At 33.9% G+C, this 144,179-nt stretch overlaps 1 protein-coding gene and 3 long non-coding RNA genes across 5 annotated transcripts; 1 reads left to right on the top strand and 3 right to left on the bottom strand.

Moving 5' to 3' along the window:
- Positions 1 to 43,348: 43,348 nt before the first annotated feature.
- Positions 43,349 to 48,811, top strand: LOC140450117 (uncharacterized). 2 transcript variants are annotated; one of them, XM_072543552.1, is made up of 2 exons: positions 43,349 to 44,095; positions 44,433 to 48,811. In XM_072543552.1, exon 2 carries the CDS (start codon positions 44,743 to 44,745, stop codon positions 48,595 to 48,597), a length of 3,855 nt encoding a protein of 1,284 aa, XP_072399653.1. In that variant the 5' UTR covers positions 43,349 to 44,095; positions 44,433 to 44,742; the 3' UTR covers positions 48,598 to 48,811. The 2 variants fall into 2 exon arrangements, with proteins under 2 accessions (XP_072399653.1, XP_072399652.1); XM_072543551.1 differs by having other exon boundaries at positions 44,393 to 48,811.
- Positions 48,812 to 68,961: 20,150 nt separating this feature from the next.
- On the bottom strand, positions 68,962 to 127,218 carry LOC140449639 (uncharacterized). The gene is made up of 4 exons (XR_011951852.1): positions 126,808 to 127,218; positions 115,990 to 116,234; positions 69,969 to 70,213; positions 68,962 to 69,038 (listed from the first exon to the last, which is right to left on the bottom strand). It is a non-coding gene; the product is annotated as an uncharacterized lncRNA (long non-coding RNA).
- LOC140449638 (uncharacterized) lies at positions 83,200 to 84,602 on the bottom strand. The gene is made up of 2 exons (XR_011951851.1): positions 84,480 to 84,602; positions 83,200 to 83,950 (listed from the first exon to the last, which is right to left on the bottom strand). It is a non-coding gene; the product is annotated as an uncharacterized lncRNA (long non-coding RNA).
- LOC140449637 (uncharacterized) lies at positions 92,852 to 94,522 on the bottom strand. Its single transcript, XR_011951850.1, has 2 exons — positions 94,133 to 94,522; positions 92,852 to 93,602 (listed from the first exon to the last, which is right to left on the bottom strand). It is a non-coding gene; the product is annotated as an uncharacterized lncRNA (long non-coding RNA).
- Positions 127,219 to 144,179: the final 16,961 nt, after the last annotated feature.

Raw genomic sequence — 144,179 nt, 5'->3', positions numbered from 1 at the left:
TGGAAAAATGAACACTTATATACAAATAACATCATAAAAAAGTATATTTTATCAAAAGTTTAATATTCATTTCTTACCTTGCAAATCTGATTCCATGCTCAGCCATATTTTACGTTTTTTACAACCGCACCACAAGTAGACGTTTCAAGCGATAGGAACAAACTAAACAACAATGGGACGATTTGTCCTTGAGTAACATTTTGTGATAGACGGCGTTATCAAATTTAAACAGGGCCGTGTTCAAAAATTATTGAAATTATCGTCCTACATTTAGAACGTCAGGGTTATTAGGGTTAAGTTCGTCAGCTGAAATGGGAGTTAGTAAAAAGTGATTAGTGGAGATGCTCGGCATAAATGCTGGTAAATGGACATAATCCGGAGAGATTTTCGTAAAAAGATTTTTTACTATGTCTTTATCATTAGCGGTGTACTTTTTCTTACCTTGAATTTTGTTTACCCTTTTCCAAAGCTCTGAGGGTGAAGTTTGCCTGCTAAGTGAGGAATAAAATCTAGCCCAACTAGATTTGGCTTTTGAGCGGAAAGTACGTTTACATATAGCTTCATTCCTCTTATATTCAATAAAGTTTGAGAGGGCAAGATTAGATTTATACATTTTAAAAGAATTTTTCCTCGCATTCGAAACAGTGAGACATTTATCATCCCACCATGGTGGCGTTTTGAAAGATTTCTCTGAGGGTTTGATAATTTTAAGATTTGTTGGCTGCAGTAGTAATAGAATCTAATAAGAAGAATATCATTTAATTGGTTTTGTTGGTACTTGATTCATATCTGAAGATGCTCTTTACAGAATCTCTAAATTTTTCCCAATTTGCATTAGACACTTAACTGAAGATGTAAAAATTGTGTTTTCAAATTTCATATCCTGCACAGAAAGGTATCTGGAAGAACGGTCCAGTCAAAGGCTGAACATAAACTAGAGCTTATAATAGTAAGATCTACAACCGATTTGATATGTCCTAGAGGAGTAGCTCTAGTAGCCGATCCGTCATTTACAACAACTAGATTAGGAAATACATCTAAGGTTTCTACTAGTATATTACCATCGACGGAACATAAATTGGATCCCCATAATCCATGGTGAGCATTAAAATCTCCGGTAATAACACAATCATTGTTAATTTGAGAAAAAAGACGTTGTTGCAAGACGTAATCTTGCGTTGTTACTCTAACTTTTGCTGGACGGTACACACTCTGAATAGAATAAAATTTTTGGTCAATATTAATATTTACACCACAAACTTCGAGATTGTGATTGAAATTGTTAACAAATGAAATGGGCTCATAAATAATGTTATTTGCTAAAATTATGGCAACTCCTCCATATCCCTTACTTCTACTTTTATTAACTACATTAAAATTATTGAAGCACACAGTATCAGATGGTTTGGACTAAGTTTCTGATAAAAGAGCTATATCAAAACGTTCTTGAAAAAGTAATTGATTGAAAGAATATTTGTTTGCATTTAGCGAACGAATATTCCATTGAATAATTTTAATACTTTTGGAAGCCATTAAAGTTATGTAAAAATGTTACCTATAATATCTTTAATTTTATTTTCTAATTCAATTTCGTAAATTTTAAGATTAGATCCTATATTTGAGGAAGAATTGCAATAATCCTGGATACTTTGTGGATCAAATTTTTGAGTGAAGCACTGAGCTGACTGATAAACTTATTGAATTCATTAGAAGATTCAGGGTTTCCAAACTGAAATATAGAACAGAAGCTGGTCTGGTATTCTCTACAAATAGGAGGAAAATTAGGAGTTGTATTACAATTTTTTCTTTTTTTTTGGGGGGGAACTAACTGTAGGGGAGGATATATGCTTGTGAGTATTATTATTTTTGTAAGCAGTGCTAGAATTCGAAGGCTTAGAAAAAGAGCTTTTTAATGGAGGGAAGTCGGTGTCACAGGTAGTTAAGGGTGAAAATTTGTTTTTTTGAACTAAACTAGAATAACGTTAGCCTAGTTAGCAAATTGTCTAAGTCCATTTTTATAAATTTTACAGGAGACACTAAAAAGTGAATAAAACACACAATATAGAACCAAGTTTCATCAAAATCTCAGATTATGTGCTTTTTCCTTTCTTCTTTTAGCTGAAATCAACAAACTAAACTATTTTCCATTATTTTCATCTTTTGTGGACTTAGACGTATTTCTCGATCATTAAAATTGGAGTTAGTTCTTTATACTGGACATAGACGTATTTCTAATGAGGAACCAATGGATTTGAATGGTTTTCCAGATAGTAATACTTATAGAAAATTTCTATTGTATTTAATACAATTATTTAATTTAATTTCCGTTCGGATATTATTATATTATTTTCTAATAATTTCCAAGAAATTGCTATATAGGTTTTTCATGAATTTTATTTGGTTACCTATTATATAAAAAAAAGCTAACACAATAAATCAAGTGGCACTTAACAAGTAAAAACAATTACATTTCCTTATCCCAAATCCAAATAAACAGTAAATACTCAGGATTAAAAAGAAAAATCACGACCAAAAATATTCTTTATTGACTAAAAGAATACAATGACTAATGACTAAAAAATGATAAGGACTTAAGTTTTTCTTTCTCTCTCATTCTTTTGTTCTACATATTTCCCTCGCGCTCTCTCTTTCTCTCACACCCACACACACACACACACACAAACACCTAAAGGCACACAATCTTCTACTTCTAATGTGGTATATTATCATAAAATGAATGATAATCAGCAGTTAAAGTAAGCTTAATCTCTTGCAAATGATCATATTTTTCTTTTGCCACTTTCAATCTTTCTTTATAAAGACAAGTAATATTTTCGTCTACTTCAGGCTCATTTCGATTCTGTGCTGATCTAGAAGCTTTTTTCCTTTGTTCTAGAACACTCCAATCATCACTAAAATTCAATTTGAAGTAAATGTTCCCATCAGGATTGTATTGAAACGCACGGACATCATTCACTTTTGGATCACCTCTAGTTTTTCCTGGTCTTATTGATTTATAAGGACCAATTGTATCAAATTTTTTAAATTCTCCATGATACAAGTAGTTGACTTTATATGGTTTAGGATGTATTCGTGCATTTTCACAAATATTAATATAATCAGCAGGCACATTTATTTTTCTATTCTTCAGCTCCCTTTCGATACAAGAATGCATCGAGTCAGCTTCCATTTGTGTATGACCCTTTTCGAGATATTTGTGTTCGATTATAATTGATTTCTGTACAGCTAATCTTAACAAAGCATTAGAAACAGTAACATTTTTATTCTGGTACCCACAACTGTCACTGTAGAAGATTATCTTGTCTTTTCCTAGAGGTAGAGGTAAGACTTCACGATCAATGAAGTTATATATCATTGTTGCAAATTCATTTGAAGTAATGCCACCTTCAGTTTGGTTCCATAGATAACAATACCCGTCACAACTTTGAAGGTTGTAAATTGTGAAGTTGTGGACTGAAAGCTTCATTTTGTAATACAAAATGGAAACGTTAGATTTAGGACAAAGAAGGAGAGATTGCAAGTCCATCGTGTAAACTAAATACTTTTCATTCTGTTTGTCTGCATTTTTTTCCTTTCTTGCAGCTTCTTTCCTTTCAACATGCTCATTGTACACACTTTCAGTGCTATTTCCAGTTTTAAATTTGGCACACTCTTCACATTCATCTTTTTTTGGCACAAACAGGCTTAAGTTTTTCTCTACAAAAGCAATATGAAATTCATACGAACTCAATGGTTCAATGTTTCTTTGATGGCACCAGTCAGATTTATAGAATTCAAACAATGCTCGCTTTGATTTCCATATGGGTTCTACATAGAGCTTTTGTGAAACACTTCTACAATAATGCGATTCCATCTTGGGCAACATGTCCAAAAATTCATAAATCGATCTTTTTTGTTCTGCTTTTCTTAATATAGGTTCCTCATTAGAAAATTCTTCGGCATCAATATGCTGTTCTTCGGGATTTTTATCTTTCGACCAAGTAAGAATGGCTGAATTACCAAGAGCAAGTGTACCGAGGAACATCCGTTTACATACCCGTACCGTCTCCAAACCTTTTTTGAGATGATATTCGTAGCTGAAAGACCGCCTTGAAGTATCAACGTCTTTTCTGTTTCTTTCTCGCTTTGTAACGCTTTTATTGATCAAGCCTTTTACAAAATATTTTTTTGTATTACGATCTAGTGCCCAATACTCTGAGAAATTAGCTTTTCTATCGTCTTCTGTGAGAGAAAAACATTTTAGTACACTGCGTTCCTTCCTTTGGCAGTTGCACCTTTCTTTCATTTTTTTGGCTTCTTTGGTGATCTTGTAGTTCCATGTTCCATCAGCTTCTTTTTTTTCCCCTTATATGTTTTCCCTTCATTCCTAAGTTTCATTTGCTTTTTCTGTGCCCACTTCATTTCGTCAACCTGGTGTCTTCTTTTACGCGTACGAGCTTGTATGTTCTCTCCAACAGACGACTTGCCAGAGACATTTTCCTTCTTCTCTTCTATAACTGATTCGCCAGATACAACATTTTCCGTATTCACTTCTGAAGATCCAGAAATGGGCGCAAGAATTTCAATTGTGTCTACATCAACATTTACAATGGAAGGTTGCAAATTACTGACAGGTTGAAAAGTATTGGACCCAGTATTTTCTGAGACTTCTATTTCTGGGACTACAATTTTTTCTTTATTGGGTCCCACTTGAATTCCATAATATTCAATTCCATTTAATGATTCAGGATCGGGTGCTTGTAAAACGTGATATGTCATAATATCTCCTTCCATAGCAATAAGTTGGATGCTAGTAGCTGTTGTGTCTACATGGGAATGAACAACCTGATTTTTATCAGCTGTAATGGTTGTATATTCATGGGCATGGAGATCCTGGTGGATATCTACTCTGGTAGTTATTTGTTCAACGACATGAGTAGCATGGTTGATATCAGCTATGATGATTGTATCTTCATGGATATTCTGGTTGGTATCAGTCGTGGCGGTTGTTTCTTGATAGCCATGGATATCCTGGTTAATAATATCCCTATTAAATAAATCGGTTAATTTCGTCTTCTTTTTGACAAATCACACATGGAGGCACCTTGCCTGATGAGTCAAATAGAAGACCCGATTTATTACATAGGTAGTTGTCAAGTCATACACTATCTTGACATAAATAATTGTTCACAGTAAAACAATGAAACTGCTTTTAACTAGGTACTACTTCAATTTTTTGAAGACAATTTTTTACAAAGAAAACAATTGAAGTCCCTCAGCCTTATTAATAGTCGCCCAAGCCCTCACGATTCATTTGGAAATATCTCTTTACTCCTCAAAATTAAAAAATAAGTCCTTGCTTTCGGGGTAACGCTATTATTAATTATTTTGTATTCCATATTTTGAAGACAAAAGAACAAAATAACGTATTTTACGTACTATTGTAACAAAAATGAAGGTTAAAAAATAAATAAGTAGATATTCATGTGAATTACGTGAACAAAAAAATCAACACTAGATAGCTCTAACCTCAATATTTTTGTAAAGTACCTTAATTTAAAGTATTTTCACTGCTCATACGCATTATAATAGATAATATTGTTACCTTCTAAAACTTGCTCGTGAAAACAGCTAAGTAGAATGTTAAATTAACAATCCAAACTTGATTCTGTGTAGAATTCCGTCGTCATGTGCAAACTAAGTTGGTACTAAGGTACAGTAGGAGTTAGACGATTTGCGAACACAAGTCGTAAACATCGGAGTTAGACGGAACGAAAAAATACGAATATACAGGAATCTACAATTTGAATCAGTGTCCTGATTTTATTAAAACGTGTATCGTAGCGACACCTATCCAAAAATATCAAAATCTCATTTTTGACCAAAAGTGGACTTAGACGATTTGCTAACTAGGCTAACGATAACTTGGATTTTTAATAGCTTTTTTAGCTTTTTTAAACGAAATATTTAAGTTAGCCATAGCTTCTTTAGTTTTCTTTTGTTTCAAGTATTCGGGGCATTCTTTAAAAATTGACTCGTGGTTATTATTTTTACAATAAAAGCAAAATGCATTACGTTTATCGGGGCAACCAATTTTATCTTCATTACCGCATTTTTACATACATTGGGTTTTTTACATACATACATACTTTTTTTGACTTACATTGGGTTGTTGAATGACCATATCGAAGACAATTAAAACATTGCATAACCGGACTAACATATATTTCAACCGGACATCTAACTTTATTGATGTAAATATACTGGGGAATTAATTTACCCTCAAAGCTAACAATTAACATTTGTCTAGGAACTCTTTCGGATATACCATTATTTTGAACTAATCTAGTCATTCTATAAACTTTTTTAATAGGAATATTAGACTTAATAGCGTTGAGCAGTACATTCTCACTTAAAGTAGTATCCACTCCACGAACGAGACCTTTTTTCTGTTAAATAATTTGGAATATATGCTATTAGATTATTTTTCCTTAAAAAAATCTTCAGTAACTAACTTGTTAGCAACAGAACCTGAATCTACTTGGATTTTAATACGGTTTTTACCTACACATAATTTCAATAATATTTGTATCATAATTAGATAACGAACGTAGTTTCTCTCCAAGTTTCATTGGATGCAAACGACCTATATTTAAATTGATATGTTGAACAAATATTAAAAAAGGACCATTATGATTAGAACTAAATCGATTAGATGATTTAAATTTTTGACTTTTTTGAATATTTGTTTTAGCTGAAGTCGATGGCAAGCTTGTATCAATACTGTTTTTAATATTATTTGAGTAGTCAACCTGAGAATTAATATGCAAAGCATTTGTAGTTATAATTATGTCATTCCCATCTGTAAATTCAATGTCCTCTACACCAGGATCTGGTGGATCTTTCCCAGAAATGCCATTTTTGCCCACGGATATGACGGGGCACGGCGTTTAACAAAAAGTATATAAACAATTTCTACTTACAATACAGTTGACAGAATAACAGAACTTAAAATATAAAGGAAAACAAACAAAATCGGCTAAACACTCTGTATTATATCTTGAAACACACTTCTGCACTTCACAACAGATCGAAATCGAGTAAAAAAACTTTAGAACTACTTAAATATACAAATTTTCCCGAGAAACTCTTAAACGCGTCCAAACACTTGGACAGTTATTTGACAGTTGAAAGTAATCTTGATAAGATAGTTTGACCTCCACAGGAAGTCAAAATATTAATCATCGTATGAAGACGACTCGTCGGTTGATGAAGAGCTATTATTTACATTGATAATTTTTTTATTTTTTTTGGAGGTGGAAAGGTTCTAAACCGACTAGGGAAGATGTCCCTAGTACTGTTGGATTCGATCTGGAAAGGAGCACATGCTAGGACATAGCATCCAAAGTATGGATTATATGCGCCACATGCACCCCTGACCAGTCGCTTACCAACTAAAAACCACCCCTTCTTCGGACAAGGCACCCCCGGACGAGTTCAATCGGTGAACGAAACATTGAGATGCCTTGTGCAGTCTGAAAATTTGGGAGAAAATTGTAAAAGGGTTCTTACCTAACAACGATAAGAACCACTTAAAATGATATGCAGAGACGGTATTGTGGGGAAACAAAATATGGGTTCATAAAAAGTGCAGGTGTGTTCAGCCTGACAAGGAAGGAATGTGAATTAAAAGAGGCATGAGGTCGTGAAAACTACGTACGTAATATAATTACAGATCTGGCTGTAAAGGTGCCGTCTATTCCCTCGTGCAGCCGAGCTGTAAAGAACTCATGACAGCGTATTATGTAATTTGTTACCTCAACCACCCTGTTCCTGTCTCGCTCTTTCTAGCGTCTCCTTTTTCTTTATAATTTGCGTAATTATGTCGATAGTAACATCGTAGGATTCTTTGTTTTGCGTCGCTTTCTGTATCAGATTGTTGGGCGTTATCGCTCCTAGCCTTGATATTAGATTATTCCGTTCTCTTTGGAAAGTAGTGCAAGCAAAAATGCAGTGCTCTGCGTCGTCTATGACGCCACAATCTATACACAAATCATTTGTTGTCTTCTTTATTCTATACGTGTACGACCTAAAGGAGCCATGGCCGGTGAGAAATTGTGTAAAAAAATAATTTAACCTTCTGAACCTACATTTAGACTAAGTTACCACATCAGGGATTAACATGTTGGTCCATTGTGCCTTCTCCGTTTGTGCCTCCCATTCATTTTGCCATATTTGGAGCATATGTGATCTTACTTCGGATTTTATTTCCGGTAAATGACCGTTTTCTCTGTTATATAAAGTGTCTCTTTCTTTAGCTAGGAGGTGAATGGGGGGCGTACCTGTTATGACCTGTAGGGCAATCGTAGAAGTAGTCCGCTATGCGCTTGCTACCTTTATAATTATACTTAGCCATTCTCAAGGCTTCGTACCATACGGGAGCGCCGTATAAGAGGGTAGAATGCACAATCTCAAGGTACATTCTTCTTTTGAGGGCACTTGGACCGCCGATATTTGGCATAATTTTTATTAATGCCGCGGTTCTTTCTTCTGCTCTTTGGACTACTTTCATCAGGTGCTTTATAAATCTTAGACCTGTGTCTAGTTGGATGCCCAGATATTTAGTACAGTACGTAGGCTCTATACTTGTACTACCTACTACAAAAGCCAGGTTCTAGGCGGGCTCTAGGGCCTTTCAAGATCAGAATTTCTGTTTTTTCTGTTGCCAACTCTAGATCTTGTTTCACCATCCATATTTTGACTTTTCTACAGCTTCTGTTGACTAACATTTCTAACTCCAAGTTATTGTTACACTGAATGAGTAGAGCTAAATCGTCTGCGTATGCAATAGCTTTGGTCTCTGCTCCATAGTCGATTTCTAGGATTTCATTATATAAAATGTTCCAAAGCATTAGTCCTAGTACGGATCCTTGCGGTACACCTGCTGATGTTTTTAGGTCTTTAGGTTTTGCCACTTGGACATACCTTTCATTGAGGTAGTCCTTAATTATATTGATCAAATAATCTGACACGTTTGCTTTTTCCAGTGAGGTGATAATGTGACCCCAGTTGGCTGAGTTGAAAGCGTTTCTCACATCAAACATCACGAGGGCGGCCCATTTCTTCCTCGTCCTTTTTACAGTGTCAACTATTTCTTCTAGGCGATTTTTAATAAGATTTTCATAAAATTTCCCCAGGCTGTCTAGAAGGCAGATCGGCCTGTATGAGTTGGCAATCTCGGGATCCCTGCCCGGTTTAAGTATTAACGTCAGTCTTGCCTGTTTAATCATTATGGGAAACATTTGCTTCTGGAGGAGTTCATTGAAGATCCTCCGAACCATCTCAGGATTTTTCTCTATGATGATCTTTATCGCCTCAGGAGGCACACCATCAGGACCAGCTGCTTTTCCTAATTTAATACTTTTTGTCGCTATTGCTATTTCTTCAGCCGTAAAATCAACAGATCGAACGTTGACATTATTTTGAGTGAACTGCTGTGGGGGCTTAGCAGGAAATAGGGTATTAGCTATTTCCTTCCGTTTTTTTTGCACAAAGGCTGTATGGGGTCTCTGTTCTTAATGTTTTTGTGGCAATTCTATAGGCTTCGCCCCATACATCATCTTCTAGTGCTGTGCATAGGTTATGCCAGCAAGAGTGCTTCGCCCGTTTAATTTCTCTACCCAATTCTTTTTTAGCTCGCTTGTAGTTGTCAGTGTGTTGTGGAGTCCTATACCTTTGTGCCGTACGCCTGAGTCTAAAACATTCGGCTCTCTTGCTCTGGATCTCATCATTCCACCAGTATGGCACTGTATATGTGACGTTCTCGGTGGAGCTACTTGAAGTGTATGCATCAATAATTTTCTGTCTGAAATCTTGGAATTCGGTAGTGTCGTCTTCTTGTAGGTTACTTATCTGCCTCGTATAGGCTTCTTTATTAAAGGTTACTTTTTTCCGGCCGATCTTCGAGACCTTGATGCCAGTTTCAAAGACTATGTATCTGTGAAAAGTGTAGAGATTATCCTCCAACACCTCCCAGCCCGCAATCTTTCTGGCATAACTTTCATTCACAAGGGTAATATCTATGTGACTTCGACTCTCTCCTCTCACAAATGTGGGTTTTCCATTGTTTAGCACTACTAGGTCATTTGCGAATATCCAATCATTCCACATCTCCCCTCTATGGTCATTTCTGGGAGACCCCCATATGATTGATTTGGCGTTCACGTCGCCAGCAAGTATAAAATCCCGATATGTTTGTGATGTCTATATGATATTCTCGACCTGTTCTTTGTAGCGCATCAGGCTGATATTCGGAGAGATATAGCAGGCAATAATAGCCAGGCTTCCTATTTTAATTAACACGTGCCCCTCTTTCTTGACAATCTTATTTATGCATACTTTCTTATTCATTATGTATATAGCGACATCTGCGTTTATATCCGCTATCCAGCCTTTGTTTTTAGTAATGTTTTTGTTGGGCTCAGGGACAACAAGTAGGTCTGCTCCAATCTCGAGAGCTTTTGCATATATCAGTTGGTGTGCCATTTTAGCCCTCCCGATGTTTACTTGGAGTATCTTTAGTCTTTTTGTCCCTTGTGCAGCCATTTCAAAATCCTACCCTTGTCTTATTTTTTTTAGGTCTTAGGAACTAGGGGGCTTCCGTAACTGGACCCGGCGATTGCTCCGCCGCTCGTGGTGCTTGGACTTGATTCTTCTCAGAATTCCGAACTGTTTGAAGTGCAGTCCTGAACTTAGGGCAGTTCGTGGTGCCACATCTGTGAGGTGCATCACAAAGGACGCAACTAGCCGTCGACTGACATGATTTAGATTCATGTCCCGTTTTACCGCAGTTAAAACAGGATCCACTCCTGTCCGGCCCGTTACAGTTATCTTGGGTGTGATCGAAGGACCAACACCTGGGACATCTAGGCACCCTCAGCCGTTTTTCTAATTTGCAGCGTACCATGCCACCTCGCAGGTACTGTCCCTAGAGGAGAATCTCCGCGGCTGTCTTGGACAAAATTACTGAAGCTGCCTGCGTATCGTCTCTGAAAGTTCTCATTTCTGAGACCTTCCAGGATTCATCCCATGAACCAGACTGCGCCATAATAGCTTCTTTTAACTGATCTTCTGTGGTGTCTAGCTCCATTCCTTTGACATGGATAGTCACCAGCCTCTCCACACCCAGCTGCAGGGTGGTCATGCCCTTATTTTTGTCCGTTAGAGCAGCTTTAATTTGCTTCAGAGCACCCTGGTCCTTATCCATGGTGATGAGCAGTTTTCCATCCTTTGTGCTCCTAAGGGTACGGATGACGTCTGTGGCACCCGCCACTTTCACAGCAGTCTTGACTGTGGTAAGAAGATCTTTATATGTTGTGTCCTTTTTAGATACAATCATGCCGTATGTAGGCCGACTAATAGATGTAGCAGTGGTATAAATGTACGCTGTTGTGTTTGTATGTTGGAAGATGCACTCACACATCTTCCTCAGGTCTTGGACCGAAAGAAAGCTCACGTGATGGAGCGCCACTTTGCCTGCATTACCTATCTCATCCTTAATTTGGACCATCCTGTCCCAGAGTGCCTGTTCATCTGCCGCGTTCTTAACCTTGATTACCTTCCTGACCAAGTCCGCTGAGACCTTGGACCGGAAGGAAGTCCTAGTTTCGAGGACGTCAAAATCTTCGTCCAGTTGCTCTAGTTCAGGGTACCGATCTCTATATAAACGTTGAACACTCCTCTCCATCTTTGGATCGGAGGGCTCAACCAGGACCACCTTAGTGAGGGTATCTGGGGCATTAACAGGGTTTCCAACTACGATAGTGGATCTCTTGAGAAGGCTCTCTGGCCATTCCCAGTCTTTATATTTATTCCACGTTTCGGAGAATCTATATGATCTATTGATTTCAAAACAGACTTGACCCCCGGTCCATGCCAAGGGTCTGTCTGCGTTGAAATCTCAACGGTTAGGGGTTTACTTGTAGTGATCCCCTGAGCCAGGCTTGGGTCTGTCTGTATTATTTTGCTAGTCATTTGACACGTCGTGTGGACCGCGCATGGTTCAATCTGTACGTCCGCATCAATGAGCATCTTTTCTGTCGCTTCGAATCTGTAGTTTTCCAACCACTTTCTAATAGGTTCCCTTTTAAAGGTTGCTACATTCTTCTTTAGTCTTTGGGCAACATCTTTTATTTTATTAGTAGTATTAGGCACCTCCCCAATTAATTTGTAGAGGTCTTCGGTCAGTTTTTCTTGCATCTCTATGCTTTCGATTAAGGATAAGTATTCCGAACTCTCCTTTTTTTATATATAGTTTGGAATCTAGGTTCGGCGAGCTAAGTTTCCGCTTAGCCCCCGAAGTCTTAGGTAAATCAAGGCTATCAGGAAGAGAGTACGTCCTCTCCCTGCCACCTTTTTCCCTATTGAATCTTCCCGTTATACCGGACGGGTCGCCACCGGTTTTTTGCAGTAAGGAAGTTTTTTTCATACTGTTCCCACGGGTAGCTAGGGAAGGGACCTGTCCGCTGTCGCAGAGCCCCGCTTGCGGCAGTAATGCTATTTACAATGGGGTGTCGCCAGATGCCCCACGGGAACCGTTCTCGACCACGTGTCGTGTGGCCATTCATCCTTCAACACGGTGTCTCACACCTTGGATTCCGGGTTTTTTCCGCTGGTTTTCTCCGTCGGTTTTTTTTCTGCGACAGGTTGTCTCCTGAGGTTGGATTAAAGATTTGGGAGCAGGGAAGGGGGAGGGAATCCCTCGCTTTGCAAATGTTGTTAGATGAGAGGGAAAAGGATATAGCGGAGCAGCTGGGATTGACTGCTCCCCCCTAGGGAGCTTTGCAGACTACCTGGAATTTTCGCGCAGTTGCTGCCTCCCCTGCTGTGCGGGAAAATAAGGAATCAGTAGGGGTGGTAAAAAGAGGTGTGGAAGGCGTCGCAATTTGGGAGTAGTTGCGGTGCCTTTTAGCGTCCGGTGGCGAGGTCCGGCGACCACCCGGTGCGACGACACCGGACGCTGGACTGTTCTTGGTTTCACCGGTCGTGCTCCCCTCACAGTATTAGGGACCAAGACCAGTTACTCGGCCCTCCCACCGGCGTCGAGGTAAAATCACAGTCCAGAGAGAGGGCTTGATAATTAATGGTTCAACCGAAATGTCCACTTTTGTAAGTCCCACATTCTATCTTCTTTTATAGTTTTCTTCTGATACAATTTTTCCAAGACTCAGGTGTGACATTTTGTATGGCAGTAGCTAACAAGCACTTTACCTCCTCCATTTTAAAACTCAAGTTTTCTCTTGCTACTTGGTTTTTTATTTGAGTCCATATAAGCTCGATAGTGTTCAGCTCACAATGATAAGGAGGAAGGCGATGTACAATTATGTTGTTTGCACGAGCCATTTCATCGACTGCATATTTCTTGAAAACGGTTATAATGTATCCTCGTGAGGTTTATAGTTTAGAACTCCCACTCTCAACCGGTGACCCAACATAACCAAATATATTTTCCTCATGGCACCGCGTCACAGTGTTGCCATATATTTTTTTGTAAAATATGTATATGAATGTTTAAAAATATAGTAAAGTTACTTTTACGAAACTATAATTCGTGTTATGAGAAGCTACAAGTTTAGAATTACAAGTAGATTAGTTTAGTTTATCTTCATTTTTTATCTTTAATTTAAATTATTTATTGAATTGATTATGAAATTTTATATCATTTCAATGTATTTCCACAGAATAATGTATTTCTATTATATATGATTTTTTTTAAATTCATCTTTATGTAATGTGAGAGCATGAAATAACTGAGGATATCGTCACCCTAGAGTTACACTATTGTATGTCGCAATTTTTTCATTTCCGAGATATTAGTGTAACAATGTTGTATATTCATTAAACTTAATTTTTCTAAAGTTACAGAGATGTATCTTAACTATGGCGATGTAGACAACCAGAAATACAAGAGTGTATGGAAGTGAAACTGTGTTTTTGCAGTTGCGTAGTTGTATGTGTCACTTACACTCTTGTGTCACGCAGCATTTGTGCAACATAAGTGTATGGGTCACATACAACTTTGTGATATTAAAAATATTTATGTTTTTGGAGCTTATAGTTTTACTAAGGTAAGTTTTCTATAAAACTCGTAAGTGTTGTAGAAAGCAATTATAAATGAAATTATACAAACCTTCTCTAACGTATCCCTATAAACATAATATAAATGCTGTGTGATATACCTACGCATGCATTTCATTGCATTTTGTATAATATTCGAGTATTCAAAAAGTGAGGTTATTTTTCTTTGTGCTAACAATTATTTATGTTATTTATGTATTTATGTTTTGCAGATTCCAGTTATTATAAAATAATGATGGATACTATCGACTATGAAAATGACACACTGGCGGATTTAAGGTATATTTTTAATAAATCAATTATCTATTTAAATTGTAAATAAACTAATTTTCAGAGAAAACGTCTAAATGAGCACCATGTTAATGATTGCCTAGAACTATTTTCTTTTAATAGATGTAATTTTCTAATAGCAAAATGATATCAAAGAATAAACCCAGTAATGATTTACGAATTTAGTTCTGATTATATCTTTTATCTTTTTAGAAATGCCCAACCACCATTTTTTGATTCGGATGAGTACGATTCTGACAAAGATAAAGAATACAAGCCTTCAAGTTCAAGTGAAGAGTCGAGTGATGAGGCGCATGAAAATGTAGATCACGTTACTGCTGAGACTGAAGACAACAAAATACCACAAATCTCTAAAACATTGACAAGAAAACGGCAAAGACGTCCAGCTTCCTGGAAGTGCAACATTAGAAAGGCAGCCCATGAAGCCGGAAAGGAGTACTTGTCAGTAAGGAATAAAATTGTTCCAGCCAAACGAATTAAAACCACGAAAGATTGTCTAAATAGATGTTTATATAACTGTCAAAAAGTGATATCTGAAAGTCAGAGACAAAGCCTTTTTGACCGTTATTATACTTTAAATGAATCTGGGAAGAGGTTTTTTATATTAACCACAACCAAAATATACAGTGTTGAGCGTCACAGAAAGAACAAAAGCAAAGAAAACAGTAGAAGAAAACACACATTTACGTATCATTTCCAAGTCGGTAGTCAACTAATTCAGGTGTGCAAGACTTTTTACCTAACTACCCTAGCCATAAGTCAAACACCTATATACACCGCACATGAGAAAAAAGATATATCCAATATACCCCATGTCCCGGCACAAGGTAAACATACAAAATTCAGGGTCCCTGAGGAAGACGTTAATTTTGTAAAGATGCATATCGAGTCGTTCCCACATGTAGAATCACATTACTGTAGAGCAAACTCACAACGTCAGTATTTAGACTCCTCACTTACTATTAAAAAAATGTATGAACTCTACACTGAAGTCTGTATATCTTCCAGTAAGCAACCAGTTAAGGAATCATTTTATCGCAGTACATTTTCTAATCAATATAACTTACACTTTCACGTCCCTAAAAAAGATCGGTGTGATCTGTGTGAGGAGGTGAAGGTTCAGACGCAAAATGATACTTTAACGGAGGAGAAGAAATCGGCGTTTGAGAGGTACATTCAAAATAAAATTGCGTGCCGTGAGAATAAAAACAAGGATAGAGAGACTCAGACTACATTTCTAGTTTTTGATCTGCAAAATGTGTTAAGTTGTCCACATGCTGAAGTCAGCAACTTCTACTATAAAAGCAAACTCAACGTTTACAACCTGACAGCAATACTATCAAGCACAAAGCAGGTATATTGTTCTTTGTGGCACGAGGGTTTAATGGGAAGAACTGGTAACGATCTGGCAAGTACTCTGGTAAAAATTTTGGAAGCAGTATTTTTGGATAATCCAAATTTAACTTCTTTGTTGTTGTGGAGCGATAGCTGCGTCCCCCAAAACAGGAATTCAATCATGTCTGTTGCAATTTCTCTTTTTATCCAAGATCATCCCAACATAGATACAATTACAATGAAATTTTCAACTCCCGGCCATTCATGCAACCAAGAAATAGATTCTGTGCACAGTTGTATAGAACGGGTTTTAAAAAAATCAGAGTATTATTCGCCAGTATCTCTATTACGAATTCTCTTAAAAGTAAATTCAAAAAAGCCGTATAAAATACTGCAATTAAAAAACAATGATTTCAAAGATTATAAATCATGTGCTGCTACATATAATTACAAATCAATTCCCTTTAGTCAGGTTGTTGCCTTGAAATTTACACAATCTGTGTTTAAGGTAAAATATAAAATTAGTTATTTACATGAAAATTGGGAGGAAGTTGTTATTCGTGATTCTCGTCCTACAAGAGCTGCAGCTGGTAGTATTAATATGCAACCCCCATCTCGGTTATCGCTAAATAAATCCATGCCGCAACAAAAAATACAAGCTATAAAAAGTATGTTTAGATGGATGCCTCAAGTTGATAAAGATTATTACATGACTATCTTTCCAAAATAATTGTTTATTATTACTTGTTTATAGTGTTATAATGTTATAATATATTTTTGAGGAACTTTAATTTATTTATTTGCAATAAATAGAATAAAAATTTTGTTTTTTTAAAAAGTGTTTGAAAATACAAAGTTGTATGTAATAAACATTACAGCAATAAACTTTTTCAGTAGTATAACATAGTTGTATGTTTTTTTCAATATCCACATTTTTGGAGAAAACCCTAATTTTCTGTATGGCCCTGCTTAAAACCTTGACAGATTGTAGCCAAATTTTACGTCTGTACTTATCTTAAATATTTATTTTTACAAGGGCCAGATTTACAACCATCAAAATTTTGTATTCCGTTTTTCTCAAAACTAGATTTACTACACATACAACAGTGTAACTCTAGGGCAACGATATGTCAACTCTGACATCATTTAAGCTTTCATTAAATGTCAAATATACATTTGGTTATATTGTTGGGTGCCCTAAACAAACTAATCAATTGTATTTATGTCATTTTTGACAGTTTGATATTTCCCTCTTCCATATTTTATGCAATTTCTTCAACCCAGTGATGATAGGCATTTTAAAAACTCAGGTTGAAAAACAGTTGATTTAAAAGATCACAACATTGTCATTTTGTCCTATTAATAATTGGTCAAAGATCAGATCTTTTACAAAATTTGTTAGGACCCTTGGAAAATCTTGGCACCTCATCTCCATTAAAATGTAGAGTAAATAATTTTATATAGATTAAGATGATAATAATTTTTCAGCTAAAGTAAATAATTAGTGAACTCAATTTAATGAGAAAAATTGAAATTAAAAAAATAAGATTGACCTGTGGAATGCCTTTGTCAATGACTTTCAAATAAGTTGCGTTTACTTACACAGATTTCTTTTTGTTTTAATAATTGTTAGAATTGACTTCAACATAAAAAAAATAATTGGTATTTATTTGAATATTCGTATTTACATAAGTATTGACATTAAGGCTTATCCTCGAAAATCCTAACGGTAAAATTCAGTGAGATATCTATTTCAAAAATATCTTTCTTTACAAATACAAAATCTATTCACAAAGAATATTCTAAACGTCATCTCTTGTATTAGATTTTATATTTATACCTACTTAAAACCCCCTGTGGTGACAAGTTTTGGGTCTATACAATAAAGCGATCGGGCGGTCTTCTATTCAGTGCGGTTATGGGGTAATTAGAATAATACGAATATACCAGAGTAATATTATTTATTGAATAATTAATTCACAACGTAGCAAGGGTACATACAGGTAACAAATAATCGTCCTGTAAATGATTCATAACAATAAAATCGAAGACAAACTTTTATAAAATTTTATTACAAAATAATGTATAACAAGATATTTTGAGGTCACAGTACCTATTGGTTTTTTATGCCTTATATTTTCTTTTGTTTATTTTTGTTACTTTTTTTACAGACAGATTGGCTTTTAACGTAGATTACAGTTTGATGATAAATATTCTGAAATGGAAAATGTTGAGATGTGGCGAATAAAAACATTCATGAAATTAAAATGAAAGGATTTACGTCTATTAGTGGTGCGATTTATAAAATTAGTACTTAAAGCCCAAATCGCGGGAGGAATATGTGCATCAGTTTTCAAATATTTATTATTTACTATATAATTTCTAAATTTAACCACTTTCACTTCTTTAGGTAACAATGTATCTGTCTTGACAACTAAATAGGTAATTAGACAAAATAATGAGTATTATTAATTTCAAAACAGGAGTTTAAAAAATTAGAAGGAGGTAGTCCGGGCCCAGTTGAACGGTCAAGCTTATTCTAGTGGAAGCAATAAGGAGGATTATTTTTTGTTTTGGCTCAGCTGACATGCTGTCTCTAGCACTACAACCCAAGAAACTGGTAAAAAGCATGCTTTTATTTACACGGTTGTGAAACGAGAAGATTAACAGAGACATCGAAGAAAGATATGTCGCCGAAATGGATGCAATAAAGTATGAGAATAGAAGGTACAGTCATGGATTGCATACAACGAAAGCAGCTCAAATGGTACGTGTAATGTATTCCTCTTTAGGACTGTTGGACATAACATAAAGCTACTTACGATAGGTTTTATTAATTTATTAAGCTTTATAAGAATTGTATAACTTAACATTAATTCAGTTCACATGTAGTCCATGACCTAAATCTATTGTCATGTGTGGTTGTCATGTCACTGCTGTCACTTAAGGTTCCGTTTGCCAAGTGCAACGTTGCCAAGTATATCCGTACATGAAAACCATACATAACACGTCCCCTTTAATAAAAACAAAATAAACAAAAATTAATTCACATAATATATCATAAGTACATAAATAACAATAATTCACAAATATATCAATAGGTACATCTATCAGGAGGGCGAATGACTCTACCACTTCTGGAGGTTTTCAAACCAGGTGAAGTACTGTATGATGTAGAAAGTACATTAATGTCATTGATGGGTGATGTTCTATTAGATGTTGAAGGTACATCAATATCTTTGATAGTGTTATTTGTTTTACAGTCCCTTGTATCATCAGGAACATCAGGACAAAGAACTGCTCTCATATTTCCCATACTTGTCCTTCCAGTAGTCACAATATCATTTTCATGACTAGTTTTCACATATGCTTGCTCACAATTTGCATTTGCATGTTGCTGTGCTTCTGACCGTACAGGTCTAAGATAGTGTCTATTACGTCTATAAGCAGTATCATTTACTTTAACCATGTAATCCCTTGATCCTTTCTTTGCCATAACCACTCCAGGGTTCCATTTCCTTTTCTTTTCTTGAAGTAAAATTTGTTGTCCTGATTTTAATTCTGGTAACCTATTTGTTCCTTTGTCATAATAGTGTTTTTGTTTTCTTTGATTTTCTCTCAATTGTGTAAAATATCTTTTAGAATGTCTGGGCTTTAGAAATTCCATACTGACTGGTAAGTTGGTTCTGAAATTTCTTCCAGTTAGCAACACACAAGGAGCAGGTAAATTTTGTTTTGGAGTTGTATTATAATCTAATACAGCTAGAAATGGATCTTTCTTAGTTTGTACAGATTTTAAAAACAAGTTTTATATTGTTTGTATTGTTCTTTCCACCATGCCATTGCTACGAGGATATTGTGGACTTGATGTTGTTACTTCAATATTATATATACGGACAAAATTTAAAAATTCATGAGAGCTGAATGGAGGACCATTATCAGAAAATCTTTCACAAGGCAGTCCATTAATAGCAAACAAATTTTTTAATTGTGTTACAACACTGCTAGCCGTTTTGTTCATTAGTTTATTAACAATTGCAAACTTCGAAAAATAATCAACCACAACTAAAAAATCTTGTGAGGCTACTGTCATGAAATCAATACCAATTTTTTGCCAAGGTATTTCAGGTACATCATGTGATTTTAATGGCTCCCTATTGTTGCTCTTATAGCTCATTTGACAAGTCAGACAGTTCAGAACAATGTTTTCTATATCCTTTATCAATCCCGGATAATAAATTGCTTCTTGAGCCTTCTTCTTACATGATACTACACCCTGATGAGACTGATGTATAACATCAAGAAAATCACCCTTCAATTCTTCAGGAATAATTAACCTTTTTTTATAAAATAATACATTCTTTAATAAATATATATCATGTCTGTCAGACCAGAATTTTTTCACCTCAGAAGGTACAGAACTTTTATGCTCAGGCCACCCATTTAAAACATAATATTTAACTTTTTGTAAAGATGGGTCAGTATCAATTGCATTTTGCAATCTTTTTTCATTTTCTTTTGATGTTGCTACAATAGAATACACTTTTAAATTATTTTCATCATCTATAAAATTAGTATTTATGGTTTTATTCAAAGGATCTCTACTTAAATTGTCAGGAACTTTGAGATTTTTACCAGGAACATATTTGAGTGAAAATTTATATCTCATTAATTGCATTGCCAGTCTTTGGATCCTAGGTGACATTTCATCTAAAGGTTTTTTTAACAAACCTAAAAGAGGTCTGTGGTCTGTCTCTATTTCAAAATCTATGCCATAAAGATAGAATGAAAATCTTTCACATCCATACACTATACCAAGAAGCTCCTTTTCAATGTGGTTATACCTCCTTTGGGTTGGAGTTAATGACACTGATGCAAATTCAATTGGAAACCCATCTTGCGAGACCATGGCCCCCAAACCATATGGGCTGGCATCAACAGAGAGTATGGTCTTTTTGTCAGGGTTAAAATAATGCAAAGTAGTGGCTGACGCCACAAGATTCTTTAGTTTATCAAAACATGCCTGTTCATTATGTCCCCAATGCCACTCATTTTTACTAGAAAGTAAACATCTTAGAGGACTAGTGTGTTCTGACAGGTTTGGTATAAATTTTGCAAGATATACTATGGTTCCCAAAAAACGTTGTAATTCTTTTTTATTACTTGGTGGTGTCATTTTTGTAATAGCTTCTGTTTTATCATGATCAGGTGAAATGCCAATATTACTAATCTGATGACCTAAAAATTTCACTTTTGTTTGACAAAATTTAGATTTTCCTAAATTCAAAGTTAAGCCACTCTGTTTAATTTTTTCTAAAACACATTTCAAATTTTTATCATGTTCATTTTTAGAACATCCAAAAACCAAAATATCATCAAAATATGTTATTGTTCCTGATATACTATCTAAAAGTTCAGACATATATTTTTGAAAAATTTCAGGTGCACAGGTAAGGCCATATGGTAATCTCAGATATCTATAACGACCAAAAGGTGTAGTAAAAGTACATAAAAGTGAACTTTCATAATTCAAAGGCAACTGAAGAAAAGCAGATGACGCATCTAATAATGTGAAATAATTAGCCCCTGAAAGCTTAGCAAATAAAGTATCTTGAGTAGGAATTGGAAACCTTTCTCTTTTAACATATTTATTTAGATACACAGGATCCATACATATTCTAATATCAGATCCCTTATTTTTCGGAACAACTACAATAGGATTTTGCCATTCTGTGGGTTCACTAACTGGTACAATAAGGTTTTTACGTACCATATCATCAAGTTTATCTTTAACTTGGCTCCTTATAGCCAGTGGAATTTTTCGTGTCCCACTTATGAATGGCACTGCATCACTAGATAAAGTTATATTAAAATACCTGTTGACCTTTCCTACACCTGAAAAAATGCTCTTATAACTATTTATAATATGATTTGTTTCATTATCTATCATACTAACACTAGGCTGATCACAAACAATTTGAAAGTCTCTTGCTGCCTTTAGGCCTAATAGAGATTTTTGTTTATCATTATCTAAAATATAGAACAGACAATCTTTAAATATTTTCTTGAAAGAGCAAGGTATATAAATTTTACCAACAACATTAATAACATGTCCAGTATAGCTAGATAATGAACTATTAGTATTTTCAAGCATTTTATAATCAATATTTAAATTTTTAAAATCACTACTGTTCAATATATTGACTTCACTTCCAGTATCAACTTTTAAAATACTCTCTTTACCATTAATAATGATTTTTTGGAACCATTCTGATGAGTTCGGATTAATTTCATTAACAGTCCACACTAGTACCTGTTCATCAGTTAAATCAGTGTCAGAATTGCTACAACTACTATCGTTATCATTGATTTCATGGACTTTGTTGTTATTATCAGGACAAAATTTACGGTAGTGTCCTTTTTTGTTACACAAAGAACAATATCTGAAAAATGCAGGACACTTACCCCTAATATGCTGAAGTCCACATTTATAACACTGAATATAATGGTTACCTGTATTTTTGTCAGTAACTTTGTGGCTTGTAGACTGCTCCTTCTCATACTTTGAACCATACCTTGACTGTCCTGTAGATCCAGGTCTGTTTTCTTCATTTCTTTTCTTCACAACACTAACACTTTCACTTTCTTTGGATATTTCACGTTGAGTAACAGCACTATTTTCCATAGCCCTACAGATGTCTATAGCTTGTGCTAGTTTTAAATCAGCACATTGTAATAATTTTTCTTGAATTCGTAGATCATGTGTACCCAAAACAATCCTGTCCAAAATTAAAGTATCCTTTTCTTTAAACTCACATGTTGATGCTAATTGTTTCAAGGCAGTTACACACTGATCGATACTTTCATTTTGTAATTGATCTCTTTTAAAGAATTTAAAATGTTCATAAATTAAATTCTTAAGAGGGCTGCAATATGTATCAAACTTACACAAAACAACATTGTACTTCTGATCATCTCCAACATTTTCATACTCGAAGGTATTGAATATCTTTAGCCCTTCATCTCCCAGCTGATTTAGGAGAATAGCGATTTTTATGTGGTCTGGTTTTTCACTTTTGGAAACTTTTCACCACTTTTCACTGGCTGTTAAAAATAACTGGAACTTTTGCTTCCAAAATTTCCACTCGTGAGAAATATTATTTCCTTGGAAACTAAACGGTTCTAAGCCTTTACAAGTATCTGTCATATTGATTCGAGCACAGTATAGCTCCTTTACTTACATATATTTTTTATAGGCTTTTGTCACATGCACCGGCTTTTAACACAACTTAACCTATCGTCACTTTTCCGCTGCCACCATGTAATGTATTCCTCTTTAGGACTGTTGGACATAACATAAAGCTACTTACGATAGGTTTTATTAATTTATTAAGCTTTATAAGAATTGTATAACTTAACATTAATTCAGTTCACATGTAGTCCATAACCTAAATCTATTGTCATGTGTGGTTGTCATGTCACTGCTGTCACTTAAGGTTCCGTTTGCCAAGTGCAACGTTGCCAAGTATATCCGTACATGAAAACCATACATAACAGTACGGACATGTCAAATGAATGAAAGACAGTATACTCCCGAAACAAGTATGAACAACTACAGGAATCCAGAAGAGAGGACTACCGTAGAAAACACGAATGGAAGGAATAAAAAACTCAATGAGTTCGAAAGAACTTAAAGAAGAATGGAACAACCGAATTGAATGAAAAATGGACGTCGGAAGACGTTTTATATGGATTATATCATATTATAGGTACATTATTATTATATCATATTATATATATTTATATAATATATTATATACACGATATTGAAGGAGGTTACAACATAGACAATCAACAAAATCTACATTGTCAACTATACAGTGAAGACCCAACAATAATAGAAGTGTCAAATGCCGTCCTAAAACTCAAAGACAATAAAGCCACAGGAATCGATTAAATCTGTTGGGAAATGTATGAAAAGGTGGTGATAAACTTTTTGCAGTAATCCATAAACTAATACCTAGTACTTATATGGCAGAATGGATTGGTACCAGAAAAGTGGCTAAATGAAATAATATGCGTTGCATAAAAATGGCGATCAACTGGATTGTAAGAACTATAGAGGCATTACTCTGTTAGAATCTGCGTATAAAATCTTCGGCAATGTATTGTTTGAAAGACTTAAACATTTTACAAAGGATATTGTTGGTCAATATCAATGAGGATTTACTGCTGGAAAGTCAACTACACATCAAATTCAAGCACATGGGCAGATTCTAGAAAAGTCACTAGAATATAACATAGATACACGCTATGACAGCCTATGATAGTGTTAAAAGAACTGCATTATATAATGCAGTGATAGACTTTCGTTGGGATCCGAAGTTAGTTAAGTTGACCCAACTAATAATGCAAAACGTGAGTTTTTGCGTTAGAATTGAAGGAGAAAACTCCATGTGCTTCGACGTTAATGATGGTATATGACAGGGGAAGGTGCTAGCGTGTCTCCTTTTTAATGTTGTCTTGGAAAAGGCAACCAGAAAATGAAATATTAGAATAAATGTAACTATTTTTAATAGAACCATGAGAGACATGGTGTAGTGTTTTACAAGGCTTGCGGACGCGGCAAGTGAATTAGGACTTGTGGTAAACGAGGAAAAAACCAAATATATGTTGGTTTTTCAACAGAGAATTCAAATTAACAACCATACCTTTGAGCAAGTCAAAGAATTCATTCAAGTCGAAGATTGAATGCAGAGAAGAAAATATTAAAAGTAGAAAAAAATTTAAATGAGTAGGTATAACAAAAAGTAATGAAAGGCTTACCAAAATTTAAATTATAAAATAATGTTGGTTAATTTACATAAAATTAAAAATAGTACTGCTGTTGTACATCTTGAATAACATAAAACAACAATAACAGTTCTTCACAAAACAACATTTAGCGAAAATTTAAAAGATTAGTTAATTTTGAAGTAATGATCTACATGAAAATACTTTGATTATTAAAAATTTTTAAAACATAAATACATGGCTGACACTGACTAATATATTATGATTATAGCGTATATACCTAGGTGTGTATAAAAATTGAGAAAATCTATGACAACAAAAAATAAGTAAGCTTTTTTTTCTTCAAAAAAGCAAACTAGTTAATTTGAAATATTAGTTCAATAATATTTTCTGTTCAAAACTTTTTTTCTGCAACCTTAAAAAGTGTGGGAGATTGGAAAAATCTTATGAACTGAAACACCAAGATACAGAACCCAAAAGATTCTGTATCTTAGTGCTTCTGAACTAGAACAAATACTGGTGCTACTGTAAATTATACGGAGAATATAAAGAACACGTATGTTATAACAATTGGACAAAAGCTTCGACTGCAATGAAAAGTCAAATAATTCTAGACGGATTTAAATGGCACATGCACGCCATTACTTACAAATTGTTAATAGTCGATGGAGATAGTACTGTTCATCAAAAAATGTTAGAAAATAGACCATATTATGGGAATAATTTTGTTGAGAAAATTGAATGTCGTAACCATCTCATAAGAAACTATTGTACAAGATTAAAAGAATTATCTTCTTCTTCTGGTGCACTCCATTACTAGAGGTTTGCGATCACTACATCAAACTCTTTTCTATTCTGCGCGGCTCTTAACATTTGTTGGACGTTCATGCCTGTCCAAGTTCTCATGTTGCGTAGCCATGACATTGTTCTTGTGCCTACTCCTCTTCGGTCCTCTATCCTTCCTTAAATTAGAATTAGCAACAAAACGATACTGTTCCGATGGCAAACTGGTACCAATTTTCTTACGAAAACTTTTAAAAATCAACATATTAAGATTAGGAACAGCTGTTACAAAAGCAACTGAATAGGACAGTCATGGACAGTCAGATAAACCAAGATATGATATATCTAATAGCCATCTTTATGTATTTGGAAACTATTCGAATTGCACAGATTATTTTTGTCACAGAAAATCATCAGAAACAGACGGTACAATACCAATGAAAGAACGCAGCCTCTTGAAAGATATTAGCTCATGTGCAGCAAGAGTAAAATTTCATGTAAATAGTCTTATAAATAATATGAGTACCAATTATGCCCAACAGTACATAATAATATAATATCAAATTTCTAGGAGGTAAAAGAATAAATTATAGCTCTCGGGGGTCTTATGAAATGAGATACTATGGTGGTACTTGCTTTAGATATTTGCCCATCAGGAATGTTTGTTCATCAGGAATATCGTTTTTTAGCTGCAACACCTGATTGACTCATAGGTAATATTATTGTCCAAATTAAATGTCCAATTTCAGCAAAGATTTATGGCCTAAAGATGCAATAGAAAGAAAATACTAAAGTATATGGAAGTGGAAGATAATAGATATATTTTAAAGAGAAATCACGCATATTACTATCAAATTCACATAATAGAATTATGTGTAATGCTTCTTTAGAAGCTGTTTCAGATAAAAATTATAATAAAAATCTTGCAATTTTGGTAGGATATTTTCCCACAGTTCTACATCTTTATAGATCTTTTCGAATAAAATACCTTTTGGGGTCCATACTGCAAAGTAACAGTATTCTCTATTAGATATAAATAACTGTCCCTGCACTTGATAGTAATAGGAATCAGTTCGTTTCAAATGCAATTGGCCATCAATTAGTTGGCAAAATTGAAGTTTTTTTTGTTCAATAGCTTCTTTAGGCGTAAGTTCTCTTGCTTTATATGGACATTTGATTTCGACTACGCCTGAGTCACCTATTAAACCATCAGGACTAGCTGCAAGAAAGGGATATTCATCATATATGAAAAGGCCTGATGGTTCAATATTTATATTTAAAATTATTTCTAACATTTTTTCTTGCTTTAGGTTCGTTCGCAATTCCGTATTCCGTAAATCTATTTCCACAAAACGTTGGATTCAATATTGCTTCCACTGTTTTAGTTCTGTCTGTTTTGTCTCGCAATTTACATATGTTTCCGAAATTGCTGGACGTTAATCGTTGTTAACGTTCAATAAACCATGCAGCACTGTTATTTTGACTCGTAATATTAGTAGATAGATAGAGTTCCTTCTGGAGCGGAAGTGACGTCACACGTCGATCGTCAAGCGTACGTATCCTCATGGGTCAAGGCCACGCCCCCCTCGTGACGTAGGAACGTGCCTAGGGTCTCGAGGCCACGCCCCTCGACCAATGGTGACGTAGGAACGTACCTCGTGTCTCTAGACCACGCCCCTCGGCCAATGGTGGCGTAGGAACGTCCCCCCATGTCTTGCTGACCAATGGTGGACGTCCTCGTGACGTCGGAACGTGTCGTCGACCAATGGCAGCATAGCAGCGTCAGTGGTGGGAATAGCAACACCCCCAGCGACCAATGACAGCTCAGAATTTGAATAAACATCATAGAAATGGCGGTATAGCGATGAGGGACCAATGGTGACATAGTAACGCCCTCCTCGTGACGTCGGAACGTGTCGTCGACCAATGACAGCATAACAGCGTCAGTGGTGGGAATAGCAGGCCAATGGTGGCATAGTAACGCCCTCCTCGTGACGTCGGAACGTGTCGTCGACCAATGACAGCATAGCAGCGTCAGTGGTGGGAATAGCAGGCCAATGGTGGCATAGGAACGTCCCCCAATGTCTTGCTGACCAATGGAGGACGTCCTCGTGACGTCGGAACGTGTCGTTGACCAATGACAGCATAGCAGCGTCAGTGGTGGGAATAGCAACACCCCCAGCGACCAATGACAGCTTAGAATTTGAATAAACAACATAGAAATGGCGGTATAGCGATGAGGGACCAATGGTGACATAGTAACACCCTCCTCGTGACGTTAGAACGTTTTCCTCGACCAATGATGCCACAGAAACGTGTCCTCGACCAATGGTGGACATCCTCGTGACGTTGGAGGCCAATGGTGTGCATCAACGGCCAATGAGAAAGACGTGCATCGACTAATGGTGGAGTCGTACCACAATATTAACGAAAAGACGCCCCCAGTCCCCCCCATTCCCCCGAAAAGACGCCCCCAGTCCCCCCATTCCTCCCGAAAAGACGCCCCCCCAATAATATCGAAGCTACACATCCAACGTAACCAATGAGAACGATGTTCAATCGCTGGTCGGTGACTGCGTTCTATGAATTGACAAAGAGAAGAAGACGAATGACAGACAAAGAGAGCCATTTTTCCTCGTATTTTTTTGTAATTAAAACCTACAGCCATTAGCGTAAAACTTCTAAATTTTTTCAATTTATATTTTACGAGTTACCTCGTATATATTTTATCGATTACCATAATAACAAAAATTCGTTTATTTTTCAATTTATACTTTACATGATCAGTTGAAATCTTTATAAAATAGATCTTGTTACTGAGAATAATGACATCATCGGATACGCCGGCTATTAAAAATTTCTCACGCGATCACGATATATAGCCGGAAACACGTGCACATTCCAATTCGATTATTTAATGTAAGATAAAATATATTCTCTCATGGAGGCAGGAAGTTAATAATTAAGCCCGGCATGTGATGCATAAATGAATAGTCTTACGAAATATTGCGCAACATAGTTTTAGCGTGGGAGAGGCAGTTAGATAAAGAGCAGATGCACTACATATCGTCAGTTCAATTCTGATCATCCTTCAGACAAGTTGTGTGTTTTGTGCAGCGTCAGCAATTATACAAAGTACCGTTCGGAGAAGTTCTGTGTTTGTGAAGTGCCGGCAATTATATATACAAAAGTAAGTTTTATAATACTTAACCTTTTTTATATCATTTAGAATTCATCATTATCTTTACTAATTTCCAATTCTTAATAATTTTTCTGATTTAAACATTTTATTCAAATTACTTGGTTATATTCTCCGTTCTAAAAAAAAAATGTTTGTAAATAGTGCGGTATTTGTAATTTTTTGTTTCTATGAAAGTTTTGTTAGTTAAAACTATTTCATTGTTAAATTAAAAAATATACATATTATAATAGATAGAATTTTTGTAAAATAATATTGCTACTCAAAGATATTTCACTGTTAAATTAAGAAATTGCTAGTCAAAGATATGTTACTGTTAAATTAAGAAAATATATATTGTTGCAGATGGACCTAAAAAAGATTAATGCATCCTCTCTGCTTACAGAGAAGACAATCAAGCCAATTAGAAAGCTAAACAGCCTACCCGTAGGAGTACCCCAGAAGATAATTGCGGCAAGAGAAGTCGATACGAAATTTGGGAAATCCATCCTTATTGAATTAGAAAAGGAGGTGACGTTCTTGCCGCAAAGGGTGGTTGAACTCTACAGGCCGCATTTGGAACATTTCAGCGAGGGAAAGTACAGCTTGGTGTTCCGAGGAAACGTTGCCACTGGAAAGGTGCAGCCAGCCGCCTCGTTTGAAATAATAGAAAATTAGAGGATAAAAAAAATATTGGTGAGTTTTTCATTTATTGATTTATTGCTTTTTACTTAATCATGAGTAACATTGGTGATCTTAGTAGTGACATTGTACAACATTTAATTCAAGCGCGTGATGTTTTGTTTCGAAATTATACACCGCGAGAAGCGAATATTTGGTTAAATCACATTAAAAGGCATTTGACTTTGTTTACTAAAGCGATTCGGTGTGGGGACTTGGAATTAGCTAAATTACGGCAACTACAGACAAACGCGGGGCATTTAAAGACAATTAAATCGGAAATTCAAAATTTCGGTCTTCGCGTGGGTGGTGGAATTACTAAACATCGTCGGGTTAAATGGGAAGATGTAAATTCCGCATTCAAGAGTAGAATCAGAACAGGTATAATTATTAATCTAGGACACAAAGATTTAATGCAATTTTTCGGGGATTGTTTTAAGTTATTTAGAATTCGAATTAAAAACATTTTAAAAAAATTAAATATGATAAAATGTAATATGACATTATGTGGAGAATTTATTAGAAAATCAAATCAAGGAGGTGATATTAACCAATTTAAATATTTTAATACCAAAAACGAAGCCATAGACGCAGGAACGGACTTGGTTTTATGGTTTCACACAAACATAGTCGATAAATTAATGTCTAAGCTATCGGAATTTGAAGAAACGGGATCAGGGTGGGCTTTGAAAAAAATAGTTTCTTTAGAAGTCAATATAAATAAATATGAAGTGGGAAATGGAGCTTCGTCGTTCATTAGACTACCAGAACAAATCCAAAAGAAGCACGCATGTATTAATATCAAAAACGATGATGAAGCATGCTTTTTTTGGAGCATAGTTTCAGCGATTTATCCAGCTAAATGCAGTTCAGATCGTACATCTTCATATCCACATTATGCGACTGTCTTAAATATCGATGGGCTAGAGACACCTATGACTATACAGGGTATTTCAAAATTTGAAAAGTTAAATAATATTTCTGTAAACGTGTACGGGTTAGAAATGAATGTTGCTAAAGAGAGAACATTTTACGTAACAACGCCGGTAAGGCTATGCAAAACCAAATTAACTAAACATGTAAATTTATTGATTGTACAAGATAAATATTTTCCAAAATTGAATGACTACGAAGCACCTATGGCTCACGATGAATCTGTAGAAATTAAGTATCATTATTGCATGATTAAAGATATGTCTCGACTTATGTCCAGGCAGTTAAGTAAGAACCGTAATAAAAAATTTTTATGTGATAGGTGTTTGAATTATTTTAGTAGTTTTGACAGATTAAATGATCATGCAAAATACTGTGAGAAAATTAATGAATGTAAAGTTTCTTTTCCATCATATCAGAATGTTGAATTTAAAAATCATATTTATAAACAAACAACTCCTTTTGTAGTCTATGCCGATTTTGAGTCAATGTTGAACAAAGTTAAAAACAGTCCATTAAAATGCAAAACAATTAAGTATCAGCAGCATAAAGCCTTTAGTGCAGGTTATTACGTAAAATGCTCTTACGATGAATCTCTGTCGTTTTACCGAAGTTACGCAGGTGAAGATTGCATGGAGTGGTTTGCCAAGGAAATGACGTTGTTGGCGGCATTTGTGCAAGGAAAAATTAAAGATATTGTACCTATGAATGTCACACCCAGTTTTAATGCATCTAATTGTCACATTTGCGAAAAAACGTTTTCAGATAAGGATGTAATTGTTCGTGATCATGACCATTTTACCGGAGATTTTCGAGGACTCGCACACCAAGTGTGTAACTTAAATTTCAAAAAACTTTTCGTTGTCCCAATTTTTTTTCATAATCTTAGCGGTTACGATTCGCATATGATGATTAGAGATCTTGCGAAAAATGGTAGTATCAGCTTACTACCAATAAATAAGGAAAAGTATATTTCATTTACAATATACGATTCTGAGGTCAGTATTAAGTTGAGGTTCGTTGATTCACTGAGATTTTTAAATTCATCATTGGACAAGTTGGCTGCCACATTGCAACCTGAGGATTTAAGATATTTAGCTAGCGAATTTCCAAATACCACTCCCGAACAAATGGAATTATTGAAACGAAAAGGCATATTCCCATACGAATATATTGAGTCTTTCAATAAATTGAATGAAACGCAACTACCATCAATTGATAAATTTTACAGCTCATTATCGGGTGAACACATCTCCAAAAATATGTATCATCATGCTCAGAATGTTTGGCAGTCATTCGGTATTAAAAATATTTTGGAATATAGTATGTTGTACATGAAAACTGATATTATGTTACTGACTTGCATTTTTGAAAATTTTCGACAAAAATGTCGAAGTACATACAGTCTTGATCCTGCATGGTACTATACCATGCCTGGATTTTCTTGGGATGCAATGCTTAAATATACTGGATGTAAACTTGAACTGCTGAATGATATCGATAAAATCATGTTTATTGAGAAAGCTATCCGAGGTGGTATAAGTCAAGTAAGTAATCGGTATTCTGAGGCAAATAACAAATACATGCATAATTATGATCCATCAAAGCCTAGTAAATATGTGCTATATTTAGATGTCAACAATTTGTATGGTTGGGCAATGTCTCAATTCTTACCATATGGGGGTTTCGAGTGGGTCGATACCAATATTGATGTCTTGTCTATTCCTGACGATGGAGATACAGGATACATACTACAAGTGGATTTGGAATACCCAGAACACTTGCATGACTTACATCGAGATTTACCGTTTTGTTGCGAACATCGTGTGCCACCAAGAAGTAAGCTTCCAAAACTTATGACCACCTTGTACCATAAAAAAGAGTACACTTTGCATTATCGCAATCTAAAACAAGCTCTGAATGCAGGACTCAAACTAACAAAAATCCATAAAGTGTTGAAATTCAAACAGAGCGCTTGGCTTAAGCCATATATCGATCTTAATACAAAATTGCGAACTGCAGCAACTACAGCATTTGAAAAAGACTTGTACAAGTTAGCCAACAACGCCATATTTGGTAAAACGATGGAAAACATTAGGAAACATCGCATTGTAAAACTTGTATCAAAATGGGATGGAAGATATGGAGCGAAAAATTTGATTGCTAGTCCAAGATTTCATAATAGAACTGTGTTTAATGAAAATTTAATGGCAATCGAACTTAACAAAACAGAGCTCATTTTCAACAAACCATTGTACATCGGCATGTCAATTTTAGATATATCCAAAGTGTGTATGTACGATTTTCATTATAACTTTATGCTGCCATATATGGGAGTTGAAAATTGTAAGCTAATGTATGGGGACACTGATAGTTTTATCTATGAATTAAAATGTGATGACGTTTACAGAGATGTCATTAAAGCAAATTTATCCAAATTCGATACATCAGACTATTCTGAGAATAATATTTATGGAATACCTCAAGTCAACAAAAAAGTTCTCGGAATGATGAAAGATGAGGCAAACGGTCGCATTATGACTCATTTTGTCGGACTTAGATCTAAAATGTATTCGTTTAAGATTAGTACGACGGATGAGGATCGAAATGCATTGTGGGATAAATACAAGAATAATATGGATGATGCAAATATTGAAAGACTTGCAAATAATTTAGGCGTCACAAAAAAATCTAAGGGTGTAAAATATTCAACGGTAAAAAATGACATTACTTTCGATGATTATGTTAAGTGTTTAAACGAATTTACAACTAAAAGTGTTTCCCAATCAACGTTTCGTTCCTACGCCCATGATCTTTTTACAATAACACAAGAAAAAATTGCATTAAGTCCGTATGACGATAAACGTTACTTGCAACAAAATTCTCATGACACTTTACCTTGGGGTCATTATGAAACCACAATGATTGAGTAAAAACAAAAATTAATAAATGAAAACATAACCAATTTTTTTATAGCTTTATCAATCTCCACACGAAAATGGATTGGCTATTTGTTAAATGAATATGTAGAATGATAATTGTAATTTAGTGAAAATCAACATTTGTAATTATTATAAGTAGAAAATAAAAACTCTAAAAAATATACATTGTTTTCCTGTAATTTTAAGTCTCAGCTTATCTTTTCCAGCGTTGTGAGACATTCAACGTGAAAATAAAAAAGACATGTTTGCATAAATAGCATTTATTTTGATTATTACATAAAATCATTTACAACTTTAATTTTATAATAATATAAATATTCTCTTAAAGCATTACTTAACAAAGTGTCTGTGGAAATTTCGCAAAACGCAGTTAAAGCTTCAAGTGGTCCATATAAACTGCTTCTGCTGCAAAAGTTTGATTGTATCAAATCGATAACATTTCTATAATAAGCATGAAAGTGTAAATTATCCAATAACGATACACGATGACACACCAGACTGCTGTTTACTTCTAGGATTTGGTTGACATCCCTTTCATCTAGATAGTATTCCAGACCATGCTTTTCAATAACAAGGAACTTGGTTGAATCATACACTATTTGTTTAATTTTACAATAGTCTCCACACTGAAACTCGATAGGATTGTAATCATCTTGAGAGGTGCTGTTAAAGAAATCGCAAATCTTCTGCTTAAAAATTCCGATTATATCATCCCACTCGAACGTGTTTAAACTAATTCTTGCATTCTTGTTGTGCTGACACAAAATAATGGCTGATGAGAAATGACGAGCTGGAGAAAGGCCAACTTTGATTATACACTTGTCAAGCGGAAAGGATGCTTCTAGTAAATAATATGGTTCATTTTTGGCTGCTTCTTCGAATGTCGCCAAAACTCCATCTAATTCAGCATAATAATCGATATCATCTGATGGTGAAGCAGCAGCTACCACCATATCGTCTGATGAACTATAACCACTATCTTGAGAACTCATATTGATGAACTGGCAGGAACAACTGGGCATGAGCTTGCAGCATTTATGAAATTTATACTTTTTGTCACCCCCCACTCATTTAGTGTATATCGACGCGGTGTATGTAAAAGTAGATCCTAAATGATATCTTTAACGTTAATCCAACTATTATGGCTACTATCGAATCCCAACCATTGAACATACATCTTATTTCCACGTCTGCGCAGTACTTTCTCTACTAAATATATGTCTTTATTTTTTGTTTTCTGTAATTCTTCTTCGTAGAATGCTCCTTTGATAGGCGCTCCAGTTATATCTTCAATCAAGTATGTTGTGGGATTCGTTATTTTAATTTCAGTAATTTTAAACAGTTCTGTTGTCCAATTCGGTTTATATCCCTTATCGAAAATGTGTTTATTTTTACTAATGCGAACCACGTCACCAACTTTCAATTTTCTTGGACCGGCAATTTTCAAGTGAGTATAATATTTTCGTAAAATTTCATTTTCGTTAGATTTATTAACATCAATAGGTCTAAGTCGAATTTTGCTGTGTTTCGTGTTGTTGTACTCTTTTGTAATTTGAGGCAAGATATCAATCCATTTGTAAGTTCCATTAAGACTGAAATACTTGTAAAGTTTTTCCTTCAATGTTCGAATAACTCGTTCACATATGGCTGCTTTTTTAACACTAAAGGTATTATAGTGATTAATACTATGCTTTTTCATGAGATTTTGAAACTTGGAATTAAAAAATTCTGTGCCTTGGTCTGTTTGTAAATTTTTCGGACATCGTCGAGTATGAGCGAGAATATCCGAAAATGTTCGAGTAATTTCCTCCCCTGTTTTCGTCTTTAATGGTCGAGTCCACACAAACTTTGAAAAACAATCAATTACAACAAGAATGAGCTTGTAAGATTTATTTTGACTGGCATAAGGTCTCATCTCAGCAAGGTCCATTTGCCACAAATCGTCTAGTCCTTTAATGATTGTTCGTCGACGAGGATAATTTTTTCGTGCAGGCTTGTGTAGCTCGTTAACTAGTTGTATCTTCTCCTCGCTAAATGCCATGTCTAGCTTCCAACGATTCGATTCTTTGAACTAACGCTAATTCGTTGTTCCGTTGGCTTTATTATGTAAGAGGTAATCTTCCATTACATTAAGACGCTCATCTAAATCATGTGAATTAAGATCCGCCGTTTTAATCTTTTTTTCTATTTCCAACGTTTTCATCATAATTTGTGCATTTTGGTTGGCGGCATCTGTAATATTCTTCGTCATTTCTTGTTTAAATATATCAAGATCATTTTTAAATTCATGCATTTGTTTTGATAAATCAGATATTTTCGAAGCAGTCATTTTATTCTCATCAGACAACTCGTTAACTTTTTTACTTAAATTAACTTCTATTTTACTAATGGAGTTTGAGATTTTTTGTTCGAGTTGAGTATCTTTTTGAATTCTATTTTTTTGTATCAAATTAATCTCTTTTCTTAGAAAAGTTTTCGCACGAACAATGCTGTCATCTACATATTTCTTATTGGAAAGATGATTACCTGCTACAGGAGGATCTCGTGTAATGTCTTTATGTACTTCATGTATCTGGTTTTGTAAATCCAAAATGGATTGCTTTAAGCCTTCACGTAGCTTTTTAACAACTTGTTCATTAGAACGGTAATGATGACGACCAAACTTGTCAACACTCATGTTGGAAATGATGTTCCAATAATCCAAACATTAATATATAATATCTGCTTCACGTAATTCGTTGATAATGGCAACAATTTCGTTATTGTGGGATGTGTTTCCTGCTTCTTGGGAAGCAACCAGCAATTTGAGTCTGTCGCATAGTTCGTTTGGATCATCCCAATATACATATTCAATAGGATTATCGTTGTAGATCAAATGAGAATTATCGACGAGCCCTGACCCTTTGGAGCTAGATGGTGAAGATAACGATGTTCGAGGAGACGTTGTCATCGATGATGAACGAGTCGTTTTTGCTAAACGAACAAGACCTTCGAAAGGTTGTCTCTTTAATGCAGTAGATCGAGTTTTCGGTGGCGATTTCTTTGTTGTTTCATCGGTAGGTTTAAATAGCGGTTTGATAATATGATGATATTTTTTCCCAGTTGCACCTTTAAGACGACCTTTGGAATCCAGATGAACTTCTGTACTATTTAATAAACTTTTATAGTGCTTTAAATCTGTATCATTATAATCTTCAGGGTTATCATAGAAAATTAGTTGGTATAGACCTGGCGTTCCCGGCACCCATCCTCCTTCCCCACTACCATCACTAATGACTTGTATACTACCTTTGTTTTTGTTAAAGTTTATTCGTCGTTTACCCAACATCCAGCCAATTTCATCATTGTAAATAGGTCCGTAGTTTTTATCAATTTTATTATCTTTCATCCAAAATTCTTTTATATACTTATGGCTCATTGGAGGATATTGCTCGATATATTCATCAATAGCCTCTTTCGAAACATTATTAGGATCAAATATGTCATGTTCGTTAACTTGATCGATTGATACTGCATCGGAAAATACATCATCATCTCTGGCTTCTTTTTTTATCTCTTCCTCCGTTTTCACCTCTTCTTTTTTAACGTGTCTAAGCTTGTTATTAATAGCATGATGCAACGTTTTTGACGATTGCGCAATATCTGTTAGAGGTTTAGCTATGGGCTTAAAGAGTTTATTTAGCGACTCATCTTGTTCTGTTTTACCTAACTTTAATGCCAAATACTTTTTGCGAATGACACGAGCTAGTTCGGCAACTTTACGCGTGCGCGCAGCTACCTCTTTGTCTGACATATTGTTATACAATGCGTGTTTTTCAACCATACCTACAGTTTTATAAACTTGTCGAAACCTTTACGATATCGTCCGTTAGAAATATCGAAATCCTTAACAATGACGAATGTACCGTATTTGTCCTTCCAACATTCGGAACAAAATTGTTTAAATTGCTCAAATGTCATATCAGGTGATACGTGGTCATCAAAGACGTGTTTCAAATTGAGCTCATCTTGCTTAAACAATACAATAAGATTCGCATTATCACGTAAAAGTTGTTTGCCTGCTCGACTGTATGATTGACATAGGTATGCACAATCAATGTCTTTATGTCTACCCATACAGTAATATTCACGTATTGTTTGTTGTGGATCCGTTGATACGTCATCAAATATGAATATTGAGTTTGGTTTAGCTTTACTTGGGCTTATAACATCATCATTATCTTTAAATGGAAAATAACCTACTTCTTTCACAGACTCCAACACTTCCTTCAAAAATTGATACTTGGGCTGAAACAACGACTTTGAATAAACGTAAACATTTTTGAATTTAGCGCCATTCAGGTCAAAAAGTAATGCCAACATAACATTAGTTTTTCCACATCCGCTTGGACCACATATGATAGCACGAAATGAATGTGGTAGCAATGCACCATGTTTGCTGGTTCTTGTCACGTTGTCGACAAAATCCAAGTTTTCCACTGCTAGTGTCTTGTCTTGTTGAATGACCTTCATCTTGTGATTGAGATGTATTTTGTACACATGGTTATATAAAGACATTTTTCAAAAAGCGATTCATTTCAATGTTGATCGTTCAAGGTGAAGGAGTGTTGAATTCTCTGATCAATAGTCTACCGTTTGAATTGCATGCTCCTGGTTACCAATATCTAGGACCTGGAACTAAATTACAGAAACGTCTAGCTCGTGGAGATCCGGGGATAAATCCGTTAGATCGAGCTGCGAGAGATCACGATCTCGCATATTCCCAAAGTAATTCATTGAAAGATCGACATAAAGCAGATTGGGTGTTGGAAAATAAAGCGTGGGAACGAGTTAAAGCAAAAGACGCATCTTTGGGTGAAAAAACCGCTGCCTGGTTAACTACTACAGCAATGAAAGCTAAACGAAAACTGGGTATGGGTATGAAACGTGGTAAAGGTGTTGGTTCATTTAAGCGACATGTGTTACAGCCAATTATCAAAACATTGAAACGTGCTCCTCCGTCACCAAATCTGCGTAAATCCGCTCTACTTGCACTTGCAGCAGCTAGAACAGCCGTTAAGAATGTAGGTGGGAAGAAAAATGTACGTGTTCCAAGAATTATTCCATTTGAACCAAAATCTGGTGGGATTTTACCTTTAATCCCAATCTTTGCAGGCCTATCAGCTCTCGGAAGCCTCGCTGGGGGCGCAAGCGCGATAGCGAAAACTGTTATCGATTCAAAGAATGCTCAAAAGAAACTAGAAGAAGATAAACGTCACAACAATGCAATGGAACATCTAGGTAAAGGATTATACCTGCGAAAAAACGCTAAAGGTGGCTTTGGATTATATTTAAAAAAGACAAAAAACTTCCGCTGAAGCTACCTAATAGGCCTTTAACCAATGTGGATTTAAATAGATTTGTTAAACTACTTAAAATTTCAAATTTCCGCGGCGTGTTCATGCGAGATAATTTACCACGTAGCCCTCGTAAACATGAATGTGCTATTATTAATCTCGACATTTCCACAAACCCCGGTACACATTGGGTAGCTTACAGAAAGATAAACAACGATATAGAGTACTTTGATTCATATGGTTGCTTGAAACCACCGCGAGAACTAGTATCCTACTTGAACGGTGGAAGAATTTTCTACAATAACGACCAATATCAAAGTTATAACCAAATTAACTGTGGACATCTTTGTTTAAAGTTTCTCTACAATGGAACCATCTAACGATATATTGAGAAGTGCCATTTGCATTTTTATGAAAAATATAACGAGCGTTGTTTGGTATGAACTACCTCAAGATATTCGTCGCGCACTAGAAGATTATTTACCCTGCAAGAAAGACTATGATAGACATGAATGGAGTGATGTTTGCGGCATGTATATGGAAAGTAGATGTGTATTTTGTAATGTGTCATATTATGAGAAAAATTTGTAACAGTATAAGAATAAATAAAGGAATTTTTAACATATTTTGCTATTTAATTTCATACACCTATTCAAATGTATCAGTCATGTCTCGATTGTTGACCTTGACAAGTACTTCCAACGAGTTTTCGTTTACTCCTCAAGTACCTCTTGTGCTTGACCCTAACCGACAGTATTATGTAGCAGTGTTGGGATTTCATACATTTAATTCGATTCCAAACATCGATGGCGAAAAGTTTTACTACTACGAGAAAAATGATCGAAAAAAGTTGTGTAGCATCGATATTCCGTCTGGATCTTATGAAATTACCGATATCGAAACGTATATTTATAACGCATTAATCGATAAATATAATTCGATTCGAGATAATGAGTTCATCTTAAGACCCAACAACAATACGCTCAAGTGTGAAATCTTTAGTCAAGATCATGCTGTTACTTTCGAGAAAGATGACAGTCTCGGCAAAATATTGGGTTTCTCATCAAACAGAATATTGGTGCCAGGAAAAATGCATTCTTCGGACCAACCTGTAAACATTATAAAAGTATCGAGCCTACTTTTTGAATGCAACATTACCGAAGGAGCCTTTTACGAGGACAGACCTGCGCACACCGTTCTACATTTCCCGATAAGTGTTGATCCTGGTTTCTCTATTGACGAACGTCCTCATAATCCTATATACATACCAGTAAGCAATAGCATACGTGAAATTGCCAACATTACCGTTAGCGTACTCGATCAAGATTTAAGACCAGTCAACTTTAGAGGAGAGAAAAGTACACTTCATTTGGATTTTAAGGAAACGATATAGATGGGTTTAATTATAAAACAAAGCTCTACGCATCAATATCCATTAGTCTCACGCAAATCTTACAAGCGACGTGACGTGTCTGCTGTCAATAAAGCCTTTCTCGTTTCCATTGGATTACAGCTAAAAGATGTCAAAACGTCAATACATTCGACGACAGGTTCAGGAACCTCAACCACCTATTTTAGATCTGTACCAGAAACCTCAGTTCGACGATACTATTAGAAAAGAAGAATTTCGTACATATACACCTTACATCAAGTCATTTAATAATAGCGACGTTGTCGAGTTTATCATCAATCAATCAGATGCATTTTTTGCCATACACGAAACACTTTTGGAAATTAAAGGAAGTATAAAGAAAGTGGGTACTGGAACTGTTTCTCTTGCACCGAATGCTGGAGCCTTCTTGTTTGATACATGTACATACATCCAAAGTTCACACGACATGGAAATAGTTCGAGATCCTGGTGTAGTTAGCACTATTCGCAGTTTGTTGTGTTACACTCCTGACGATTCCAAGTATCTCAGTACTGCAGGATGGAACTATCCCAATAATCCACATTTATCGGGAGACAGCTTTAGTTTACTGATTCCGATAAAACATATTTTCAACATTTTCAACGATTACAATAAATTAACCTATGGTCGTCAAGTGTTTCGATTTGTTCGAGCACGTAATGATAGAGACAGTATTTTAGTGGAAGAACCTAATGCCACAACAACAACAACAGTGTCTTTAACTGTTACCAGCATGGAACTGAAGGTCAAACATGTCTTTCCGAATGACGATGTGAAAATTGACCTAATGACTCCGATTAAGAATAATACGCCGATAACCATACCTTTCCGTAAATGGGAACTTAATGAACTACCTTCACTTACGGCTGGATCCCGACGTGAGATATGGAGTGTAAAGACAACTTCAGCTGTTGAACGTCCACGCTATGTCATTGTAGCTTTTCAAACTTCTAAACGAGATGACATTCACGCCAATCCAACGTTATTCGATAACATTAAGGTGTCCAGCGTAAGTAGATAGGCTATGTATATCTGAGCACATCCCCTAAATCGCATCCCCTAAAATCGCAACCCCCGGTCGTAAGTTCCAAACGGCTTAACGTAGGATGACGTACGAGGGCTCGTTGGAAAGGGGATGAAAAATGGGGTTGAATGCAGTATGTGCCGTGCGCATCGGAGCATGCCAAAAGGTCATTACGTCATATCTTTGTTTCTATTGGTCCAATCGTGACGTACGAGGGCTCGTTGGAACGGGGAGGAGACGGGGACACAAAAAACAAAGATGGCAGCATTGCCAAATGGGCGCTAGAATGTATCTTTGTTGCTATTGGCATGATTTGACGTATGAGGTGTCAAATGAAAGCGTAGGTGACACACAGAAGCCATGTCAACGATTAGTATGAACATTCTTCTTCTTCTTCTTATCCGTACAGTGCCTAAGAGAACGTGACATTCGAGACAGGACGTGACATTTGACGTAGAACGTGAAATGCCACGTGACATTCGACGCAGGACGTGACATTCGACGTAGAACGTGACAGCTATGTGACATTCAACGCAGGACGTGACATTCGATGCAGAACGTGAAATGTCACGTGACATTCGACGTAGAACGTGACAGTTATGTGACATTCGACGCAGGACGTGACATTCGACGCAGAACGTGAAATGACGTGACATTCGATACAGAATGTAACAGGGTATCAAAGAGATCTTATACATAGAATTTTATTAAATTAGACATCACAATGTAATTCATCATTCAAAATCCTTTAATTTGATGGGTCATACGTCGATTTCCGCTTATCCGTTCAAAAGATATATGGTAAGGTGTCATAACGACCGTTGTAATAACTTGGTCGAACTATAAATGCTTATTTATTGTTATTGACGGTAAAACAAAACCATTGGCATAGAAAAATCTCTTATCGCAGTTTGATCTCTAGCAAACCCTAACTCGCTCAATTTTGCACCAAGTGCTCCGTGCAGTATACCATTAGAAAGGTATTTTCATGTATATTACGAAAATTACCGACCAAGTGCGATACGATCATTATTTATGGCTATTGACGTAGAACGTGAAATGCCACGTGACATTCGACGCAGGACGTGACATTCGACGTAGAACGTGACAGCTATGTGACATTCAACGCAGGACGTGACATTCGATGCAGAACGTGAAATGTCACGTGACATTCGACGTAGAACGTGACAGTTATGTGACATTCGACGCAGGACGTGACATTCGACGCAGAACGTGAAATGACGTGACATTCGATACAGAATGTAACAGGGTATCAAAGAGATCTTATACATAGAATTTTATTAAATTAGACATCACAATGTAATTCATCATTCAAAATCCTTTAATTTGATGGGTCATACGTCGATTTCCGCTTATCCGTTCAAAAGATATATGGTAAGGTGTCATAACGACCGTTGTAATAACTTGGTCGAACTATAAATGCTTATTTATTGTTATTGACGGTAAAACAAAACCATTGGCATAGAAAAATCTCTTATCGCAGTTTGATCTCTAGCAAACCCTAACTCGCTCAATTTTGCACCAAGTGCTCCGTGCAGTATACCATTAGAAAGGTATTTTCATGTATATTACGAAAATTACCGACCAAGTGCGATACGATCATTATTTATGGCTATTGACGTAGAACGTGAAATGCCACGTGACATTCGACGCAGGACGTGACATTCGACGTAGAACGTGACAGCTATGTGACATTCAACGCAGGACGTGACATTCGATGCAGAACGTGAAATGTCACGTGACATTCGACGTAGAACGTGACAGTTATGTGACATTCGACGCAGGACGTGACATTCGACGCAGAACGTGAAATGACGTGACATTCGATACAGAATGTAACAGGGTATCAAAGAGATCTTATACATAGAATTTTATTAAATTAGACATCACAATGTAATTCATCATTCAAAATCCTTTAATTTGATGGGTCATACGTCGATTTCCGCTTATCCGTTCAAAAGATATATGGTAAGGTGTCATAACGACCGTTGTAATAACTTGGTCGAACTATAAATGCTTATTTATTGTTATTGACGGTAAAACAAAACCATTGGCATAGAAAAATCTCTTATCGCAGTTTGATCTCTAGCAAACCCTAACTCGCTCAATTTTGCACCAAGTGCTCCGTGCAGTATACCATTAGAAAGGTATTTTCATGTATATTACGAAAATTACCGACCAAGTGCGATACGATCATTATTTATGGCTAAAAACATCATAAAACGAACCAACGTCAAATTCCCAATTCTCTTGTACTAATACAAATTATATCTTTATAAAATTTATCTAGAAACTTGCCATATAAAACGTGACATTCTACGTAGAACATATTCAGTAGTAATGCGTAGGAGAAATATACATATCTTTCATTAAAATATCTTTTATTATTGAGTTACATATAGCTACAAGTTATATATACAACACTGAAACTTTTTTATTAAAAAAAAAAAAAGACATAGACATGTACAAGTATTGTTTATTTACATTACATTAGACAATAAGGCATGTAAACAGACAAGCACCTTGATTTATACTAATTTCCAAAAATTGTTAATACAGTTATTTATACAAAAATCCAAACACACACACATCTTCTGACTGAAGAAGTTTTTGTGTAATATTAACCGTATTTTTATAAAACATGTATTATATGGATAAAATTAGTATTAATCAAAGAATTGAAATTATATACAGAAATATATTAAATATGTTAAAAGATAGTGCATTTGTTAGCAAAACCGGATGAAGCCTCGTGATAACGCGGTACCGCATAATTCAAAACACGTAAACAAGTGTGATAACAAATTTTATTTTAATCATTGGAAAAACAAGTACACCGGAAAGAAAACCGCAGTTGCTACATTTTGTAAAATGTATGATGATATCAGCAACCACATTAACAAAATTCTAAATTGATAACAACGATTCGCTTACCGCAATATCTATTTATTGTATACCATAAATATTAGTTGAAGAAATAAAAATAAATATATAAATATGAGCATTTCTAGAACACAAGGTGTTGCTTATCAATGAAACGAATCAGTTGATGGTACCGTAGGCGCATTAGGTTGGCGCAACTTGGGCTCGCGTGGGGCGATATGCTGCTCTGTTCTTTAAAAGACCGAGGAGCGCATACCGTGTCACAGTTCGCATCGCAAACATACAACAACAACAACAAGTTCGCAGTAGTCAATACGGTGTGCAGTGACTTACATATATCTGATAAAGGTAAGCGGTTTTTGTCTTTTGTATATTTCTATGTATTTATTATGTCCTTTTTATCATTGTATTTTATGAGAATTGTACATCTCTCTGTTCGTATTTCATGCAGTATTTATTATGTCCTTTTTATCTATTTGGGTGTTGTAAAACATTTCACGTCTGCTATTTTTTATAAGAAGTATTCTCCGCTATTCGTATTTCGATTTCTTGTAGTATATGGTTCTTCTCTATTGCCGAGTATGTAATGCATCTCTCCATTCACGTTAAGCGGAAAAACTATAGTTTGTTCTATTGTTGTTGTAGATGGATCTATCAAAACTAAATAATTCATCCTTGGTTGCAGAACGTAAGCCAATAAAAAAACTTAAAGATCTGCAAATTGGAGAAAAATTTACCATTCACAGTGCAAAGGTGGTAACAACACAATTTGGGGATACAGTTCTGCTGGATTTGGGCGCTGAAGTTGTTTTCTTACCACAGCGGGTAACCAAAGCCTACCAAGCAGCAATAACGGACCTCAACAGCGGAAACTATTCGCTGATATACGAAGGGGAAGTTGATATTGGAAAAAGCAGACTCCTAGCATCCTTTAAGATAGTTGAATAAGGTAAGTGATTTTTTCTTATTGTTTGTCTGTTTGAGTAGCCATAGCCATGCATATAAAACAAGTGATTAAACAGTCTGATGATTTGATGCACATTATTAAAAAGCTTAGTAAAATAATTTTCGATAAATTCACTGAAAGAGATCGTAAAGTTTGGACAAGACGGTTAAATAGTCAAATTTTTAGATGTAGTAAAGTAATTAAAAACAATAGACTATCCGTAGGAACAGTTAGAAAATTGCAAACTTACATAGGACATTTTAAGCATTTTAGACAAATTATTTTAAATTTTAATAATAAGTACGTTGGGTTGGGGCTTAATTCAAAATTACGCAATAGAGTTAAATGGGAAAATGTTATTTCGTGTTTTGCTAGTCGAATTAAAACTGGAGTTATAGTTAATTTAGTGCATAAGGACTTAACACAGTTCCTAAATGATTGTTATATTATTTTTAGCAGAAAAATTAAAATTATTTTAAAAACAAATAGAATTCTTAAAGTTAATACTACATTTTGCGGCGAATTCATTAAAAAATCAAGTGATACCGAAAGTTTAGATTTAAAATATTTTAACACTAAAAATGCTATTATAGACACATCGACCGATTTACATCTTTGGTTTAGTGAAAATGTTAAGGATAAAATTTTTACAAAGCTATCTGAATTTGCAGAAAAAGATTCGGGTGCTGCTCTGTCTAAAGTAATTTCATTAGAAGTTAATATTAATAAAGTAGAAATAGGAAACGGTTCATCGTTCATTGACTTGCCAATAGAGATTCAGAAGAAACGAGCGTGCATTAATGTGCATAACGTTGATCAGGCTTGTTTTTATTGGTCGATTGTTAGCGCTCTGTATCCAGTTCCTACAAATCCACAACGAGTTTCGAAATATCCACATTATTCTACTGTTTTGCAAACGGATAAATTAGAAAGCCCAATGCCATTAAACCAAATTTCAAAATTTGAAAAATTAAACGCCATATCAGTTAATGTTTTTGTCTTAGAATTAAATGTAGTTAAGGACAAACAATTTTACGAAGTACTACCTGCCAGACTGACACCGCAAAAGATGGAAAAGCATGTTAATTTGCTGCTAGTACAAGATAAATATTTTCCAAAATTAAACGATTACGATGTTGTTCCAGAAGATGACGATCAGACTGAAATACGCCTTCATTATTGTTGGATTAAAGATTTAGGAAAATTAGTAAGATCACAATTGAACAAAAACACACGTAAAAAATATATTTGCGATCGTTGTTTAAACTATTTTCACAGCGAAAGCAAACTAGCAGAGCACGAAGAAATGTGTTCAGATGTGAATAAATGCAAAATGACTGTTCCCAAATATGACCATGTGGCTTTTCGCAATTTTACATACAAACAAACAACTCCGTTTATAGTTTATGCTGATTTTGAATGCCAATTACATAATTTTACAGATTCAAATGTCTCATTGAGTAAAACAGCAAAATATCAGAAACATGTACCTTTTAGTGCAGGTTATTATTTGAAATGTGCTTACGATGATAGTTTATCTTATTTTAATAGCTATAGAGGTGAAAATTGCATGGAGTGGTTCGCAAAAGAAATGGCCGAAATTTCCAAATTTGTAAATTCCAAAATAAAGACAATTGTACCTATGGTCGAAAAGCCCAACACAAATATGGCAACTGTTTGCCATATTTGCGAAAAACGCTTTTTGGCTACAGATACAATTGTTGTAGATCACGATCATTTTACGGGACAAGTACGGGGATTTGCGCACCAAGCATGTAATTTGAACTTTAAAAAATTGTTTGTCGTCCCAATCGTATTTCATAATTTTAGTGGCTACGACTCGCATTTTATGATTATAGATCTTTGCAAGCATGGGCACTTGAGCTTACTTCCCATTAATAAAGAAAAATATATTTCATTTACATTACAATCTGACGAACATCAAATTAAATTACGATTTATTGATTCACTTAGATTTATGGGAGCTTCACTCGATGAATTGGCATCTCTTTTAGATATATCAGAAAAGAAGATTTTAAAACGAGAATTTAGTCAATTAGATAATGATACATTTAATTTGTTAACTTGTAAAGGAGTATTTTGTTACGATTATATTGATAGTTTGGAAAAATTGGATGAAACTTCTTTACCCTCAATTAACCATTTTTATAGTAAGTTAAATAATGAATACATTAGTGAAGAGAAGTATGCTCATGCGCAAAATGTTTGGCAGAAATTTAATTGTAAAAATTTGGGAGAATATAGCGATTTGTACTTGAAAACAGATATTCTGCTGTTGGCTGATGTATTTGAGCAGTTTCGACAAAAATGTCGAGACACATATAAATTAGATCCAGCATGGTATTATACTATGCCAGGATACACTTGGGATTGTATGTTGAGATACACACAATGTAAATTAGAATTGCTAAAAGATGTGGATATGATCTTGTTTATGGAAAAAGCCATAAGAGGTGGGATATCTGTTTGTAGCAACAGATATTCGGAGGCCAACAACAAATACATTTCGTCGTATGATCCCACACGGCCCTCTAAGTACATCCTCTATTTAGATGTAAACAATCTGTATGGCTGGGCCATGAGTGAAGCTTTACCAATAGGAGGATTCAAGTGGATCGAAGACGTAACCAAATTTGGTGTTGGTAATCTTCCCGAAGGCCATATAGATATTATGTCAATACAGGATGATGCAAAGGAGGGCTATTTTTTCCAAGTTGACTTGGAGTATCCACGTGAATTACATGACAAACATAAAGATTTTCCATTTGCTGCCGAACACCGCATTCCACCCGGTTCAAAATTGCCAAAGTTAATACCAACCTTATATCACAAAACCAAATATATTATGCATTATAGAAATCTTAAACAGGCATTAGCCAACGGGTTAATTTTAACAAAAATACATAAAGTTTTGAAATTTAATCAATCTGCGTGGCTGCGACCGTATATCGAGTTAAATACAAATTTACGGGCGGCAGCCACCAACAGTTTTGAGAAAAATTTGTTCAAATTGATGAATAATGCTGTGTTCGGCAAGACCATGGAGAATCAAAGACGTCATCGTATTGTAAAATTATGTAAAAAGTGGCATGGAAGGTACGGAGCCAGAAATCTGATTGCAAGTAGTCGATTTCACAGTCGTACGATCTTTAGCGAAAATTTGGTTGCCATTGAACTAAAGAAAGCAGAGGTATGTTTTAATAAACCCCTGTATATAGGCGCAGCAATCCTCGATATATCCAAATTATGTATGTATGATTTTCACTACAACTTTATGCTTCCAACGATGGGAGAGAAAAACTGTTCATTGCTGTACATGGATACAGATAGCTTTATTTATGAATTGCAATGTTCAGATGCATATAGAGAGGTTTTAAAGGCGCATCCAAGTAAATTCGATACCTCAGACTATGCCGAAAACAACCCATACGAAATAGAAAGGTTAAATAAAAAAATCCCCGGATTAATGAAGGACGAGGCAAATGGGAAAATAATTACACATTTTATTGGATTACGATCAAAAATGTACACATTTAAACTGCAAATAACTGACGAGGAGAGGGAAAAAGAGAGACAGCGTCTAGAAAGAAAACAACTAAACAAAGAGAGAATTGAATGTGACATAGGAAATTTGGGAATAACGAAAAAAGCAAAAGGAGTGAAATATAACGTCGTTCGAAATAAAATTACGTACGAAGACTATGAAAAATGTCTTAAAGAATTCAAACTTCAAACCGCGAGCCAAAGATGTATTCGGTCGTACCAACACTCAGTATTCAGCATCGAGCAATCCAAAACGGCTCTAAGTCCTTATGACGATAAGCGGTACTTAATACCAAAATCATTTAATACGCTTCCGTGGGGACATTATCTTGTTGAATAACATGTATTTGTTGTTGCAGAAAAACAGATAATTGGTGTCAAAATTCGTTTGATTATGTCTTGTTTGATACTACTTGGTTCTTTCAATGTAGACGCACTATGCATAAATAATTATCTTCTTTTAGTATATGGCTACTCATAAGATCACAAAAAAAGAAAAGATCACTTATCGCAAAGTTTTTGTAAATTGTAGTTTTTGTAAATATAAAAAATAGTATTAATTTTATAATGTAAGTTTTAATAATAAATTTGTGTAATCTTACATTTTTTGGTTTTATTTATGTTAGATTACAAATAAAAGACAACATATTTATATTAATATTATTTATTCAGTTAAATCATTTACAACTTTAATTTTATAATAATATACAAATTCCTTTAAAGCTAAACTTAACAAAGTGTTTGGACAAATATTGCAATATGCTGCGAAGGCTTCAACTGGTCCATGTAAAGAGTCTATAGCACCAAAATTGTTCTTGATGAAAGTTGAAATGTTTATATAGTATTCGTGAAATTGTAAACTCTTTAACAGCACCACTCTATGCGACATCATGCTCTGGTATGCTTCTATAATTTGGTTGACGTCATCTTCCCACAAATAAAATGCGGCTCCAAATTTCTCGATTGTCAGCAGCTTTACATTTTCCATCACCAATTGTCTTAGTTTGCAAAAATCACCACACATAAATTCGATGGGATCATACTCATCTGCATAAGTCGGTAGATCTGCTTGGAAAAAATCACTCATTTTTTCTTTAAACCACTCAATTATGGCTTCCCACTCGAATGTGCTTAAACTGATTCTGTTAAAATTACCATGTTTACACAGAATGATGGATGGTGAAAAATCTCGAGCTGGAGATAGACCAATTTTTATATGGAGAGAGCTCATTGGATATGTAGTTTCCAATAAACAATATACTTCATTTGTGGCTGCTGCTTCAAATTTTGCCAATACTCGATCTAATTCGGCGCCAGGACTAGGTGGTTGACCATCTTCATCGTAGTCAAATTCTATACTAAATTCACTGCTATCATCATCGAAATTAACAGGCTGACTGTCATAACCACTATCTTGAGAGCTCATCATCTTCTTGTTTCGAATACCGTGGACGAAATGGGTGTAAACTGAACATCGTAGTTTGTCTTAAATTTATACTTTTGTCATTCCCCACTCCTTGTGGTTAATTGTAAGCCTTTTTTAGAAAAGTGTATGTCTACGCGGCGAATCGAAATATAGATCCTCAAACTATATTCGATTTATTTATCCAGCTGTTGTGTTTGCTATCCATTCCTAACCATTTCACATACATCTTATTGCCTTTTCGTCTGAGTACTTTTTCGACCAGATATATGTCAGGGTTTGATGTTTTCTGCAATTCTTCTTCGTAAAAACCGCCACTAATCGGCGCACCTTGCATGTCTTCGAGCAAATACGTTATAGGATTTGTTATCTTAACTTGTACAATTTTAAATAATTCAGTAGTCCAATTGGGCGTGTATGCCTTTTCGAAGAAATGTTTTGCCTTTGATACACGTACAATGTCGCCAACTTTAAACTTTCGTGGACCGGCAATCTTTAAATGAGTATAACTTTTGTTTAAAATGGCTTTTTCGTTGGATTTGTTAACCTTAGACGGTTTGTATCCTGTTTTACTGTGTTTTGTGTTGTTGTATTCCTCGGTGATTATGGGTAGAGCATCTAACCATTTGTACGATCCATGTAAACTGAAATACTTGTACAACTTTGCTTTCAACGTTCTAATAACTCTTTCGCAAATAGCAGCTTTTTTGATCGTGTAGGTGCTGTAATGATTAATTTCATGTTTTTTCATTAAATTTTGAAATTTTCTGTTGTAAAATTCGGTTCCCTGATCAGATTGTAAGTTTTTTGGGACTCGTCGAGTATGAGCGAGAATATCCGAAAATGCCCGAGTAATTTCCTCACCAGTCTTCGTTTTTAGAGGACGTGTCCACATAAATTTTGAAAAACAATCAATTACAACTAGTATTAGTTTGTAATTTTTATTTTGATGTGCATAAGGACGCATTTCAGCCAAATCCATTTGCCACAAGTCATCGATTCCTTTGATTATTGTTCGACGACGAGGATAGTTTTTTCGTGCTGGTTTATGCAATTCGTTCACCACCTCTTTCTTTTCTTTAGACATTATTTTTTCATCGCACCTTCCACTACCTTAAGACGTTTGTCTATATCCCATGAATGAACGCTATCTACTAGGCTTTTTAATGATTGTTCCACTTGTTTTATCCTCTGTTCCATCTTTATATCGTACATCGTATGCTTTGCAACTGTTTCTGCAGCAGATTTTAGATTGTTCTCCATATCCTTTTTCAGTGTATTCAAATCATCTTTGATTATTTTTTGTAACTTTTGCTCGAGCAGTGGAACTGTAGTTTTATGAAGCTCCTTTCTCACATCGTTTAGTCCGATTGCTAAATCCTGTATGTCATTAGTTTTTTGCTGCAATTTTTGCTCGAGAAGTGGAACTGTAGTTTTATGAAGCTCCTTTCTCACATCGTTTAGTCCGATTGCTATATCTTGTATGTCATTAGTTTTTTGCTGCAATATCACACCATGTGTTTGAATTAATGGATAGTGCAGGTTACGCAACTCATTGATTTGTTTATCAACGTATTTTTTCGTTGCAGCATCGTCATTGTCTGATGGATCCTTGACATTACAAATTTTCACATTTTCGGCATTAATATTTCCGTCAGACGTATGTGGAAATGTAACTCGTGCCACCTTTTGGGCATTACTACTACTACTGTTACGAGAGTGATGACCGAATTTGTCGACACTCATAGTGGAAATGATACTGACATTCCCAGTTACTCTATTATATTAGCTTCTTTTAGTTCATTGATGATTGCTACGATTTCGTTGTCGAGAGATGTGTTGCCGGCGTCTTTCGAAGCCACCAATAGTTTAAGACGTTCAACTAACTCATTTGGATCATCCCAATAAATATACTCCATGGGAGCAGTGTTGTATGTTAAACGAGAGTCATCCAATCCCGTTCCTTTGGCCGTAGATGAAGATGATCGTGTTGTTGTTGCTGTTGTTTTCGTTCTGTGTTCGAGTTCTTTTTTGGATCGAGTTGCATGCTTTTTCATTGCTGCATCAGATGGTTTGAATAGAGGTTTAATAATAGAATGGTATTTTTCTCCACTAGAACCTTTAAGACGTCCTAAGGTATCCAGATGAATCTCTGTGTTTTTCAACAGTGTTTTATACTTTTGTAAATCCTCATCATTATACTGTTCAGGGTTGGCATAAAATAAAAGTTGATATAGACCTGGCGTACCACCTAACCTACGTTCTTCTAAATCACGTTCTCGAATTATTATTATGTCTCCATTGCGTTTGTCAAAGTTTATTCGACGTTTTCCCATTATCCAGCCACTAATAGAATCGTAAAATGGTCCATAGTTTTTATCAATTTTATCGTCTTTTATTAAATATTCTTTTATGTACTTGTGACTTATTGAAGGATATTGATCAATATATTCGTCTGTGGCATCCATCGGAATCTCGATTGGTTCTTGAATAATGTTTTCATTAGGTACCGCTAGATCAGGTGCATCAAGAAATACATCATCATCATCACCATTCTCCTCCTCCTCCTCTTCCTTTTTCATTTCTTCTTTTTTAACTTGTTCAAACTTGTTAGTGATAGTATGATGTAACGTTTTTGATGATTGTGCAATATCTTTGAGAGGTTTCGAGAGTGGTTTAAACAGTTTATTTAGGGACTCATCTTGTTCTGTTCGGCCTAATTTTAATGCCAAATATTTTTTGCGAATTGATCTAGCCAATTCGGCGACTTTCTTCTTGCGAAGCGCAATGGCAACCGTATCATCTGACATTGTGATGACAACTAAACAATTATCTTACAATTTTATATATTTATCAAATCCTTTGCGATATCGGCCATTATTGAGAGCAAAATCTTTTATAATTACCAGAGTACCATACCTATCACACCAACATTCAGAACAAATTTTTTTAAATTCATCAAATGACATGTCTGGTGATACATGCTCATCAAATACATGCTTTAAATTTATCTCATCTTGCTTGAATAGTACAATCATGTTACAGTTGTCTCTAATTAACTGCTTCGGTATTTTTGAATATGTTTGGCATAAATAAGCGGCATCGATATCTTTATGTCTGCACATGGAATAATACTCGCGAATCTTTTGCTGACCATCGCATGCAACATCGTCAAATAAAAACACAGAGTGAGGTTTAGCTTCGCTGGGACTAATAATTTCTTCGTTGTCTTTAAATGGGTAATATCCTACACCTTTAACTTGCGCTATTACATCTTGCAGTAGTTGGTATTTCGGTTGAAAGAGGGATTTCGAATAAACATAGACATTTTTAAACTTGACGCCATTCGGATTGAATAGAAGAGATAGCATAACATTCGTTTTGCCGCACCCACTTGGACCGCAAATAATCGCTCTGAATGAATTCGGTAGTAATTTACCATGTTTACTGTTGGTTGTTTTTTGGACAATGTCCAAATTATCAATTGGTAGCGTCTGCTCTTGCTGAACGACCTTCATCATGTGGCAAGTGTAGTACATAAGTACGGTAATATATATATATATTATAGATGTCACCACTTGCATGGTATCAGTCCAATGTTGGTCGTTGAAGGAGGAGGTCTCGTGAACTCTCTAATTAATAAACTTCCAGTTGAACTACATATTCCTGGTTATCAGTATTGTGGACCCGGAACAAAACTAAAAAAACGTCTTGCACGTGGAGATCCAGGAATTAATCCATTAGACGCAGCTTGCAAACGACACGATATCGCTTATTCGCAGCATTCATCTCTCGAAGAACGCCACAAGGCCGATAAAGAATTGGAAGATAGAGCTTGGGAGCGCTTCAAGTCGAAAGACGCTAGCTTTGGTGAAAAAAGTGCTGCTTTAATTGTAACTGGCGGAATGAAAACGAAAAGAAAGTTGGGGATGGGATGCTCTCGTCGTCGTGGAAGACGAGGACGTTACTCTTTCAATCGAGATGTTGTCCCAAAAATTGCAAAGTCCATGAAAAGAGGAGCATCGTTAACAGATACTGCTTTGACGGCTGTACGAATAGCAAAATCCATAATCAAAGGACTTGGCGGTCGTAAAGAAGTTGATGTTCCACGAGTGCTACCACTAAAATCCGGAGGTTTTCTACCCCTCATACCTCTATTTGCAGGCCTTTCCGCTTTGGGGGCTTTAGCGGGGGGTGCAGCTGGGGTGGCGAAGACAGTAGTCGACGCTAAGAATGCTCAAAAGAAATTGGAAGAGGATATTCGCCATAACAGGGCAATGGAACACATCGGTTCGGGTCTGTACCTACGTAAGAAACCCAGAGGTGGATTCGGCTTATATTTGAAAAAAAACTTCCAATAAAGCTACCCAATCGTCCGCTATATGATGTGGAGATTGCACATTATGCGAAGAAGATCCTTAAAATACCACATTTTCGAGGTGTTTTCATGAATGACGCTCTGCCTAGAGACGGTCCTCGACAACGAGAATGTGCAATAGTAAACTTGGATGTGTCCACACATAACGGAACACATTGGGTAGCATACAGAAAGATAAACAACAACGTAGAGTATTTCGATTCATTTGGTAATTTGAAGCCGACCAAAGAACTTGTTAAGTATCTGGGTGGTGCACGTGCCAACATTTCCTATAATAACCATCAGTATCAAACATACAATCAAATTATTTGTGGACATTTATGCTTAAAGTTTTTATATAATGGAGCCTACTAAAAGTACAGAACTGCTTATGGGCCATATGTTTTACAAAAAATGTTTTACAGAATTCAGTGAAGAAGAACTAAAATACATACCGCTAGATTATATTAAACGAACTGTACGACCTTACGAATTGTTACAAATATGGCATAAATTGCCTGAAGAATATCGAAGAGAATTTAACCTACAGATACTACTTCCTTGCTTCGTACATTATAACAGACCGGATTGGAGGACTCACTGGGATGGCCCACCTGATTCTCAAGCTTCATGTTATTTTTGTAAACTTGCTTTGGAACAAGTAAAACTATTAAAGTAAATATTGTTGTTTTTTTCTAATATAATAACCTATTAATACATTGACGTGAGTCAGTCATCATGTCGCAGTTGTTGAGAGTAGACAGCACCAATTACATATTCTCATTTCAACCTCCCACACCGATCGTGTTGGATCCGAACAAAGATTATGAGATAGCTCTTCGATTTTTCCATTCCTACAACAGTATACCAAACATTGAAAATAACAAGTTTTATTACTACAATGACAAAAACAAATTGCAACAATTTGATATCCCCGATGGATGTTATGAAATTGCCGATATTGAAGAATACATACAACAGAAATTGGGTGCTGATAATGTGCTTAAACCCGAAACGATATTTAGTCTAAAACCTAACCATAACACGTTGCAGTGTCAAATTTTCAGCAAATATAAGATTTCGTTTAAGCAACCTGACAGTCTTGGTACAGTATTGGGATTTTCTCCTGCACTACTAAATCCAGGACAGACGCATTCTTCAGATCGACCTGTTAGGATTATTAAAGTATCTAGCATACGCTTTGAATGCAACATTAGTACCGGAGCCTTCGATGGTAACAGACCTGCTCACACGATCTACGAATTTGTCATACAATCAAATCCTGGGTACGCAATTGACGAAACTCCACACAATTTGTTGTATTTACCTGTTGTACCGCAACGAGAAATCACCAATATCACAGTGTTGGCTGTCGATCAAGAAGGACGACCTGTAAACTTTAGAGGAGAACAGAGCACATTGGTGCTGGAACTTAGATCAAGAGGGAAATGGGATTATTAATAAGGCAATCTACTGCTCATAGTACACCATTAGTTGAGCAACCGTCTAAGCGGCAACATCTTACGTCTTCATCTAAGCGGCAACATCTTACGTTTGCAAACAAATTATTTTTGCAATCACTTGGTTTTAAACTGAAAAGATGACAACTATGTATGGAAAACGATCACGTTCAAACAGCATAATGCCTCCAATATTTGATATTTATCGTAAGCCGATGTTTGACGAATCGATTCGAAAAGCCGAATACCGAACATATGCACCATTCATCAAATCATTCAATTGCAATGACATTGTGGAATTTAGCATCAATCAAGTCGACTCGTTCTTTGCAATGAGCGAAACCTTGTTATGCATTAAAGGATCGCTCACAATTAACGGAACTGGTGACGTTAAACTAGCAAATAATGTTGGTGCTTTTCTTTTCGATTCGTGTACGTACAGCGAAAGCGCAAGGGAGATGGAAACAGTGCGGGATCCTGGTATCGTAAGCGCTGTACGTGCTATGACATGTTATACTCAAGAAGATTCCGGTCATATGGCAATGGCAGGCTGGAATTACCCTAGGGATCCAATTCTACACGCTGCTGATCATTCATTCAACATACAGATGCCTCTTAAGCATGTGTTCAACATTTTCAATGATTATCCTTTGATTACGTGTGGCCGTCAAACAATAAGACTAGTTCGAGCTCGAAACGACAACGATTGCATAATTGTCAAAGAAAAAACTCAAGGCCAAGTTACTACTGTTAAGATTAACATTACCAATATTGAGCTCAGAGTCAAGCACATATTTCCCAATGATGATATTAAATTGGAACTTATGAAATCCATTCAACAAGATCAACCTATAGTCATTCCGTTTAGAAAGTGGGAATTGCATGAATTACCAGCACTTACCAAAGGCGCTAGACGTGAAGTTTGGGCTGTAAAAACTAGCAATGCAGTGGAAAGACCCCGTTATGTCATTGTTTTCTTTCAAACCAACAAACGTGACAAGAATTCAGCTGATCCCACCTTATTTGACAATGTCGATATTCAAAGTATCAGATTATCTTTAAATGGTGAATATTGGCCAAACGAGCGAATGCAGTTGGACTTTAGCAAAACTGACTACAATGAGGCCTATTTCAACTATACCGAATTTTATCCTAGCTACATACATTCCCAACAAAAGCGACCTCTACTCGATTTCTCAGCTTTCAAGAATCACGCATTGTTTGTCATCGATTGTTCGAAACAAGAAGAAAGCATGAAAGCATCCACTGTTGACGTAAAACTCGATATTGAAGCGAATAATGGTTTTCCCGAAAATACCAAGGCTTATTGCATTATAATTCATGATTGTGTAATGGAGTACTTCCCTCTCACCGAAATTGTAAAAAGTCTAAATTAGATGCATAAATTGTCAGTAGTGAACGAGCAGTCATCATGAGAGTAGCATTCGTAGACATTCAGGGATTCGATGTGGACGGATGGTTTGTTCCCAAAGAACTTACCATTGAAATAGGTTTTAAACGAAGTCATTACATCTTTTTGCCTCAGAAACCATTTAATGCGCTAAGTAATGGCGATAAGAAGACTGCCTCATACGTGGAGAAAAAACTGCTTGGAATTCGATACTCTGATGGGCAAGTAGAATTGTCCAAAATCAATGAAATACTAGAAACCAAGTTGTTGTATGCAGCAGATTACATCTACGTTCGAGGAGAACAAAAAGCAGAATATTTGGATAAGAAACGTCACGTTTTTGGAGTTTTTCCCATTATTATTGATGTTTGCAAGTTTGATGGTACGCCTCGTGCTACTGGAAACGTTGGCCCTACTGCAAACCCATGTCATGCCGCTGGATTATTTTCATGCACCGAAAGAAATGTGGATCGTCTACGTCACTGGTTTGCCAATAACATAATACCATTGTAATTTTTGTATATGTATAAATAAATATATTAGAAATTAAACGCTTTTTTTTATTTAAAACATCTTTATTGATTGAGTCTTATATTACATGAAGATTCAAATTTTCTTCTTACAATTTCAAAAATAATTTTTAAAATTAATATAAATACAGATGCTAATATTACACAGGACATTGTAAAGACATTATCTATTTCACTTTTCATATACTCGCTGGTTGTGTTGTTGTTGTTGCTGCTGACACCCGTGGTGTTGTTGTTGTTGTTGCTGACAAACATGGTATTGGTTGAATACGTCTTAATGGATATGTAGCTGGTGGCAGTTTTCTACAGGCCCAGATGTCTTGCTGCTGCTGCTGCTGTAGATTCAACTCTTCGGGTTTCCACGTTTTGTTGTCAAAATGCAGGTTATCTAATTGTCTTGTAATATGTTTAAAATCCTCATATGATTTAATGTCGATCTTTAACCGATCAAGTTTTCTTTGAAATTCTATTACTCTATGTATGTACTCGATGGGATTCATACTACTACTAACTATGTCCTATGTAGAATGTCACATTTTATGTCTAGCAACATCTTGACTAACACATAACTGCCACGTTCTGCGTCGAATGTCACGTCCTGCGTTGAATGTCACATAACTGTCACGTTCTACATCGAATGTCACGTGACATTTCACGTTCTGCATCGAATGTCACGTCCTGCGTTGAATGTCACATAACTGTCACGTTCTACATCGAATGTCGCGTGACATTTCACGTTCTGCGTCGAATGTCACGTCCTGCGTCGAATGTCACGTTCTACGTCGGATGTCACGTTCTGCGTTGAATGTCACATAGCTGTCACGTTCTACGTCTAATGTCACGTGACATTTCACGTTCTGCGTCGAATGTCACGTCCTGCGTCGAATGTCACGTGACATTTCACGTTCTGCGTCGAATGTCACGTCCTGCGTTGAATGTCACGTGGCATTTCACGTTCTACGTCAAATGTCACGTTCTACGTCGAATGTCACGTCCTGCGTCGAATGTCACGTTCTACGTCGGATGTCACGTTCTACGTCGAATGTCGCGTTCTACGTCGGATGTCACGTTCTATTAGGCACTGTATGGACAAGAAGAAGAAGAATGTTCATACTAATCGTTGACATGGCTTCTGTGTGTCACCTACGCTTTCATTTGACACCTCATACGTCAAATCATGCCAATAGCAACAAAGATACATTCTAGCGCCCATTTGGCAATGCTGCCATCTTTGTTTTTTGTGTCCCCGTCTCCTCCCCGTTCCAACGAGCCCTCGTACGTCACGATTGGACCAATAGAAACAAAGATATGACGTAATGACCTTTTGGCATGCTCCGATGCGCACGGCACATACTGCATTCAACCCCATTTTTCATCCCCTTTCCAACGAGCCCTCGTACGTCATCCTACGTTAAGCCGTTTGGAACTTACGACCGGGGGTTGCGATTTTAGGGGATGCGATTTAGGGGATGTGCTCAGATATACATAGCCTATCTACTAGCGTACGAGTGGTTATTAATGGTGAATATTGGCCTAACGAGAGAATGCAATTGGATTTTGCGAAAAATGATTATGCTGTAGCTCACTACAACTATACCCAATTCTTTCCCAGTTATACTCATTCGTCAACAAAACATCCAATCTTGGATTATAATGCTTTTAAAAAATATGCTTTGTTTACTTTCGACTGCTCCAAACAGGATGATACGTCATTTAGATCGGGAACCGTTGATATTAAGTTGGAAATCGAAGCAGATGAAGGTTTTCCTGCAGGCACTCGAGCGTACTGTTTAATTGTCCACGACAGTCTACTCGAATACTTTCCTCTAACTGAAGTTATCAAAAATATCATTTAACTTGACTTATTCAATCATATCCAATTCAGTATACTATCAGCCATCATGAGGATCGCATTAGTTGACATTCAAGGATTCACCGTAGATGGGTGGTTTGTTCCCAAAGAACTCAGCATTGAAATTGGCTTTAAACATTGCCATTATATATTTAAACCTCCACAACCGTTTGCTACATTAAGTAATCAAGATAAGAAGACTGCTGTGTACTTGGAGAAAAACGTGCATGGTCTTCGGTATTCTAATGGAGATGTTAAATATTCAAAAATAAATAAAATACTGGAATCTAAGTTGTTGTATGCAGCTGACTACATCTACGTTCGCGGAGAACAACAAGCAGAATTTTTAAGATACAAATGTTATATGCTTGACGTCTGTCCCATAATTATTGATGTTTGCAAGTTTGATGATTCTCCATACTCCACTGGAGGCTTTGCTCCACATGAATACAACTGCCACGCTACTGGACTATTTTCCTGCTCCTCGATAAATGTGGATCACCTCCGTCAATGGCTGTGTAACAAAATATTACCTATATAAATTGGATTTTTTTTAATAAAAGATTAAAAGTTTTATTTTAGTTTTATTTTAACAGTTTTACATATTTATTTTAATGCAAGATGATTCGCATTTACGATTTACAAGAAATTTTTTAATGATATTAATCGCTATAAAGGCATTTATTACGAATATAATACTTAAGAGTATAATCGATAAACCATATTGATCGATGTCATCATTATTAGTTTTGTACCATTTTGAATCACTTTCGGTGTTATTTGGGGATATTAGCTTGATCTTATAGAATGCTCCTCCTGATTTTGGTATCGCTTTGAAAAATACTGGAAGCTGTCCATAATTCACCACTTCATGATCCATTAGAGTCCAGTTCGGTCGATTACAATCAGTTTTTTCATCATTAAAACATATCGCCTGGTTCTTAACGTTGTTTGGAACGTTTGTATAAAGGACATTGTTAACAATAGCTGTAAGGATGATGAATGAGGTTGTTAGTGGAGGCATCTTGTCGGTTGAATTCTTTTTAACGGGTATTGTGTTGTTTTTGGTAACTTTCTTTCTGACAAATTAAACTCTGCAAATCGTTTTTCAATTGCAGTTCTATCTTCGTACCACTGTATATCGGCTTTTAACTTTTGTATTTTTTCGTACAACTCTTCTAATCTACACCGTATGGAAGTCATCGATGAAATAAATGTCTTTCGCTCCAAAAGCCAATATAAATAATATTCTTAATCACCCCCACTACCCTGGTATAATAAATAGAAATAAATGTTTTAATCCTTTATTCAAAAATACTGTTATTTAATTCACTAATTGTATCTTCCTTATAATAATACAAATATTCCCTTAATGCTAAACTTACAATACTAGTATCACAAGAAGCCTCACAAAATGAATATAAAATGTCTATTGGTTGTAAATCGTTTTTGAATGAAGTAGCAATTTTTAACGCATTGCAATAGTAATCTAAAAATCTCAGTCCTTCGAGAAAACGAATGCGTGGTAAAATTAACTTTTCATTTCCTTCAATAAGATTTTTAACATCTTTTTCAAATATCTGCAAAGTAACACCAAGTTTCTTAACATTGAGCCATTTAAGTTGATCTGTCGCTTGAGTTTCAATTGCTAACAATTCACAACATTCTGGAGGTTCATCTTCACAATAGCATTGCAGAGGCATCAGGAAAAACTGATTATATTTACGATTAAGTTCATCGATGAATTGGATCCAATCACATATACCGAACGATATCTCATTATTCTCGCTGCTTAATTTAACACCTGGTCCAAATGATCGAGCTGAACTTAATCCAACTAATACTTTTAAATGCTCAAAATTATACAAAGTATTAAGCAGCATCATTTCACTTTTGGCTCTTACTTCCACACTGTTCATGTTGTAATGACTACGTTTTACGAAATAACGCTGTGAACATGAACACGTTTAATTATATCTTCTTACCTCTCCACACCTGCCTCTCCCACGCTAAAACTATGTTGCGCAATATTTCGTAAGACTATTCATTTATGCATCACATGCCGGGCTTAATTATTAACTTCCTGCCTCCATGAGAGAATATATTTTATCTTACATTAAATAATCGAATTGGAATGTGCACGTGTTTCCGGCTATATATCGTGATCGCGTGAGAAATTTTTAATAGCCGGCGTATCCGATGATGTCATTATTCTCAGTAACAAGATCTATTTTATAAAGATTTCAACTGATCATGTAAAGTATAAATTGAAAAATAAACGAATTTTTGTTATTATGGTAATCGATAAAATATATACGAGGTAACTCGTAAAATATAAATTGAAAAAATTTAGAAGTTTTACGCTAATGGCTGTAGGTTTTAATTACAAAAAAATACGAGGAAAAATGGCTCTCTTTGTCTGTCATTCGTCTTCTTCTCTTTGTCAATTCATAGAACGCAGTCACCGACCAGCGATTGAACATCGTTCTCATTGGTTACGTTGGATGTGTAGCTTCGATATTATTGGGGGGGCGTCTTTTCGGGAGGAATGGGGGGACTGGGGGCGTCTTTTCGGGGGAATGGGGGGGGACTGGGGGCGTCTTTTCGTTAATATTGTGGTACGACTCCACCATTAGTCGATGCACGTCTTTCTCATTGGCCGTTGATGCACACCATTGGCCTCCAACGTCACGAGGATGTCCACCATTGGTCGAGGACACGTTTCTGTGGCATCATTGGTCGAGGAAAACGTTCTAACGTCACGAGGAGGGTGTTACTATGTCACCATTGGTCCCTCATCGCTATACCGCCATTTCTATGTTGTTTATTCAAATTCTAAGCTGTCATTGGTCGCTGGGGGTGTTGCTATTCCCACCACTGACGCTGCTATGCTGTCATTGGTCAACGACACGTTCCGACGTCACGAGGACGTCCTCCATTGGTCAGCAAGACATTGGGGGACGTTCCTATGCCACCATTGGCCTGCTATTCCCACCACTGACGCTGCTATGCTGTCATTGGTCGACGACACGTTCCGACGTCACGAGGAGGGCGTTACTATGCCACCATTGGCCTGCTATTCCCACCACTGACGCTGCTATGCTGTCATTGGTCGACGACACGTTCCGACGTCACGAGGAGGGCGTTACTATGTCACCATTGGTCCCTCATCGCTATACCGCCATTTCTATGATGTTTATTCAAATTCTGAGCTGTCATTGGTCGCTGGGGGTGTTGCTATTCCCACCACTGACGCTGCTATGCTGCCATTGGTCGACGACACGTTCCGACGTCACGAGGACGTCCACCATTGGTCAGCAAGACATGGGGGGACGTTCCTACGTCACCATTGGCCGAGGGGCGTGGTCTAGAGACACGAGGTACGTTCCTACGTCACCATTGGTCGAGGGGCGTGGCCTCGAGACCCTAGGCACGTTCCTACGTCACGAGGGGGGCGTGGCCTTGTCCCATGAGGATACGTACGCTTGACGATCGACGTGTGACGTCACTTCCGCTCCAGAAGGAACTCTATCTATCTACTAATATTAAAAATCTCTGTTCTTTCCGAGATATTTTTTTGTAATTTTTTTAAAAATTCCAGTTTTTTTGCTTCGAAGTCTTCATCTGACAACTGAACTAACTCTTCTGCATTTAGGCCATAGCCTTTATCAGGTTGATTATTACTTTGTTTTTTAATATATTTTTTTTGTCTTTTTGTTTGCTGGACCCATTTTTTAATTTTTGTTTGAGCAAATAAATTTTGGTAATAACCAGTTGGACTTTTGCTTATATTTTGCAATATATTATTTAAATAATTTCCCCGAGAATTATATGAGGCTGCTGCCGCCAAACACCTTAACCGATAGTCACCTCTCTTGGTGTGATTTACACGTTTACCTCCAACAAATTTTGCTATAACAGAATTGAAGGTTTTGGCGTTATTATTGGTGGCGCTTTTTATCAAACTTGTTGCATGATATTTGAGCCTATTGCTGAATGATATAATATCGGACAACAAACCACACTCTTGCATTTCAGGAATGCAATTAATTTCCTGGTCCAAATTTTGTTTTTTACAAAAATAAGCGGCACAATTTTTGTGATCGCCGAACACGTGATACGCGGTGTTTTCAATATCTTGTTGTAAACCAAGTATTTTTAGATTGTCACCGGAATTGTTTTCCCGGTGATATTTGACAGCACAGTCAATTGCCGTTCGTAGGCGTTGTATATTACTTTTAATACAGATCTTAATAGTAAAGGAATAGATTTTCCCGCAGAACTGTGTTTTTTTGAAGACTTTTCTCTTAATTGATTGTCAAAATTGCGTAACAAATGGTTTTTGCACTCGATTTTCTCAATAAAAAAGTTATTGCCGTACGGCTTGGCTTCACATATTTTTTTGTATGTACTGCTGTCGCCATCAGCAATAAAATATTTAGATTTTAAGTTGTGCATTTGTATGCTCTGTTTAAAACCTACAACATTTGCACTTTCCATCGCAGTCGAAGTACCGTTATAATTTTTGTAACATACGTGTGGAGTAATAGGATTTTTTTATGCACACACACAACAATACTTGTTTTTTACGCCTAAGTACAATAGCTTACCAGTTCTTTTTCTGATAATACAAGCCACACCCGAATTAGCCGAAAATACAGATTTATTTGATCTTCTGGCCCATGCACCATCAGCTATTACACTAATAACAGCTTTGTTGTCTTCTGGATCAACTTCACCCCATTCTCGTGCCAGACTTTCTTCTTCTTTTCCAGCAGCTAACATCAACTCCATGGCTGTATTATAGAAACTGCCCATGAGCTTCTCTTCTGTTTTTTTTTAGATGCTCTCTGACATCACTGGCATATTAAGGGTCGAACACCATTCTTTTAAATTGGAATATCCCAACCCAACCGATATCACTCCAGTTACAGCAGCAGTATTGATTGGAGTCTGTTGCGAATGTGGATCATCCGTTGAAACTTCCATAGTCGATTTGCAGATATTACATTGAAATAAAAAAGTTGATTCCAATCCCTTTCTGGTTTCTTTTAACAGCTCTACTGTGCTACCATCACAAGAAAATGGTCCACAGTGTGGAAAACTTAGCAGAGCTTTGGAAAAATGACAGACGTCTATAATTCTTCTTCCACAAATTTTAGAAGATGACCTAAAAATAAAATGTTTATGCTCCAACTCTGCCGAAAATATATTTTACTTACAAAGTTTCCATTTGAATTCCCAAATAGGGAATAGGGAATTGAGTTTCCAAAAAATAAAATAGAAACGTTTTTTATCAAAGTATGGTAAATGTTGGGGTTATGGTAAATGCTGGAGTTGTTATATTTGATAAACCATTTATTTAGAACACAACTTTACACTATTTCTTAACATTACTTATTTTACTTATATTCAGTACTTAGTTGACGTTTCTGAGACTACTTCATAATAAATGATACGCGTTACATCAAGTTGTTATCTCGACGTTAATTTAGTTCTGCTCTCAGAAAAAAGTCGTTGTCTCTTTTATAATAGACCTTGCAACGGTCAGCAGTCGTTCATTAGTGGGTCAAGTTTTACATACCTAACCTACGACAAATTTGTGTGTTCATAATTCTGCCGACTTTACACATTCTAATCGAGGCTATTTTATTGATGTCCTCGATTCGAATTATTAAACATATTTTATATAAACAAATGCGAAATGTATTACACGTTCCTTTTAAACTTTATTTTTTTATGAATTGTAATATTTTAGGGATAATACCACAAAAGTAAAATGATGAATTTGCCAATATTTATAAATTATTTATACTAAACAATTATTATTGTTTAAACAATTAATAAACAATTACCGGCAAAATCTGTGGATAGAACTTTTTCTTTTAACATATTTATAAACTAACAAAAAAAGTTTTAGAAAAATATAAGCTTGTTTGAATTTTTCCGAAACAATTCGTTTCGGAATAAGTTTTCGATCTACATTTACTCCCCTATATTCCAAATGAATTACTAAATAATGAAAAAATGGTTCACTTACGCACTCGTTGAAGGATGAACTTCACTTTCAAGTGCCGTGTTCGAAATTTCATCCACATAATAAAGATTGGCTTTCCTAAAAAATTATAATTCTATTACTTTCTGGAGTCTTTCATTTCAACAAATGCAAATGGTTCAAATTTATTTGTCAAAAATAGAAGTAGCAAAGAGAATAGCAGGAAATGGATCAGCCTTTCTCAGAAATGTAGAAATTTGGTTACCCTATTTTATTTCGACAATATAATTTGGTATTTCCACGACAAAATTCCGCTTTGGAATTTTTGGAATCTTTGTAGAAAGTAGAAAGATATTGTTAGGGATACATGGAAATTCCAGCTTGGTATTTCCATATGTAAATTACCATTACAATTACATAATAATATATAGAAATTTGGAGGTGATTGAAAATTTCTTGAAGGAAGGAAATAATAATAAGTCACGCTGTCATTTCCAATTTTGATTTTTGATATTGAATTTGATAGGTTGTGGTTTATTACACCAAAATCTAATAAAATATAACATGACACAAGAAATAGTTTCAGAATAAGTTTGGTGTGTTGTTTATTATCATTCAATAAGGGACTAATTTACTTATAATACTAATCTAACAGACAATTATTATTGTCAAATGAAAGGAATAAGATAATTTACTTGTGGTTAGTAAACAAGACGTCGGCCCTATGCAACTAATTGTCAACAAACAACGGATTACAAAAGTTTAGATTTATGAGGAGCATTTATGAAACTTAGATGTATACTGAGTAATTATTTCAAAAATTTAAAAACTAAGGATTTAATTTGTTATGTGTAAATATACTGTATTACTATATGGATGTGAAACATGGATCATGAAGGATAATATGATGGACAATTTAGGATGTGACTCAGGTATATGATAAACTATGGCAAAGACGCTATAACTATAAATTAAGACTATATTTACCAAAACGATACTCTCAAATAATTGAATCCTGCATCTTGGAAAGATATTTCAGAATTAAACATGAATATACATACACAGAACTGAAAGAAATTACAGCAGGGCTACCACAGAGAAGTGTCTTTACCTTTTGTATATGTATTATATTATTGTCCTAGAAAATAATACAATTTCAACATTTACCGATGATACTGCTATCATAGCAATATGCAAAACCAGCGAGGAAGCGACAGAGAAATTACACAGATGTTTATCAAATATATACTCCAGGGAAATAAGCAAAAAATAGACCATGTTCGTGACACTCAATAATCCTGGTCACTGACAACTTTTTTAGTTATTGTAGACCTATAGGAAGAAAACCTTTTTGTTTCCTACCTTGAATTTGGAGCCGTTTTTTAATTATTAACAATTTAAGGCAAAAAACGCATTTTCTATGATTATTAATGGTTAAAAAAATAGATTTTTGGAAGAAAATTATTTTTTCACGAATTGTTTAAACAAACTAAACTATTTATTAATCAATTAATATATAAACAAATTACATATTTGTAATGTACGTGGACTATGCCAGACTTGCATGGACCACCCTGTATATTCAAATTTATGTTTAAAAAGCGCATATTTAAATTTAAAAGTTAAGGTATCTCAACGTTTTTTATTATTTTCTATTGGCCCACAAGACAAAGAAAACTCTGGACTTACTGTCAAGCTTTCGAATCTATTTTAATTCTTTTTCAAGACATTTGTTAACAAAGAAATATAAAAATTATCTAGTTATAATTATTATTAATTGTCTTACTTACTAGTCGTGAGATTACAGTTTATGTTGACTCTATGAAACAAACCATTACACATATATTAAAAAAATTTTTTTTGGTAAAATAACTATATTGTCATTACATATGTCATTGTCATGTTGATTTAATTAATGGACATATATGAATGAATATACAGTTATTTTACGTGGAAAGCAAAAACCAGTAACAACAGTTTAATAATTTAATTGTCGATCAAAAATAAATTAATCCAGTCAGTCTGGCTTAAGCACATATGAATTTTTTAATGTTAGGATGTCCATAGGAAATGAAATTATAATAGTATTTATTGATATGTTAATATGTAACAATAAATGTTACTTAATTTGTCAATATCTAATTTTTTGTTTATACATTTTTTATTTTTCTGTATATGTGTCACTTCTAAAAATAACCGCTTCTGTTCATGTTTCTGCATCTCTAAAATATTTTTCACAAGCTTTAATTCTAATTCTTTTGAGGAGTCAACTGCATTTGTTTTAATTTAATAGGAGAGTTAAAAACATACAAGTTTAATACAATTTATCAAACAGACTAAGACTCTATTTAAAATATGACTATAAAAACCATGTTTTGTATTCTAAAAGGGCTTAAAAAAATCATTTTTTGAAAAAGAGATTAGATAAGATAAGTTAAAAAAAAATAATTTAACTAAAGATGTAGATTTTTTAGTTACTTAACGAAAATTGAAACAAAATGAAGAGAGTTTTCTATAGAAATAGTGGATATCAAGAATCCATGTAGAAGTAAAAAGAAGAGGTCCTCGCAAATAAGACTAAAATTATTTGAATCTGTAGAGCCGTATTATGGCAGATAGGAGATTTAATACTTCATCCACTGGGTTTTTTTCGTTAATTTTAAGTATTAACTTGTTGAATAATTAGTTTATTTCTAATATCTCATACTGTGTACATTGTTATACTAGTAGGAAAAGGATATTATGAAAATAACACTACCTAATAGCCAAATATATCAAGAATACTATTTAGAATTAACTATCGTACCTTTTCTGTAAACATGCTGTTCTGTCCTAATTTGAGGATTATGTGTTTAGCTGTGTTATGGACAAAAATCTCTTCAGAATTTTCTTGCAACTGACATATATAATCTTCATTTTGTTTAAAAAAAAAGCTTCTACTTCCTGATAGTTTAAATTTTTCAATTCGATGAGTTCTGTATCATATGCATCCAGGTCTTCAATATATTTTAGATTTACATCCGAAGATTCTTACAGTGGAAATGTTACTTCAACCTAAAATAACAAAATAAATATATGTAAAACGTTATAGGTGATATAGTAGCAGTATTTATTTTCACAAGATTTTTTTACAATGTTGAAAACACGCAGTATCCTTAACGTAGCCCTTTCCAAATCCGGATGATAGAATGTTAAGAAGTGCTTTCCAAAGTTTTGTTATTGACACTGTGTATTTTGCCCTGTTTAGTTTAACGAAAGTTTTGTGTACCTATTAACTTTTGTCTCCCAACATAACATGGATGACCGAGTGTACCTACTAGTTACTATCATACCTTCCTAGAGCTTTTTTTCATATATTGAAGTGATTTATGTCACATATCACATATATATATATATATATATATATATATATATATATATATATATATATATATATATATTTATATTTATGTGTTTAATAACTATTTCTTCCTCATTATCATCAAAGAGTTCCTTTAGAACTATTTCTGCCTGTTTTGCCTTCAACTTTTCTTTTGCCTAAAAACGACACACACATCAGTAGATATTTCTATTATTTTTATAGATATAATATTTCTATTATGAAAATTTAAATATCACTGGTTTTCTTGCCAACCACTCGAGTATTGCTGATTGTACTTACATGTTTCATTCTGCACCAAGTGTTAAACACTTTTCCAGGTTTATTAGGAATATTGGATTCATTACACTTTTTAGTCATTTGCATTTTATATTCTACAAGAAAGAAAATTCAATTAAATTTTATATAATAACTGAATCGAAACATAAACCCTTAGAGGTCCAAAAACATGAAATAGGCTATAGGCTATAGGTGCATTTTCTTGACTTGAAATCACAGAGGTATGAAGGGCACAAAAACGGCAATTATGAACATCTCTTCTCTCATCATAAATTGTACTACTGTCCTAATTAAGCCCAGACCTTTCGTAGTCTATTTCGCCACTTATTTATGTTCATCGCCAACCGCTGCCATCCAATTGCTCCAATCTTTCATCTCAGTCTTGGTGTATCCCTTCTTCTATTACCTCCTGGTGGAGTTAATAGGTTCGTCTGCTTGGGTTAAGGCCTGGATTGTAACATAAATAAATTTAATGAATGAACCAGTCATTTTGAGGAGTCAACTTCATTTGGTTTAATTTAATAAGAGAGATAAAAACGTACAAGTTTAATACAATTTATCAAACAGATTAAGTCTGTATTTAAAATATGTGACTATAAATATTTACAAACCATGTTTTGAATTCTAAAAGGGGTTAAAAATATCATTTTTTGAAAAAGAGATAAGTTAACTAAAGATGTAGATTTTTTAGTTACTTAACGAAAATTGAAACAAAATGAAGAGAGTTTTCTATAGAAATAGTGGATATCAAGGATCCATGTAGAACTAAAAAGAAGAGGTAATCGCAAATAAGACTAATATAACATTATTTGAATCTGTAGAGCCGTATGGCAGATAGGAGATTTAATACTTCATCCACTGGGTTTTTTTCGTTAATTTTAAGTATTAACTTTTTGAATAATTAGTTTAATTCTAATATCTCATACTGTGTACATTGTTATACTAGTAGGAAAAGAATATTATGAAAATAACTACCTAATAGCCAAATAAATCAAGAATGTACTGTTTAGAATTAACTGTCGTACCTTTTCTGTAAATATGCCGTTCTCTCTTAATTTGAAGCGCTAGTTTAGCTGTGTTATGGACAAAAATCTCTTCAGAATTCTCTTGCAACTGACATATATCATCTTCATTTTGTTTAAAAAAAAGCTTCTACTTCCTGATAGTTTAAATTTTTTAATTCGATGAGTTCTGTATCATATGCATCCAGGTCTTCAATATCTTTTAGATTTACATCCGAAGATTCGTACAGTGGAAATGTTACTTCAACCTAAAACAACAAAATAAATATATGTAAAACGTTATAGGTGATATAGTAGCAGTATTTATTTTCACAAGATTTTTTGACAATGTGAAAACACGCAGCATCTTTAACGTAGCCCTTTCCAAATCCGGATGATAGAATGTTAAGAAGTGCTTTCCAAAGTTTTGTTATTGACACTGTATATTTTGCCCTTTTTAGTTCAACGAAAGTTATGTGTACCTATTAACTTTTGTCTCCCAACATAACATAGATGACCGAGTGTACCTACTAGTTACTATCATACCTTCTTAGAGCTTTTTTTTTCATATATTGAAGTGATTTATGTTACATTTGAGAATTTCGACACGAATCCTAAAACCATAATATATACCGATTCTCCGGAGTGTCGATTGACTCGTCAGAATTCATGAAAATAATACCAAGAAAAGCATATGAATCGGCCATTTTAAAAACCACATATATCCAGTAGTAGTGCTTTTGATAAAAACAAGAAAAACTGTTTTAACACAATATATTGTTTGAGAGACCAATTATTGGGGCTTGGTACTAATGTACATAATATATGCAATGCTTTCTATCATACGTTGCAGATTTTGACATAATACTTTTTTCATAAAACACCATTAAAGTCGATGGATATGTGTAGTTTTTAAAATGACTGCTATTTTTCGAAAATTTTCTAAAATAAAACTACGTTTTCGCAATGTCAACTTAATATATTTTACATATTAAATTTTTAATAGCACAATAAAAATAAATTGTCGTAAACAGTAATGTATACGAAAAATAATAATTTTATTGATCTTTGTAGTCTACTGCTGTTGTAGGCCAGTGAAAAATTTCGGAATAAAACTCTTTACAGTCTTCTACTTCTACACAAGGCTTGAACTTGCGTAAATTTATAATTTTCTTGTCTTTAATACAAAATTTTTGGTCTGGGTAAGCTTCCTCTACAGGAAAACCAGAAATAGTATCTGTTATTGAAAGTTTAAATGAATGTTGTGTAATACCATCTATGAAGTCACGTGCGATCACATCTTTTGTTGTATTAGAGTAAGAAAAGTGATTGAACGATGCAATGGTGAATGCTTGCTTTTGATCTTTTGATAAATCTCTGCTAGAAGTTTCCACCTATAAGCACGTTTTTTTTATAATACTTAGACCACCATCGTTTAAAATCCTTTATAAGGCTGTTATTTTCAATCAAAAATACGGTAAAATTATTTTTCTGACTCGATGACAATACTAGCTCCACATATTGAAATGGTGTATAAATTCGGTCAAATTTTTTAAATTTTCGCTTAATAACAGCAAAATCGCGGTCACATGGCATATATGAATGTCCACGAACAGGAAAGTATTGATCCACGGTGTGAAATATACCAAGTTGAACAAAAACAGGACACATATCTGGCAACACGGCAAGCAGGTGTAAAGACGTGTGAAATGTCTCTCCAAAATAAATATTGTAAAAAGTGTAAAAAAACTGTAGTAAATGGAGTAAAGTGCATAAATTGTGACGCTAGCATCCATGTGAGTTGTGCTCGAAAGAGTAACAATGTTAAGTTTATAAATGACGAGTTGATTGAATGTTGTTTACCAGTGAAACCTGAAGATCAAATATTTTTGGAAGCAATGGATAACTTAATAACAGATGATAAGGTAATTGATATTAACATATTCAAATACAGTAGACTCCCTCTATAACGAGAACTGAAATGAAAGACTAATTACCTCGTTATAAGCCGATCTCGTTATATCAGACAATAATAATACTGTGCATACATATGAATCTGTAGTTTTCTAAACCATGAACTTCCTATAGTGAAGCCATTCGGAGCAATATAAGATGCTAATAAATATTGTTTGAATGGCGTTTTTGAAAAAAAGTTATTTACTTTTATTGTCAATGAAATATATTAAAACATAAAAGAGTTGTTTACTTTTATTACCAATGATATACGTTAAAACAAAAAATCTGTAGTTATATTTTTTTCCAACTACATAATGTATAAAGCGTATTTTCAAGGATAACATAAACTATTGCTTCTGCAATTTTAAGAACTCTGTCATTTTTAACTGCTTTAAATGGTCCAGTATCATTCTATCATATTTTCTAAAGATGTGAAACAGTTGTATTTATTTATTGTAAAGAAGTTTACTGCAGGCTGCAGTTAAGTTTATTGAGGGGCTGTTTGAAAAGGTATTTATTTATAGCCACGACCCGAATAAAAACGTAAAAAACACGTTTTTGGATTTTATTTTCTGTCGTTATAACCAAATTTGCCTCGCTATAGACGATTATAGTTCAATAGAAATTTCACGGGACATCTAATGTATCTCGTTATAAGCGAAACCTCGTAATAACCGTGTTCGTTATAGCGGGAGTATACTGTATATAATTAGACAAAAAGATACCCTAATTAAAGAGCTATACGGAAAAATTGACCTTATGAGTCAACATATTGATTTACTAAAACAATTAAATTCGCAAAAAAATGTTGTCGAAAATCAAGAACAACTTATACATCAAAATAAGGTAATAAACAAAGACACACTTATGGATTCAGTCGAAACAAAATCAGTTCGTCAACCCATCAACGCGAACAAAGATCGCACTGTTGCCAGTTCTTCCCAGAAATGTGAAGTTACAAAGAAAGATGTTTCAGAAGCGATATTACAAGTAACTACAGAACAAAAGTTAAATGAGTACATATACGTAGGTGAAAGTAACCAGGAAAAATCTGAATGGACAGAAGTAGATAGAAGGAAAAAAAGAAAGCATTTAGTTGTGGGAAAAAACACTGAAATGATATTAAATGGAAAAGAAATCAAGGGAGTACATAAGTTGATAGACCTACATGTATACAGGGTCGATCCCGATATGACTGCGGAAAATATGAGGGAACTTATGAAGACTACATTTCCCGAAGTAGAGGTAGAATCCCTAAAATCAAAGCATCCTGATATTTACAGTTCATTTAAAGTTACAATTTTTAATAACAATTTTAAAGAAGCTATGTCTCCTAAAATATGGCCATGTGGAGCTCACGTACAACGTTTTTTTCTCGTAACACCCAGAAAGCCGCAAGAGATGTAGATAAAAGTGTACGAATAGAATCAGCGGTAGTGCAAAAGAATATAGGAAACACCTGTTTTTGTGAAAGTGATATGATAAGTTCTGATAAACAAAAGTTGGTAGTAAATCCTGACCAAACCAGTTTGGTAAGCATTTTTCATATAAATACACAAAGTTTATTAAATAAAATTGATCAACTTAACATTTTTTTAAAAGATAAAACTTACAATATTTTGTGCTTTTCTGAACATTGGCTTAGAGAATCTGAATTAACAACAGTGATAATTGACAGATACTTTTTATCAACTTGTTACTGTAGAAAAAGTAGAGAACATGGGGGTGTTGCTATTTTCTGCGATGGCAAAATATCTACACGTCCAGTTTCTTTAAATGATATATCTTGTGAATATGAAGGTGAATTTTGTGCTTTGGAAATTATAGATATAAAAACTATTCTAGTATCAGTGTATAGAACAGGTAACGCAGATTTCCAAATTTTCTTAGGCCTATTTGAAAAATGATTAATATTCTGTTCTAATAATTATGTTCAAACAATTATAATTGGGGATTTCAATATTGATTTCAAAGGCACTTCAAATGAATTAAAATATTTTTCCGATCTAATTTCTTCTTTTGGTTTAACTATGAGGATTGATGAATTTACAAGAATCACTGCTACATCAGCAAGTTGTTTAGATAATATTTTAACAAATATAGATAATGAAATAGTTGGGTGTGGTGTTGTAGACCCATGCCTTGCTGATCATTGTGCTCAATTCCTGAATTTAAAAATAAAATCTTATCAAATTGACAATGATAGGATATTCAGAAGACACATAACATGTAAAGGCACCCAAATGTTAAAACAATCACTAAAATCTGTGGATTGGTCGTTAATAAACAATTCAATAACAGCAACGGAATTAGCTGAGTTCATAATTGACACATATGTAAAATTAACTGAAGTTTGCTTTCCAGTAAAAAAGTCAAGAATTCATTTTGAGGCACCTGTTTCTTGGTTTGACGATGAACTAAGGAAAATGCGAGTAAACCTTTCGAAGATAAAAATTACTGTTAACCTTACTAGTGATTACACTCTGTATAATCAATTCAAAAAACACTATCAATTAACAATATCAATAAAGAAAAAACTGGCATATGAGCAGTTTTTCTTAAAATCTGATAATATATCTCGAGATTCTTGGAAAGTCATCAATTATCATAGGAATAAAACTCAAAATAAAAAAGTAACTTCATGTAATATTTCATCAAACGAGTTTAATAATTACTTTACTTCGGTAGCGGGAAATATATCGAACTCGTTAGATGAGACAGATGAAAATGATGCCATGAATTTTTTGGAGGGAATATACTCCCCTTGCCACTCGTTGTTTTTAACACCTGTTAGTGATACTGAAGTTAGGAATACATTATACAGCTTGAAAAACTCAAAATGCACTGATTTTTACTTCTTAAACAAACAATTAGTGATAGAAACTCTGGATATTATTATTGATAAACTGGTCATACTTTATAATCTTTGCCTTATCGAAGGAATCTTTCCCGATGTATTAAAAGTAACAAAAGTGTTACCGCTACTCAAAAAAGGATCTCCATAAGAAATTGAAAATTATCGCCCTATTTCTATTATTCCCATTCTTGGTAAAATTTTTTAAAGTATTTTGAATAACCGCTTAATAGAGTACATAGAAAAGTACAAAATACTTCATTGTAATCAATATGGTTTCAGAAAAAAATGCAGCACTACTCAAGCAATTCAGGAAATTGTAAGGGAAGTAGTTGATGGCCTAGAGAGAGGTCACTTCGTGTCTTTAACATTGTGTGACTTATCTAAGGCTTTTGATTGTGTCTCACACACTTTACTTTTAGACAAAATGCACAAATATGGCATAAGGGGAAATGCTCTTAATTTATTTCGATCGTATTTAATAAACAGAAAACAGACCGTTTTTTTAAATAATAACTACTCCAATTTTCACAATGTTGAACATGGAGTTCCCCAAGGGTCTATATTAGGACCTACATTTTTTCTTCTATATCTCAACGATATATTTCATTATACCCACCCCTTAAGGTGTATATGTTTTGCAGATGATACAACCGTTATTAGTACCGACCAGAATCAATATAATTTAAATAACACAATAGGAAACGATATGCTTAAAATTAAAAACTGGTTTACACATAATAAACTAAAACTAAACGAGGATAAAAATCAAAATATAGTTTTCAGTTCAGATCGAAGACACATTTTTGGATATAGCATCAAATTGTTAGGGATTTTTATGGATGACAACTTAGATTGGGGCATCCATATAGACAACTTAAGTTCTAAACTCGCCAGTACAATATTTGTAATGCGTAACCTGGTTTATTTGGTACCTAAAAGTACCCTTAAAATGTGTTACTTTTCATTGTTTCATAGTCATATACAATATGGAATAGCTGTTTGGGGCAACTCTGGTCATGCCGACAGAATATTTAAATTACAAAAGAAGGTGGTGAGGATACTTGCTGGAGCGGATTTAAGGGATCATTGTAAACCATTATTTTCGAACATGGGTATTATGCCTCTACCTTCGCTTTATATGTATGCAACACTGTTGGAAATTCACGATAATAAAAATAAGTTTACTATAAACTCCCAATTACATGATCATCTAACAAGATCGAGGGATTTAATTAGGTCACAACGATTCAGACTATCAAAGAGCACAAAGAATTCAATTGATATTCACTTGTATAACTATCTGCCTAACGAAATAAAAATTCTGTCTCCACCACTGTTTAAAAATAGGATCAGAAAGCATTTTTTAACATATTGTTTTTACTCAAAGACAGAATACCTTAATACACCTTTATAAACGTGTACCCAGTTTGGTCAGAATACTGTCGATTTACTATCTACATATCACATTGTATTATTGCTATTAAAATGTACTAAGTTTTATGTATTAGTTTATTTAGTCATCGATTCGGGAATATTCTTAATTATTTGCACATTTTTGTTACTTCCATATTTCAAAGATTTTTTATGTGACAGTTTAGGTTTGTTTTTTTTTTTTTTTGGTTAGAGATTTTTTTATCTTAAATTTTTAATTTTAATTCTTCTGCTAATACTTACATATGTATATTACTTTAGCCAATATGGTTAAGTTAATTTTAAGTTTACATTATTATATCTTTTATTGTATTTTTTATACGGACTTCAAACTTTATGTAAAGTGGTCAATAAACGTTCTATCTATCTATCTATCATTCTTACCGTGGTCTGGTTTTTGGTTTAACCCAGACATGCATCCATTCCATCCACGAAATATGAAGATGTTTTACCTCTGCATATAGAATTTTCTGTTTCATAATGAAGTCAATAATAAAAGAACAAACCTCATTAGGGCATTTCCTTCCTACCCCCCTTCATGACATAGGTACAAGAAAGATTTTCCAGTTTTCATATCATGTATATTAAATACGTTGATAGTTAATTATTGCAGGTAAAAAATTTCCTGTACTGGAATGCACGGGAGCATCAGATTTTGCATATAATCTACACAAATACCTCCAACAGAACGATCATTTTGACATAGTTCTGTGATTTCTTTCATTTTATTATAAAATTTTTTTGCTCTACGCAAATGGACTATAGGATATTTTTCTGCTATAGCTATACGTTTTGCAGTATCATTGAGGGTTTTTGATTTGAGTTTTAAGTCTTAACTCTTCACATTTACAGCATGTATCTACTTGTGGCCTCCCAAATGAAAAATTATAATTCTGCTTGAACACTTTTAAGTAAAATTTATATTTAACTGTCAAGTCAGGATGTAGCGCCACAAACATTTCATGCATGGTTTTCACATTTAATTTTTCATTTAATTATTCATATTTTCCACTGGTATAATGCCCTTTTTTTCTGGAAAAAGACTCGATGTGTTCTCGAATTTTTATAATAGTAGAAACAGGCTTGGCAATAGCTGGCGTTTTTTTGCCACGTAAATCTTTTGGCGATTTACCAATAACTAATAAGTTACAAATACGACGTACTCTGTTGTCTTTTATCCCGTGTAATTTCACAAAAGCTTCTTTACACACATATTTTCTGCCAGAAGAAAACAATATTGAATATATATATATATATATATATATATATATATATATATATATATATATATATATATATACAGATTGAACGAATTGAAAACGGAACATACAATTTAATATATGTCTGTTTGAACTGCATTTGAAATAGTGGACCAATATAAAACTTGGACAAAAATAAATCCATACCCGGTGATAGACATTGTATAAAATATCGTTCAACTATCTGTCTCCTCTAAAGGAAAGAGGAGCTTGCCTAATAGTCGGAGAGATAGAGCCGAAATTTTGAACTGATCAGTAATAAGACATTTCTCTATTGGAATATATTCATTGTAACTGGGTTAAGACTTTGCCTTACAGGCGGACGCCCCTCGTGGTACAGGGGGTGGCTATACAGGGATGAAGTTGTAATTTTTTTCGGAAAAATTAACTATCGATAATATGGCTGAAAATTTGCCCAGAGTAAGATCTTGGTATAACTAGACGAAATCCCAAAGGGCGGACGAGAGAGTGGATACATAAGGGGTGGCGGACAGGGGTGAAATTGCAATTTTTTGGGGAAAAATTAACGATAAGTAATATGTCCGCCATTTTCATGGCTCATTATTTAGCCCCTAAAAACTTTAAATCGAAAAGAGCGGACAGCTGGGTTGGTACAGAGAGCCATAAAACGGGATCAAATGTACCACTTGCCTGCGCATTTTAGGTCTCGGTAACAATTTTCAAACTGATTTTATTATGATATTTTTATACCGATTGATTTGAAAATTTGTATGCTCACTTCTGTTACTATTCTGAAAAGCGTCAAGTAGAGTTTTCCTCAAAATTTTCCAAAAAAATTTCCGTAAATGAAAATTTTCGTAATTTTTTGAGGTAAAATCTAATTTGTAGAATCCTTTCAATTTTCTGTCAGTTATACCATGATTTTTTTCCAAAAATTTTCAAACGATTTTTCCGATAAGAAAAAAAAATTTAGAAAAACTTTTCTAAAACATTTGATAAAACCCTACGTCATCGTCTGAATCTTTTATAGAATATTTTGTAGTTTTAAAATGATATTATGATAATGTTTTTTTTTTTCAAACTAAAGTCATATTTACTTTAAAAATCACATTTTTTTCTTAAATATACCTCTGGGCAAATTTTCAGCCATATTATCGATCGTTAATTTTTCCAAAAAAAATGACAACTACATCCCTGTATAGCCACCCCCTGTACCACGAGGGGCGTCCGCCTGTAAGGCAAAGTCTTAACCCAGTTACAATGACAATGAATATATTCCAATAGAGAAATGTCATATTACTGATCAGTTCAAAATTTTGGCTCTATCTCTTGGACTATAAGGAAGCGATAAGTGGTTTGACAGCATAATAACTGCTTGTGTAGTCTAGTTTTTTCAGTGATTCTAGACAACCTATTTGGGTGGAGTTTTGACTTGTTCTTGAAAGAATTCAGAATCCAGCAGCCCGCTGAAGTATTGGATTTTTATAATATAATTATTTGACAACCTTTTGTTGGCCAACCACCTAGAGCGGAGTTGAGCCGAAATACATTGATTTTGTATGTTCCGTTTTAAATTCGTTCAATCTGTATATATATATATATATATATATACAGGGTGTCCCAGACTAATTTACCCACGCTATATCTCTTAAACGAATAGAGATTTTCGAATGGGACAAAAAGTGATCTATTCTACTTGTAACACACTTTAATATGGCATAGAAAAAAAACATCCCCTAAATATTTATCCTTTAGTTACAACCCCTAACTTTAATTTTTTTAATAGCACCCTGTATATTTTTTTATAGTTTTGGATGTGGTCTCCTATCATCTATTCAACAGATTTATTAAAAATAAAATCGGTTTGTAAATAATTAAGAAATCAATTTATTTTTTATTTTTGTTAATTAAGTGTCCCAGACTAATTTATCCAGGCTATATTTATTAACAAAATGGAGATTTTTTAAAGGGACAAAAACTGGTCTATTCCATTTGTAATACATTTTAATATAGCGAAGAAAAAATCATCTCCTAAATATTCATCCCTTAGTTACAACCCCTAACTTAAATTTTTTAATAGCACCCTGTACATTTTTTTATAGTTTTGGATGTGGTTGCTCTATCGTTTATTTAACCGATTTTTTTTTTAATAAAATGGGTTTGTAAGGTATCAAGAAAATATCAGTTTATTTTTTATTTTTGTAAAATGAATCAAGATAGCCTTAAAAAATAGAATAGAAAAGAAATATGCTTTATTGTCACTGAAATTAGATAAATCGTCAATATTACAAAATAAAAGAATGAAAGTAAAACAAAAATAATTTATTGCAAACTTTAAATAAATTGCAAATTGAACATACTACTCGTACAAATAAAATACAACCTTAGGAACAATAAAACTTAAAGGAACAATAAAAATAAATGCAATAAAAATTACATGAAAAAATAAATCAAAACACCAACTAACTAATATTATTTACATTAAATGTTCGTAAAATTGTAATCCACCTGCTGCAACACACATTTCGAATCGTTCCAGAAGATTTCTGGTACATGTGGCTCGAATCATTTCGGGAGTAATTTGGCGACATGCTTGTCTTATTTTTTCTTTTAATTCCTCTAAATTTTGCGGTTTTGATTGGTAAACAATATCTTTTATCGTTCCCCAAAAGAAAGAGTAAAGAAGTGACAAATCACATGAACGTGCGACCTACATAATTTCTGGAGAGTTGTTTGCTATCCGGTGGTTATCAAAACTGTTTTGTAGGTGGTCGCTAACGATTCTCGCATTATGTGGAGGAGCTCCGTCTTGTTGCCACCACATTTCTTGACGCTCATGAAGAGGAATATCTTCTAGCAAACCAGGTAGAATGTTTTCTAAAAAGTCTAAATATCGAACACCTGTTAGAGTGCTGTTAAAAAAATAAGGACCTATAACACGGCCATTAAATAAACCGCACCACACATTTATACCCCAAATATTCTGAAATCTTGTTTCCATCATCCAATGTGGGTTCACGGGAGACCAATAATTGGAATTGTGACGGTTGACAACACCATTATTGTGAAATCTAGCCTCATCACTCCACAATATTTTTGATAAAAAAAGTGGATCATCACTGATTTTTAACATCATTTTTGCAATAAACTCAAGACGTCTTTGGTCATCACCAGGCTGTAATCCTTGAACTAGGTGCACTTTAAAAGCATGGTACTTAAAATCTTTGAGAATTCTATGCACACAACTTTTTGGAATGCCACATTCACTGGCGAGGGTTCGAACAGACACCTTGGGATTAAAATTAACATATGCTAGTACATTAATAAGGTTTTGGTTATATCTTACTGTGCGTTCAATTGTACCTCTTTTATTATTAGGAAAATTTCCCTGTCTAAGTGAGCGTTCCAAATTCTTAAAGGTTTTTTCGTTTGGAATGTTTCGATTTGGAAACCTTTCTTGATATAATTGTCGGGAAATTCTCCATAAATCAAAAGGATATCAACGTACTCGTCAGGCGAAAATAAATAAGGCATATTGAAATGTTATAAATACACAATTACAACAAATATAATTATTACTGGTCTAACAACCAAACGTCAAAAATAATAATTATTGATTTGACAGATCAAATCATGGCAACCAGAATTAAGGGTAATATCCAAGACGTAAAAAAAACCGCAAAAGTTTTTCAAATATTGTGACTTTATTATAAGAGATTTTTTTGTTAATTTTTGCACACTGGAAGATAACGTATGCTCCTACAAAGACCAAATTTTGAAAAATTAAAAATAATGTTTAAATAAAAAGAGTGTGTATGTACTTCGTACGCACGTAAGAAGTTATACTACGTAGTTAAAATAGTAAAATTTTCAGTAATAATAAAGCATAATATTTCTTTTCTATTCTATTTTTTAAGGCTATCTTGATTAATTTAACAACACTAAAAAATAAACTGATATTTTTTTGATACCTTACAAACCCATTTTATTTTCAAAAAATCGATTGAATAGACGATAGAAGACCACATCTAAAACTATAAAAAATGTACAGGGTGCCATTAAAAAATTTAAGTTAGGGGTTGTAACTTTTTTTTTTTTTTTTTTTTTTTTTTTTTTTTTTTTTTTCGTCTTTATAGAGGGGGGTCTGGAATCTTCAAAAGACATCTCAGTCCAGGGCGCCGCCTGACTAACTTTAGTGCAGGATTCGTTCTTTGTACTCTCGGCGATACTCTCGGCGATAGTTCCCGAGGTACTTTAAAATGCCCTCTCGTCGCCGAGTCTACGCCGAACGCCTACCTGCTAAACCAGACCCTCCTCTGTCATCCAGCGATCCGGAAGCGGAATGGCCGCTGTAAGGCCGGCATCACTTCCGAATCACTACCTTTATTCATTCATTCTCCATTCATACACATCCACACTCTATTCATCAGCAAGGAGGTTCCCTGTCTCGTTCCAGGTAGCGCGTAGAAGACACTCATCGCTCCTAGTTCGGCATTATTTCCAGATGGGCATTTCCTCCTTCCCCACAGTCTGACTCACGCATTCCAACTCACACAGTGTGACCCACTTTTCTAGCTTCACCTTTCAGCATCATTCACTCTTACCTTTAGCGTTGGTTTAGCAGTCTTTCTTCCTCTTCCTTTTTCTTGATTACTGCACGGATGTAGCTGTGTATATTAGTCCAAACTAATTTATTTTCAATCATTCTCTCAATCATTTCTCTCACTGTAACAAAATTCACACCTGTCTCTCTCTCCATTCTGTTCCTTTCCACTATCCATCTGCTGCAATCTAACATCGTATGTGTCACAGTGTCCGAGTATCCACAGTATAGGCATTCATCTGTATCAGCCTTTCCGATCCTATAGAGGTAGGCCCTAAAACACCCGTGTCCTGCGAGCACCTGCGTCAGGAAATAATCCAGTCGCCTGTGGCCACAGTCCACCCAATCTCTTATGTTTGGGATCAGCATTTTCGTCCACTGTGCCACATCTTCCGTGTTGTTCCATTCTTCTTGCCATCTTTCAACTGACCTTTCCCTTTCCTGTCTTTTCTCGGCCACAGTAAGGTTTGGACCTCTTCTCTCATACAGCTCTTTTCTTTCCACCGCCAAAACGTGCAACGGAACACATCCAGTGATGGTCTATAAGGCTGCCGCAGACACAGTCCTGTAGGCGCATGCCACTTGCAACAGACTTGTTCTGTCTACTCGTGTCATGAGACTCCTACAGGCAGTTATCTCTACGGCCTCGCTCCAGACTGGTGCCGCGTAGAGGACGATCGATTGTACAACACCGTGTAAGACCCTCCTCCTTTCGGATTTGGGTCCTCCAATGTTCGGCATCTGTAACAAAAATGAGGAATGTGGGGCAAAAAATGTGCAGTGTAGAAATAGGGTGAACTCTAAAATGCACCTTGATACACCAACGAACTAATATGGGGAATAACGGAAGATGGAAGGGATTAGATAGAAATAAATTATGTAAAAGAAATAAATATGAATTTTATGAAGTAAATATGAATTTTAAAATATAACAGAATTAAGTGTTGGCTAGCGACTATGCAGGAGAATGACCACTTGACACTCAAAGAAGGATTCGGCCAATTTGCATGCCCTACAGAGACCGTAAGATATAAGAATTAATGACAAGAGAACCACCAAGAAATAAACAGATGAAAAAAAATAAAAGCTGCTCTAGTGAATGGTTGGGCGCCAGGAAGTTAAATGTTTTCTTCCGAGATATCTTGTATTGCTGAAATATAAAAGATAGGTATTAATTGAAATATTGAATTGTTTTAACCCAACTTTAATAAATACCAATTTTATGTACAGACTATTTTAAACACTTATATATGACCCATCACCTCTTATATACAATTAACTTATCTATATTTACAGTAAAATCCCTGAATAATTATAAAACAATTTACCCCTTAAAAATTTCAAATTGTGACAAAAGTTAGATCCAAAAATAATGTATAAATAATAAATATAATTATATACTACTCACTAATAGTTAGTTTTCGTTCAAAAATTGTTTAGGTTTTTAAGTAAAAATTCTCCGGGATATGTGTGCACACAATAACCTAACAAAGAGAAATTCAAGGGAGAGTTATAACCTCATCCCTTGGTAAACAATAAATAATTAAATTAAATTACAATGATAAAATGTTTTTTTTAGGAAAAATTGAAAATATTTATTATTAAGGATAGTTTTTGTTATTAAAAATTGAACCAAAAGTTAAACCTTGAAGAGGACATAAAAAAAATTATTTAAAGTAATTGAATGATAATAAAAAAAAATAAGTCAGTTCTTCCTGTCGGTTTCCCTCGAAGAGTGGAGAACTGGACTCAGGTGGTAACAAGATACCAAACCTGTATTCCCTGGATCAGGTACTATTGGACAAATACGTCCCTTTAAACTGCTTCTTAATTTCCCATAAAAAAACCAACTTGAAACTCCTTCCCCTTATCTTTATTAAGTATAACCCCAACTAAAAAATAATTCTTCCCCTGACTTGTAACTGGATTCTTGAGTAGGCTAAAAAAACAGTTGTGTTACTCCAAGTTTTTGTACATACAAAAGTTAAGGAAAAACACAAGGGTTATCAACCTTGGAAGGCGATACAAAAAATGTCAGCAAGTGACCTTAAATTGAAATAAAAACCTTAATGGTTTTCGGTAAATAGTGACCTTCGAATGGTGTGACAATGTTTTTATAATGTATGGATATATTAAATAGATAATTTTAACGGAAAACATGATCTTTATATTAAATAGAATAGAAAAAAAAAGAAATATTAGCCGGTTTAAATGGTATGAAATTGAAATACATAATTGTTTACTTTAACTCTTGAAAGGAAATAAAAATTTGAGATAGATATAGAATCTAATACTTATAATTTATTTAGGTATAAAACTTTTCCTTAATGAAATAAGGTGAAATATAACATGTATCAAATATATGAGATACCTATCAAAGACGAAATTAAAATAAGTCTGAATTTTACTAACAATGGCGGATGGTATGAAGGATTTTTCCTTATAATTTATTTGTAATGTTATCTTACCGGCTAGGGTGATCCAACTGAAAATATCCTCGTACAAAACAACAAAATAACTCAAATGGTTTCTTCTAAAATAACAGCTCTTCACATAAAAAAATAAACTTAAACTAAATTCGGGAAAAAAAATGGACTCCCAACCGCTCTACTCTGAGATGTTTATTCACTCACATCCAGTTAACAAGTGACACGTTGAGATTTTACACGTCGCAGAATAAATGTACTTTCAGAATTTCACCGCTGAGGGCGCAGTTTAATGCCAATATCAGAAAATAAAATTTACTGGGAGTTATTTAAATATTTAGTTTAAGAATATTTTAATATGAATTTAATTTAGAATTAAATTAAAAGATTCCAGTCACAAAAAGAAGGTAAACGATTATTTAAGTAACGGACTCGTTACAATCCCCTCTTGGAGAAAAAAAATTTTTAGTGAAAAAATTTTTTTTTTTTTTTTACTTGACTGATTGGTTAGATGTAGGTTAACCAATACTTTAACCATATGTGGAGCAATCAAGAATCGAGAAGAAAAAATAAACTTATATATATAAAAATTATAGCCATGGCAACAATTTGCCAAGTACAGCTATAAACTATATTAACTCACTAAAATATTTCCAAAACAATCTACATCGATTCACACGATTATCATTAACCACAGATTATGAGTGATGTAGAAATAAAGATATGGTTTCATCTAAAGAGACCCACATGTAACTAAGTACAAAGTCATGCTATTTAGAGTAAAGTTAAAGTAAGGTAAAACTCCAACATAGCATAGTATAGACTAGTAATACAAATACTCAATACAAATAATCCAAAATAATGTGAAATCGGACCCTGGTTCCAAAATTGACTCATCAATGGACAACAGATTTATAGAAGAGCATATCCAAGGAATAATCAATCAGGCAAATAGGTGGACCGATACACAATAATAAGTAATAGTAAAAATACCAACATACTTATATAAAACAATATAAGTAACAATAAAAATACCAAATGTATAGACAACAATATAAGTGTCGAATTGGATGGTAAATCCAAAATTGACCATACAGTGGACAACAGATTTATAAAGTAGCATATCCAAAGATAATCAATCAGGCAAATAATGACCCAATTCACACTATAACCAAATAAACCAAATAGGGTAGGTCCACATATACCCACATCCGGTAATATGTGCCTAACCTAAAAATTCATCAAATAAATTATTGGATCAAAATGTTAGACTAACGGCTTGAACAAAAGGACAGCCATAAAATCGATTCCATCCTGATGATCTGCCATCAGTACATTTGGGATCCAAAATAAAAACCAAAAATAAAACTAGGAGGTGTTATAGACTTAATCATCCTAGCAAATGCAAAGCTGAACAACTTGAGCTCAAAAAGGTAAAGTACCAAAGCATGTGAACTGCTGTGGTAACTTACAACAAAATTAACTTATGCTGATACTCGATAACTATAGCATGTAGCTACTACAAATTTATAAGAATATCTAGCATAAGAGCACTAAAAAGAGTTTAATGTGCCAGTAACTCTAACAACCATAGCAAAATAGTAAGAGTTAAGGTGGGAGTAATAACAAAACAGAACATCAAGAACGAGTAGACCAATTTCTGAAGAAACTGCAGATTTATAATTCGTTCTGATATTAATAAAAGAGAACAGGATAATTCCTAGTTCAATATACCAAAATATAGATAAGTGCCTGAGGAAAGAAGTGAAAATAACTATAAATGGTCATTTGTTGCCAAAATATGGAATCACTATCCATAACTGTAATCTAAACATGCTAGCTGTAAAGGGAGCAATCCATGACTTGAATAAACTATTTTATAAGTAAGAATACTAAATCAGCTAAGGAACAACAATTCTTATATTAGACCAAAGTCTGAAAATATTAAGGATTAAAGCTAAATGTTCAAATCCTAAGACGTTCTACTGCCTAGATAACTGTACAACTTGTCATGAAAATGGTGAATTCCGAAATTCATTGCACAACTGGGGCCAACAATTGAACTAAAACTTCGAACCCACGTATTCATTCACCTATACACAGGCAGAATAGTCTATATAATATAGGAGTGTCCTAAAATTATGCATAATGATTGTCTATATAAATTCCTAATGACTGATTTAAAAAACATCCCACATAGCAAATCCAGGTACATGTTACTATATAACTTGATTATGACCAATAACTGAATCAAATCCATACAAAAAAAATACAACATTCTTTCCAACTGGCAAAACAAGTAAGTAAAATGAGAACATAAGTTATACAACACATAAACATATAGCACAGTATAGTAGCATTACAATATTTAGTTCCATACCAATGCAACATCTAATATAAGTAAACACTCTAATGGCCTTAATAATTTTAACTAATTATAAACAGATACTAATCAAAGTATAAGCTGTAGATATATCAAATCTGGTGATTAATAACAAAAATCTAAGAAAATATCAAATCGTAACCAAACCGAGCCAAAACAATAACACTCATAGGAATAAGTTAACTTAATAGACATTAAGTTAATCGTCCTCTGAAGATGAAGATGTTGCCTCATCTGTTGTATTATCAGGGAGTAAATCCTTTATATGAAATTGACCAATTCGTCTATTTGTCGAATTGTCTTTTAATTCATATACTAAAGGAGATATTACCCTAACGACAGTACAGGGAACATATTTCTGACAAAACTTAGCAGAAATGGCATCACCTTTATTTGATTTTACAAAATTCCGTTTCAAAACTCGATCGCCCACAAAAAATCGCAAATCGTTTCCTCAAATTATACTGATGCTGATTTCTATGGTAAGAAGCTTTCAACTTCTTCCTAATGTCAGCGAATATTGGAGGTAAGTTTTGGAGATCTTCCATACGGTGAAGTTTCTCAGAAATTTGAGGAAGAGTTGTTGAATTTTCAGAAATTAAACCGAAATAATCACCTGACAATGGAACATGCCTACCAAAATTAACATAAGCTGGAGAGCACTGAGTGGTTTCATGAACAGAAGTTCGAATGGCTTGAGCAACTGAATGAATGTACTGATCCCAAGCTCTATGATCAGTGTAAGTGTAAGATCGAAGAGCAGTAACAATGCTACGATTTACACGTTCAGTGTGGTTAGCTTGCGGATGATAAGCTGCATTGTAGAATATCTTTTGGACCTTATATTTACTTAAAAGATCTTTAAAGGCTTTAGAAATAAATTGTGGACCATTATCACATGATACTATTTGGGGAATACCAAATAGTAAGAACACTTGCTCCTCTAAGAACTTCAAAATAGCTGGAGTTGTAGCCTTACGAAGAGGGCAAACTAAAGGAAATTTGGTGAAGTAATCTACAACTACCAAACAATACGTATTACCTGAATAACTACGGGGATACGGTCCAATGAGGTCTAAAGAGATCATTTGCCAAGGAAAATTAATGTTCCTAAACGAACCCATTAATCCAGCTTGAGGTAGGTTACTCGGCTTGCATGTTGCACAAACTCTACATCTAGAGATGTATTTCTTAACTGAGTTGCGCAGACCAGGCCAGTAATATAACTCAGCTATTTTACTAAATGTTTTATAAAAACCAAAGTGACCTGATGTCACATCATCATGAAAAGTTCTCAAGACTTCATCCCTATTTGCTGTTGGGACTACTATTTTCCAATCAGACATATTCGATAAAGACTCAACTGGACTGATTACATGTTTATACAGGATATTATTCTCTACCTTGAAATCAGGATATCTAGTAGGTTCTTGGGTGACATTATGAATCATCTTTCGATACCAATTATCTGGAGATAAAGTGGACAGATCTAAAAGATTGATATCGAATGTACGTGACAACGCATCTGCAACCACAACACCATTGGCTTTGCGATGAACAATATTATAATCAAAGACAGAAAGCCTACAAATCCAACGGGATAAACGTTGTGACGGATTTTTCATGGAATGTAACCATAATAAAGAACTATGATCTGTGATGATAGTAAACTTACGACCCTCAAGATAGTACCGAAAGGCATCAAGACCGTGGATAATTGCAAGAAGTTCTCTCTCTGTGGTGGAATAATTTTTCTGTGCTTTATTGAGCTTTTTGCTGGTATAAGCTATTGGATGTTCCGAACCATCCTTCATTTGAAACAGTACACCACCTGAAGCAGTGTTGGAACAATCTGTCATGAGATAGAAATGCTCTTTAAAATTCGGAGATGTCATGACAGGTGCACTAGTAAGAGCTTCTTTTATACGCCGGAAAGCATCATCGGCTTCTGAAGTCCATGTAATAGTTTGGCCTTTTTTCCTATTTTTAAGGAGATCTGTAAGTGGAGATAACAAAGTAGAATAAGACGGCACAAACCGACGATAATATCCACACATGCCTAATATCCTACGAACTTGGGTAGTAGTCTTAGGTATAGGAAAATCTTTGATAGCTGTAACTTTATCAGGGTCAGTCCTTAAACCTTTACTATCGACTACATATCCTAAAAATTTAAGACTAGGACGACAAAACTGACATTTATCTAAATTAATAGTTAAATTAGTCTCTTTGAGACGTAAAAACAACTTATCCAAAATTTCCATATGAAGAGAAAAATCAGGAGTGACAACCAAAATGTCATCCAAATAATAAAAAACATAGGGCTCTAACTGAGGACCAATGACTAAGTCCATCAGACGACACATTGTCTGAGGAGCTGAAACAAGACCAAAAGGCATAGTGACAAACTGAAATAATCCTTTCCCACTAACTGCAAAAGCTGTATACTTTTTACTTTCCTCACTCAAAGGAATCTGTAAAAAAGCTTTAGATAGATCGATAGAAGAAATATACCTAGCATTCTGGAGTTTACTTAGAATGACGTCTATTCGGGGAATAGGATAAGCATCCCGATTTGTAGTAATATTATTCAACTTTCGACCATCGAAGCAAACCCTAAAAGATCCATCTTTTTTCTTGGTTAACCACAAAGGACTACAGTAAGAAGACGTGGAAGGTTCAATGATATTCAACTCTAACATGGAATCAATTTCCTTTTCCAAGTCAACTTGCCAAGCCTGAGGAATAGGATACTGATATTGTCTAAAAGGTGTGGTATCTCCCACTTCGATAGTGTGAGATATTAAGGATGTACGACCTAATTTGTCTTTTGACGAAAGGGTTGTAAATTTAGAGATCATATTCTCTAATTGACTTTGTTCTGAACTAGATAAACTAGTAAAATCCTGAATAGCACTAAGTAAGGACAGATTAAATTGAGAAATAGAAAAGGAAAAATTAGAACAATTTAGTGTGCTATTAAAAGCATTTAAGAAGTCCATACCTAAAATTATAGAATTCTGAACTGAAGGAATAATATAGAATGTAATTTGTTTACATAAATCTGCTACTGTGATTTCAGTTTCAAATTTGCCTGTAATAGACTGAACTGTACCATCTGCAGTAGACACTTGCAGAGAGGAAATGGGCATAATAGAAATCTCAGCATTTTTCAGTAATGCTAATGAATGTGAACCTATCACAGAAATGTTCGAGCCACTATCTAAAAGAGCTAAACAAGATTGTCCTAAAATCTTAATAGGAAGATAAGGTCTATTATCATTATGTTTTCTCACTAATAACGAATTCAAATCAAAACAATAATTATCTGATTGATCAAAAATTTTAAATGGTACTAAACTAAACTTATTATCTCTACCTACACAATCAGAGGATGCAATAGGCAAACAAGAAGAATCAGAAATAAAAGAATCCTCCTGAATTGTGGTAGACTCTGGTATAGATACTGGAACTACTACGCTGCTACTATTATGTTTATTACTAAAATTTGGGAAGATATTTGGGGAAGATAATCTATGCGAATCAAATGTATTATATTGAGAAGTTACTTCTTGGAATGACTTGGTGTGGTGTGTGTTGGTTTTTTTTGAACAACCCCTTTCCCTTTCCGACTGGAAGATGGGTTTGGGTGACTTGACGTGGTTGGACCAGTGATTTCGTTTGATGTAACGGTTTGATTCCCTGATGGGGGTGTGGACGGAGAAACGCTCAGGGGACGGACCTCCGATCGTTCGTTTCCCGAACACTTAAAGCAATTTCGTTTGAGGGTATTTTCCCTACCACAACCGTGGCAGAAAATACGGGTACGAGGGATGCCGCAATCATAAAAAGTGTGGCCAGACTCACGACAATTCCAGCACACTACAGAACTTACAACTGAGATATTACGCTCAGGGCCCTTAGATTGCCAAGAACGGTGTCTAAAAGGATTTTGGTGACCGAAAGAGTCAGAAGAGTGTTTGGAAGTGGTGGGAGGTTGAGAAGACCAAGACAAAGTTTCCTCCAAACGTTTACATTTCTCGGTGATGTCTGCTATACTGGTGATGTCTACTAAAGCTAATTGTTGGTGATAAAAAGGCAATAGACATTTCTGAATAATCTTAATTTTTGCAGAATCTGTTAGAGGAGTCTCAAGGCGACTACACATACCCAAAATGTTATTGATAAACATCGTAACAGACTCATTTGGCTTCTGTTTACGATTTTTGATTTGGTCTAGAAGGTCATCTTGAAATGAATATGGAAGAAAATCAGATTTAAGTTTCTGAGCCAAATCAGACCAATTAGAAAAATTATTGCGGTTGTTTCTAAACCACGTAAAAGCTGCGCCTGTAAACAATTCAGCAGAAGCTGCAAAAAGATCATCTTCACTTACTCCTCTCGATACTCGAAGACATTCCACCCTATCCAAAAAAGAAATTACTTGGTCATAATGACCTTCACCAGAAAATGTAATGCCCCATTTATGTACCTGAACAGGTTTGGGGTGTAGAAATGAGTTAGCTGCTTGGACAGAAGAAATAGGAGTTGAAGTAGCAATTGGATTTACTCGTGAATCAAGTTCACCCTCTAGGCTAAGAATTCGGATTGAAATTGAGCGTTTATAAGATTGCTGATCCTCATTTGAACACGACAATAAATGAACACGGCCTGAGACATGAGCTAGACGTGATATCAGCCTGGAGTATAGGCTATCTTGGACAGTCCCTCTAAAATCGGATATCCTTTTAGCCAAATCATCCACAGTCTCATCAATCTCTTCTTGCTGCTCTAGAAAAGGAATACTTGTGGCAGAAATTTGTCGAAAGCTTCTGTTTCCTTCTTCTTGCCTTAAAGCTCCACGCAATAGTTTGCGTTTTATATCCACATTGGAAGACTCATCAATATTGATGTCCCTAATTCTCAACTCATAATCTAATTCCTTGACTAATAAATGTTCTACCTTGAATGCAGACATTGTGAAAAAAAAAATAGATGAATAAAGGAATAGACAAAGGAAATAATGTATTACCACTCCACAAAATTAATCGAAGAATAATCTAAGGTTTAAAAAAAAAATATATCTAAATAAATATATAACAACACACCACAAAATCAATCCAAGAATAATCTAAAGTTATTCACAAAAATTTTAAAATGGTTAAGTAAAGTTGAGTAAATATAACACAATCCTTGAAGCAACACACAATGGTTTCAACAAGTATATGATTAACAAATAATTGAATATAAAAAACCCACCAATATTGGCTAATATATATATAAAAATAGTAATATCTAAATTATTAAATTCTTATAGTTCAATAATTAGTAAAATAGATTGTTAACTGTACACAATGATTAAGAAGGTGAGGGTTTAAATATGAATATAAGTAAACTGCAGCAATACAAGTATACCTATAAATGTAAATCTAATAAGAAAAGATAAATAAATAAGGAAGTTAAAAAAAATGAACAGAGAGCAACAGGAACAAATTAGAAATAATAAAGAATATTTTGCAAAGAGAAATATACTACAGAATGTACGGTCTGAACTGAGAAAATAGGCACCACGTTGGGCTCGCCAATGTAACAAAAATGAGGAATGTGGGGCAAAAAATGTGCAGTGTAGAAATAGGGTGAACTCTAAAATGCACCTTGATACACCAACGAACTAATATGGGGAATAACGGAAGATGGAAGGGATTAGATAGAAATAAATTATGTAAAAGAAATAAATATGAATTTTATGAAGTAAATATGAATTTTAAAATATAACAGAATTAAGTGTTGGCTAGCGACTATGCAGGAGAATGACCACTTGACACTCAAAGAAGGATTCGGCCAATTTGCATGCCCTACAGAGACCGTAAGATATAAGAATTAATGACAAGAGAACCACCAAGAAATAAACAGATGAAAAAAAATAAAAGCTGCTCTAGTGAATGGTTGGGCGCCAGGAAGTTAAATGTTTTCTTCCGAGATATCTTGTATTGCTGAAATATGAAAGATAGGTATTAATTGAAATATTGAATTGTTTTAACCCAACTTTAATAAATACCAATTTTATGTACAGACTATTTTAAACACTTATATATGACCCATCACCTCTTATATACAATTAACTTATCTATATTTACAGTAAAATCCCTGAATAATTATAAAACAATTTACCCCTTAAAAATTTCAAATTGTGACAAAAGTTAGATCCAAAAATAATGTATAAATAATAAATATAATTATATACTACTCACTAATAGTTAGTTTTCGTTCAAAAATTGTTTAGGTTTTTAAGTAAAAATTCTCCGGGATATGTGTGCACACAATAACCTAACAAAGAGAAATTCAAGGGAGAGTTATAACCTCATCCCTTGGTAAACAATAAATAATTAAATTAAATTACAATGATAAAATGTTTTTTTTAGGAAAAATTGAAAATATTTATTATTAAGGATAGTTTTTGTTATTAAAAATTGAACCAAAAGTTAAACCTTGAAGAGGACATAAAAAAAATTATTTAAAGTAATTGAATGATAATAAAAAAAAATAAGTCAGTTCTTCCTGTCGGTTTCCCTCGAAGAGTGGAGAACTGGACTCAGGTGGTAACAAGATACCAAACCTGTATTCCCTGGATCAGGTACTATTGGACAAATACGTCCCTTTAAACTGCTTCTTAATTTCCCATAAAAAAACCAACTTGAAACTCCTTCCCCTTATCTTTATTAAGTATAACCCCAACTAAAAAATAATTCTTCCCCTGACTTGTAACTGGATTCTTGAGTAGGCTAAAAAAACAGTTGTGTTACTCCAAGTTTTTGTACATACAAAAGTTAAGGAAAAACACAAGGGTTATCAACCTTGGAAGGCGATACAAAAAATGTCAGCAAGTGACCTTAAATTGAAATAAAAACCTTAATGGTTTTCGGTAAATAGTGACCTTCGAATGGTGTGACAATGTTTTTATAATGTATGGATATATTAAATAGATAATTTTAACGGAAAACATGATCTTTATATTAAATAGAATAGAAAAAAAAAAGAAATATTAGCCGGTTTAAATGGTATGAAATTGAAATACATAATTGTTTACTTTAACTCTTGAAAGGAAATAAAAATTTGAGATAGATATAGAATCTAATACTTATAATTTATTTAGGTATAAAACTTTTCCTTAATGAAATAAGGTGAAATATAACATGTATCAAATATATGAGATACCTATCAAAGACGAAATTAAAATAAGTCTGAATTTTACTAACAATGGCGGATGGTATGAAGGATTTTTCCTTATAATTTATTTGTAATGTTATCTTACCGGCTAGGGTGATCCAACTGAAAATATCCTCGTACAAAACAACAAAATAACTCAAATGGTTTCTTCTAAAATAACAGCTCTTCACATAAAAAAATAAACTTAAACTAAATTCGGGAAAAAAAATGGACTCCCAGCCGCTCTACTCTGAGATGTTTATTCACTCACATCCAGTTAACAAGTGACACGTTGAGATTTTACACGTCGCAGAATAAATGTACTTTCAGAATTTCACCGCTGAGGGCGCAGTTTAATGCCAATATCAGAAAATAAAATTTACTGGGAGTTATTTAAATATTTAGTTTAAGAATATTTTAATATGAATTTAATTTAGAATTAAATTAAAAGATTCCAGTCACAAAAAGAAGGTAAACGATTATTTAAGTAACGGACTCGTTACACATCACCCTCCCCAACGCAGTCGTACTATTCGCAGCCTTCCGGACCACCTCCCGCACGTGCTCTCCCCATTTTCCATTCTGGTGCAATGTCACTCCTAGATACTTTACATGTTTCTTAGGTGTTAGACATGCTCCCGCACATTTTAATTCAATATTTTGCCTATTCCTTGTCCCCTTCAGAATAATGGCTTCGGTTTTCTCTGTCGCAAGTTTCAGTCCGTGCTGCGTCATCCATTTCTTTACGACGCCGCCTGCGTTTCTAACCCGGTATTTGAGATCTGGCTCATCCCGAGCCACTACCAGTACAGCTAGGTCATCCGCGAATGCGAAGGGGGTTGTACCCTCTCCGTATTCACAGTGCATAACCCCGTCATATGCCAGATTCCATAGCGTCGGGCCCAAGACAGATCCCTGGGGTACCCCGGCCGACACGTCCACGATCGTGCCCTTTTCCACCATAATCCTTCTTTCGGACAGATACTCCGCCACCACATTCATCAGGTAACCAGGACATTCTCTCTCCTCCATTGCCTTCATTACCTCGTTCCACTGCAACGTATTGAATGCATTCTTAACATCAAACAACAGCAGAGCCGCCCAGCGATGTTCATCCCCTCTGTTACGCAATGCTTCGAGTACACTCATGATTGCATCAATCGTGCTTTTCCCTTTACAAAAACCAAATTGCCTCCTTGATAAACCACCTGACCTCTCAATCATGTCGTCTATGCGTACTCGCAGCATCCTTTCATACAGCTTACTGATGCATGGAAGCAGACAGATGGGGCGATACTTTTCCCTAGCTTTGGGAAGCAGTATTAACCTCGATGTCCTCCAAGGCTCAGGAAAAGTTTGTGCTTCCAGCAGTGCATTCATATGTTCCAGAAGCCACGCAGGTTCCACCCGTCCTAGACCCTTCACCGCCTCAGGTGGTATCTGATCTAGTCCTGGGGACCTACGAGTCTTCAGTGAACCCAATGCCTCGATAAGTTCATCCATGGTAAAGGGTACAGCTCGCTCAGCTCCTTCATCCCTCCATACACCATGACATCTGCCGTCCGGAAAGAGCTCTCTTGTTACCTCAAGCTTCTTATCCATAGGCATTTCGTAAGGAGAATACGCATGGAACTTCTTCATGACGATCTTGTACCCCTGACCCCAGATGTCCTCATCCAGCTGTTCACACAACTCTTTCCAGTGCCTTCTTTTTTCTGTACGGATTTTCCTGTACAGTTCCCTCTTCCTTGCGCGGTACTCTTCCTCGATCTCCTCGATGATCTCAGGGTTGATTCCTGCTCTACCTCTTGCTCTTGTTAACCTTCTTCTCATCGCTATACACACATTTCTTAGTGCCTCGATGTCCGCATTCCACCAATATGGCATCCTGTTGACATCTTGGCGACCAATCTTGCTTCCCTTCATCGCTTCTTTAATGACTCTCTCCAGGCTTTCCACTGTCGGTGATTGACCCTGCATTATGCTCACTCTCCATTTAATTAGTTCCTCGTATACTTTCCAGTCATTCCCATCGCCGCATCTGCCCATCGACGTCCCGGATGCACGGACCGTGTTAGTGGTCCCCTTTCCAGTTATCGAGAACTCAATGTATTGATGTTCAGTTCCAGTGTAGTCTGGCAAAACCTTCCAACCTACTGCTTTCGCCGCTATTTCTTGTGTCGCCATGGTCACGTCGATGTACGTACCTGTACCTCTCCTAACAAACGTAGGTTCCAGACCTGTGTTCAGAACCACTAGGTCTAGAGCACCCACCCAGTCAGTTAGTATCCTGCCGCGAGCATCGGTGATGGGAGATCCCCAGTCCGCTGCTTTTGCGTTAAAATCTCCCAGCACTACGTATTCTCCTCCTGTGTTTCCCACTTCCTGCATGATCTCGTCTATCTTCATCTCGTACTCGCCCACCGTCACGTTTGGAGAAATATAACAGCAGACCAGTCGCACCCCCTCTATCCGAACAATCACATATCCTTCTTTCGGCTTAATTTCATACACTCGCAGTTTCCTATTGTAGATTCGTACAGCAGCTCTCCCGGTCGTATCTACAAACCATTCTCTTCTTTTCACCGCTGTTGGATTTGGTTCCGCCGTCACCAGCACATCGATGTTCTTTTCTACTGCGGCAGTCTCAGCAAGATCATGTGCTAGTCTTGCCGTTCCCACATTAGTTTGGAGCACTCTCAGCTCTCGAGTCATGTTTTCTTTGTTTGCCATTTCTAAACCTTGGATTTCTTTCGCGCTCTCTTTTACACTCTCATACTCTTGGGACTAGTCCTCAGTTATTTCTATTTTCAACCAGTCGGTTGAACTTTGGGCATATTCTTGAATTTGCCACATGCCCATTCACGTCGCAGTTGAGGCATCTGGTTGTTTCTTCCTTGCATTCCAGCGCTATGTGACCCTCTTTACCACATCGGAAGCAACATCCTCTTCTGTTCTGCCCCTTGCAGTGCCATTGTTTGTGTCCAAAGGCAAGACATCTCAAGCATCTCGGTATTTCTAACCTCGATTTTATCACTCGGCAGGATGTGTAGTCTACTTTTATTCTTTTCATTTGCAAGATCTTTTCGGCAACATCTTCATCCACATCGATCACGGCACTCATCATCCCTCCTACTGCGCCTCGTGTCTCGGTCCAAATTTTTATAATGTCACAGACCCGCTGTTTTCCAGCTGCTTCCTCTGTGGCCTTTTGAATCTCTTCCTTTGTTGTATTGGGTGGGATTTCCTGTATTAAGAGTCTTTTCTTCACGATGCCTCCTTTTGCCACTGCTCTCGACACGCATGTATTATCAGAGAGAAGTTTCTTCACTTCCTCTGCCTTTTCCCGTCCTCCGACCAACTCCAGTGATATTCCTTGGTCTCTAGTCTGTCTGATCCTTTTAATGTCAATGTCCTTTCTTCCTGTCAGCTTGTTTTTTACCTCTGTCATTAAATCCACAAAGGATTTTTCTTTGGTTTTATTGATGATTACGACTCCATTTTGTTCTTTGGACTTGGTGTTGATATTGGTCCACCTTCTTGTTGTTTTTTTACCTAGGAGCGTGATCGTTACATCTCTTCCTCTTACCATAATTTTTCTCGATGTCTCAACTCCCAGTGCTGCCGGTGTGTGGATTCCCAGGTTTTCTCTTCCCAGCTCCTCCATCTTCTGTACCAGTTTCCTGCATGTTTTCAGGAACTTCACCGGCACAGGTTCTTCCTTTTTGTTTGGGAGAAGTTTAAATCCATACTTCTCCTTGTGGATCCACGTTCCATATTTATGAACAGACATCGTGACTTTCGTAGTTACCAGGCCGCCCTCCTCATCCACCTCCGCTGGAGCACCTGGTAGCTGCGGAAACATAGCTTTGGCCTTTTCCATGGCTTTGTTGTCCTCGTCATTGTTGGTGACAAAGACTGCCACGTCTCCTGTTAATTCTGAGATGTTACCTTCTTTCACTATAGTCCTAGTGAAGACCTCCTCTGGCCAGTCTTCATTTAGAAATTCTATTGTTTCCTTCTCTTCCTTACATGTTGTCATCTTATTTGTGATAGCGTCTACCCTTCGTTTAATGGCTTCTGGATTCTCTAGATCCACTTGAACCCCCATTGTCGCCAACTTCTTAACTTTCAAGGGTTCCATGTTGACCTGCACGCCTCTGGATGTCATGCATACAGACTTTCTTGGAGCCTCTTCTTCATTATTTTCCTCCACTTCCTCGATATAATCGAGCATCTGATTTCTCAAGATGTCGACCTCCCTCTTTATGGATAGCCTTGTATTTGGCACCTTTCTCATAAGTTTCCCGAGTTCCGCTACGCTGTCCTGGAGACGCTCCAACTTTGATCTAGTTTTGTAGTTCAGTGGCTTCTCCTCTTCCTCTAAACTGGACGTTTCTGTCCTGTTGCTTGGTTTTCTTTTTCTTGACCTCCTTTTTTTCCATTCATCGTCAAAGCTGCATCTGCTGTCTGAGCTGCTTGCTGCTTCGTCTTCCTTTCTTTCGTTTTCTTTCCTTAAAATCTCCTCCCTCATTTTATTTTTTTCTTCCTTCTGCCTGTTTTCCCCTTTCTCTTTTTCTCCTTCGTTTATTTCTTCCTCTCTCTTGGTTTGCTGATTTTCCCTTTCTTCCCTATCCTTCCCGCTATTTCTGTTTGTTTTATTTCTATCTACAATTTCTTCCACTTCTCTTCTCCAGTTTTTCTTCCCTTGAGTTTCATCGCTTTTTTTTAGGGGTTGTAACTAAGAGATGAATATTTAGAGGATGATGTTTTCTTCGCCATATTAAAGTGTATTACAAATGGAATAGACCAGTTTTTGTCTCTTTAAGAAATCCCTATTTTATTAATAAATATAGCCTGGATAAATTAGTCTGGGACACTTAATTAACAAAAATAAAAAATAAATTGATTTCTTGATTATTTACAAACCGATTTTACTTTTAATAAATCTGTTGAATAGACGATAGAAGACCACATCCAAAACTATAAAAAAATATACAGGGTGCTATTAAAAAAATTAAAGTTAGGGGTTGTAACTAAGGGATGAATATTTAGGGGATGATTTTTTCTACGCCATATTAAAGTGTATTACAAGTAGAATAGATCACTTTTTGTCCCATTCGAAAATCTCTATTCGTTTAAGAGATATAGCGTGGGTAAATTAGTCTGGGACACCCTGTATATATATATATATATATATATATATATATATATATATATATATATATATATATATTGTTATGATGTGTTTTTTGTTTGAATGATGAGCAATGAGTATTTTTAATAATATAGGGTTTTTATCGCGGTTCTCAAAGAATTAGCTTGTAAGTACTTTTTTAAATTATCTTTATTATAACTATTATGAAACACACATATATATCTAACTTAGCCAATGTAAATTTAAAATAAACTATCTTTAAATTGATATTCTTATAAAACTAATTAAATTCTATAGACAATCTACAATTTAAACAAAACTATCTTCAAAATTGAAATTGTTATGACACTAACTAAATTATATTAACAAAATTTTGTACCTTTCTTTCACTGAATGCCTAAATGAACTGTTTTCTACTATATAGATTCTAATCACCACTGAATGTCTTCGTACTTCAGTTATCCTTGTTTTTTGTGAAATTACTTTTTCCAATTATCAGCTTCTACCAATTTAAGATATAGTTTTCTTCACCAGCATTTATACACCACCAACCAAACCAGCAAACAGCATTTATATTTATTCTTCTTTTCAATATACCAATATCCACTTATTATAAGTTGATTTATACTAATCTCCAACCATAATATAATTTAATTTCTTCCAATATACTTTTTTTAATCTTCAATAATTATTTGTGTATAATTATAAATGTGCATTAAATTATATGCATAATTTTTAATCTTCATTTAACTCACTATATTAAACAATTGGACTATCTCCAACTAACTTTCATATTTCTTATAAAACTGCTTGACTGATTTACTAAAACTGTGAACAATTGACTTCACTAATTAATTGTGTCTATCTTCTACTAACTTTCATAATAAACTGCTTGACTTCTAACTAAAAACTGCCATCTTGAATCCAAATCACGGGTATTTATATCTTTTCAATCTTCCAGAACCATCTGGTAAGAAATCATGTTCCAATTTGTTCTATCACTTCTATATAGATGTTCTCGAAAAAAATATCTGTTCGATCCACCGCCATAATCATTATTTCGAGAATGTTCGACTGTAAACAATGGTCACACTCTGCACTCTGAAGAATTCGTTAATGTTCCATTGATAATTTTGTTGACATTTAGGCTTTTCAGATCAGAATAAACATTTAAATCATCAAATATATATAAATTAAACACCTCAAACCAACATTATTATTATAACCCCACTTATATTCGTATTATGATTAATTTCTATCTGTCAATCCACTGTATAGTTGGTTGCCTAAGCACATGGCTCACTTAAATCTATTTACAACATTAAAATTACTAAAATACAACTTTTTACAATTATTATATGCTAATTTATTAAAAATGCCCTCACATAAATATATTTTTATTAAATTCTCTAGTATATAACTTATTTAAAATAATCAAATACTTTTTTATATCTAATATTATGTCGTATATAACTTATAAATTATTTTCTATAAACCCCAATCGTCACAATACCCCAAAAATAATATTTAAAATAAATAATTTACTTATTATTTTTTTAAATATTAATTTTCTCATACCTTATTAAATTTAATAAATCAATTTTTTTTTATTTAAAATGTGTTAAATACATCCCTGTTCGCTGTCTATATCAAAGCAGAGAACAACGGAGCACAGTTCGGCTATTCTATGGTCAAACTGTCATGTCAAATGGGGCAATGGATGCGATATCAGAGAATAAAATATAACCTTAATTAAAATATAATCGATATGGTGTTCTGTTTGTTTATAGACAAAATCTAGGAATTATTTCCATTCAAAATAACTTTCATCAATATAAATTGGTAAGTTTTTTTTTTACTTTATTATATTAGAAAGACATTTTTATAGCAATTATAGTATCAATTTTGTGTCTAACCCCAAATTATGATTTTTAGGGTACAAATTAATTTCCATATATACAAAATTCAACAAGTATGATGTCAAATTGATTCAAAATAATGAAATCTACCATCTACCATTTAACAAATCAAGTCTATTGAATAAAATGGATATATCAGTAAGTTATTAGTGTTATTATATTTGTGTTAAAGGTATAGAAAATGTTATTCAATCTCTTCATGATATTGAAAAATGTCGTTGATATGAAATATGCCTCTTAGTCTGTTCTCTGCATCTATTAACACATAACTATTTAGTCCATTCTGATTTTCAATTGTATATGGACCTTCAAGCATTGGTTGTAATTTCTTACAACGATTTTCTTTAACATTACTTTTTCTAAGTGAACGAATTAACACTTGGTCTCCTTTTTGAAATGTGATTGGTTTTTTTATATTTCGATTTTGTCTTCTGATATATTTTTCAGCTTTCCTCCTAATTCGGTTATTCACTTTCTGCATTACTTGTTCTAACATATCCTGATTATATTCACTAATCCACTTTCTGTTTCCTATATGGCCAAACATTAAATATTCTGGTACTTCCTCTGTATTCAAATTATGTGTATTATTTAAAAAATACTCTACTTGTGGTATATGTTGCTGCCAAGTTTCGTGTTGATTTTGGCACAGTATCCTTAAATATTTTATAACTTCTTTAATATATCTTTCTGCAGGATTTGCCTGAGGATGTCTGATACTTGTAAAATGAATGTTGATTCCCTTTTTCTCACAAAATGTCCGAAATTTTTGGTTGTTAAAATATGTAGCATTATCTATTATGCAATTTCTAAATGGTCCTATTTCTTCGAAAAATTGATTAATATATAATTTTAATGTTTTAACATTTGTTCTTGAGCAGGGATATAGTTTAATAAATTTTGTATATAAATCAACTATCACTAGTATATGCTTTTTTTCTTTTGGACTGAGAACTAAATTTGAAATAAAATCCATGGAAACTGTATTTAGTTTTTCATATACAACATTAGATTTATATGTGTTCTGGTTTTTGAAATTCTTTTCTTTGTTTAGTTGACATATTGGGCATTGGGTAGTAATTTCCTTTGCTATACTTATGTCATTCTTTGCAAAATAATTGTCCCTAAATAGCATCCATAGCTTTCTTGAACCAATATGCATATAATTGTTATGTAAATTTTTCAATATTTTCTTTGCTAAAGTTCTAGTTATTACATATACTTCTATGCCATTTATTATTTTATAATATACCCCATCTTTCCTAAGGACTTTTTGTTTTTCACTCAAATTGATCTGATCTCTTATAATTTCTTCTTTAGAATATAATCCAGTACTTTCTACTAATTGATTTAATCCAATTTTTATTGTTCGCTGCCCTTTTTGTGATGTATTTTCTAACCTTGATAAAGCATCTGCCACTATATTGGATTTTCCAGAAATGTATTTGATTTCAAATGAGTATTCACTCAATATTAGACTCCACCGATGTATTCTACTGTTTCCATATTTGTTATTTAATATAGATGTTAAAGCTTGGTGATCTGTTTCTATTGTAAATTCATTACCCAACAAATAAAATCTTAATTTTGTGACACAGTGTATTATACTTGCTAGTTCTAATTCTGAAACTGAGTAACCCTTTTCATGTGGCTTTGTAATTCTTGAAATGAATTGTATTGGGTATTCGACCCCATCATGTATTTGTAATAATACCCCTGATAATCTCTCTATTGATGCATCTGTTCTTAATATGAATGGCTGTGTGTAGTCAGGATAGTATATTTTCAAATTTGACAGAAAAATGTTTTTAATTTCTTGGAATGCTAGTTCTCTTCTCTGATCCCATCTCCATTTTACACCTTTTCTCAGTAGTTCAAGTAATGGAATTTCTTTTATACTTAGATCTGGTATCATCCTTTTATAATAATTAATTATTCCAATAAATCCTCTTAAAGTTCTTAAATTGTGTGGTGTTTTATATTCCTGAATGACTTGTGTCCGTTCTGGATCCATTTCGATTCCCTTAGTGTTAAGTTTATAACCTAGATATATGACTTCTTTTTGAAAAAATGTACATTTTTCTTGATTTATTTTTAGTCCAACTTTGTCTAATCTATTTATTATAGTTTTTAGGTGTTTCTCATGATCTTCAGCCGTTTTAGAAAAAATTAATATATCATCAATGTAGTGAATTACAAAATGTTCATATTGATCCAAAATATCATGAAGACATCTACATAGAGCACTGCAAGATGATTGAAGTCCAAATGGTACTACTTTGAATTGATATACTACTCCATCTATCTGAAATCCTGTATACTGTCTACTTTTTCTTTCTAGAGGTAATAACCAGACCAGTAAATCGATTTTAGTGAAAAATGACATTCCTGTAATTCTTCCTAATATTCCATCTATACTCATTGGTGCTTCAAATTGCTTTTCAGTAATCTTGTTAATATTCCTTGCATCCAAACATAACCTGATTTCACCTGATCTTTTTCGTACTACTACTATGGGGTTAATAAAACGTGTGTCTGCCTTCTCAATGATCCCATCTTCTAACATATTATTAATTGTTTTGTTTACTTCTTCTCTGTATTTATATGGTATTGGGTACGATTTTGTTTTAAAATCTTTTTCTTCTTTAACTTTTATACTATGGATATAATTTTGTGCAATTCTATTTTCTTTATTGACAAGTCCCTTGTGTTGCTGCAATATGGAAATGACTATTGATTTATATTCTTCAGGGCAATTTAAAACTTTCATTATATCTTCTTCTTTACAAATAAAATTATTCTTCATTATGTACTCATTATTCCTTGCTTCCAATTTTACGCACTCCGCCTCGTAGGCATCCATCTGCTTAAAATTTCCATTCCTTAAATATTCACTACAATAATTATTCTTTACATTCTTTTGGGACATTTCCCTATTATCAAAATACATTTCTTCTTCATAAACATCATTATTTTCTTTTAATAATATCCTATCAACTCTTATTCCTTCTTCTACCTCATCTTTCTGCATAAATTTAATTATTTGCCCTTCCAAAGTTACCATTCTTTCTTCAAAATCTATCTTTACTTTCTTCTTTTCCAATTCATCATTTCCCATTAATATATCAACACATAAATCCTTGACAATAAATCCTTGCATATTAATTTCTTTATTAAGAATATTAATTTTAAAATTGGCTAGTTTATCAATTTCACCCAACTTCTTATTATTTGCACCAATAATTTTAATTTTTGGAATCTTTATTATATCTGATAGTTTTAATGTATTAAAAATAAAATTCTCCGAGACTAAAGTACTTTCTGAACCAGTATCTATCATAATTTTAATTATTTTATTTTTGGCCAAAGCATTTATATAAATTAAATTAATAGATTCAATAATTTTATCTTCATCTAAAGAAATAAATTCAGAAGGTTTTTCATAATAGCAATGGCCTAACTTGTAATTCAGAAAGTTTACTGCACAAAATTTTGATTATTAGAATTGTCAGATTGTATCTGACCACTTGGATCTGATGTCCTATGTCTTTCCCTACTATGACTTCTACTCACATTTTCTTCCCTTGTACTATTTCGTTCCCTGTCTTCGCAGCTTCTATTCCTTCGAACACAATTTACCTGTCTGTTATAGTTAGGTCGCTCTGTATTTCTTCTATTGTTAAAATCTTGTCTATTATTATTAGTACTGTTATTAAAATGTCTATTATAATTAGTATTATTATTAAATTTTTGTCTATTATAACTAGTATTATTATTAAAGTTCTGTCTATTTGGATTACTGTTAGTATTATTAAAATTTTGTAAACTATCACCATACCTAGTATTATTGTTATATGATTGTCTATATTGTTGATTATCATTTTTATTATATTGAAAGTTATTGTTGTTTTTTCTGTTGTTATTATTACTTGTCATATTGCCTCTTTGTATTCTTTGAATAAAATTAATAAAACTATCTATTGTTTGAATATTTTGTACAGTTACGGTTTGCACAACATCAGCATCAAAATGTCTAGATACATTTAAGACTGTTTCATCCTCTCTAAGTGGTGGTTCTAAATATTTTGCAACTGTTATCAATTTCAATGCATAATCTACCATATTTGATTTTAAATTTTGATTATACTTTCCAAAATATAGAATTTCTCTAAACTTGGCTTGCTCTAATTCACCCCAATAATAATTTAAAAATTTATTTTCAAATGTTTGGAAATTATCTAAATCATTCTCAATACTTGCAAACCAAATTGCTGCATTGTCATTTAATGTCATTCTAATATAATCTTTAATATCATTAATATTATTCACAAATCTTAATTTATGTTTTAAACTATTTATGTATACTCTAGGATGCAAATTTTTTATATTACCAGAGAATTTAATCCCAGTCTCATTTGTTAAATTTAAGTACGGTCTCCCTATGTCTCTCATTTGTGAAATATCATCTATTCTCTGTTCCACATTTCTTATTTGATTACAATTTATTTGGATATTTTGTTGTATATCGTCTAATTTTTCTTCTGTGTTTCTCCTGTCTTCGTTAATTTTTACTTCTAAGTTACATTTCTGTAACTCTATTTTCTGTTCTATATCTATCTTATTATCTTGAATAATCCTCTTTACTTCTGTCCTCTCATTTTCTATCCTTTTCTTGTAGTCATTCCGTATAATTTTTATTTCATTTGCTACTTTTTTCTCTGCAGCTTCAAGTTTTTTATCCATTTGTTTTTCTATTTGTTTTACAATTTTATTATTATTATCCTCTATTTTCTTTTCTAATTTTCTATAATTCTCTTCTAATTTCTGTTCCATTTTTTTCATGTCTTCTTTGACTTCTTTTGAATTCTCTTCCAATTTTTTTATGTCTTCTTTGACTTGTTTTGAATTCTCTTGCAATTTTTTTATGTCTTCTTTGACTTCTTTTGAATTCTCTTCCAATTTTTTTATGTCTTCTTTGATTTCTTTTGAATTCTCTTCCATTTTTTTTGTATTCTCTTCCATTGTCTTATTTATCTGCATCATTAATGACATCAAAGCTGCCATATTGACATTTTCCTCTCTTTCTGGATTCATTTCTGCAGTATCTTGTGGAACTTGAACTAAACTCTCCTCTTGTATAGGTTGTGTTTCTACTTCCACATCTTCTTCATTCTTTTTGCTTCTTGTACCTTTCTTTCCTTGAGACATTTTGAGACTTTACTTGTTCAAATATAATTAAAAATAAAATCTATAATTTTTTCTTTCTACTGATAATTAATTTAATTATATGAGAGCACTTATCTTCCCAAACTAATTCTTTTAAATAGAGAGCCACCGCGTTGGGTGCCAAATTGTTATGATGTGTTTTTTGTTTGAATGATGAGCAATGAGTATTTTTAATAATATAGGGTTTTTATCGCGGTTCTCAAAGAATTAGCTTGTAAGTACTTTTTTAAATTATCTTTATTATAACTATTATGAAACACACATATATATCTAACTTAGCCAATGTAAATTTAAAATAAACTATCTTTAAATTGATATTCTTATAAAACTAATTAAATTCTATAGACAATCTACAATTTAAACAAAACTATCTTCAAAATTGAAATTGTTATGACACTAACTAAATTATATTAACAAAATTTTGTACCTTTCTTTCACTGAATGCCTAAATGAACTGTTTTCTACTATATAGATTCTAATCACCACTGAATGTCTTCGTACTTCAGTTATCCTTGTTTTTTGTGAAATTACTTTTTCCAATTATCAGCTTCTACCAATTTAAGATATAGTTTTCTTCACCAGCATTTATACACCACCAACCAAACCAGCAAACAGCATTTATATTTATTCTTCTTTTCAATATACCAATATCCACTTATTATAAGTTGATTTATACTAATCTCCAACCATAATATAATTTAATTTCTTCCAATATACTTTTTTTAATCTTCAATAATTATTTGTGTATAATTATAAATGTGCATTAAATTATATGCATAATTTTTAATCTTCATTTAACTCACTATATTAAACAATTGGACTATCTCCAACTAACTTTCATATTTCTTATAAAACTGCTTGACTGATTTACTAAAACTGTGAACAATTGACTTCACTAATTAATTGTGTCTATCTTCTACTAACTTTCATAATAAACTGCTTGACTTCTAACTAAAAACTGCCATCTTGAATCCAAATCACGGGTATTTATATCTTTTCAATCTTCCAGAACCATCTGGTAAGAAATCATGTTCCAATTTGTTCTATCACTTCTATATAGATGTTCTCGAAAAAAATATCTGTTCGATCCACCGCCATAATCATTATTTCGAGAATGTTCGACTGTAAACAATGGTCACACTCTGCACTCTGAAGAATTCGTTAATGTTCCATTGATAATTTTGTTGACATTTAGGCTTTTCAGATCAGAATAAACATTTAAATCATCAAATATATATAAATTAAACACCTCAAACCAACATTATTATTATAACCCCACTTATATTCGTATTATGATTAATTTCTATCTGTCAATCCACTGTATAGTTGGTTGCCTAAGCACATGGCTCACTTAAATCTATTTACAACATTAAAATTACTAAAATACAACTTTTTACAATTATTATATGCTAATTTATTAAAAATGCCCTCACATAAATATATTTTTATTAAATTCTCTAGTATATAACTTATTTAAAATAATTAAATACTTTTTTATATCTAATATTATGTAGTATATAACTTATAAATTATTTTCTATAAACCCCAATCGTCACAATATATATACACTCGCGATCATAAAATCCGGGTCACCTTGAAAATCACCGATATTTCATTTTTAACGAGCTTTATCGTAAATAATAATAACACAAATACAAACTAATGCATGTTTCTGAGAATTGTTGCGGTTTCCTTTGTAACAAAGAATTCCAATAGTGCCGATTTCGCGGTAAAGTGCACACTTCCCAAAATGAACGCTACCTCTAACTCCGCTTGTTTTAAATGTCTCGTGTGTACTTCTACTTTCTGTTCAAATGCAACGGACAAAAGTTTATTATTGCCACCATTAGTGTTTATTAGTGCCATTATTAGTGTTTATTTTTTGACAAAAATGCCTTTGACTGTTGTTGAAACGGCACAAATTGTTGCACTTGTGGAAGACGGTTACACTCAATGGCAAGTCGCAAGAACTGTTGGCGTAAGCCTTTCTACGGTTCAACGAGTGCTTCAACGCTTTCAGGAGGCAAGTTTGCTAACCAGGCGACCTGGCTCTGGACGAAGAAGAACGACCAAGGTACTAGATGACCGTTTCCTTGTGTTTCAGGCTTTACGAAACCGGACCTTAACTGCGGTTATGCATCAAAATCGTCTAGAGGAAGTACGAAATTGCAATTTTAGTGTTGCAACAGTCAGAAGAAGACTTCGTTCTTCTTGACTATCTTCTCAGGTAATGACTAGAGGACTGCCACTTCGCCGGGTGCCTCGAGTTGCACGACTAGCTTTTGCTCGACAATACGCGCTTTGGGGAATTAACGATTGTAGCAAAGTGTTATTCTCAGATGAATCCCGTTTCTGCCTAACTGGATCCGATGGACGTGTAAGAGTTTGGAGGAGAACCGGTGAACGATTTTCACAAGCTTGCATTGCTCCAAGAATGTTATTTGGTGGAGGCTCGGTCATGGCTTGGGGAGGTATATCTTCCGACTTCCACACAGAATTACCCTTCATCGAAAATGGGTCCCTAACTGGACGATGGTACATTACGGAGATTCCGGAAGAACATGTTATGACCACCATGACAGGGCTTGGAGAAGACGCAGTTTTTATGCAGGACAACGTTCGACCGCAGGTTGCCAGGATCAGTATGCAATACTTGGACAAGGTTGGAATTACGAGGTTACCCTGGCTAGCTACATCTCCAGATCTGAATTACATCAAACATCTCTGGTACGATTTGAAAATACGTATTCAAACCCATACACCTCCTCCTAACAACGCACAGGAGCCTAAGGATCTGTTAGTGAGAGAGTGGAATAACATACCACATCATGTAATCCGGAGAAAAATTGAGAATATGGCCCGTCGTCTGCAAGAGGTTATTAGAGCAAGGGGAGGCAATACACGATATTAGTCATTGAAATTTCACCGATATTTTACCACGTTCTGTATTTTTCATTTTTTCTTTCGTATGTCTGTTTCGTCAATTTGGTTTGTTTTCTGCTTTTTCAATAAAAACAATAAAAACCCTGTGTTTTCTTTCTTTCAGACAAACATTGATGACAATTAAAAAATACATTAGCCTAAAAAACAGGTTATTACTGCACCAGATGAAAAAATATTCAAGAAACTTGAAATTTTCAAAGTGACCCGGATTTTATGATCGCGAGTGTATATATATATATATATATATATATATATATATATATATTTTCTCCCTGTACTGGACGCCTCCGAATAACAGTTTTAGGTGTAATAAGATTTTGTAAATACATATCTTTTGTGGTAAATCCTCTAAATTTTGCATAACTGTTTGAGGTTATGAAATAAGAAATACTTACTTGCAACTTCTTCCTTGTTCAATTTTGGGAACTCTATTTCCTTTATAATTTATATACTCTATACCTTGCACCCGAGCTTTTTTAACTATTTCACACTTGAAGGTAATATTTTTTACACCCTTTTTACGTCTTTCTTTTGATTCACGTACGTCGGTATCCATTTTCACAGAATTATTGTTGCTTTTAAATAGTAATGTCAACATTACGATGAGCGCGCTTGCTAACGGGTGATTTAAAAAACAACATATATCCCGGATATATGTGGTTTTCAAATGGACTGAATATTTTTGGAATGCTTATATAACTAACTAAGGATGGGATTACTATGGTTTGTTCACGAAATGATAGAGGCTGGTAAACTTCATTCACAATTATAAGAACTGACTTATGCAGAATTTAAAAGTATCCCGCTGATAAAGTCGAAGCCATAAAGGGATTTGCCTCATCACGTAAATAGTAAAAAGGGCCGGCTTAACGAATTTTGTATTTTATTTGTCATTTACATTACATATTTAATTTCAATAAATATCTAGATAATTAAGGGAAAAAATATATAAACTGATACAGTATTAGAATTAATTAATTATTATATTTTCGGTGTCGATTCTTTATTAAATATATCCAAATGAATATAAAATGAATTAATGTAAGTATATAAATATAGCTAAATATGATTATATGTTATACTTCATGTAAGGGAATAAGTTTTTCAATTGTTAGTAAGGTATAAAGTATGTCTGAAAAAGGCAACAAATGGGAAATTTCTTTATTATTAATTTCATGAAAAAAACTATTCTTCATAAACATTTCTGCATTGCATAGAAATCAATAATCAATAATCAAATTTATAAAATTTTAAGTGGTATACAGCGAAAATGAAAAATATTGATTTATGCTTAAAAGTGAAGTGCTTTTAAATTTAGGTGCAGCATAAAATGTTATTTTAATTTGGTTGTAGGAATTAAAAATTATTTTTAAATTTACAGTCATGGCCTTTTAATGATGTATCAGTAGGTGCATTAATTTTTAATTTTATTTCTAATTTACCTTATTCAATATACAAAATCAACAAATGCAAAAGTATTTTTTATTTACTTTTTACTTTAAATGTATTATTTAATTATTAGAAGGCCATGAATCTAAACTGGGACATAATTTTTAATACCTATAAACATTTTAAAATTACATTTTCTTGCATATCTAAATTTAAAATCACTTTCCTCTTTAGTATTAATTAATAATTTTGATTTTCCCTATCTACCACTTAATATTTTATAACATTATCGATTCATGATTTCTATGTGATGCATAACCTCTAATGAAGAATAATTTTTTTTTCGTGCGTGAAATTATTAATAAAAAAATTTCCCATTTTTTTCCAACTTTTTCAGACATGAAACGGAAAACTTAAACATAACAAGGAAAAGACAGTTAAGATTTGATTTCACGTACAGGGCACTTGCACATCCGCTTATACGTATTTCGGCCCAATAGGCCTCATCAGAACGGCTTTCGCAATCGCTCTGAACGTGAAATAAATCTTTTCTGTCTTAGGAAGCAACTCTAACATGGCTTCGTATAGACGCAATGTAGCGACATCTGATAATAAAATCATAGACTAATTTTCGAAACCAAATTCAAGAATTCCGCTTTAATCTGTGCCTTCTAAGAATTGCAAGGCAAAACAGACGTTGATAAAGATGTTAAGAGAGACATGGGGAATCTAAAAATTGCATTCCACAACATATCTCCTAAACTAAGCAAAATTCTTAGCGAATTGGTTTCTAGTACTCGTATAGAGTATATCGATACCTTTTTGCCATAACATCGTAAGTCTCGTTTAGTAAATTTTACAGTACGGCAGTTTTTTCAATAAACGTGTTTAGAAATGTCCAATTGAAGTGAAAATTGGCATCCGGACGTATTATGATGAGTGTTTGAAGTAAAGTAATGATTTTTCTTCAAAATAGTTTCAGTTTTTTTGTAGTTGGACTTACGTTACTTTGGAAGCATTAAAAATAATTTTGCTACTGTAGTTTTATACAAGTCCAACACTTACGATAATTTTGGTAAATTCAGAAATAATTTCACATTATGATTGTTATCGTAAGCTCAGCACTTACGATAAAAAGTATGTTTAGACACAGCCTCATAAAGTAACATAAATATATATAAAAAAATACCAAAAATCATTTATTTAAGGTAATTTATTTGTGAAAAGTAAAAAGTACAATAGGCATTTAACTGAACAACAAATCGCTTTACTCATAAACTTACAAATAGTCATAATATCTAATGTTATTGCATGTGATATAATAAATGTGAATCATAGCTAGTCAGCAGAAATCTAATCTTGGGGCCCTTCATCGCTTTCGTCTTCCTCATCGGATTCTGCTAGCTTATCTGGCGTAGCTGACGTTTTCATTAGCCTATATTCTTTATTCTTTTGAAACCTGAGAGGAATTATATTGTAGTCGCAGAGATCAATTAAGTCATTTTGCTTTGCAACGGAAATAGACAATTTTTGAGACTAAAGCCGTTTTGGTTTTTTTTTTTCCTTTTAATTCCATCGTGAAATTGATGCAGTTCTGGCCATTATTTAAATATTCAACCTCTATAATAATATCTGGGTTACCTTTCTCAAATTTTACATTTTTAATTTCACTGATTTTTATAGGTTTTCCGTTCTTACATTTGAAGTTACTCGGTTTTAGTACATCATCAGATATTTTTTTTCCATTCTAAGAAGTTGCTAAAATCAATTTTTATTGTTTCAAATGGTTTAGGTTTGGTACGAGAGTTGGATATCAATGTACACCATTCTGATGGAGCCCATACTACGCGTTTTTTGATAAACCGCTCAATTGTTGCGGAACTTAGTCGACAGTCATATAAGTATGGCCTGGTAGTAAGTATCGCACACTGATTGATGTTATATTAACAGAATCCCTAGGAAAAGTCGGGATCATTAGATGCAACTTCTTGCAAATATTTGTAGATTATGGTAGATATTTCGTTACTGCCACGTCCTCCGTCATATTCTCCCCACAAATAACAAAACCCATTTTGGGTTCCACTTTCGTAAACTATAAGATTGTAATAAGCATACTTTCTGGTGTAGTACAAGAGCAAATTGTCCATGTAGTGTGTTTAACACCTTCTGTTCGTCGAAATTAGCACATAAAAATTTTGAATCTAAGATAGTTTTTTTTTGATCAGCTAGAAATGAGTCTTTGCATTTTTCTTTGTTTTCCAAATGTTTTTCATACAATTGCTTTGTTTCTTCTATTTCCTTAAAATCTTTGTCTTTTCTCACTTCACATACTTTGCACTTATCTTTTTTCGGCAAGTGAAATCCGATATTAAATTCTGCCTTAAAAATCTTTCAGAACACTTACAGGGAAACGATATCGTTCTTAGTTATGCCATTTTCTAACTGTTTCTTCTTAAAAAGTTCGTATAAGAATGATACATTACGAAATTCAGTGGATAAATGTCGCCTCGATGTTTTATTTCTGCAATAATGAGGTGGAACAGCGGGTAGCAACGTGATAAAATCTAAAACATTCTGCTTCTGCTCTGTCCCAGTCTTGTTATGTGGAACATGCTTACCTCTCGGATCTATTTTGGAAAATGAGGCTGAAGTAGAGTTTTCTTTCGTATATCTCAAAGTCATTTGTGAAATATCCGAGGTTTTCAATAAAAATTGTTGGCACACCTCGTGTTCCACATCATTCCACCTAATTATATACTTGTACGAACATTGTCTTCTGATTCTTCCAGCCTCTTGTTTTCGACGTTTTATTATCTTTTAAGCCCAAAGCAAAAGTAAAAAACCATAAATAATTACCGAAAAAATTATTTTGTGGTACTTACGTTCTGATTCTGCGGCTATACACAGTGCACTAATAGATCGTAACGCACTTCGCTGCATCGTAAGTAGCAATTTTTGTACCACGTGACTTGCACCTTACGATGTTTTGGTGACCATGCGATGTTTTCACAACTACAAAATAGATTTGTTCACATTTTTATGTGACTTACGTTACAGCAAATTCGGTTTTTTCTCCAAGACTATGCTATTATACCTTACGATAATGTTGCTGGGAGGTGCCTGGCGGCTTGATAGATACGATTCTTCAATAAAACTGTTTTCCCTAATTTTGTCACTTACGATGTTATGGCAAAAAGGTATCGATATCGAAATAAAAAGGAAAAGACAGTTAAGATTTGATTTCACGTACAGGGCGCTTGCGCATCCGCTGATACGTATAACATCCGCTTAAACATAACAAGTCAACATGAATAAATATGAACCTTTTAAAACGAGTAAATCGGTACTCACCGAAGGGATCTCAGACGTTCAGATACAATTAGTGTCTCCTTGTAAAGACAATGAAGTCGACTTTACTAAAGTAACAAGACATTTACTCAACACAGACACTACACATTACACCTCTCAGTTAGTGATAAGTTATAGTCTAAAAAAATCATTATGAAATTGACTGGCCAGTGTGAAAACCAGTGCCAATAAAACACAAAACATTTTCTTCGTTGAGACTTAAAATAATGATTAATAACAATAATTATAGAAAATTTGTATGTTTATAAAAAGATTTTTTTGACATTATGCTTGAATGATAATATTTAATCTGGTTATATGTACCTATATACAATTGTGCTATTGTTGGCTATTATGCCGGTCCTGGCAGCTTTGGTAGCTGTGATAATTATACAACAATAGAGTATTTACAAGGGATTATTCATTTTTACAGCTCTTATTAAAACAACTTTAATAATGAGACACTAAATTTCTGGATACAGTATACAAACTACATGATAACGTTGAAAAGTTATTTTTGATAAAATGTGGATATATGTGGTTTTTAAAATGACCGATTCATATGCATTATTAAAGCAAGTAGGCTTAAATCGTAATATTTTAAAGTGCAGAACCTACGGTTTCTGTTTGTACAATTACTTAAGGACCACCCTATATATATATATATATATATATATATATATATATATATATATATATATATATATATATATATATATATGTGTGTGTGTGTGTGTGTGTGTGTGTGTGTTTAATACCTATTTCTTCCTCATTATCATCAAAGAGCTCCTTTAGAGCTATTTCTGCCTGTTTTGCCTTTAACTTTTCTTTTGCCTAAAAACGACACACACATCAGTAGATATTTCTATTATTTTTATAGATATAATATTTCTATTATTAAAATTTAAATATCACTGGTTTTCTTGCCAACCACTCGAGTATTGCTGATTGTACTTACATGTTTCATTCTTCACCAAATGTTAAACACTTTTCCAGGTTTATTAGGAATATTGGATTCATTACACTTTTTAGTCATTTGCATTTTATATTCTACAAGAAAGACAATTCAATTAAATTTTATATAATAACTGAATCGAAACATAAACCCCCAGAGGTCCAAAAACATGAAATTGGCTATAGGCTATAGGTGCATTTTCTTGACTTGAAATCACAGAGGTATGAAGGGCACAAAAACGGCAATTATGAACATCTCTTCTCTCATCATAAATTGTACTACTGTCCTAGTTAAGCCCAGACCTTTCGTAGTCTATTTCGTCACTTATTTATGTTCATCGCCAACCGCTGCCATCCAATTGCTTCAACCCTTTATCTCAGTCTTGGTGTATCCCTTCTTCTATTACCTCCTGGTGGAGTTAATAGGTTCGTCTGCTTGGGTTAAGGCCTGGATTGTAACATAAATAAATTTAAGGAATGAACCAGTCATTTTGAGGAGTCAACTTCATTTGGTTTAATTTAATAGGAGAGATAAAAACGTACAAGTTTAATACAATTTATCAAGCAGACTAAGACTGTATTTCAAATATAAGACTATAAATATTTACAAACCATGTTTTGCATTCTAAAAGGGGTTAAAAATATCATTTTTTGAAAAAGAGATAAGTTAACTAAAGATGTAGATTTTTTAGTTACTCAACGAAAATTGAAACAAAATGAAGAGAGTTTTCTATAGAAATAGTGGATATCAAGGATCCATGTAGAACTAAAAAGAAGAGGTCCTTGCAAATAAGACTAACATTATTTTAATCTGTAGAGCCTTATTATGGCAGATAGGAGATTTAATACTTCATCCACTGGGTTTTTTTCGTTAATTTTAAGTATTAACTTTTTGAATAATTAGTTTAATTCTAATATTTTATACTGTGTACATTGTTATACTAGTAGGAAAAGAATATTGTGAAAATAACACTACCTAAGAGCCAAATAAATCAAGAATGTACTATTTAGAATTAACTATCGTACCTTTTCTGTAAATATGCTGTTCTGTCCTAATTTGAAGCGCTAGTTTAGCTGTGTTATGGACAAAAATCTCTTCAGAATTCTCTTGCAACTGACATATATCATCTCCATTTTGTTTAAAAAAAAGCTTCTACTTCCTGATAGTTTAAATTTTTTAATTCGATGAGTTCTGTATCATATGCATCCAGGTCTTCAATATCTTTTAGATTTACATCCGAAGATTCGTACAGCGGATATGTTACTTCAACCTAAAACAACAAAATAAATATATGTATAACGTTATAGGTGATATAGTAGCAGTATTTATTTTCACAAGATTTTTTTACAATTTTGAAAACACGCAGCATCCTTAACGTAGCCCTTTCCAAATCCGGATGATAGAATGTTAAGAAGTGCTTTCCAAAGTTTTGTTATTGACACTGTATATTTTGCCCTTTTTAGTTCAACGAAAGTTATGTGTACCTATTAACTTTTGTCTTCCAACATAACATAGATGACCGAGTGTACCTACAGGTACACATATACAGGGTGGTCCTTAAGTAATTGTACAAAAAGAAACAGTAGATTCTACATTTTAAAATATTACGATTTAAGCCAAATTGCTTTAATAAAATGTTGATATTAAGAAAGATACAGGGTGTTAAAGTGCAAATTTAAAATTTTATTTTTCGTTATAACTTTTATGTTTGTAAACCTTTATGTATAAAAATTGGGTACTATTAAATATAAGAAATTATAATTTGATGCACACTTTGATGTAACTGATAGAGGGCGCCACATATGCTACATATGTGGTATAAATTTGCGCTTAACTTTTTTGCTCTTTAAGCTACCTGCATTTGGAACAAAAAATATTAAAGATATATTATTTTAACACAAAAAAGGTATACCTGTTAATAACTTTAAAACTTAACAGTTTTCGAGATAATCGCATTTTACAAATCAGCTGCATAATTCTGATTTAAGGCAATTACTCCAGGCAACGAAGAAAAAATAGACAAAAACATTAATACTTCTGAATTTCGGTATAAAATACCTTTAACTAAAGTTAATAGTTAACGAAATATTAAATAAAATAAATATATTAGCAGGATAATTAATAATAGGATTTGACAAAATAATAGAATAATAGGATTTTACATCAAACATTTTACGTTTTATGTTAAATTAAAATCATAATCAAAATATTTTTTTTTACAAACCAAATTAAGAAATAGTTAAACTAAATAATATAACTTTTTGTCAAAGTAAGTGTTTGATATGTCCACCATTTTCTTTAATTAATTTGTCAATATATTCCATAAAAGATCGTCTCATATTAAATAGCAGCATTGGTTCTAAATAAACTGCTGCAGTATTTATTACTTCTCATAGTTGGTTGCAAATGTTTATGGGATTCTTATAGACACGTTGTTTTAATGCGCCCCATACAACAAAATCAAGCGGATTAAATTCTGGGCTACGTGGTGGCTATAGTGTATTATGGATGAATATATTCTTTTGAATACATATCCAAATCTTATGGTACATTATGGAACTACATCTTATCTGTCGTAGAGGTTAAATAATGTAATAAACTTTGATGTATCTCGATCATTAGTTACTTATATATACACGGAATAACCTATCGATGACATTACTTATTTATATGATTACGTTACAGCTTACGAGTAACTATAATTACATCTCGAACAAATGGACTATTATGATTTACTAACGAACTAATATTATGCTGAACTAAATTGCATGTGTGTTTACTATATTTATAACAATATCGGTTATTAGGCCAACGATGATGTTTTTATAAAAATGCCGAGTCTTTAAGGTTAGATTTGTAGCAAAAGTATTATGAAACAAGACACATATGTTTCAATCAATACCTGTGCTCTAGTTTTTATTTGTCCTAATAAAAATGAGTAAACAATTTACGTAATGAATAATAAGTATTTTTTTCGGATTTTTTATGAATTAAATAATTATATCAATATCTCACCACATTGTCAAGGAATATGACTACCACGACCAATCCAACGTTCAGAAAGGTTGTATTTAAATATGTTCTAACTGCCTTCTCTCCAGAATGTGGTGATGCACCATCTTGCATAAATCACATATTTTGGGTTTTCAGCATTTTACAATAGAGAAAAAGTAATACAACGCCATTATAGAAGCTTAAGCTTAACATGATGACGGCTAATGTCTGAATACGGACACGGCACCTAAAGAAGATGAGGAATATTTTCTCCAATAAGACATTTAGCACCCATAACAAAGCATTTTATGATGTTACATTATCATCTTTAAGTTGTTTTAATAAGAATAAACTATGAATTATGCTTATCTACAGGTATTCAGTGCCTTACCGCAGAAATATCAAAGTAAGAATTATTATGCAGCTGACTTATAAAATGCGATTATCTCGAAAACGGTTGAATTTTCAGATTACTAACAAGTATACCTTTTCTTTGTAAAAATAATGTATCTTTAATATTTTTTAACATAGATAGAGCTATCTTAAAGAGTAAAAAAGTTAGGCGCAAATTTATGTCACACATGTGTTATATGTGGCGCCCTCTATTAGCTACATTAAGGTAAGTATAAAATTATAATTTATCCTACTCAAAAGCATCCAACTGTAAATTTTTGTTCAAAAATATTTACAAACGTAAAAGTTATAACGAAAAATAAAATTTTAAATTTACACTTTAACACCCTGTATCTTTCTTAATGTCAACATTTTATTAAAGCAAGTTGGCTTAAATCGTAATATTTTAAAGTGAAGAATCTACGGTTTTTGTTTGTACAATTACTTAAGGACCACCCTGTATATATATATATATATATATATATATATATATATATATATATATATATATATATATATATAAAGTTTTATTATGAGGTTGCAGTCATTAATAGGGCAGGAAAGTGAAACTCTTTGTTCTTTATCAAGCTTTCGCAAAATTTATTTGCTTCTTCAGGATATGCTAAAATATGGTATCAGTAAATACAATGAAATTATAATTAAATAGCATTGTATAAAACTAGTATAAAAACTTACAACATGAGGTTAATCCATTAAATTTTCAAATTTACAAAACATTAAAACTTAACTTAATAAAATTATGTAGTTATGAAGTACAATATTTTAATTTTATTTAATTTTGTAGAAATTCATTATGACATTGATTATGTTGATGTTTGATTTATGTCAGAAAGACACTTGTTTCTGTTTATTATATTTTTTGTTATTGATAACTAGCTTTTGATTGTTATTATGGTTACGTAAAAAAGTGGCGCCAAATATGAATATTTAAATTTTTTGAAATTATAGTATTTATAGTCAGAAAATCTAATATTAGAAAATTATAGTATTAATTTTCGTAAGATAGAATGTAATTATAGATATTGTTTAGTTTATCAATATCAGTTTTTTTATTAACGCATTGATATTTATTTATGCATACCATTTCTAAGAATTCTCTTTTATTTAATTAGTTTTCACGTCTTAATATATTAGTTTCATTGAAATTAAATGAATGATTTTTATTAATTGCATGATCTATTAATGCACACGTATTTTTATTATTTCTAAGGTCACTTTTATGTGATGTTAGTCTGCCTATTAGATTTCTAGATGTGTGTCCGATGTATGACTTATCAGAATTTTCGCATGGTATTATATAAACTACATTTGAACTTTCCATAATACTAATAGGTGATTTAGTTTTTGTATACTAATGTTTTAACATTTTTAGTTGCAATTTTAATATCAGAATAGTTAGCAAAGACTTTAGTTAGTTTAGGTGTTAATGTTGGTATGTAAGGTAGTGATGTGAAAGTAAATTGAGATTGCACGATTTGTTGATTTGCTTCTCTTGTTTGATTCATGTCAATCATTCTATTATTAGGATTGTTAAATAAAAATTTGTTAATTATTTTAATTGGGTATGAATTCTCTAATAAAATGTCTTTAAGTTCTAATAACCCTTTGTTGATGTTGATGTTATTGTAGATATATAGAGTAGATAGTATATATATAGTTATATATAGTTACTGTAGATAGTATATATATATATATATATATATATATATATATATATATATATTGTGATGATGTATTATTAGTGAATGATGTTTTAATGAGCAATGAGTGTTTTTCAATAATATTTATATAGGGTTTTTATCGCGGTTCTCAAAGAATTAGTTTGTAAGCACTTTTTGAACTTATCTTTATTGTATCTATTATGAAACACACATATATGTCTAACATAACCAATGTAAAATTTAAAATAAACTATCTTTAAAATGAAACTAATTAAATTATATAGACAATGTAAATTTTAAACAAACTATCTCTAAAATTGAAATTGTTATGACACTAACTAAATTATATTAACAAAATTTTGTACCTTTCTGTCACTGAATGCCTAAATGAAACTGTTCTCCACTATATAGATTGTAATCACCACTCAATGTCTTCGTTTTCAGCTTCGGTTACCTTGTTTTTGTGAAATTACTTTTTCTAATTATCAGCTTCCACCAATTTAAAATATTTTTCCTCTTAATAGCATTTATATTTATTCTTTTAAATACACCAATATCCAATCACCAAATATATTATATAAATTTAATTTTCAATTAATACTTTCTTCCATTATCCAATCACCATTTATATATAACATAATTTTTAATCTTCAATAATATTATCTTTATACTGTTTCTTAATCTTCATTGAACTTACTATATTGCACATCTGGACCTTCTGACTGACTATCTTGAACTTACTGAACAACTGACTTCACTAACTGTAACTAACTGTGTCTGTCTTCTTACTAATGGTCTGACTGCTTACTGACTGACTGACTGGCTATTTTGAATCCAAATCACCGAGTATTTATACCTTTTCAATGTTCCAGAACCATGTGGCAAGAAATCATATTCGAATTGTTCTATTTCCTACATATCTGAATGTTCTCGAAAAAGTATATGTTAGATTATGTCCATTTCACAGACATAACCATTCGCGAAGGTTCTACCGTAAACAAAGGTTAAATTATGTGTTCTAGAGCATTCTTTACTTTTCTATCGAGAATTTTATTGACATTTAGAATTTTCAGATCAGAATATAAACTTATATGTAAATTAAACAACCTAAATTAATAAACTACACTACTTCAAATCCGTAACTATATGTAAATTAAACATCTTAAACCAATAAATAACCCCACTTCTACATTCGCAACCATCACTTAAACGTCACTTTCAGAGTATATTTGGTTGCCTATGCACATAGCTCACTTAAATATATTTACAATATTATAATTATTAAAAAAAAAACTTTTACTTATTATGTGCTAATTTCTTAAGAATGCCCTCATATAAATATATTCTATAGTATACAACTTATTAAAATAACCAAATACTTTTTATATCTAATATTATCTAGTATATAACTTATAAATTATTTATTATTTTGTTTAAACGCTATTTTTCTTCCTCCTATGTCCAATATCATTTCAATATATATATATATATATATATATATATATGTTCCTGTATATGTTCGTGTATTGATCCTTTCCCAAGTTAATATGCTCCTTTTCTAACTTGGCTGCACCGTACTGAAGACGACCAATAGTCAGAAATACGTATATACAGTTGCCTTCCATCGATATACCATTTTTGGTTTTCTGTTTTGCGAGACATGCCATTACTTTTTACTTTTATTATTCACTCGCATTATCCTTTTCCATATATATATATATATATATATATATATATATATATATATATATATATATATATATATATATATATATATATATATATATATATATATATATATATATATATATATATATATATATATATATATATATATATTGTTTGAGTTTAGTTATTGAACCTTAATATATATTTTTTTAGTGGATTTTATTGGGCTTAGGTTCATAGAAAAATTTGATTTGATACTAAGACATTTTCATATATTTTTTCGACGTTTCGGCAGGAAATCCATGTCTTTTTCAAGAAGTAATATTGACTAAAAAAACATTTTATGACAGACATAATACGGTTTAAAAGTTAAACTTTTGATTTACCAAGCATGTAAAAATTCGGTACTGACAAGTAGACGTCACAATTAAAATAATATTAAAAACATAGGACTAAGTCACTACATGTAAAATGTATTTTAAATCTAATGTGTTGTTTATTGATGTTAGTTTATCGTTTAAACAATCAGTTATTTTAACATCATAGGCGTTCTGAGATTGTCTTTTTATGTGTTTTTAAATTAAGTTAAAATATATTTTGTTCAAATTTTTGACATCTTTTTTATCATAATATTGCAATAATGCAATAAATATGCAGACAAACTGCGTGGTAGCCATGCAGACAAACAAGGCAATATAACATTTTAAATTTGAAGCTTTGCGTAAGCGGGAAGAACGAATATACACGGGTCCAGCAAAGTCTACATCGGTTTTACTAAAAACACGAGTATTCTGTACCCTATCTATAGGAAGCGGAGCCATAATTTGAGAAGCAGTATGTGCGTTAAAGCGGTAGCACGCCAAACACTGCTTTATAATTCTTTTAACTTGTTTTAGGCCGCTGAGCGGCCAGTATCGTAGTCTTAAATTACCGAGAACATTTTGGGGACCAGTATGTCCCAGTCGGCAATGTTCTCTTTTTATTAAGAGAGAAACTACATGATTATTAGCTGGCAAGAGAATTGGAAATTTTTGACTGTCATCAATCGTTGCATTCTGAAGTCTACCACCTACTCTTAAGATACCAGTTTTGTCGATGAAAGGATTAAGCGATAGCAATTGTTTGTTATCTATAGGTTTATTGCTTGTCAAAAGTAAAAATTCTTTAGAAAAGTTTTCTAACTGAACTTGGCGTACAATGAACATATGCGCATGCGAGAGTTCATCGACCGTTAAAGGACCTAACATTTTTGTTTGTTTATTTTTTAAATTGTAAATGAACCGAAAAACATATGCTACTGAATGTTGTAGCATGGAAAATTTGGAAAAGCGTGCGAACATTGTTGTCCACGAGTCCACCTTATCTGATATTACAAGAGAAATTTGATTTAGGGTAGGTTTTCAACAATTAAAATTATCGAAATCAAAACTATACATTCGCAGGAACTCAGGGCCATGTAGCCAAAAATCTAGCATTTTTTCGTCGAAATTGCCGCGAGTTAGCATATCTGCAGGATTCAAATGAGACCGAATATGTCTCCACATAGAAATCATACTTAAGCTTTGAATTGTAGAGACGCAATTGTCTCTACAATTCAAAGTCATACAAATGTCATGTAACTGTTTGCGGGATTTTTTACCCAGCTAAGTGCAATCTGTGAATGGGACCAATAATTTATCGTATCGATTGTAACGTGATCGTTTAAAATAGATATCATTTAATGAACTAGTTTGGAAAGTAGTTCCATTGCACATAATTCCAACTTTGGAATAGTGAGTTTATTTTTGAGTGGAGCAACACGAGACTTAGCGGTAATTAAATTACTAGACAATGAGTTGTCACTATATTGGGCAACAAGATAGATGCAAGCTCCAAAAGCGGTTAGGCTTGCATCACAGAAACCGTGGATATCAATTTTTGTGATTTTTTTGTTTACAAAAATAAAACGAGGTATTTCAATATTATTTACTTTAGCGAGGGTAGTTAAGAACGTTTTTCATTGTTTAAATATCACTGGATCGGTGATTGGGTCATCCCAATTTACCCTTAGTTTACAAAGTTCTTGCATGAGTAGTTTACCGTTAACAATTAAGGGATTAACTATCCCAAGCGGGTCATAACAGGAGCTAATGCAACTAAGAACTCATCGCTTAGTTATTGGTTCCAGGTCAATCGAAGTATTCGCGGATATTTTTATCGTATCTACTATTGGGTTCCATTTTAATCCTATAATTTTGTATGGCGCTTCCTCTAAACTCAAATCAAACTCTACTGTATCAGATTGCGAAATTTTTTGCAGAAAAGGTGGTACGTTCGAGCACCACTTGTGAAGATAAAATCCGTGTTTATTTAAAACAGCATTTAATTCTGAATAAAGCTGTCTAAGTTCGTGAAACTTATCGGTTCCTCCTGGATATCATCCATATATGTTTGCTTTAATAAAGCTTTAGATGCGAGTGGAGCTTGGGAGTTCCTAAGGGCCATGTCCTTAATAACTCTAGTAGCTAGAAATGGAGAGCAATTTTGACCAAAACTAACGCGAGATAATTCAATACACTTGAAATCTTCTGAGGGTGAGTCCCTCCAGAGAATATTTTGTAAATATCGATGATGCGGAGATATTTCTATCATGCGATACATTTTATTGATATCAGCGGTCAAAACAAATTGCTCTATGAGGGATAAAATATTTATGTTCATTTAAACAATTGGTGAGTGTAAGCGGTATGACCTTTGCGTGTTCTAAGGATAAATACTCTTCTATTGTCTTTTTGTATTCTCTGAAAAGACTATGGTCTTTTGAAAATTTTTTCTCTAGTGTGAGAAAGCGTCTTTTTGCGATGGCGAATGAATCACCCAATTGTTTTATTCCTGAGCAAGCAAGCGGCATTTCAACTTGATATCGATCTGACTTTAAAATTTTAGTAGTAGCGGCAAAGAGCGTTTCGGCCATTTCTTCCTCTTCAGAACTAGAACATCGCGAGGGAAGTACCTCTAATTCCCAGAATTTTTCCAAAATTGAACATATATCTTTTTCTCACCGTCGGAACCTACGGTTAGATTATTTTCGTCCTGAACAGATAAAAAAGAATGTGTTGTTGGGACACGATAATTGCCTTTTTGGTGGCTTAAATTAGGAACAGGTCCTGCAACTACATAACCGAATGCAGTTTCTAGAAGCGTGGGTTGATTATGACCTAGTGAAATAAGGTCGCCTTTTACTATGCTAAAATAAAGATCAGCACCTATTAATATATCAATATTGCTGGGTTCCCAAAAATGAGGATCGGCCAGCTCGTGTATTAGATGATCGGGTATTTTTAGACCATGAGGGTTTAAAGCGATTTGCGGTAATCGCTCAGTAATTCGATCTATTACTGAGCAAGAAGCATCAAATTGTTGATAAGGATTAATTTTGGAGTGTAACACAATATCTAAAATTTCATTTGATTGAACAAGGCCATTGTTTCCTAGACCGGAAATGGATAATTTTTGCGTTCTAGTGAGATACTGCAATCGATTTGCTAAGTCTTTCGATATGAAACTTTGCTGACTTCCTGAATCTAAAATTAATTTGGCAGAAAATGGTTTACCCGTTCTTGAATATACTTTTGCCTGAGCGGTAGGTAAAAGGATTTGGCAATTATTTTTACTAAGGGCGGATAAATTAGTAGTACCTATAAATGAACAACCTTGATTACTAGCGATATTTGTGTCGGATACCAATAAATTAGCGAGCGAATTTTGAGTAAGAAAAGTACTATTTTGTGTTAGAGAAGGATTGGACAAATGAGCGTCTTTAGTAGAACCGTTAATTTTGTTTCCATTATGTCTCAGAGATTGACTATTTTGTGATACATTTTGAACCCTTTGCTGAGTTCCAACTCGCGACGAATTAGTTTCTAAATGAATGAGCGAATGATGATCCCTACCACAGGACATCTAGACAAGGATTTGCAACTCGACAAGATATGCATATTTGACAGACAATTAAAACAAAGAGATTTTGATTTGACAAATTGATGTCTCTCTTGCGGCGATAATTTTAAGAATTTTGTACAAACGTATGTGGAATGCGATCGCTCATTGCAATAACTACAATATTTACCATTGGAACTACTGTTTCTCATAGTCGAATCAGACACCTTCGCGTGAAAGTTTACCTTGGGAGAATCTTTATGCGAGTTTCTACTAAAACTATTACCGGGTTTTGAGTTACCGTCGAACATATTTAAGTTTTCCAGTATTGTATAGCGTTTTTTTAAAAATTCAAAAAATATATCAACCGACGGGAGCGCGATTATAATATAATTCATAATTATTTTTTAGCGTTGAAATAGCGACATCCAAGTTCTGATTTGTAACGGGTAGAGATTCTATTAAGCTAAGCGGTTGCCCTCTAAGTAAACTTTTGAGATAGTAGAACTTTTCACTATCTGATTTTAATTTGGGATTGTTCAATACAAGCGAAGAAAATAAATCAAAGATCCATTTTGTGGATCCCCTTAAAACGGTGTTATATTAATATCAGGCAACTTTACATTTGAAACACTATCAACTATTTTATTAGATGTAGACAAATTTTCAATTAATTCCTGCAATTGGGCTAACGCGAGTTCAAATCTCTCATATACAGACTCATTTTCCTCAGTATCGAACGTCACTGAATCTGAATCTTTTAACATATCTATTTCACTTTGAATTTGTTGATATTTTTTATAGTTTTCGGATAAATTTTCATATTTAATTTTAACTAAATGAGGGTTATCTACTTGCGACTTTACAAATTTTTCTATCCGTGTTAGTTGGGCCTTACAGCTAGTGCGCTGATTTTTTAAAACTACTGTATTATTGGTGGCCATTTCAAATTATTTAATTAGATTAAAATATGAATCAAAATAAATTCTTTACCAAAATAATTGCGTAATTAAACTATAAAAAATATAACACTATTGGCGTTATATAATTAAGACAGTATTAAAATAAATATCTATGTAAATATTTAAAATGCGAACATGAAAAATGCGAACGTCCTATCGAAATTAATAGAGGAAGTCTTATTGTTTCTTATGTAAATACAAAAATATAGTTCTTTGGAATTTTTACCACTCAAGCTGGGTATGCGCTGTCAGCTTTTCAAATTATCCCTTCCTAGAATCGGCTGAGCCCCTTACAACAGCCGGCTGGAATTGCACTCACGATCGCCACCCTTGTCTCACAATGTTGCCGGCGCGCACTTAAGTCTTAGATTTGCAGAAAGTTTGTGTTTAAAGTTCTATTTTTCGGAAAAAAGTTATATGAATTATAATACTTGGATTAATCCAGCTCGAATATGGACCAAAAAATGGAATGGAAACAGGCTCGTTTAAAGAATTAAAGGCGGAAGGACCACCAGCTCAGGGGCTGGAATGAAAAACAGATTAAACACTAACTTATATTTAATGCTAAGATTAAATAGCAATTTCTGATATCTGTCCGAAAACACTGTGATATGGAATATCTTACTACACTTTTCACCGAGGCTATGTTCACTATTATATATAATATAATTGCAAATAGAATTGCTTAGCGGAATGTCGTTTCTATGTTTAAAGCGAACTACTGGCAACACTACTGGTTTGAATAGATTAACTGTTTATATGAAAACTATAACTGCGGTTTTAGAAAACACTGGTTACTATAAATGATTTACTTAATAATTTCTATGAATAATGCGATGCGAGTGCAACTACTTAGTTACAAATACATATGAGATATTAATAAGCGAAGAGAATATTTGCGAGCTATATATAGCGAGTTTAGCTTACGAGATTTTGCGACCTACTTTTGTAATAACTTTCTGAACTGACTGGTAATATCCAAATTATGTACGGTAGGCAGCCAGGCAGGTAGTGCAGGGCTTGTACCCCTAAACGTACCGTTAAATATCTTTCTTTATTCTTTCTAAGAATTTTAATATCGTCATGGTTAAAAATTAATATTAAGTGGAATGGAATTTCACCACTGTCATTAGTAATTAATTATTTTATTATTTTTATATGAGCGTATCGTTGGTGTTTTTGAAAAAGGTGGAAATATGTTATTACTTTAAGATTTTTTAATGATGTTATATTTATTATTTTTTAAATCAGATTGAAATATATTTTATTTAGGTTCTGTGTATCTGTTTTGTCATTGATTGCGTTGGTATTTCACTTAATCCGTATATTTCCCTTTCCATCTATTTTTTTCCCTTTCCATACTTCTAAGAACTGTAACGTGTACCACGCATCGGAGATGGGCTATTTCGTTGCAATATCTAAATGATATTTGATTTTAATTTATTTGGGAGATGTGGTAACCACAATACATTATATTTTATAGAGTAAATTCTTATATAGGACAATTTTTAGTGAATAAGTTAAAGTAAACAATTACTATGACAGTATTATCGATATTATAAGGTGGAAATATGCAATTAATAGAAGATGAATGAGAAAGAATCAGGAACATGTTAAATTGATCTATAAAATGTAATTGATGGTACGTAGTCAGTTTTTGTAATACTGATATTTAGACATTGAATACAATTGTAGATAAAGTTAGTAGAAGATTATTAAGTGAGTTTGTTTTTAAAGGTCAAGATCTATCAATTACACATTTTCTATCATTTTATGTACAGCGTTTCTGTGTTACATGTTTCTATGTTAGATATTTTATACATTTTCTATCATTATTATCCATGCTTTCTGCCTTACGTGTTTCTATATCAGATATTTTACACATTTTCTATCATTTTATGTACAGCAGTGTTTCTATATCAGATAATTGTACATTTTTTCTATTATTTCATGTACACCATTTCTGTCTTAGAGTTACCGTAGCGTATTGTGGTAGTCATATCTTTACTTGATGGCTGAGTTTTTCTTTCATATAACATAATATATTTACTTTCAATTTTCACATCAAAAGTATATACTCTAAAACTATATATACTCTATAACTATATATACTCTAAAAATGTATTTAATTTGATTTTTCTTTGTTAATATACCTGAAATATCGTTACGTTGAATATTTGATGGTCCTTTACGGAGTATAAAAAGAATGGTCGATCTTTTCCTGCGCAAGCAAAAACAACATTCCTGTACGAGACGTTGAAGAAGTAGGTCACTGGCAACACACCTTCTTCTAAACAACGTCGGCGGGAAGTTTGAGAGAGTTTTTACTCTGAAAATAGCAGAGCACAGTTTGTCTTGGAAATAATCGTTAGACAAGCCTAGGAGCCTGGTGGTAGGCAATAAAGTTCGATAGTACGGGGTTTCAGTAGAATATACTTGCCCCGGAAATTGTCCTTTTGTTGGCAAAATTGCAGGGCGAATAGGTGAGAACGACGATTATAATATTCCGGTATAAGACGTTCAACGAGGGACCCTATAGCAGCGTGGTAAAACGCGCGGTAAGTAAGGCCAACATCTAGTTTCAACAGAGTGCACGTTTAGTAGAACAAGCCTTTTTTTCGGGGGTTTTTACCACCCCCTGGCTTCCGTGAGGCTGCGGGGCCTGCTAAGCGGTCTGCACTCTGCGTTCTTTTAATCCCTTCGAAAAATGCCTGGTTCAACCAGGTCAGCCCTCTCCTCCCGGTCTGTGACTAGATCACAGACCGCGGCACTGTCTGCCAACCCTTACGCCCCAATATTACAAAACGATCCTGAACCTGAACCGCCTCAATCTAGCTACAATCCTATTGCATCCGCTCATGAATTAACCAACCTCCAGACGGAGATTTTAATTCTTGAAACTCGCTTCAACATGAAGCGCAGGGAGATAGAAATGAATGATCCGAACCATCCTATGCTCAGCAAACTTGACTCCGAATATCCTCCTCTACCCTCTTCTCATAAAAAATTATCAATCAAATCCACCAAACAATCGACATCAGTCCCTCAATCGCAATCTCTTCAACAATCTGCATAAAAAAAATCCTCAGTCCCTCAAAACACGTCCCCCTCATCACTACAAATTCAACAAATCCAACCTAGCACATCCAATACACAACCACAACCCACTACATCCAAATCATTCGCCAACGCAATTAAGGCACCCTCATCTTTTAAACCAAAAACAAACCCTAACATCACAAACTCCATAAACAATCCCAAAACTTTCGAATACCTCATTAAGGACATCCCTCAAGATTTGTGCAACCAGCGCACCTTTTTCAGAATCCTAAACTGCATACCTCTTTTGTATCAAAAGATACATTCTCTTAAAGTTCTCAGCCACGGCATCGCTCATCTTAGAACTTTACACTCCTTGAATTCCGAGGAAATGCAACAAAAAGTCCACAAAGCTACAGGACAAACTCAAATCAAAATTACATCTAGAAATCACAGCTCCACTAATCAAGCCCCTAAACCCACCAACTATCTATTCCTCATTGTGAACGTTTCGCACGATTACACTGAGGAAGAAATCAAACAAATCTTAACTGAGCAAGAAATTCCTGTCTCCAGACTGTGGAGAGTCAAATCTTTACAGACTGGAAAAGACACACGCCTCATAAAAGTCCTGACACCCTCGTCTGATAAATATTCACATGTGCTCAACTATGGCATCCCTATTGATGGACTCATCCATTACACTGAGCTCCCTCACGGAGCAAATCCCATTATTCCAACCGCAAAATACTGCAGTAAATGCTGCACAAACGGCCACACCATCTCCGAATGCCGTCACAGAACCTTCGTCTGCCCTAATTGCGGACAAAGCCACAAGTCCAGTGAGTGTCCTACCCAAACAAATCCCAAATGTCCTAACTGCGGCGGTGATCACCCCGCATATTATAATAAATGCCCGAAAAGGCAAGAAAAACCCACAGATTCCCGACAAACTCAACCTTTGTCGATCGAGAGATCAATTCCTCCCTTCGATCTAACCACCGACCTTAAAAACACACAATTAAACTCAGCACCCTTGTGCTCCTAAATATCCTACCCGAAAGAAGGGACCTTATAACTTCAATCACGAGCTCCGTGATTGAAAAAATATTCGGCCACACAATTGTATTGTCTGGTCACAGTAATAATGTCGACATATCCTTCCATCCCAACTTTTAAACCCACTGTTAATGGATTTCACAATCGGTGCAGTTAATTGCCAAGGGATCTCTAAAAAGAGACCCCAAATCAAACATATCCTGCAAAATCATAACATCCAAATCCTCGCCATAACTGACACACTTTGTCGAAACACTCCGACTTTTGCAGGATATACAACAATCTACCGAAGCCGCTGTCAGGTTTCCCGTGGGAATGGTATCCTTATCAAACACGGACTACCACACTCCCCCCACGTTTTTCCACAAAACGTCCCTCCACCCAACGTGGACTTCCTGGCAATTGATCTGCATCTCCCTAACAACCAAACCCTTACGATAATCTCTTACTACAGGCATCCAGCAAGCCCGCTTTCTCTAGAACTCTTAGAGTATTTCTCTACTCTAAATAAAGCAATTCTCATGGGCGACCTGAACTGTAGATACACCCAATTCGGCGATCATTCTACAAATCAGGAAGGCATCAGACTAACTGATATACTTCTAGACCTTCCAATTATAAGAATCACCAACACTAATTACACGTTTTTGAACGCAAATGGGGAATCTATCGTGGACCACATCATTGTTACAGGCAGCGTGATGCATAGGTTCGACGATCGATGCCACATAGGCGATACAATAACGTCCGACCATCTCCCGATATTAGTTAATTCTGATATCATGTCTCCACAAATCCCACCTCCTCCCAGACAAATAAGAGATTATCGTCACGCAAACTGGCCACAATTCCAAAATATCATAAACAACAATATTCCTGAGTTAGGCGAATTAAATACAAACGAAAACATCGATCAGAGTGTAATCCAAATTGAAAACCTCCTAACCGAGGCAATCAATCACTCAATTCCAATGAAAACCATTCTACCATTTTCACCGGCACTTCCACAATACATCATTGCCAAAATACACCAAAAAAGGCGGCTTTTACGTCAATACAAAATCAACAGAGACCCCCTTGTCAAAACAGAATACAATCGCATCTCTGCTCGAATTAAGAGAGAAATATCTATCCTACAGGCTCGCCAGTGGGAGGATACTACATCGAAATTGGATTACAGGGATGGGACTGGATTCTGGAACAAATTTAAAGTCCTAACAAAACAAAAACTATCACAACCATCTCATCTGTTGATTAACAACCAAATTATTAGTTCTCCCGAACTAAAAGCTGAGACATTCAAAAACTCACTCAACGAAAATTTTCGCACCCCAGACAACCCTAACTTTGATCGCTTATTCAAACTCGAAACTGAATTCACAGTAAGAAATACTCTCTTGCATCAAACTCCAAACCACGTCCCAATTATGGACCCTAGTACTGACAGAGAAACGGAGAGTTATTGCCAAATAGGCAAAAATAATTCTCCCGGACCTGACAATATCAGTAGAAGGTGTCTAAAGCAACTTCCTGAGAGTATAATCCCACTTCTCACGAAAATTATTAATGCATGTCTCAAAAACTACTATTTTCCTACTCCTTGGAAAATAGCAAACACAATCATGCTACCCAAAAAGGGTAAACCCCTTACTAACGTGGAATCATATCGACCTATCTCCTTAATAAATTCACTAGGGAAATGAAAAAGACAGAAAAGATTTTATTTCACGTTCAAAGCGTCTATGTATCTATTGATACGTATTTCGACTTAAAAAGTCTCATCAGAATAGTTATTCATAGCCGTTCTTAACGTGAAAAATAAAATTCTCTGTCTTATTAGAAGTAACAATAACATGACTTCGTTATGGACGCAATAGCGACATCTGATAGAAAAATCGGTAAGATAGTTTCGAAACAAATTCAGATTTCTGCTTTAATCTGGAGCCTTCTAAAAATTGCAAGACATGACCAGACGATGATAAAGATGTTAAAGAAGACATGGGGAATCTAAAATTTGCATTCCACGACATGTCTATTCATCTAGGCAGAAATCCTAACGAATTTGTTTCTCGTACTCATACAGAGTAGATCCGAATAAAATGAAAAAGACAGAAAAGATTTTATTTCACGTTCAAAGCGTCTATGTATCTATTGATACGTATTTCGACTTAAAAAGTCTCATCAGAATAGTTATTCATAGCCGTTCTTAACGTGAAAAATAAAATTCTCTGTCTTATTAGAAGTAACAATAACATGACTTCGTTATGGACGCAATAGCGACATCTGATAGAAAAATCGGTAAGATAGTTTCGAAACAAATTCAGATTTCTGCTTTAATCTGGAGCCTTCTAAAAATTGCAAGACATGACCAGACGATGATAAAGATGTTAAAGAAGACATGGGGAATCTAAAATTTGCATTCCACGACATGTCTATTCATCTAGGCAGAAATCCTAACGAATTTGTTTCTCGTACTCATACAGAGTAGATCCGAATAAAATGAAAAAGACAGAAAAGATTTTATTTCACGTTCAAAGCGTCTATGTATCTATTGATACGTATTTCGACTTAAAAAGTCTCATCAGAATAGTTATTCATAGCCGTTCTTAACGTGAAAAATAAAATTCTCTGTCTTATTAGAAGTAACAATAACATGACTTCGTTATGGACGCAATAGCGACATCTGATAGAAAAATCGGTAAGATAGTTTCAGATGTGGCTTGTAAAGAACGTTTATTTCCTTATCGGTTTTTGATCATCCAACTCATATCTATATCGAGTAATATACGTTAGTTGTTTGAACATACTGGAAGAATGGTAAACATGCGTTTGTTAGTCCTCGTTATAATTGGATTATATCTGAATATCGTTGTAAAATAGTAATTGTTGTAGATAAAATATAGTATACAATAAAATGTTATCGTATATCAATAATCATATTTGTGAGTTGTGTATAGTAGTTACTGTTCGAAGGATACTTGTAATGACTGCTCAGATGAGATTTGTATATTTATGTATAGTAGTTGATGACCTGCATTTCCCTCGTCTTTCCTGTGGTGTCCCGGTTTTTAGCAAATGGTGAAACTTATAGATCACTTATGTATGTAACTCGTATTCATGAAACCACTATAACTAAATGTATACCTGAAGTTTGTAAGGCAATTTACAATCTTTTAAAAAGCACATATTAACAGGTAAATAAAAATTTAAAAAACAACCACAACCTACATCAGATTTTTATTTGTAAATACCCAGAACTTCTCAAGAATGGGATGAAATATCCCAAAATTTTAAAAATATTTGGCAATTTCCAAACTGCAGAGAGGCTATGGAGTGCAAACACATTAAATTTCGTGCTCCTATATCCTATCTTATAAATTTACTTATGTAAAATTTGGAGTGAATGGCCGAGTAAGTCATGGTGGTGTTTTTCAAAATAGCAGATAATGTGCAGCACTCACGGAAAACAAACTAAACTGCCCTAATGCTAGGAGCCTGTCAGGAAGGGTTTTAAAAATACAAAATGTAATTGTGGCTTTTGATGCATTTTCATTAACTACAAAAGCTATGAAGCCATATGCTGACAGGAATTTAACACACGATAACAAAATATTTTACTATAGGCTATCAAGAGCCAGGAGAGTTGTAGAAAATGCGTTTGGAATTTTGAAAAATGGATTTAGGATATTGTTAACTACAATTAACTTATCACCTCGTAAAGTTCAAACTATAACTCTTGCATGCATTGTGTTGCAATCGGTACTTTTTCCCTCTCATTATATGATCAAGATATTCCAACTTTCTTTTCTTTATCGTGATCAACAGCAACCCGTTCTTTGTTCATTCTTTGAAGAACTACACTATTTGTTATTTTGTCTGTCCGAGGTATTTTCAAAATTCTTCTGTATATCCACATTTCGAAGGCCTCTAGTTTATCGGTATTGCTTTTGTTTAAAGTCCAAGTCTCTACTCCGTACAGCAGTATCGAGAAGATGTAGCATCTAACCAATCTCATTTTCAGGTTTAAGTTAATTTCATGACTTCCCAGAATGTCCTTCATATTAACAAAAGCAGCTCGAGCCTTTCCAATTCTAGTTTTTATTTCTTGTGTGAATTATGCATTGTGTTACATAATTTTTTAATGGAGCAAAGTACACCCGGTACAAAGAAGATGAATATTCTAGTAACAATGCTAGTGACGGTATTTTAAGATCTGTTTCCCAACAAAACTTCCGTTCAAGCACAACAGCAATAAAGTTCGTGATGAGCTACGAAACTACTTCAATTCTCTAGCTGGAAAATTAGAATGGCAAGAGGTTTTATACAAAAACATAATTTATAAAACAAAAATAAATTTTATTTCAAATGTTTATTTATTTTTATTTAAATTCTCTAATATTTCTTCCTGTACTACTTTAAATACTTTTGTTTCCACATTTTTTCGGATTATTGGACATTTAATTTCTTTTACTCTAGCTGCACAGAACTGAAATAAACTGTCAGTTGCATCAGGCGTTGGGGTTTTTCTACTGGTGCTTATTTGCTTTTTTTATAGGTTTGTATAAACTAGCTACAGCTTCTGTCAAACCAGCAATACCTTATTGTTCACTCTGAACTCGTCTTTTTTTTCCTATTTGGTTGCGGTGTGGGTCCACGACTTGATCTGGACTTATAAACTCATTTATGGCATAGTTATGATCTGGAATGTTCTAAAAAGTAAAAATTTCAATTTTTAGAATAAGAAACATCTATATTATGAAGGTACGTATCAAGTTCATTGAAATAGTATAGATTTGATATATAAATCTACAAAATATTTTTACACATTAATAATACACAAATATAATTTTAATTAAAATCTTACATCATCAGCTCCAGCACCACTTTTGTTTGTAGCAACAATTTTTTTTTACTTCAGCCATGTAAGGCGTGAGCAAGGCATTAAATTTTTTAGTAACATCCAGTGCTGTTGGTCCTCATGATACAAATACAAACAGATAAGATACCGCGCATGTAGGCGTGGCTTATGTGACGTCAGCTTGTGCTAAATTTCGGCATATTGTGTTTTGATATTTATGTACATTTACGGTTCATAGCCAATATTTAGTAAAATAAAAAAAATTTTAAGTGTTAAAGGCTTTAAATTTTTCGCAATATGATGTGTGCGGTGTATGGTTGTGCCGTTGACAATATGTTCAAGAGTTTTGTACCCGGTACAGCATTTTATAGCTTTCCAAAAGACAAGGAAATGCAAGCTGTTTGGAAACATTTGTGTAAACGCCAGGATAGTTTTAATCTTAAATTTGCTCGTGTTCGCTCTAAGCACTTTATTGAAAGTGATTATGAACGTAATTTAAAACATGAATTGCTGGGGTATACACCAGCAAAACATCGTTCTTTACAAAAAGACGCTGTTCCGTCAATAAATTTATCTAAACCAAATAAACAGAACGAGAACGCGAATTTTGATAGAACGAACCGGCAACATAAAAGACAACAAAAAAGACTTGTGGATGATTTATTAAATAGGTACGTGATATTTATTATATTGAAGTGCTAAATAATCATGTCTAATGATTTCATTGCTAAATATTTGTTTTTGTAGAGCGAAACTTTGTAACAATAGTGGAAACAGTTTTGATGATGGTGCGAAGGCTGGTGATTCTTGTTTTATTCCCGAGAATGTTGTTTTGGAAGAATTACATACTCGTCAAAGTATTGGCTTAGTTTGTGGTTAAAAATACCTAACTAGCACAGATACTATCTTAACTAGTCTGTGTTTTTTGACATCTAGAATATATTATGGTCCTGTATACTGTAACTCTAATGACTTGTTTTAAGGGTTAGGGTTAATACTGAAGAAGATAATCGGGACAAAATAATACTTGGCCTAAAACTGAACCATAATGAAGACGACCAATAATCAGATATAGGTTTACCTTATGCACATATTTTCCTTTGTTGCAAGCTACGCCGATATCTAGGTATCTTTATATATATATATATATATATATATATATATATATATATATATATATATATATATATAGAAAAGAAATTTAATCTTTGCAGATTAGTTAAATAGTAAACTCTTAAATATTGGGGAAATCTGCAAGAAAGACTCTAATGTGTATCAATTGTTTCGCCGAACGTTTTCGCCAAAGAGAATTAATTTGGCTTCTTCAGGGCTGAAAGAGAATAAATTATAATTAGCTACCATATATTATCTATTAAAACATTATTGATCTTACCGTAACTTAGAATTGTAGAGTTAGAATATTAAAAAACTTAGCTAGTAACATAGTGGTGTTTTTTGTTACTATGTGCAAAAAAAGTTTTTTGTAAGGTTTGAAATGTATGGTAGCTTTGAACTTGACACGTAAAGGCTTACCCAAGGTTAATCGAAAAACCCAATGTAACTACAGTAGTTACATTGTAATGTTGTTATGTACGTAAATGTACATAAATATCAAAACACAATATGCCGAAATTTAGCACAAGCTGACGTCACATAAGCCACGCCTACATGCGCGGTATCTTATCTGTTTGTATTTGTATCATGCTTCTACCTGTGTCCCTACGCACCTCGTAGTTGTTGCTACAGATATTTTTGTTTGCGTCTCTATTGTTGTTACGCATCTTCGTATACCTTCCCTTTTTTCAATATCCTCTGTAGCACTATACATTAACTCTCTAATGTTTCTTTCCATTTCGCACCAAATCTGCCGTACCTTTGCGTCTACCTGTTTGATCTCGTTCTTTGAATTTGCTACCGCCTTTGTTAGGTTCACTAACTCGTCGATGCATCCCTTCATTTTTGACGTTCCTTTCTCTGTTTCACTTCTTTTTAAATTGATCTTACTTTCATTCTTATTTCTACCAGCTCCTATGTCTTTCCGTGCGATTTCCTTTTCTTTTTTCTGTTAGTGTTGGTCGTCCATTCACTCTCGACATTACTAGCCCCCGTTTCGTTTTTACTGCCATTCTTCTCCACTGTTTCACCTATGTTCTCGTTTTACCCTTCGTTCTTCTTATTTGGCTTAACATTTTCCTCTCTTCGCCTATATCCTCTATAGACTCTCCTACCCCTATGCTTACCTTCTTTTTATTAAATATTTTTCCATTTTTCTTCCCACGAGTTGAGTCGATTCTTCGGTCCAGCGTGGCAGTGTGCCCATACTCCGCCTAGGCTATAGTCCCCTTGGGCCATGCATCCCTTCGGCACGATGGTGTTACACCTTGAGGTTAGGGTGACGATATATTGCATATCCATTTGTTCTCAGTGGTTTTTTCCACTGGCTTTTGTATTAGTTTTCTGGTTTTCTCCTCGGGTATAGGTTTGGGTATCAGGACGTGTATGATGGGTAGGGGTGGGTGTAGTATAATTGGAAGTTTTGTTATGACACAGGGACAGGTTAGGAATTTGGGTAATGGACAGCGAACAGCTGCTCCATTTAGTCGCCTTTTACGACAAGCAGGAGAAGCCGTGAAGGTATTATACTTGAGCGGCCCGCCTTCATACGGGGGGTCACTTTGCGATTAGTAATTTTTTTTTTCAATATTCATTACGCATAAAAATCTTCGACGTGCATTTGGGTAACAAACAATGGTCCCTGTTTTCTGCAAGAACGCATTACCTCGATGTAGTCATTTGGGGTATATAATCTTTGGTGTCGTTTAAGAGCCGACTCAATATCATTGAAATCAGCGTCGTTGGGCAGAAAACTATGACCATAACAGAGATATTTTCAGAGTATATATCCACCTAGTAAGGTAAGCGCCGGAGAAAAAGTGGGGAGGAAAGTTTCTAGCGCCAAATAAGTTCGGAATCGGGAACTAAAATATTTAGCGGCAAATTAAAAATATAGGATCTGAAATTAAGGCGGGAAATTCAAAAAGGATATACTGAATTTTAGGCGGGAAATTCAAAATGTTCCGAATTTTATATGGAAAATAAATATAGTCATAAAATAATAAATAAAAACTTATTCTATGCCACAATATATTCTCTGTCCAAAAATGTAGTATACACTTATGTAATTTTATATACCATAAATGTATACCATATCAGATAGAGACATATGTTTTGGTACAGGATAAGTTTTTGTTTATTATTTTATAACTATATCTGTTTTCCATTACATTAAAACATCAACAAAAAAAAAAACAGATATTCTTGAAAATTTATTTCTTTCTGTAATTTATAAAATTTGCGGAATCACAGAGGTATAATATATTATATAGATCTAAGTCATCACTGCCATTATGGTGGTCTTCACCTGTATCCCTGTATAGGAATCTGTGTCCACGAAACTAGGTTTCATTCTGAACTTAACCATCTATTCACTGCAACCTACAAACTGATGTATGGAATTACATACAAGCAAGCAACCAAAATAAGTAAGCCCTACCTGCGGAGACTTGCATACCCATATGGACATTCAGGCATACAATTCATTGAGGTGAGAAGGATTGGTCCTAGTAATTAGGGACCACTCCTTCGAGCCCCAATGCTCCCCAGTGTATATGTTAGAGCTTTATTATTTATCTAATGTATTTTATATACAAACATATATAAATAAAAAATAAACTATTTTTATGTGTACAGTATGTAACTATGTACAATAAAAGGAAAATATGTGACTATGTATAATTAAAGTGAAATATGTAACTATTTAAATAAGAGTAAAACAATGGAACAACAAGGGTATACCTAAACATAATTTCTATAAACTTAACAGCACAAGGTAGATACATATGGAAGCAATTAGAAGATCAAAAGAATTTTAAAGATTCCATATGAGTCCAGTAAATAGAAAACACTATTTTATTTGTTTAAAATGGAAATATGAGACTGTAAACAGAAATTATTTACAACAAAAAAGCAGACACATTTTCTTCCCCGATGTCCTATCTCTCTTGCACTACTATTACTATTTTTTTATGTACTATGGATATTTTACGGTAATGCTTTCTAAGTTTTTGCGTGTCCCATGCAAAATTGATTTAAGCATAAGTATTAATTTAATATTTCGATTTTGGCCGCCGCAAGAATCACACCAAAGGGTAAGATATTTGACTTCTGGAGTTAATCTACTTGTTAATGTTTTATAAGGCAAGAGCCTATTTCTTGAGAGCCCTTTCCAGCTGAACCTTCTACCCAAACGTAGCAGTATCCTCTATTTTCTTTAGCACTGTGTATTTCTGCATTATATACCCACAACTGACGCTTATAAAATACTATGCCTGTGTGACGCTTATAAAATAGTATGCCTGTAGATACTCTGGGAAGTGGTAGGGTTTTTTCTAAGTCAAAACTTTAACACTGTTGATTTATTTGTTCAGTCGCTATCTTGAAATTATCTCTTCTCCTTTTCTGTGCCTCCTCCGCAACTTGCAAATGCTTATTATGTTCCTGCTTGAACTCTTCTTTTTTTTTCTACATCCTTTTCGTTATCTATTTTCATTTTAAAAGTATCACAAACATTGCAGGTGTCTTTTTTAATGGCTTTATTTCCAAATTAAATTTCGTGTTGAATATGTTCTTGTATGACATTAAGCTTACGAGATTGGCTTCTTTCTACTTGTACATGTCATACATTTGTTGTAAAGTGGTACCAGGTGGTAAATATTTCGCCTACATTTGTTCCCTGCGGTAGTGTGAACCTTTATTTTATAAATTCGAGTGTTTCCTTTTTTCGATATTTCTACCATATTGATTTTTTTTGCTATCTCGGATACAACAGCAGTAATAAAATTAGTTTTAGCATTATATGAATTTAGCGACCTAAACCTATCAAATTCAGATTTTCGACTTTCAACAGAAATATTTTCTGCACATTTTGATATACAGTTACAATGAAAATCACCGAACTCCTTCGGTTTGGACTTGAACACTTTTATAGTTAAAACATGGTTTATTGGTGTACATCCTTTTCTTTTTTTCTTTTCTAGTTTGATTGGGAATTTTTAGCTTTCTCCCTTTTTTTGGCCTTTCATTCAAAGCTGGATTAATTTCTTGAATAGCAACGACTTAGGGATCGTTATCTGCAACAACATGGACGGGAATATTTTTGTCACTGATATCTTCAGGTTGGTCTATTTCTATTTCTGATAAAAAATCTTCCTGTTTAACTTCATAATGGGGATCTGCTAAAGAGTCATCACTATTTTCTATAAAATTTTACTAAGAAATATTGTCGCATATATCAAATGTAGAAGCACGAACAGATCTAAGAGTTATTAGAACATTATTTTTAGAGATTGTTCCTTCAGTTGTGGCAATTTGAACAACAACCATTGGCGAATCAGTTGCTTCCTGATCCGGTCCATAAATATAGTCTAAAACGATAAAAGGTATTACTAAGGTATACTAATAAATTTTATTTAGAATAAACGGGTAATTTATCATATTTATCTACTGAGGTTAAACTAAAAAAAAATAACAAAAGATACTTACCTGGAAGTATGTTTTTTGCAAGAGTAGCCTTACTCTTTTATACAAATTTTTCCTCTGAAAATTTGTCGCATTTAATAAGAGTAGCAACTGAAAAAGGTGTGAGAGTTGTTAAATCATCATGATAACTTAAAGGTAGTGTGTTCTCAGATGTGTTGATTTGGTGGTAACATTTGGCGGATTTGGTCCTACTACTGTTTCCTCATAAGATTCATAAAATATTTTATCTAAAAAAATATATTTTATCAATGCGAAAGTTCTGACGCATGTTATAATAGATAATACCAATCGTAGTGGACCCAGGACCCAAAACCACAAATATTTAGACTTATTTTAAGTAAGTAAACAATTAGACTACCTAATTTATTTAGTCTGGTTAGTTTAGTTACAATCGGTCAGTAAGCTTTTGTACCAAAATTTAAAGGAAGAACTAAAAATTATAATAATACAAGATACTTGCCTGAATTTTCCTGTATTGCAAGAGCAGCCTTTAATATTCTAACACTTCGATTCCTGTACATTATGCTAAATCAAAAGTGTACTTCCATCTACTTTTTCACTGTATTCAAAATTCTTTTTAAACTATCTAGACCACTACTACTAAAACTAAACACATAAAACACACCGGCGGTTAAACTTACTAAATAAAAACAAAACAACACATTATTAGTTTAGGTTTTTATAACTGCAGAGCCCAATATTTGTAGAAAACTATCTACCCATTTGGATTGCAAGTGGCGCTTTATTAAAATACTACCAAGTGGGTTGGAAGCTTTCTGTAAATTAAAAGTATAATACCAAGTGGGTTGGTAGGTTTCTGCAAATTAGATTATCAGATAAATTTAATATGTGGCTTTGCATTTTTATAGTTTTATAGGTTATATATTAATCTAGGAGTGGTAGGTTTTTACACAATATAAAACGCGTATTTTGTTTTCCAAATATGCCTCTAACCCAATATCTGATATATTGAGGATTGGTAGCTTTCTGCTTAACGCCGTCCAATTATAATTTTGCAATTTAGAAAATACAAGGTTAATCTTGTTATTTAATTTTTTTTCATAGATTCCTTAGATTTATCTAGAACATTATAAAGAAGGTCTTCATTACCATCATTTTTATTTTGTGGCTTTTCTGTTATATTTGTTTCACTCTGACTATGAAGCATTATGTAGCGAATATGCTTGCAAATTAGCATAGATTTACTTGAATCAGGGCATGTGCACAAATATATATATATATATATATATATATATATATATATATATATATATATATATATATATATATATATATATATATATATATATATATATATATATATATATATATATATATATATATATATCGGCATATATTACAGGAGGAACAAGCATCTAAACAACAGTTTAATTCTTGCTTCTGTTTCATAAAATAAGCTTGTGTTGATTCTTTAATTAGTCTCCAGCCATCCTCATCAAAAGACAGTGTATAATTGTTGGGCTTCTCTGTGTCTTTTAAAAATTTCAGTTGTTGTTTTAGTAGTTTTCCCTTAACCAATTTTATAATTCTTTCCCTACTTTTGTCTCTTAAAAATTGTAAAATCATATTTAGGCCTAACGGTTTTTTCTTTCTGCATATATATATATATATATATATATATATATATATATATATATATATATATATATATATATATATATATATCGATACCTCAGTTCCAGACCATTACAAGTCTAAAAATCAAATTGTGGAGATAATTGCAAATAAAGTTTTGGGTTGCTTCGTAAGTTTAATTTTCATCTATTAGTAGTGGACAGATTTTATTGAAATTATTACAGTCTATGGAACTATACTTCAGTTTGAATTTGATATAAAAATAGAAATGATTTTATTACCACAATTAATGTTATTTAAGATTATTAAGAGTTGTTAGCGTTTGGAACTGACATTTTCACCAATTTGCAGAGTAATTTTGACATGTATTCATAGGTTTGTGTACGAGTGACTAACAATAGTACAAAAATTTCTATCGAGCAACCTTTTTGTACTCCATTTATACCCTCACTGAGGGGCACAGGTCTCTGCGAACCTCCCAAACAATGGGGAGACACAACAACACTACTTGGTGGGTTGTTCCTTAAAGTATTAAGAGGGCAGTACGCTAGCAAAGCACCGGTAGTGTAATGGCTAGCATAGGAAATTCGTAATCCGGAGGTTCTGGGTTCGAACCTCGGTCCCGCCTCCCATCGTGCTATCGGGTTTTCCTCTTGCAATATAGTTAATGACCACGAAGAACATGACTAATAACCCAAGTCAGTGGGAGAGACTCATATCCAAATCTGTGAACCAAGAAAGTCTGTTTTAAACATCGCTAACAAGAAATGAAGAAAACTGCATCTAGGTTTAATACTTTATTTAAAAAATTATTCAATCAGTCTGAATCTTCTTCCGTCGGTCTTTCATTGGTAGATAGGCTATTGTAGAAGTCCCAGTAAGGTCTTGGAATCGCTCCAGTCTTGCATAGTGATAGTAAATCTTTCTTTTTTGCTGTAGTAACGCCCGGTGGCTGAGTATACGCTGGTTTCAGTGTTGACATTTCTGTTTGTCGCCGAGTTCTTCTACGGGTGTTTATAATTTTGAAATTCTCATCAGCAAATGAATTCTTGTACAGAATCAGATGTGGACTCTCTTTCCGTATTTCTATTATATGAATATCATTCCACTTAACTGCTGCACCGTCCTCATTTATGGTGAAATTGTCCCCTTTCATCACCAAGGACTTTATGTCATAGAAGTCTACCATTTCCTTGGTGGTGTATGGTTGGCCGGTCTTTTTAGCCAGGGAGATTATTGGCAGGAGTTGTGTTGGCACGTACAATGGTCCAGCCTTGAGAGCTCTTTTTTTTTTGTCGCTCTATCAGAGTATGCATTGCATCTCCTTCGTTCTGTGAATGCCCGACCACGAAAAATTTGTGAGTAATCGATTCAATTTCCAGATTCCTCACACAAAACATAAATAGGGCCACAATGAATTTATTTTTATTTTGCCCGGGACAGTTGTC

This window comes from Diabrotica undecimpunctata, chromosome 9 (assembly GCF_040954645.1).
Source record: "Diabrotica undecimpunctata isolate CICGRU chromosome 9, icDiaUnde3, whole genome shotgun sequence".
Classification (NCBI taxonomy): Eukaryota; Metazoa; Arthropoda; class Insecta; order Coleoptera; family Chrysomelidae; genus Diabrotica; species Diabrotica undecimpunctata.
The sequence above is the reverse complement of the archived record's forward strand: the minus strand, read 5'-3'. Positions and strand labels throughout refer to the sequence as shown.

Bases quoted from the DNA above. Each gene is read 5' to 3' on its own strand.
- LOC140450117 (XM_072543552.1), top strand. From the start codon at position 44,743: ATGCATATAAAACAAGTGATTAAACAGTCTGATGATTTGATGCACATT.